Consider the following 119,840-nt stretch of genomic DNA (forward strand, 5'->3'; position numbering starts at 1 on the left):
TTTCCTTCCGTCTCATCCCCACCCACACTCTACTTTCCTTCCATCTCATCCCCACCCACACTCTACTTTCCTTCCTTCTCACCCCCACCCACACTCCTTCCTTCTCATCCCCACCCACACTCTACTTTCCTTCCTTCTCATCCCCACCCACCCACACTCCTTCCTTCTCATCCCCACCCACACTCCTTCCTTCTCATCCCCACCCACACTCTACTTTCCTTTCTTCTCATCCCCACCCACACTCTACTTTCCTTCCTTCTCATCCCCACCCACACTCTACATTCCTTCCTTCTCATCCCCACCCACACTCGACTTTCCTTCCTTCTCATCCCCACCCACACTCTACTTTCCTTCCTTCTCATCCCCACCCACACTCTACTTTCCTTCCTTCTCATCCCCACCCACACTCTACTTTCCTTCCTTCTCATCCCCACTCACACTCTACTTTCCTTCCTTCTCATCCCCACCCACACTCTACTTTCCTTCCTTCTCATCCCCACCCACATTCTTACTTTCCTTCCTTCTCATCCCCACCCACACTCTACTTTCCTTCCTTCTCATCCCCACCCACACTCTACTTTCCTTCCTTCTCATCCCCACCCACACTCTACTTTCCTTCCTTCTCATCCCCACCCACACTCTACTTTCCTTCCTTCTCATCCCCACCCACACTCTACTTTCCTTCCTTCTCATCCCCACCCACACTCTACTTTCCTTCCTTCTCATCCCCACCCACACTCTACTTTCCTTCCTTCCTTCTCATCCCCACCCACACTCTACTTTCCTTCCTTCTCACCCCACCCACACTCTACTTTCCTTCCTTCTCATCCCCACCCACACTCTACTTTCCTTCCTTCTCATCCCCACCCACACTCTACTTTCCTTCCTTCTCATCTCCACCCACACTCTACTTTCCTCCCTTCTCATCCCCAACCACACTCGACTTTCCTTCCTTCTCATCCCCACCCACACTCTACTTTCCTTCCTTCTCATCCCCACCCACACTCTTACTTTCCTTCCTTCTCATCCCCACCCACACTCTACTTTCCTTCCTTCTCATCCCCACCCACACTCTACTTTCCTTCCTTCCTTCTCATCCCCACCCACACTCTTACTTTCCTTCCTTCTCATCCCCACCCACACTCTACTTTCCTTCCTTCTCAACCCCACCCACACTCTACTTTCCTTCCTTCTCAACCCCACCCACACTCTACTTTCCTTCCTTCTCATCCCCACCCACACTCTACTTTCCTTCCTTCTCATCCCCACCCACACTCTACTTTCCTTCCTCATCTCACTCTACTTTCCTCCCTTCTCATCCCCAACCACACTCGACTTTCCTTCCTTCTCATCCCCACCCACACTCTACTTTCCTTCCTTCTCATCCACTCTTACTTTCCTTCCTTCTCATCCCCACCCACACTCTACTTTCCTTCCTTCTCATCCCCACCCACACTCTACTTTCCTTCCTTCTCATCCCCACCCACACTCTACTTTCCTTCCGTCTCATCCCCACCCACACTCTACTTTCCTTCCATCTCATCCCCACCCACACTCTACTTTCCTTCCTTCTCATCCCCACCCACACTCCTTCCTTCTCATCCCCACCCACACTCTACTTTCCTTCCTTCTCATCCCCACCCACCCACACTCCTTCCTTCTCATCCCCACCCACACTCCTTCCTTCTCATCCCCACCCACACTCTACTTTCCTTTCTTCTCATCCCCACCCACACTCTACTTTCCTTCCTTCTCATCCCCACCCACACTCTACTTTCCTTCCTTCTCATCCCCACCCACACTCTACTTTCCTTCCTTCTCATCCCCACCCACACTCTACTTTCCTTCCTTCTCATCCCCACCCACACTCTACTTTCCTTCCTTCTCATCCCCACCCACACTCTACTTTCCTTCCTTCTCATCCCCACTCACACTCTACTTTCCTTCCTTCTCATCCCCACCCACACTCTACTTTCCTTCCTTCTCATCCCCACCCACATTCTTACTTTCCTTCCTTCTCATCCCCACCCACACTCTACTTTCCTTCCTTCTCATCCCCACCCACACTCTACTTTCCTTCCTTCTCATCCCCACCCACACTCTACTTTCCTTCCTTCTCATCCCCACCCACACTCTACTTTCCTTCCTTCTCATCCCCACCCACACTCTACTTTCCTTCCTTCTCATCCCCACCCACACTCTACTTTCCTTCCTTCTCATCCCCACCCACACTCTACTTTCCTTCCTTCTCATCCCCACCCACACTCTACTTTCCTTCCTTCTCAATCCCACCCACACTCTACTTTCCTTCCTTCTCATCCCCACCCACACTCTACTTTCCTTCCTTCTCATCCCCACCCACACACTATTTTCCTTCCTTCTCATCCCCACCCACACTCCTTCCTTCTCGGCACCCACGCCTAACTGACTTTAATTTTCATCTCTGTTTCTTTTTCCCGGGACAAAACAAATCAGGAAGCAAATGAGGAGGGAGGAGGGAGGAGAAATGGGAGGTGAGGCATAACAGAGGAAAGGGGAGGAAGAGACAGGGCGAGCCAACAGATGACGAGCGGAAGAGAAGGAGAGAGAGATTGGGCCTACGTGATCAATAACAAAAAATCTCAGAAAACAAGGGCTGAAAATAAAACGTGAATGAGAAAATGTTTTTCGTCCTGGGTAAAGCCAGGAGTTTTTCCTGACCATATTCCCTGACCATAAATGACACAGGGCCCTAATCATATGTTATGATATTCCAAATGATCAGCCATAGAATAAAGTACATGAATATTTGTCTTCATCTACACGTCACAACCATATTGATGGGAGATTTCGGCTTTGTTTTCGCGCTGACATCAGTCTTCCCTCCTACATTCAAATCCATACCTCTAAACAGTGTTTGTTCCAAAGACATCCTCCAGCATTGTTTGCCTGACCGAGTTAATTGCGGAATCCAGGCAATCAAAAGTGCATGAATCAGCAGCAGCAGCAACAACAACACAGATGGGATAGCAGCAAGATACAATATTCTGTGGTAAATCCAGGATGGTTACGAAAGGCTGCTCGGAGAACAAAACATCCAAGAGGAACCAATGAGGTCAGTACAATACAAGCTGTGTCAGCGGATAGCAAACGTCAGCTCAACGACTTCAATCAATAGTTTATATGCACCGTGTAAACATGGAATATTGAGAGAAAATGTGTGTTTTTACCATACAAGGTTGAGAGACCAGGAATGTTGCAGACTAATCCATTATATTTGAGGGAACAACAGTCAGTGGATTGAGTTTCTAGTGTCATTTTAACACAGGGTTTTTTCTACTCCATGGAATATGGAGAGATGGGTTTTTACCATACAAGATAAATCGATTGATTACATTTCACGATATAAGACTTGATCAGTGATTAAATTGCTTTGTTGCGAATAGCGGAACAACACTTTTTCAACAATAGAAAGTGTTTTTTTACTTAAACAACATCATATATATGCCTACATGGTAGAACTCCTGCTGCCATGTAAAACACCTGGTAATAACACTGAATAAAAATACTGTACTGTACACTGAGTGCGCTATGCTGAGTGTACAAATCATTAAGAACACCTAACATTGAGTTACAATATTAGGAAGGTGTCCTTATGCCCTCAGAACAGCCTCAATTCGTCGGGGCATGGACTCTACAAAGGTGTCGAAAGCATTCCACAGGGATGCTGGCCCATGTTGGCTGGATGTCCTTTGGGCGGTAGACCATTCTTGATACACATGGGAAACTGTTGACAAACCCAGCAGTTCTTGACACAAACCGGTGAGCCTGGCACCTACTACCATGCCCCGTTTTAAAGGCACTTCAATCTTTTGTCTTGCCCATTCGCCCTCTAAATGGCACACACACACACAATCCATGTCTCGATTGTCTCAAGGCTTTAAAAAAAAACTCCTTTAACCTGTCTCCTCCCCTTCATCTACACCACGTGTCAATCTCATTCCACGGAGGGCCGAGTGTCTGCGGGTGTTCGCTCCTCCCATTCACTTGATTGATGAATTAAGGTCACTAATTAGTAAGGAACTCCCCTCACCTGGTTGTCTAGGTCTTAATTGAAAGGGGAAAAAAACAAATACCAGCTGACACTAGGCCCTCCATGGAATGAGTTTGACACCCCGAACAATTGACATCAATATGGGATCATAGCTTTCACCTGGATTCACCTGGTCATGGAAAGAGCAGGTGTTCATAAGGTTTTATACACTGTCTACTGTATAATCAAATCACATTGTATTGGTCACATACACATGGTTAGCAGATGCTAATGCGAGTGTAGCGAAATGCTTGTGCTTCTATTTCCGACAGTGCAGTAATATCAGACGAGTAACAATTTCACAACTACCTTGTACACACAAGTGTAAAGGGATGATTAAGAACATTTAGATATAAATATATGGATGAGCGATGGCCGTGCGACATAGGCCAGATGCAGTAGATGGTGGAATACAGTACATGCATATGAGATGAGTAATGTAGGGTATGTAAACATTATATAAAGTGGCATCGTTTAAAGTGACTAGTGATACATTTATTGCATCCAATTATTAAAGTGGCTAGAGATTTGAGTCTGTATGTTGGCAGCAGCCACTCAATGTTAGTGATGGTTGTGTAGCAGTCTGATGGCCTTGAGATAGAAGCTGTTTTTCACTCTCCTGGTCCCAGCTTTGATACACCTGTACTGACCTCGCCTTCTGGATGATAGCAGAGTGAACAGGCAGTGGCTCGGGTGGTTGTTGTCCTTGATGATCTTTTTGTCCTTCCTGTGACATTGGGTGCTGTAGGTGTCCTGGAGGGCAGGTAGTTTGCTCCCAGTGATGCGTTGTGCAGACCTCACTACCCTCTGGAGAGCCTTACGGTTGTGGGTGGAGCAGTTGCCGTACCAGGCAGCGATACAGCCCGACAGGATGCCCTTGATTGTGCATCTGTAAAATTTTCGGAGTGTTTTCGGTGACTACCCAAATTTCTTCAGCCTCCTGAGGTTGAAGAGGCGCTGTTGCTCCTTCTTCAGAACGCTATCTGTGTAGGTGGACCATTTCAGTTTGTCCATGATGTGTACGTTGAAGAACTTAAAACGTTCCACCTTCTCCACTACTGTCCCGTCGATGTGGATAGGGGGGTGCTCCATCTGCTGTTTCCTGAAGTTCACGATCATCTCCTTTGTTTTGTTGACGTTGAGTGTGAGGTTATTTTCCTGACATCACACTCCGTTGAATTGCGACTCTACTTTGTCTCTATACTGAAGTTTAGCTTGTTTGATTGCCTTGCAGAGGGAATAGCTACACTGTTCTATTCGGTCATGTTTCCGGTCGCCTTGCCATGATTAAAATCAGTGGTTCCCGCTTTCAGTTTTGCGAGAATGCTGCCGTCAATCCATGGTTTCTGGTTAGTATTGCACAGTTCTAAGAGGCTCCCAGTCCTCAGTAGTCTGTTCTACTTTGTGTAGCGATAAGACTAACGCAACAGGACATTCATAATTAACCCAGTACTGTCAAGTCATGTGAATAGTCTGACATGTCCTCACTTGTCATTTTGACCTTTTGTGTGTGTCATTTTCTCCTCCATCAACCCAGCTGCCTGCATTCCTTGTTCTCCTGCGAGGGGACTATGAGGGGTGGGTCTTTGATCTATCCCCGCAGTGTTTCTACGTTAGAAAATGGTTCTCTTACTCCGTTCGAAAATTGATTTCTTTATGTGCTTTATGAAATGGATTTCTGATTAGTTTTACATCACTGGTGAGAAATTGAGCCATGTCTATTTGACTATGAGTAATCAGTGGTATGTGCTATATACTGACAGCATCAAAGCACATACTGTAAGTTCTCTTTCTCACTGACTCACCCCATCTCTCTCACGTCTCTTTAACACTATATCTTGCTCTTCTTGCTCTCTTTAACACTGTCTAAAATTAGAACAAGAAGTCATTAAAATGGGTAAAACAAGAAAAAGGGCGAGAGAAAGAGGGACTATTTCCTCACAGTGTTAGGAGCATCGTAGCCTAGTGGTTAGAGCGTTGGACTAGTAACCGGAAGGTTGCGAGTTCAAACCCCCGAGCTGACAAGGTACAAATCTGTCGTTCTGCCCCTGAACAGGCAGTTAACCCACTGTTCCCAGGCCGTCATTGAAAATAAGAATATGTTCTTAACTGACTTGCCTGGTTAAATAAAGGTAAAATTAAAAAATTAAATCTTTCCAGCAAAGAATCGTGGTAAGGACTGCATCCAACTCTCTGCTTCCATCCAAGCAGATTGGAAGAGGGAAATGGAGGATCGGGCACAAGGCAGTTCAAAGGGGTGAGAAAAGCCTGCTTAGATGTTTGGCAGTGGAGTTAATACACTAAGTCACACAGCAATGGAGGGCTTTTCCCCTGCATCTCTTCAAAGAAAAAGACAGGAAGAGATTGTGTGTATGTGGATGGAATATACCGTGTGTGTACTGCACAGTGCGTTCGGAAAGTATTGAGACCCCTTGACTTTTCACGTTATGTTACAGCTTTATTTTTAAATTGATTAAATATCCATCTACACACAATACCCCCTAATAATAATTAAAAACTGAACTATCACTTTTATGTACGTATTTAGACCCTTTACTCAGTACTTTGTTGAATAACCTTTGGCAACGATTACAAAGCTTGGCACACCTGTATTTGGGGAGTTTCTCCCATTCTTCTCTGCATATCCTCTCAAGCTCTCTCAGGTTAAATGGGAAGCATCGCTGCACAGCCATTGTTTGGTCTCTCAAGAGATGCTAGTTTGGGTTCAAGTCCGGGTTCTGACTGGGCCACTCAATGACATTCAGAAACTTGTCCCGAACCCACTCCTGTGTTGTCTTGGCTGTGTGCTTATGGTCGTCGTCCTATTGGAAGGTGAACCTTCGCCCCAGTCTGTTGTCCTGAGCACTCTGGAGCAGGTTTTTATCAAGGGTCTCTCTGTACTTGCCCCGCTCATGTTTCCCTTGATGCTGACTAGTCTCCCAGTCCCTGCTGCTGATAAACATCCCCACAGCATGATGCTGCCACTACCATGCTTCACCGTAGTGGTGGGGCCTGGTTTCCTCCAGATGTGGCGCTTGGCATTCAGGCCAAAGAGTTCAACCTTTGTTTCATCAGACCAGAGAATCTAGTTGTTCATGGTCTGAGAGTCCTTTAGATGCCTGACAAACTCCAAGCAGGCTGTCATGTGCCTTTTACTGAGAAGTAGTTTCCGTCTGGCCACTCTACCATAAAAGCCTGATTGGTGGAGTGCTGCAGAGATGGTTGTCCTTCTGGAAGGTTCTCCCATGTCCACAGAGGAACTCTGTCAAAGTGACCATCGGGTTCTTGGTCACCTCCCTGACCAAGGCCCTTTTCCCACGATTGGTCAGTATGGCCGGGCTGCCAGCTCTAGGAAGAGTCTTGCTGGTTCCAAGCTTCTTCCATTTAAGAATGATTAAGGCCACTGTGTTAATGGGGACCTTCAATGCTGCAGACATTGTTTAGTACCCTTCCCCAGATCTGTGCCGACACAATCCTGTCTTGAAGCTCTACGGACAATTCCTTCGACCTCATGGCTTGGTTTTTGCTCTGACATGCACTGTCAACTGTGGGACCTTATATCGACAGGTGTGTACCTTTCCAAATCATGTCCAATCAATTGAATTTTCCACAGGTGGACTCCAATCAAGTTGTAGAAACATCTGAAGGATGATCGATGGAAACAAGATGCACCTGAGCACAATTTCGAGTCTCATAGCAAAGGGTCTGAATACTCATGTTAATAAGGTATTTCGTTTTTTTTATTTTATAAATTTGCTAAAATTTCTAAAAAACAGTTTTCACTTTGCCATTATGGGTTATTGTGTGTAGAATGATAAGGAAAACATTTAATTTAATCAATTTTAGAATAAGGCTGTAAAGGCTGTGTGTGTGTGTGTGTGTGTGTGTGTGTGTGTGTGTGTGTGTGTGTGTGTGTGTGTGTGTGTGTGTGTGTGTGTGTGTGTGTGTGTGTGTGTGTGTGTGTGTGTGTGTGTGTGTGTGTGTGTGAGAGAGAGATTGGTTTCACTATGAATAGTGTGCTGACATGGTCTGTGTTCTATATTATTTACACCCAGTATCAGTGAGATTAGTAAAGTCTGTTTATTATTCTATGCACTTGTGGTTTGCATGGATAATTGTACATTAAGTGGATTAGCATGCAGTGGGAATCCCTAATGGGAATTAGCTACTTTGCTTTGAACACACGCAAATCATCATGCACTGTAGTACCCATCCACTTCTGCAACATCAGCATATTTCAAATTGTTGAAATCAGTGCTGTTATTCATTTTAATAAAATAGTATATAGAGTTTTAATGAAACTGACACTTGTTATGATTCGGTTCTGCAGTTACTTGTGTGATAGTCATATTTGATGTGGTAAGTCTCCGTTAGGTTGTTATTTGACCCTCTTCATCATCTAAGGATCTCCAAACTCTTTGAGTTTCTGTTGTTTCTTCTTTCCTAAGCCACTCAATTGAAAATAAGAGATTCTTTCTTTAATCATATAGTTTAAAACAATGCCATATGTAAAGTACCTCCTGCAGGCTTTTTTTTATGAGAAACTCTGCAAAGAACAATATAAAAAAGTATTCTCCCGGCTTCAATATCACCCAAATCCCAAATCAAACTCTGCCTCGGATAAATTGCAGTGGAATACAAATGAGTGGTTCAGGAGTCAGCGGCAGGGATTTTTAATGAGGACAAAACCCTATCACCACATCTAACCTGCTCCAGTTCATTTGCTGCCTTGGCGTCCCAGTAGGATTCCGGATGAAATTTCAGCGTTTCGGCCTCAGCTCGCTTTGAGCCCTGCAAACGATGACCGTCCTCCTCCCACATCCCAGAACATTTAAACCCTCACTTTGCCTAAAGAAATCCCCGCTCCTGCAGTCTAAAGGTCATTTGAAATAAAGAAATAAAAAGGAGGAAGATTGCTATAGCATCCCACACACAAAGCTCTGAGCAGCATTTGAAAAGGCTGGGAACCCCAACTTAACATTCATTCGCCTAGAGGTATTCCGTGAGCGTGAGAGAAGGAGAACACAACTTCCAAGACCACACTAACTCCCACTCAGTAGCCGTAGCTACATGAGTCGCACTGTGCCTGTACAATGCTACTGTACTATATGACTTACCGAAAAGTCCTCTGGCCTTTTTAGGCGTTGTTGTGAGATGTCTATTGTCTTTGGGAAAGTCTACCACCAATGTTTATTGCATTGGGATGTTGAGCCCTCAAGGATTTAAATGACCGGGATTCTATTAGATTAAGTTGATATTTCTCCTCCGAACTTTTCACCTCTCCGAGTTTGCAGATATCATCCTTGAGAAATGATTAGAACACGTGGGTGACAAGACAATGGATGTGGAGTGAATATTTGAATAGGTGTAATGTATCCTAAACCCACCACAACAATGCCAGGGATAAACATTGTGTACAGTAGAACACACTCCCAAGGAGATCATGAATAGGAGAATAGGAGAACTCAATTCCATGTTTTCATGAGCCTCTCCCTCTCCCTGTCTGTACAAAGTGACCTCTATTAGGTTTGCAGACCCTTTATTGTCCCCCCACAACAAATCCTGGCCTGCTGTGTTTTGGTTCCCAATGAGGGTGTGTTGGGATTTTGAGGTTGGGTTACACGGCCCTGTTGTGTTTGTCTGTTTTTGTGCTCACACACACACACACACACACACACACACATCCTTTATCCAGGTCTATCTGCGTCTCCAGCCTCCTGGAGCACTCGAGCTCGTTACATCATCCTAAGGGGAGTTATCTGTGCCCGATCTGCACTCTCAAAGGCTGTTTTGTCTTCCATCTGCCTAGAACTCCCTGAACCCTGGGATTACCTTCCCAGCCGTGGGTATTTGTTTACCGCCGCCCTAATTTACCGTGGCCTTTATCACAGTCGCCTGCCGATGCGGGGAGGAAGTGCTGCTTCACAAACAGCTCATCTGTATACCAGGGGAACCATAGCAATCCTTCAGGTAATCCAGCTGTTCTCAACCAACCAGAGGTGCCCTGTCTGGAGTTGGTTCGTTTAGCTCCCGGGTGGGGCTCCTGAGTGACGCAGGGGTCTAAGGCACTGCATCTCCTCGCTAGAGGTGTCACTTCAGACATCCTTGTTTGATTCCAGGCTGTATCACAACCGGCCGTGATTGGGAGTCCCATAGGGCGGCGCACAATTGGCCCAGCGTCGTCCGGGTTTGGCCGGTGTAGCCTGTCATTGTAAATAATAATCTGTTCTTAACTGACTTGCCTAGTTAAATAAGGATTCAATAAAATAAAATATCTCATGTAACACCATGTAGGAAAAGTGGGTCAGATTAGTTATGAATTATAACAGCAATTAATTGGTGATTAAATTAAATGTAATTGCCAGCAAGTGATTGCCACGAATAGCACGGGGGGCACAATTACTTTCAAAAGTAAATGGAGGGGTCCCTATGGCCCTAAAGGTGGCTGGTGTTGGGGGCCTAAAGGAGGCTTTGTCTCAACGGCACACTAATACCCTATTTACACTACTGAGCCGAGCCAAACTAAGCTGAGCTGTATTGAACTGGCCTGGGTACAGGTTCCACACATCCATAATTTATGGAACCACGCTGGAAAAGACCATAAGAAGAGGAAATATCTGAGCCAGTACAGTATGGTTCAGGTTGGCACAATAGTGTGAATCAGGCGAATGTGCAAAAAAACATTTTTTGCCAGCACGGTATGGTTCAGGTCGGACTCGGCACTGCAGTATGAAAAGGGTCAAACTGAGGCTGGCTAACCCCCAGGATTCTGGCCCAGCTCCCAGCCGGTCCCTCTCATTGGTCATGTTTAATTACCACCCCCCTTCTTCCTAAACTAATTGGCCATAAAAAAAACGAGGATGGCCCCTTCACCCAGCCTGAGTGTTGTTCCACAAAATGGCAGCTGTGTAGATTATGAGGCATGGTGTGCCTCCTCAAAAGCGATTTGGAGCTATTAATCTTTGTCATTAGTCAGTGCACTTTGGTTTGTGTGAGACTATCTTTTTCGGCTCTGCACATTTATAGTTTTAAAGGAATTATTTTGTATATATTTGTGAAAATCTTTAGATGTATTATGTCTGATCAACCTATAGGCCTACACTTTCACTCACTCATGAACCATCAATGGTTCTGTGTAAACGTTACCGTAGGGCACTCACGTTTGGTTACCGTAATTTTGTTTGCACACTAAAGCAACACTGGTTCTTGGCCACAGCGTCAACCTCTACTACAGGAAATAACATCAAACTAGTTATTTCAAGACAGTGGTTACAGTTTATAATCATTACTTGCAATATCATTTGGAAAAACAATATATATATATAGTTATTGCGCAAAGTATTCGATAGTTTTCGATATTTTTACTCGCGCTTTAAATTCTTCGGCGAGAGCGCTCCAGTTGTGAATGGGTGCATTCGAAGCACTGCCTTTTCCGGTCCCAAGGATAGACCAATGAGAAAAGCGTATACACACTGATGGGACGTCAAATCTGCTTCCATCGTGTCGGGATTGGAACATTACAGAGTAAGAATCGGAACAATTGAGTGTTTGGTAATTGGACACTAGGATCAAGGAATCCCATATCGGTAACAATTTCAATGCATTTGCGAAGTCACATTGTAACTGTAAGTACTGTCTGAGATCGTTGCGTCCGTTTCTTCGTTTATATCAGGCCCTATTTTCCGATGAGATTATTTTTTTTGTTGCGTGTATGAGGTCTGTCGGGAGATTAAAATATAAAAGAAATGCAGGGATTTGTGAGGCTACATTTGCACTGATGAACCGCTCTTGTTCTACTACGCTTTACTCGGTCGTTTATGGAACCATGGAGTGAAATGTCGCTTTAGAAAGCGCGAGGAACAAGACTAATTATACTCCGAGACCTCTGGATCTAAACCCGCCACACCGACTGCTTTAAATCCCAGCCGGCGTGTTAACGACTTTTACATCTCAGACGTGGGATACCTTTTCTGTGTTGGCCAAGGCAGGGAACCTCACGAACCCCTGCCGCTACTCTCGCAGGGTAAAGAGCTAATAAAAAAGGCTTCGGGCACCTCTAACCGGGCGCAGTTTAGCATTTGAATACAGCTTGGCTGTATGAGCGAGAGGGGCAGAGAGCGTAGGATATCTGATTTGTTTTTACTTGGTCGAGGGAGTGAAATGGTAAAACTAGCTAGAAGGGGGAGAAAACGCATTTAAAATCGCCCACATGCTCTGGATCAATCGCTGGATTGGGGCACGGAATACGAAGAAGGGGGAAGACGCGAGTTTGAAATCTTTGCGGGCTGGAAGATGGCAGAGGGGTGCAGTTGGAAGTGGTGAGAGCCTAACTTCTGGCCACTTCGAATTTATTTGTAACCAACTTGCCCCTATTCGTAGGACACATGCAGGCCAAAAAACGATATTTAATCCTGCTCTCTGCCGGTACATGTCTAGTTCTACTGTTCTACTTTGGAGGTGTACCACTTCCATCTTCGGGCAGGAACCGGCATGACCGTAGCCACAATGGATATCGCCCCGACCAGCCGTGGCCACACTTCTCGGACCCTTTACAACAATTCCTACTCTGGGATCAACCGGACACCGAGGAATACAACATTCACATATCGCCAAGGCAAAAGAGGGACGTTAACACAAGTGTGTACAAAGGCAAAAGATGTCGCATGGATTCGTGCTTTGATTTCTCAGCATGCAAAAGGAACGATTTCAAAGTGTATGTCTACCCCCAGCAGAAAGGGGAGAAAATCTCTGAAAGTTACCAGAATATTTTGTCGATTGTTGAGGGATCCAGGTTCTACACCACTGACCCGGGTCAAGCTTGTCTATTCATCCTGAGCTTGGACACCCTGGACCGGGACTCGCTGTCTCCGCAGTACGTGCACAATCTCAAAACCAAGGTCCAGAACCTTCACCTCTGGAACAACGGCAGAAACCACCTCATATTTAACTTGTACTCTGGGACATGGCCGGACTACACGGAAGACCTAGGTTTCGACATAGGCCAGGCCATGTTGGCCAAGGCCAGCATCAGTACCGAGATCTTCAGGCCCAACTTTGACGTGTCCATCCCGCTGTTCTCCAAGGAGCACCCTAGGACCGGAGGGGACAGGGGCTACCTAAAGTACAACTCCATCCCACCTTTCAGGAAATACATGCTCGTGTTTAAGGGGAAGCGATACCTTACAGGGATAGGGTCAGACACGAGGAATGCCTTGTATCATGTCCATAACCAGGAGGACGTGGTGCTCCTCACCACCTGCAAACACGGCAAGGATTGGCAGAAACACAAGGACGCACGCTGTGAAAAGGACAACGCAGAATATGACAAGTAAGTTATGGGTTGACAGATTAAGACTCATTTATAAAGTGTGGTTTCGGTCATATTACCACGTTCATGTACCACGTTGTACATGAACAGTGACCACCTTTGGTCTCCATAACAGAGTTTACAATGGGCGTCCTTTACCATTCCAAAACTGGGCGCCCTTGCGTGCATCCTGGGCGCCCTTGCGTGCATCCTTAAGGGTCTCCGTGGCGTGCATCCTGGGCGCCCTTGCGTGCATCCTGGGCGCCCTTGCGTGCATCCTTAAGGGTCTCCATGGCGTGCGGTACGGTGTGTGTTTTTGTGAGCAGATTGTGAACTCATTTTATTGGCACACAAAGCCATTGACTGCCATTCTCAGGGACTGCAATGGTTTATGATTCCCTTCCTGGCCTACCCCCTAACCTCGCTCCCTTTTCAAGTGTGAACAAAAAAAAAAGTCTCCAGCCAGCCTGTCCATTACCTTTCCCGGGTCTGCCTAAAATCACCCCGGACACCACCCCCCTCGTACACAGGAATTGAACCCACTTCACTGATATTGTAGCCAAATGAGGATATGTACTGAAACGTTTTATTTGCAGTTTACGTTAACGGAATAAAGCAATGTGCACTGTGGGAGTGTGTGTGACCTTTGCATCACACTGCTATAAACTCCCATTTATAATGAAAAGGCACTATTTATTAGGCCTAGACTTATTAGCCAAATCAGTTGGAATTCTGTTGTGTGTTGCTGTTAATGTAATAAGGTCTGGCCTGCATCCAAAATAATTTTCATCGTCATGGCCATATTACTTTGACAGTAGGCTTGTGCTTTGCGTATTCCCACTGATCGTGGAGACCACATCTCATGTTGGGTCGCAATGATGCCAGTATAAGTCAAATCGCCCAAAGGACAGGTATCCCATTGTAACCATGGTAGGAAACTTTTGTCATGGAAGTTTACACGAATCGTAAGCGCATTGCCAAGTTTATTTCTCCGAGATTGACGCGGGTTTGTTTTAGGCTGTGTTGCCTACTTCTTGATTATGCCTCTAAATCCTCAGTAACCCCCCATACTTTTGGCCAATGATGTTACTGTTTTAAAGTTCAGGGAAGTGAGAGATTGGATAAAACCGTACTACATTGAAGAATAAATATATCCAGACACTTGTGAGTGGCCATAACTAGCCCTATGTCCCAAATGGCACCCTATTCCCTATTATAGTGCACTACTTTGTCTTGACCAGGGCCTAAAGTAATGCAGGGAATAGGGTGCCAGTTGGAACGCACTCTATATCTATAGGCCTAGTTTGGTCAAAGGGAAATCGAACTAAAACTGAACTTTTCATGAACCGAAACTCACTGAAATGAGAACACGCTGCCCTATGACACACCGCCAATTGCAAATATGCTTTAACAACATCCCCACACGTAAGTGCTGGTCCATTTGTCATCTTTCTCCCCTTTATCTGCCCTTGCAATCTGCTCTTCTCCCAGAGTGATGCTTTTGGCTCTTGTCACCTGTAGAAATGTCATCCATTATCTAAATTCCAGGTCATTTTCTCTCGACTGCTTAGGTTAGCACTGACATGGCTTGGACTGGTGCGTACTCTATTGGGCTGCGTTGACAGCCAGAGTGTCTCTCACAATCAGGGGTGTATATATATTTTTTTATATTCTCTTTCCATAGAGCTGTAAAACGATGGAACTCTCAACGTGGTGCCTCATCTCAACCTCTTTCCACTCTTGACCTCTGACCTTTCAGCCTCTAAGAGGAATGTGGCAGGAGCAGCAGATATGGGAAGGCTTTTAAAACACACGTTCACACACAGGCAGTGCCTGGTAGCCCCGGACACTGTTGAAGGATTTTTAAGCATTGATAATTGAGACGTGGATTGTCTTAGTGTGCCATTCGGAAGGTGAATGGGTAAGATAAAATATTTCAGTGCCTTTGAATGGGGTATGGTGGTAGCATTGGCGTGTCTTCATGGATGACAAGTAAAAAATGATTTTTCTCTTTAGTCTGTTTTTTCAGAATTTTTCGGTCAATTCGCAGGTGGCTGAAACTCACCGGAGAAATCATCAGAGTGAGGGGAAACAGAACCTCTGTCTCAGTATGTGTAGTCCATGTATCTGATGCTGTCTAGAATGAAAGAGCTATAGCATTTGATTAATGCCAGAAAGCATCTGGCCTACCTTGATATAATAATAATAATAATAATAATAATTTGAGCTGAGGTCAACAGTGGGTTGTCCTGGTGAAGCAAAACACCCCGAAAGGGAGGCCAGTTTTGGATTTGGCTTCACACCAATCAAACAACATCCTAAGCAAAACCTAATTGTCAGACAAATGTGTCTGTTTTCTGGTACCCCTTTTGTTGACGTCCTGCAGTAGCTGGCTTGCAAAATTGGTTTTGACTTAATTCTCTGTACAGGCCAATGATTATGATTGATTCTGAACTTACCATAAATGCATATATTGTGCCACTGGCCTGGGCAGATTGAAGTTCAATATGTAACCTAGATGTAAGCCTACATTAACTAGCTAGCCATCTTAGCTGGTTCATTGTTTCCCATGTGAGGAAGTTAGGCTAGCAAACATTTTAGCTAGGTAGCCAATGAAAACAAAGTGTACTGTATGACAGAGCCATAGACTGTTTTGCCATCATGAAAGAGAGGAGGATAGCATTGGTGTTCAACTAGTCTACAAATAGGGTGGGTCAACTTTAAAAAAAAATAATAATAACTTGCACACAGACGGACACAAATCAGTACCATGGACAGCCACATGACTAAATTGTTTTCAGTGTATCAAACTAAGAAAATTGCCTTGTTGATTTGATGTTTTAAGTTGAAATGGTGCTGGAATATCAGTCAGTGCTCCTGTTGTCTTTGTGCTGACTTGTGGTAACTCTCTGTGGTTCTAAATCAGAACTCTCTGTGGTTCTAAATCAGAACTCTCTGTGGTTCTAAATCAGTAGTTTTAAATCAAACTGTGGTTCTAAACAAACTAAATCAGAACTTGGTTCTAAATCAGACCTGTGGTTCTAAATCAGGTTTTCATAGAACTGACAAACATGGTTTGACCATGCTGCAGGTAGAATTTGCTTGTGGACTTCACCAGACAGATGTTCTCTGGTTTTGTGATGAAACAAAAGTGCGTTTAGTTGAATTTATTCTGCCACTGTGACTGTCTTTTAAAAAACGTCATTATGGTGTCTCACAGTGGTGTCTGAACGAATGGGTTGTAGAGCAAAAACCGCAATTATCACAACAGGTTGTCATATGGTTTTTCTATTGGCTTGGCTTCCCCGGTGATTGTTACCCACGCACCGCTACAGAGTAGTATGTGCCAGCCACACCAGTTTGTCAAGAACTGTAACACTCAACCGTTTCCTGTGTGTCTCACGAATGGTCCACCACCCCAAATGACATCCAGCCAACTTGACACAACTGTGGGAAGCAGTGGAGTCAACATGGGCCAGCATCCCTGTGGAACGCTTTCAACGCCTTGTGGAGTCCATGCCCCGGCGAATTGAGGCTGCTCTGAGGGCAAGGGGGGGGTGCGCAACTCTGTATTAGGAAGGTGTTCCTAATGTTGGGCGTACTCCGTGTCTGTGCTGCTAGTTACATTACAGCCTATATCAGAGTACTCTCAAGCTGTGAAATCTGTCCCAACTTTCCAACATGCCTCTTGAGTTTTGCTGCGTATTGCTTGTTTCTTCCTCCTTACAACTTTCCCAGCAGACGGCTAGATCATGATCCCCCATTTAATAGTTAACCAGTTTTGTCGGCCGGTATTGACTTTGTACTTTAGCCACTTCACTAGCAGGCCGCCACATCTCAAGGTCACTCCAGGGACTCCTCCACTACGTTGAATGGGGGTGTTTTTATGAGAGCCAGAGTGTTTTTGAGTGTGCACTGCATGTCTAAGAGTTACCCAATGTACGTGTGTATTTTATGTGTCTGTGTTCTTTCCTGTATGAAGCCCCCCCCAGGCTGCAATATCAGGCCGAGGGATGGGTCGGAGGGATGGTGCATTTTTCATTTTCGCAACTGCGTCATCAGCAGGAATGTTCCCACTTGAGTAAATCCTCTTGAAGAGGAGGGGGCTGGCCATGCTGCGTTGCACTCTCTCTCTCTCTCTCGTTCATTCTGTGCGATCAGAATGAAATGGAAACACTGATGTGATTTGGGGCGGCGGTGGCTTGCTGCCATATTTCCATTTCCTCCTTTACGACGCAGAGCGTGGCATTTTGTTGACACGGTGCCAGAGATGAATTAGAAAACCTGGCCAAGCGAAGACGGCATCCCCGTCTTATCATGTTTTAAAATGGCATTATGAATACCATTTTCACACGTCAATGGCAGTTATTCTCTGGACAGATCTTGGCATGATAGTAGAGTGGATGTGGCACTCGAGGTTAACACAGAACATGTCATTTGCTGCATGCCACGGCCTGATACTCGGGGGGGTCCATGCCCCCCGGTTCGCAGTTGTTTGCTTACTCTTGTCAGATTAATGCATCATGAATATTTCATCGTCCTCCTCTCACTTAAATTAAGCACTGGGCCATGATCACAGCAAAATATGCTAATGACCAGCAGGAAATTAGCGGGGAATGCTAGTTTGCCCTAATTGGCGCTGTTTGATTATTTCCATGGAAGATGTAGTCTAGCCTACACTGGCGTGGACATTTTCGATCTCATCTGTCAATCTATTCATCCAATTTCTCCTCGACGTGTTTATGTTGATGGTTCCCTCACAATCAGAATCTCAGTTGTCGAGGCTTTTTGTACTCTAGGATCGTCGGCCCCAACTCTGTGGGTGTTGCTCCTGATCATGCTGATATGTCGGTCTGCTTTGCATCTGTTTGTGTGTCTGCACACCTCTGTGGTGTGTGTGCGGAGCGAGGATGGGTTGTGAACTCTGTCTGTGCCTTGGCGGCCCACAGTCACCACGGGGATTACCATGACAACGTGGCTCTTGGCCCGCAGCAGCTGAGAGACCAGGTGGGACGAAACTGAGCAAGTCCGACCAAGCTGGGCTTTACTGGCCCAGTCCAGCCACCTCCGCTTGGCTAGTGGTGGGGAGGAATTGATCAATCGGGAGTGTTTCACTCCGAATGAAAATCGATCTGGGCATTATAGGGGAGTGCCGGGGCTGCCCCCTGTGGATCATTTCCTCCATTTAAGAGCCTACCGTTTCTCCAAAACCGGAGGCAAATCACGCAGCAGTAATTGAAAGTACAAAATTACAAGGTGGGAAACTAAAGTATTTTTGTTCCTGGACTGTCAGGGAATCCTTGTGAGGCATGAATTAATAAGTGGGAGGGGTACAGTGGTTAAATCATCTCTCTCCCCCCTACTCCCTCCATCTACTAAAGTGATGAGTTAGGCAGGTATTATTTTTTTATTTTACCTTTTATTTAACTATGCAAGTCAGTTAAGAACAACTTCTTATTTTCAATGATGGCCTAGGAAGAGTGGGTTCACTGCCTTGTTCAGTGGCAGAATGACAGATTTGTACCTTGTCAGCTTGGGGTAAGTTAACAGGCTATCCACTCAGTTTAAAGGTTACTAAGAAATCAAGCCTAACATCTGATTTTGCTGTAAATTGAGTGAGACAGGTAAGCTGGCTGGTTCCATATAAAAAATAAATGATGACTGAGAATTGAGTGAGGCCCCAATTGGTTGTACGTAGATTTAACTTTTTAAATTTTTTTGAAACATTTTTTTTAGTTCTGAGGCATTCGGAAGACCTGGCGTTTACATTATGGAAGCCAAATGATTTTTGAGTTCTGTCTCGTTTAGTGCATGAAAGCTTGTTCATCTCGTCTTTCTCTACTATGTGGCACGGATATGCCGTGGCAGGGATAGAACCATTCAGAGCATCTCATATTCTCTACCTCGCTGGCAATTTGCATATTTACTTTGAATTCTCCTCCTTTTTTATTTACATTTTAAATTTGACCCCCTTTCTCCCCAATTTTGTGTGGTATCCAGTAGTTACTATCTTGTCTCATCGCTACCACCCCCGTACGGGCTCAGGAGAGACGAAGGTCAAATGCCATGCGTCCTCCGAAACACAACCCAACCAAGCCGCACTGCTTCTTAACACAGCGCGCATCCAACCCGGAAGCCAGTGCCCCAATGTGTCAGCGGAAACACAGGAGTCGCTAGTGCGCAATGAGACAAGGATATCTCTACCGGCCTCCCTAACCCGGACGACGCTAGGCCGTCGCCCCATGGACCTCCCGGTCACGGCTGCGACAGAGCCTGGGCATCAGGCTCTGCAGTGCCCTAGACCACTGCGCCACCCGGGAGGCCCCAATTCTCATTCTTCTGGGGTAATAGTTTCTACTATACACTATACTCTTTCAGCACCTCCGACTGTTCTGTTTGTGTAGCTTTCATGGTCTTACAGCCCACTTGCGTTTTGTATTTCTCTGGGTATTCGTTGACTGTAATTACTTGGAATTAGATTTAGCCTTCTTTAAGAATCCCTCTACAACCGATGAATCCCTGGCTGAGAAGCATGTGGGTCACTGGAAATTATATTCCATAAAGCACTTCCTGTAATCTAATGTTGTTTTATTGTCTTCTGGGGGATCTCCTACTGTTAGGCTGCTGAAACTAGCCCAGTTGGCACACGCTTTACTGTCAGTGTGAATAGGCTGTGGTTGCATGCTTGTTAGCCTACATGGACTCAATTGGTGCTGTGAGTGAGGTGAGCTATGGGTGAGGGGGATGGTCATCTCAGGGATTCGTCGCTCTTCCCGAATGACTCTCTGTGACCCACCCGGCTTTTGAAACCCATGACCGACCCATCTCGTCAGCATGGGGGCAATAACCATGACCTACTTCTGTTCAGGACACTGGCCAGGAACTGAGGCCTAGGGTAACTAGCTTTTTGTTCCCCGACTGTCCTCCCTCAGGGCGTTAACAGCACCAGGGGGTAGTTTTACAGCAGGAAAGGCACATTTGATGGCCCCAGGAGAAATGTAACACCACCTCGTGTCAGTACTTCAATAGAACTGCAGATAGTTTACGTCACCGTCTGGCCTCAATACACTGACCCTTTTCACCACCACGAGAGTGAAAACAAACGCCTCTCTCTCCACTGTATTCATATTCAAATAGTCATTTGTGAAAGGGGGGTGCCTTTAAAATAAAAAATAAAAAGCATTATGTTCCTGAAGAATGTTGATGTGTTTGGTAGAAAGTAGGAGCCTGGCCATCAGTGTTTTGCTGAAGTGGTGGCAGAGGGTCATCTGGCTTGTCCTCCTAGCTTGTACTTTATGGGTTAGTGTGACTTCCCCTTTGTGGGTGTGAAGGCTCTGCTGCCCCAGGCGCTTAGAAGGGGCCCTGTTGTGTGGAAGTTTGCTCTGGTTCATTAGCCACTGCCTGTGCCTTGTTGACGACACAGCCCCCTATATGGCTGCTCTGCCCCCCCCATTCCAAACCTCTCCTCAAGGCTCTGAGCACCGAAAGACCAGTCCCACGTCCCTCCCACCTAGATCTATCCTCTTAGCCAATCATTACTTGAGGCTGCTCTCTCATGACTCCCCCCTTTTGAACCCTGGATGCCGGCAACAATGGCTGCTCAGACACTCCAGCAACCCCCCTCTCATTTGGTGGAATCTCATGACACTTCACGGATCACCAGCCAACCCAACACTGAGAGGGTGGAGTGGGGGTGGTGGATGTAGTGGGCGGCACCTGGTCTTATGGAGGAGACTGTATGCTAAGCATGGATGGGGAGAATATTTAATTATTTTGTCTATCAGGGCAGTTTATTTTTTTTGTACTTTGCAGTCTGTTTCTCTGTTTATTCACGAGTTCCTACATGGCCTCCTTTTCAGTTAAGGGGATTCAAAACGGGCGTTTTTTTCTTTTTAAATCATTTTAAGCTCTGCAAACTTAATCCGCTATACATATGGAATCTGGCCTGGCCGTTTACCAATTAGTGCAAACGCAGAAGTAAGCCAACGTCCTTCATGGGAAGGGAATGAAGGCATTTCTTCCATTAGGATTCTTTGTGAAAGTCATTTGAGGTTGCATTTCTGTTGAGTGACTCAGAGGTGGCCCCACAGCCTGAGAGAGGACAGTTTCCCACCATTTTAAACTCTGTTTTGTGACCTAGGGATTTTGTGGTTTTTCATCTGTCATGATTTTTTTCCCCCCACCTTTTTATTTAACGAGGCAAGTCCAAATTCTTATTTACAATGAAGGCCTACCGGGGAACAGTGGGTTTAACTGCCTTGTTCAGTGGCAGAACGACATATTTTTACCTTGTCTGGTAAACTGATGGCGACGGTAATGGTTGCTTGTACAGTATTTTGAAATGGCATCCTGGTTTGCGGTGTTTTAGTCAACCGCATCTTCGGGATCAAAGCGGCTCGAGGCCTGTGCTGGGAATCCGGCGCTTGCGCGTCTTACTCCTGTTTAGCTGCTCGGCAGGTGATATTCCCGAGGTTTGAATGTTTTATTTCCACAGGAAGTTGTGACACGGCAGCACTTTGTTTCCAGAGCTTCTGCTTTCTTGTTTGTCTCGACGCTTTTGCTTGCTAGACTCCACGTTCTCTCAAGGTTAGAGCAGGAGGGAGGTCGGGGGACGTGACGTTGTAGAGCCATAGGCACAGTGACACCGGAAGTTAACAAGTCTTTTCATTTGGGTTTTTGACGAAGCTGCTCGTTTTTATCTGGGGGGGGATTAGTGATTATTTTTAATGCAGCAGTGCATCTTTATGCCCTTTTAGACTGGTAGCAAAACTGTGACTAACCTCCTGCCTTTCACACAGTGTTTTATTCCCTGAGTCAGTGTCTCGCTTCTTTTCATACCGTTTGAATCAAATCCCAAAGTTGTTCATGCATGTTTGCCACCCCTCCCACTTGCTTTCTATGTTCATGGGTGTGTTTTGTTTCAAATACTATCGCGCTTAGGAGCGTGTTTGTTTGTCTGTCTCAATTGAGTTTTCACTGATGTCTTTAGACGTGTTTATCATATTGGTCTGGCTCTTTGGCCTAAAGTAAAATGCAACCATTGTACTAATTGTAAGCAATAGCAGGGGGTCACCTTGATTCTAATTTCAGCATTGTTTTCATTGGGATAGCGCTGCTCTGAGGCGAGTGGAGGACTCGTCGAGATAAATAAATGTCCGATTGTTGTTGTCACTGAATCTCCGTTTGGATGTTTGGTAACAATTAGGCTGGGAAAATGTTAGCTAAATTTGAAGTGAGCGCCACATGAGTCTCTATTCTAGTTTGCTCATATTAGCTGATCAGAACATTTTGCTAGCATGTTACACAAGTGGATTTTGCGCTTCAGTCACGTAGTAGACTGTCCTACTTCAGACTCAAAGCCTGTGACTTGTCTGATACCTAATCAATGTGATTTTGTTTCACGGAATCTCTCTCTGTCTATTGGTTAATTGATCTCTGGCTGGATAAGTGATCGATGAGCAAACAAATTGTTCTGATCGGTGATAGATAAATGTAGCATGCAATAATGTAGCCTTAAATCAAGTGTTTTATTTATCTATTGGCTTTATATATTCCAGTTTTCCCAATCCCACTGAAACCCCAAATCCTGACTCCTAACTTTATTCTGTGATCCATAGGTGGCATTATCAAAGCACGTCTCACCTTATCAAAGCACGTCTCGCCTATGCATGTCAAAATACCTCTAGCATTTCACCTGCTTCTCTTCGCTGTTTCCTATTGCTGCCCATATGAGGGCTTCGGTAGAGAATGTGTTATCAACAAACGGCATGAGAGTGGCTATGGATAATTTTTTGTTAAACAGATGGTCCACGTTAAGATGCCTTGATATTTAAACAATTTACTCTCCATTTTCCTGTTATTCATGAGCTGGTCTGCTATCTGTGGTATTAACTCGATTTTGCCAAATTGGAGATTCTGTCATTTGTTCATTTGTTGGAGGTTATCTAGCAAGCTTAGCAACTTTGGTCATTTGACTGCCGATACAAAGTTTGTACGATCCGACAACACTGTAGCCTTCTCCGGGTGCGCTCTGTGTCGAGGTAGCCTAGGCCTACTGCTGAAATGTGTTGAATTAATGAACATGATAACGCTGGGAATTTATGAACGGCCTGTTTCGTATGTTCACAACAATGTCATTGGTAATCAAAGTTACTCTATCATTTAGAGGTCGACCGATTTATGATTTTTCAACGCCGATACCGATTATTGGAGGACCACAAAAAAGCCGATACCGATTTAAATCGGCCGATTTTATAAAAAATAAAATGTATTTATTTGTAATAATGACAATTACAACAACACCGAATGAACACTTATTTTAACTTAATATAATACATCAATAAAATCAATTTAGCCTCAAATAAATAATGAAACATGTTCAATTTGGTTTAAATAATGCAAAAACAAAGTGTTGGAGAAGTAAATGTGCAATATGTGCCATGTAAAAAAAGCTAACATTTTGAGTTCCTTGCTCAGAACATGAGAACATATGAAAGTTGGTGTATCCTTTTCAACATGAGACTTCAATATTCCAAGGTAAGAGGTTTTTAGGTTGTAGTTAATATAGAATTTATAGGACTATTTCTCTCAACCATTTGTATTTCATATACCTTTGACTATTGGATGTTCTTATAGGCACTATAGTATTGCCAGTGGAACAGTATAGCTTCCATCCCTCTCCTCTCCCCTACCTGGGCTCGAACCAGGAACACATCGACAAGTCATAGTCATTTCACACCAGCCATTAGGCTGATAGGCTTGAAGTCAAACAGCGCTGTGCTTGCGAAGAGCTGCTGGCAAAACGCACTAACGTGCTGTTTGAATGAATGCTTATGAGCCTGCTGCTGCCTACCAGTCAGCCGTTAGATAAAATACCGAAAGGGTGGCATCCCTAAATCTAAATATTCTTGTTACATTGCACAACCTTCAATGTTATGTCATAATTATGTGAAATTCTGGCAAATATTTGTTCGCAATGAGCCAGGCTGCCCAAACTGTTGCATATACCCTGACAGCGTGCGATGAACGGAAGAGGAATGACAATTTCACCTGATTAATATTGCCTGCTAACCTGGATTTATTTTAGCTAAATATGCAGATTTAAAAATACATCCGTGTATTGATTTTAAGAAAGGCATTGGTGTTTATGGTTAGGTACAGTCGTCCACCAATTGTGCTTTTTTTTTTGCAAATGCGCTTTTGTTTAATCATCCCCCAGCGTGGCATTGATTATATGCAACGCAGGACACACTAGATAAACGAGTAATATCATCAACCATGTGTAGTTGTAACTAGTGATTATGAATGGTTGTTTTTATAAGATAAGTTTAATGCTAGCTAGCAACTTACCTTGGCTTCTACTGCATTTGCGTAACAGGCAGGCTCCTCAGGTGGTTAGACCGTTGGACTAGTTAACGGTAAGGTTGCAAGATTGGATCCCCTGAGCTGGCAAGGTGAAAATCTGTCGTTCTGCCCCTGAACAAGGCAGTTAACCCACCATTCCTAGGCCGTCATTGAAAATGTGTTCTTAACTGACTTGCCTAGTTAAATAAAGGTATAAACTTTACACACGGGCACACTTCAGAACAGAATGTTGACCAGTAGTGTGTGCCACAATGTATTTGACTCTTGCCACAAAATCAAGGAAAATAGGAGGGGGGTTTAGGCAGGCAGAAGAAAATGGCTTTGCCGAAATCCCCCCCTGCCCCTTCTAATTTCCTTAATTTTGTGGCTAGAGTCAAATACTTTCTGTGGCACACACTACTGGTCAACATGAGCTATCAAAATGTTTCTGAAGTGTGCCAGGCCTTGCAGTCCCAAGATAGAAGGGGCGGTTCCGGTAGGTGGGAGACTTTCGGCACAACACCGGCAATGTGCCGCAGAGACTCTTATTTAGAAAGAACCTTAGAATATTGACCATATCTTGGTTTTAAATGCTTTAAATGAGTACTTCTTAAACTTGGTTGATTTTTCTGGGAAAATATTAATCCCTACTGTGTGTGTGTGTGTGTGTGTGGTGTAGTCAGTGTGTGCTGTTGGTGTTTTTTGTTTCGTTCGGACAGTTGGATTTGCACTTCCCGTCTGAGTCTGTCCATTGTGTTCGTACTACAGTGAGAGGAGAGGGTATGCTGTGTTGGCAGCCAGTATGTGTACAGTGTGTATCCTCTAAGTCGTGCCAAATCAGTAGTGCGTTCCAGATTTCTCTTCCTCCTGTGGAAGTCCTCTGGCGCTTTGCTTCCCCGGTGTATCTTGTTTGGACGAATGCTGGGGCTGCTTTAACTGTGACCACTCATGTGGAACCCTGGAAGCTACACAAATGAATAATTTATCAGCAGGATATTTATTCATGTCTTCTTACTCTCTCCGTTTTTTGTAGTATACAGTGCTACTGCTCATCCTTTTTGCAGGTAGCCTCGGGTTTTTATATTTATTCAGCGCCACGAATGCTGTGGGGTCTTGTATTATCGCAGACTTAAGAAATGTAATTAGAATTTCATCTTGGATAAGAAACTGATCTTAGCACTGTTTTGGGGAGAGTGAATTTGAGTTCAACGGTCTTAAAAGCAAGGAATACATTATTCCATTTAAATAATATGGACTCTGGCTGAGCTCATTTTTCCCCCCCCTAGTCGACTTGTTGATTGTTTGGCCGACAAGACACCTGTTTTGATTCGCGCCGGTCTGAGTGGACTAATGCATTGTGGAGGCCGTAGGGATGGCACAGTTCATCACTGGAAGATGTGCTACTGAAATTGTATATGGTTATATTATGTAAGAGATCTTATTATGATCATCATAAATGTCATTATCATTAGTAGGCTTTGTAAAGCAGCCTTGTATAACCATCAAGCCGCAGTCCTAAAAGGGCATCCTGTTTATTATTTAATGCCGTAATTTACTTAGGTCTATATTTCAATACTTTTATATGGGCTACTGTATCAATCAATCATTAATTTGTTCATGTCGTCACACAGCATATGAGTCATTCATGAGTTGCATTTTTGTTAAATGAAATAAAGCGTCCCAGGAATAATTTGTGTACACATAAAAAATAACCGTTCCATGTAGGAAATTGCATTCACGAATGAATGCGACTGTTTTTAGTCTTTGCTGTAATAAAGGCTTTACAAAAAACTGAACTTTACAACACTCTCTGGTACGCGTATAATTGATTTAGTGTTTACATTGTTCCAAAAGGTCTGAAAAAGTAGTGTAATCTAACAGCATCTGTTTGGCACATATAATATGCACGCAGCGCTTGCTCTTTACTCATCTCCAGTATTTTCTACAACTAGTCAAATGTATTCGCACTTCCCCTTTACCTCCTGAGCAACCAGTAAACATTCCCCCATTTCGAGTTGGTTTTTCATGTCCTCTGCATCATTTTGCTGTCGCGCGTGTTTTGGAGTTTGTAATCACATCAATAAATTGGTTATAATGATAGACTATTGGTCACGTGAATGTGATCCATACAGGTCAGGTAAAGAGAGCAAGAGTTGAGGGAATAGGGTATGTTTTTCCTAAACAAATGGCTGGAGCCTAATTATGTTGCAGCTTCAGCAACACGGACAGCGCAATAAACACTGATGTTCTGTGGTGGTTGCTGCAGCAAAGAGGAGAGCGAGACAACGGGTGCTAGTCACTCGCTGTAAAAAAAACTATTTAAAAAATGTGCAGCTAGTCTGAGCCCAACACAATCAAATTAAGTGCGGCCAGGCTCCCTCTAGTCATTTGTGTCTTAATTATTTCCGCAAACGGTGCGCTTAAAGCATCAGACAAGCTTATTGCATATAATTGATTTGATTAAAACGCACACAGGATGTTTCGATTTCTAAAAACATTCATCCAATCGAGTGTTTGAAAAAACAGACTCTCAGTCGATTAAGAATATATTTATTGGGGGGTCGGGACAGCCCTAATCCTATGTAAGTTGGTGAGTTCGCATTGCCTTTTCTGGGAGCAGGGGTGTGTTTTTGGCACATTGCTATGTAGAATAAACATGTCTCTGTTGGCTCTTTGTCTTGCCATTTCTATCAGTAACATTTTGGTTACTAAACGTGGCCCTGGTGAACTCTCCTTGCTCTGTAAGGAGGCTGGTTAAGGTCTCCTGAGGAAGCTTATGCTGGTCACATTCTGCGATAGGGTTGGTGATAGGTCCCCTGTTCTTTATGCACGAGCTGCGCTACACCTTCCCTCCTAATCCCAGAAGAGGATTAGGATCAGCACTGCCTCTTGTTAACTAATCGCTTCAATGTTGCCCAGCTCTCCTGTCCTCTCTGGATTAAGGGTGCACTTTCTCGCTCTCTTACTGTCCCTACTGGCTGAGGCAACGTCGTCTAACGTTGTTGGATTATGTTCATTCGTAGATGCGATAGTAGTGAATGTAGGCCTAGCCGACATGCAAGTGTTCACCTTGTAGCTGTCTTAATTATGAGTTATTACAGTCGGTGTGCGTATTATGGTTCAGAAGTTGTAGAATATAGTTATGATGTGCCGTCTGGGTGTGTAGTGGTGGTGACTAGCGTGTGTTCTGCCCTTGGGCAGATTGTCACCATCAACCTGCTGGTTAATGATTGACAGGGCTCTGAATTTTCTTATCACAGCGGCCCCTGTCCCACTGTCACTCCAGCACCTTGTCGAGGCCGACGACCCACATCCCGACACCTTTTATGAAGTGACTAGCCCTCACTGAAAATGAATAGGTATGTCTATTGCTGGATCGCAGTGTTCTAGCGTCCTACCTCCTTTTGAAGTAAGGAGATGGAATTCGGTTGGGGATATTGTGTGCTCAGCCTCCCCATCGGCAGGCTGTATTCTCTCTCTTCACATAATGATTCACGCAGGCACACAGCAGGACAGGAAGCCCTTTGTCTTAATCAGAGTGGCACTCTCTCATTACTCTATGGTAATTCATGCTATTACTTACCGCGTTGACACCGCAGGTCTTTGATTGTGAAATTCGTTATCATCCAGCCTTGGGGCCACAGGCTCCCTCAGTGCTGGTTGGTGCTGTGAATGTGAATAAGCCCTTTTGACTGTTTGTCTTACCCCCTCTAGGCACAGTCTGGGATTGGGCTAGAGATCAAATCACATTCAGGTCAATGTACACTCTACTGTGAAAGACCTCTTGGACTGTGTGTGTTTTCTCAATAGAGTATTTTTTTTTGTGTGTGCCCAAGCTGTGGTAGTGCCTGGACTTGCGGAAGTTGAATCACTCACGAAGGGGGGGAAGTCTCTTCTCTACATGTCACATTCCATTGAGTTCACACAGATAGCTTCCCTCCCTGGCTCTAACTCTAGTCTCGACCAGTCTCACTGTCTGGCTTTTCAGTTTCCAGCAGAGGAACTTAATCATGCGCCTCAGTGTAAGACAGCCAGTGTACACACGGCGACATGCAGAACTTCATTATGGGAAACACAAGCGTAGCGGTCAGGTTCGCAACCCTCTCCTCTAATGACGTTGTCAGCGCAGCACCTGTTCCAATGATGGTCCTCTTTTCTTTTCTTTTGCTTTCGTTCCAACCCAGAGCTAGTTTGACGCAGCAGCGGCTGGGCAAGCCGAGTGCAATTATGTGGTTAAAGAAAGAAGACTGGCGGTGCTAGAGAGGGCTGAATGTCCTGGATTAGACTGCAGAGGCCCGAAGGAGAGCATTTTGTGGCAGTAATTTAGCACATGGGTGCCTCCGCTGCAGGAGTTATTGTAGCCGTAGCGGTCTGTTGAGTCCATGCAGACGCTGCCTGTGTTTTCAGTCTGACTCGCAACGATAGACAGCCAAATAGACCGAATCCTACTGCACCTGACCTTAACACAGACATACCCCAAACAATTAGCGTACATGTGCTTGACCCTAACCCAAACAGACATTGGGAAAGCCTGACCCGAAACACAAACAGACCACACGTGATTTGGACCCAAGTCAAAACGCACCACAGCCCTGACTGTGCATGTGTTTGGCTCGTATACTTCGACAGACCACTTGAAGACTTGACCAGAACATAGACAGAGAACACGTGTCTTGACAGACCACACGGACTGTCTGAGCAGCACTTTTACCACAACAGAGAATAGACAGACCGCCGCCCTAGGTTGCTGTGGGGAGGGGTGGTGGCCCCTGCCATATTTAGCGTTGCGCAACATTGTCCATCTTGGGATTTTTAAGCGTTAACCAAAAACTGCCAAACTTGTTAGCTCTGCTGTCTGTTAGCGCTTACTTGCTGTCACGATTGTACAGACTCCCCAGATCCTGTGATGAGCAAACTGGTACAGATGCCTGATTGTGCCAGGAAAATGAGTCATTGTTTCAGGGAAATAACAAGTATTTCAAAGGATGTCCTTATACTGAGGGACAATTTAAAGGGTGTGGAGGAGGAGCAAGAGTTGAACAGAAGCTAAATGATAGACATGAAACGGCCAATCATAGCCTGACCCTGTTCAAAAGTCAGAGCAGCACTGTTAACCACAACGTGTCACTGCCATTGTCCTCTGCTTGTCTGGAATTGTTTCTCCTTGTTGCAGTCCACTCAAAAGTGCCGTTTCCAAAGAGCTGTCTCCTCTATCCCTTCACTTCTGTGTCGTGTTGAGAAAAGCTTTTGGCTGGCTGTTGCCAAGGAAAGAATGACTCCAGGCAAAGGGGGGGAAAAAATTACATTTTATTTTTTTACCTTCAGTCTGCCATTCCAACACTTCCCTTGCTGTCACTCTCTGTGCTGGAAAATCAAAGCCCACTGAAAGAATAACACCATGCCCAAACGGGACGCGAGCGCTATCGTGCACATTGATTTTGTCCCCCCGCAGCAAACGCAATCACGACACGCAGGTTGAAATATCAAAACAAACTCCCAACCAATTATATGAATTTGAGGACCGGTCGAAAGCATTAAACATTTATGGCAATTTAGCTAGCTTGCTGTTGCTAGCTAATTTTGTCCTGGGATAGAAACGTTGAGTCATTTTACCTGAAATGCACAATGTCCTCTACTCCGACAATTAATCCACATATAAAATGGTAAACCGAATCGTTTTTAGTCATCTCTCCTCCTTCCAGGCTTTTTCTTCTTTGGACTTTATATGGCGATTGAGGAGACTGTAGAGGCAGGACTTGCACTGTGTTCAGCGTCACAAATAGAAATGACTTCTATTTTAGTGCTTGACACCGCAGACGCGAGCAGTGCGTTTGCAATGACTGAATAACATGTATGTGTACATTTTTATTTTGCGACTTGAGCGGTGTAGTCAGCATGTAAGCATCAGTCTGCCCTATTCTGGAACAAAATGTTACTGGTTGATATACATTTGTTTGATGAAGTGAAGTCCCATCTATCTTTTATTTTTGAGCCTACTGAACTTGGTAAATCCAGGACTCACTGAGTTGACTTGACACACTGTGCTGGTTTGAGTGAACCTAATTTTTTATTTAAAAAAAAAAATTGAGGCGTTTGTCACTCACTCGAAGAGCTATAACTAGCCATAGAATAATCACAAGGATACAGCTGGGCTGAACTTACCCTGACCTGCGTTTCCTGTCAGTAAACTGTAAAATAAGAAACTAGGCGCCTGTAAACTGGTAGTGAGTATCTGATCCGGGAGGGCCAGGGCTGATATTATGGAAGGAAGATGCATTGTCAGGATTTATCATGGCTTTACAGTTGGGAAAGGGAAGAAGACGTTTGCATTTAAATCAACAGATGGGAAGCCACTTGAGCCCTACGAGGAAATAATAACATTCATCACAATGACTTCTTACCTAGGTTTAAAACCCATGCAGGAAAGAGAACTTGGTGCAGTACGAGATGAGACACATGGCTTTGTGCTCAGACCTACATGTAAAAGCCCCCTGCTGTGTTTCACTTGGCAGCATAATCTGCGTCTGACACGAGAAGGGATCCAGTTACAGCTCCGTTTCAATATTGTTAAATTGTTATCAGGTTCCGTTATTGATCGTGCTGTAGGAAACTGCCATAGCTGGCTTTAATGAGGTGGTTACCCAGCTGCTTTGTTCAGGGGATAACGGATACTTACTGCATTTTAGCCCCTTTCATTCAAAGTTGCGTGTGTCTTCATGACAGAGTATAATTTTTTTTTAAATTTAAACTTTAGGTTTCCAAGATCCTTACACTCTAAGAAAGTTTCAGTGCCCCCCTTTTCTCTTCAGCAGAACGGTCTCCAGAAATAGCCGCGGTGGAAACGGACACGTCTGGTAGCTAACCGCGTGACCAGAGTTGGTCCGGAGAACAAGACTGACTGACCCACCATAGGGGTTCTCCCGTATCTCCATACACAGCTTCTTCTTTGTCCATCATACTTAGACTACTAACACGTAGCATGTGACTACATAAGCGAGGATGTTATCGACTCCACATTATTACAAGTAATAATTTTCTAGCCTTTGCATCGAAAGTACTTTTTTTTTTTTTTTTGTACAGTTGGTACTGCAATGCTGTGCCGGCTATGGTTATCCTGCTTCAGGTTATCCTGAACTGGGCCCTATTACTGCAGTATTTCTGTCTGTAGGCTACCGCCCTGTGTGACCGTCATGCCATCTTGTACAAATGCTGTAAGTCTTCTGAGCAGGACCTTGTGCAGGGAGAGGAAGCGGCAGCAATGCCTCATTAGGCCATGGCAGGGAGAATGAGCAAGAGGAGGAAGAAAGATAAGGGAGGGTGGTTGGGGGGGGCAGAGCAGGACGCTCCATAGGTATCTGAAGGGTGGGAATCTCTGGAGACAATCAAGAGGAGCAGAATTTTTTCCCCCCCTTTTCTCTCCCCCATAGCAACCAATTTGGGCAATTGTTAGTCAGGGGGAAGGGGATAAACAGACCATTGATCTCTCACTAACTCACTCTCACTTTTTTTCCTCATTTTTCTCTTTCTCAATCCTTCCTTCCCGCTCCTCGCTATCAGCGGAGATCCATATTCATTCTCTTCCCCCTCAGTTTGAAGCTATGATCAGATGGCTTGTACGGCACTGTGGGGTATTCCCCGGTGCCTGCCTTTGCCGCTGGATCTGCCCGTGGTTTACAACTGTCAAATTGACACTTCTTTAAGGGGAGAGGAGATCAAACACATGCCTCGAAGCCTGATGCGAGCATGCAAAGCTTTACCACTGAGGGAAGCAATGGGGAAGTCGAACTGTGCGTTGACACACTTTGTCAGCTCGGTTTTATAACAGAGACCATGCTGTTATAGTATGGGGTGTTATATTCTTCTGTTTGGTGGTTTGTGTGAAGATCGGAATGGTTGATTCACAGAAATCAGCCTTCCCAATGTTTTTTGGCTGATAATGTACGTTAAATGCCAGACGCGTCACTACGATTCTGAACGTTCCACTAAGATCCTATCAACCATGCTGTGTTTCTTGAAGTCAATATTCAGTGGGGAGATTTGTATTGAATTCAAACCTGGTCACCTCAATAAAATTCTCAGTCAAAACCATCAATCTGTCAGAACTTCTTGTCTTTTTAGGTTAGGAGCTACAACAAGAGAAGGAAGTAGTAGCTATTTGATTTGATGTAGGTAGCTGAGAAGGAAAACGAGCGTTTGAGGGGTAGAAGGGTGAAGAGCGGTTCATTGTTAGGCAGTCTGAGTCCTTCAGAGCACTTACAGCCATGCCTCCAGAGCAGCATGGAGCCACCAAATGTCTGCCTGTGTCCTGACTCCTGCCATAGATGGCCTCTAAGGCTGGGAGACCGGGAAGCCGTGTGTGTGAGTGCACTCCCACAAAGCGGCAGGTAGCCTAGTGGTTAGAGAGTTGGACTAGTAACCGAAAGGTTGCAAGATGGAATCCCCGAGCTGACCATGGTAGAACTCTGTTGTCCTGCCCCTGAAACAAGGCCGTTAACCCACTGTTCCTATGCCGTCATTGAAAATAAGAATTTGTTCGTAACTGCCTTGCCTAGTTAAATAAAGGTTTAAAAACGTTGTTTTTTTTTTTTTAAAGCACAACCTCCCTCTCACCTGTAGAATCCCCACATGAAACGACTGCGGTACGTCGCGCTCACCCTGGCAATGCTGCATCTCCGTTTCTGTGGATTGGAAATGGGGCAAGAGGGCACGGCTGCCTTGTGGTGCACAGACTTAGAGCCGCACACAGTCTGTTGTGTGTGTGTGTGTGTGTGTGTGTGTGTGTGTGTGTGTGTGTGTGTGTGTGTGTACATAGTCAAAATGTATGTATGCCAGTGTATATTCTCATCCTGGCACTGTCGCTGGCTTCCCAACACCCAGCCAGGGATTGATTCTGGGGAAAAAAAAGCTTTGATCTCTCTCTCGCTCTCTCTCGCTCTCTCTCGCTCTCTCTCGCTCTCTCTCGCTCTCTCTCGCTCTCTCTCGCTCTCTCTCGCTCTCTCTCGCTCTCTCTCTCTCTGTTCCCACTGAGGGCTCAGTCTCTCCACCCTACATAAACCCCATGCCCATAGAGATGGTCAGATGCTATTTAAAGCCATCTCCTCTCTGTGCCCTAGCCTGGTTTGTCCCTGTGTGATGCTATAGATGGTGTCTGCCTATACCGCAGTGACCTAGGGCTGACCGTTAGCTCTGGTAGGCTGACGCGTTCTCGTGTCTGATGTGATCACTGATAACCCAGTCACCTGTGGATGCATATATAAAAGGGTTTTCCTCAGTCTTCCACCTTGCCCAGTTCTCTCTCCCCCTCCCCCTCTCTCTCCCCCTCTCTCTGTCTCTACCTGCCTGGCGGTGAATAGTTCTGCCTTTTTTGATCCACAGATTCACAGCAACACTAAATTCCCTTTGAAAGCATCAACCATCAACTGCCTCTCAACAAAGGCTGAGAGAAGTTCTATTGTCTTTCTATCCTTGCACTGCCCTCAGAGTGTTTTCATCCACATGTGTTAAGGGAGAAAATGCTGAGATGTTCTCCAGTTGCGTCGCCTACTTGCAGAATGTTGTCTGTAATAGCGCCATGTATTTTTTTGCAATCTGCTTGTCCGTGTAGCCCACTATTACTCAGGTCAAATGTTATCCAATTTTATTTGTCACAGGCGCCGAATACAACCGGTGTAGACCGTGAAAATAAGCCCAGCAAAGCAGTTCACGAAAAAGAGTTAAGAAAATATTGACCAAATAAACTAAAGTAATAAATTGAAATACTCTCTCCGCCTTGCTTCCGTGTCACTGTGCCACAATGAACTCTGTCTCTGACACTGACTGTCCTGTGTCACTGAGCCTTTTGTGACTACCTTGTCTGTGTGTTCATAACTCTGCCTTGTGTCACTATGACTCTGCACTAACAATATAGCGCTCTGCTGTCATTTTGATATTATATTGGTCACTGAAAATGAGCCCCTTTCTCTCCTCATATGTAATTGCGTGAAGCAGTTCACATGCACTTTAATTCCATGTCTCCCAGCTCTGAACCGGCCACGTTCAGGAACACTTATGCGGTGACTGTTTTCATGACATAAGCAGACTAGGGAGCCAGCTCTGTAATTTTCTCTTTTTTTCCAGACTTCCCATTTTGCTTCCATGGACAGAAAATCCAGGGCGATGAGGGAATACCCTGTTTTTTTTGTGTTTTCTTTTTTTTTGTCATTTGATATGGTCTGTTTTGATGTGAGGGGATTGGGTGCAGCTGAACTGTTGCTGCTATTCGGGCAACATGCTCTTCAGTCCCAGGGAACATGTATACTGACACACAATGTCTGACCGTCTGCTTATAGTTGTACTCCCAGGCTTTCTCTCTTTCTCTTTCTTCCCGGGCTTGGGGGCTGTTCGTAAAAGGCCTTTCCAGACTGATTTACGTTAGTTAAACTCACAATTTTTCTGGTAATGCTGCTCAGCTCAGTGTTCATGCTGATTAGTCATTCTGATTTTACGAGTTAATGTTTTATGTTTAAACGGTTCCATTCTATTCCTTCATTTTGAACTCTGTAACCTGCCTTGGATGAGGACACGTATGTACCGCCTCGAGTCGAGCACATGAAAATGCCCTATAGACACACACACTAGCGCAGGCAGTCAAACGATAGAAATAGTGGTGTCGACCGCCGGGGGGCTCTTTTCATCCCCTTAGCGTGGGGGTGTGTTTGTCAGGGTTTCCGCTAGGAAAATGTGCACCGGACATTTTGACCGGTAGTATTTTAATTTTACCGGACATTTTGAGAAATGTACTGGACCCATATATGCATTGGGTGTGTAACCTGATTTATGGCGCCCGCCCACCGTGCTCAGGACAGAAATCTAATTTAGATTACGGCCGTTCATTTGAACAGAACATGCAAGTCGAGGCCGCGACCACTTGCATCCTTTCGAATCCGACGCGCACTTTGACGACGTCAGAATGACTGTCCACATTGATTTTATGTTTTCTCAGCCAGCAAGACAAGTAACGGACAGCAACATCACTAGTTGACCTATTCTATTGGTCAGCTTGTCGAGAAAGAAATGGCCCTGTTCCAAACGCACTCTGGGACAGTTGTGGGGCAATAAGATGGTTTGGAGATAACTTAGCCTAATCCAGACGGAAGCATGTCTGTTCTACGAAATATATTCCCAAACAACTGTTTTCAACAACGACAGAAAATAGTTGAGCTGTGTGTACACTGAACTGACGATCATGATTGTTGATGACACTCCGATGTTCATATAAAGGGAATTTTAATTCAAAGCTTTTACTTTATCACTCAGGATGTAACTTTCCAGCGCTGCTATTTTTGTTGTTGACATGTAATGTTATTAAAACAAAAGCGGACAACCCCCATAAGAGTAGGTTACCTATTTACCTGGTCGGCTTGTTGTGTGTTAAATGCAAGATGCGTTGTGAGAGCCACAGGAGGGGAAACATTGTATTCAGATTTGTTGTGCATTTGACTGCTTAATGCAATTGTGGGAAAACCCGTTTTTGAAAGCAGTTGTATTTTGAATCCATTAAAAATAAAAGGAGGATCCCAGCTTTGTATTGCTACAACGTTTGTATTTCTCTCTTTTTAATTATGCGTGGCATTGTTTTTACAAATGCAGATTTACAACCACAGTATCAAGCATGGTTTAGGCCCAGCTGCTCAACAGAGCTCTTAAAGGGGCAATGTCGTCTTAAAAGGGCAATGATATACTTTGTGATAGAAACATTTTAAAACAAATAACAGCAATCTGGATGTTGTGTCCATTTTGAAGTAAATGCAGATGGATAAACCAGATGGAAATCTTAGAGCCCCAATGCTTCATCAGTTGGACTGCAGGTGATAATTGTTATTGGCAATAGCCCATCTGATAATAGACTATGCCTCGGCTGTATGGATAGTTCCAATAATGTTCAAACATTTTGACCAATTATGAGCAATAGAAAATGCGTTCTCTGGAGTGATGAATCGGGCCTCACCATCTTGCAGTCTGACGGCTGAATCTGGGTTTGGCGGATGCCAGCAGAACGCTGCCTGCCCCGATGCATAGTGTCAAATGTAAAGTTTGGTGGAGGGAGAATAATGGTCTGTGGCTGTTTTCATTGTTCTGGCTAGGCCCCTTAGTTCCAGGGAATGGAAATCTTAACGCTTCGAGTTTTAATGTCACAAGTACAGTGAAATGCCTTTCTTTGAAACAAAACCCAACAATAATCATTAACAATGTATTTCGAGAAAAATAAAAAATAGGAAATATGAAATACACAATTTTAAGTAAGCATACTATATACAGGAAATATTTAAAGTTAGTTCCAATACCATATTTGCATGTGCAGGGATACTGGAGTGATGGAGGTAGGTATGTATACGGGTAAGGGGACTAGGCAACAGAATATAGGATGGCATACATTTGACATTTTAGACGATTCTGTGCTTCCAACTTTGTGGCAACAGTTTGGGGAAGGCCTTTCCTTTTTCAGCATGACAATGCCCCCGTTTTCAAAGCGAGGTCCATAAAGAAATAGTTTGTTGAGATCGGTTGTGGAAGAGCTTCACTGGCCTGCACAGGAGCCCTGACCTCAACCCCATCAAACACCTTTGGGTTGAATTGGAACGCCGACTGCAAGCCAGGCCTAATCGCCCAACATCAGTGCCCAACCTCACTAATGCTCTTGTGGCTGATTGAAAGCAAGTCCCCGCAGCAATGTTCCAACATCAAGTAGAAAGCCTTCCCAGAAGAGTGGAGGCTGTTGTAGCGCCGACGGGGATACCAACCCATATTTATGCCCATGGATTTGGAATTAAATGTTTGACGAGCACATACTTTTGGTCATGAGGTGCATCTACCTCAAACACCTCGTACCTTGCACATTGATCTGGTACTCTCTGTATACAGCTTCATTATTGTGTAGTTTAGTCCTTGTGTTACTATTTTATTTTTAACTCTGCATTGTTTGGGAAGGGCTCATCAGCAAGCATTTCATGGTAAAGCCTCTGTATGCTGTGTGTGTGTTAAATAAGATTCATAACGAATATACACGCGGCAATTTAATTGTACTAAAATATGCAAATGAACCTTTAGACCAATAAGTAAAATGTATCCCCCCAAAAAAGGCGTAATGGGATGGGTTTTTTTTCTCCTGGAAAATTGTCCGGCAGCAATTTCATTTATCAGCTTTACAAATAAAAAATTTTGGTGGCCATAAGCCTGCTATTACCGACTAAAGGAAACCCTGGTGTGTGTGCACGCCCCTGCTGTTCGTCGAGCCTCTTAGCGTGTGTGTGTATCCTTGGGCACAGGACATGAATATTTGTAAACTCAGCAAAAAAAAGAAAAGTCAACTGTTATTTTCAGCAAACTTAACGCGTAAATATTTGTATGAACATAAGATTCAACAACTGAGACATGAACTGAACAAGTTTCACAGCCATGTGACTAACAGAAATGGAATGATGTTTCCCTCAACAAAGGAGATGTCAAAATCAAAACTAACAGTCAGTCACTGGTGTGGCCACCAGCTGCATTAAGTACTGCAATACATCTCCTCCTCATGGTCTGTACCAGATTTGCCAGTTCTTGCTGTGAGATGTTACACCACTCTTCCACCAAGGCACCTACAAGTTCTCAGACATTTCTGGGGGGGAATGGCCCTGGCCCTCACCCTCCGATCCAACAGGTCCCAGACGTGCTCAATGGGATTGAGATCCGGGCTCTTCGCTGACCATGGCAGAACACTGACATTCCTGTCTTTCAGGAAATCACGCACAGAATGAGCAGTATGGCTGGGGGCATTGTCATGCTGAAGGGTCATGTCAGGATGCGCCTGCAGGAAGGGTACCACATGAGGGAGGAGGATGTCTTCCCTGTAATGCACAGCGTTGAGATTGCATGCAATTACATTAAGCTCAGTCCGATGATGCTGTGACGCACCGCCCCAGACCATGACGGACCCTCCACCTCCAAATAGATCCCGCTCCAGAGTACAGGCCTCGGTGTAACGCTCATTCCTTCGACGATAAACGCGAATCCGACCATCACCCCTGGTGAGACAAAACCGCGACTCGTCAGTGAAGAGCACTTTTTGCCAGTCCTGTCTGGTCCAGTGACTGTGGGATTGTGCCCATAGACGACATTGTTGCCGGTGATGTCTGGTGACGACCTGCCTTACAGCAGGCCTACAATCCCTCAGTCCAGCCTCTGTCCGCAATAGGCCGAGAGTCTGAGCACGGATGGAGGGATTGTGCGTTCCTGGTGTAACTCGGGTAGTTGTTGTTGCCATCCTGTACCTGTCACGCAGGTGTGATGTTCGGATGTATCGATCCTGTGCAGGTGTTGTTACATGTGGTCTGCCACTGCGAGGAAGATCAACTGCCTGTCCTGTCTCCCTGTAGTGCTGTCTTAGGGGTCTCACAGTACAGACATTGCAATTTATTTCCCTGGCCTCATCTGCAGTCCTCATGCCTCCTTGCAGCATGCCTAAGGCACATTCACACAGATGAGCCTGGATCCTGGGCATCTTTCTTTTGGTGTTTTTCTGAGTCAGTAGAAAGGCCTCTTTAGTGCCCTAAGTTTTCATAACTGTGACCTTAATTGCCTCCCGTCTGTAAGCTGTTAGTGTCTTAAGGACCATTCCCCAGGTGCATGTAGATGAATTGTTTATGGTTAATTGAACAAGCATGGGAAACAGTGTTTAAACCCCTTACAATGAAGATCTGTGACGTTATTTGGATTTTTACGAATCATCTTTGAAAGACGGGGTCCTGAAAAGGGGCCGTTTATTTTTTTTGCTGAGTTTTACATAGATGTGTGAGTTTGTCCCTGTCTCAGGCCCACTCTGTGTACTGTATGTATATAGAAGAGCTCTTGGTCCCCTCCCCCTTCCTTCAGCCCATCATGTTTGTCATCTGGTGTGTTGGACAATCGTTTGGGGGCGAGATCACAAAATCAGAGAGCAGGTGGTCGCTGCTTAGTTTAGCCGAGGTGTACCCGGCCCCTCCCCAGTGCAGAGGTCACAGGACGACCCAGGAAAAGGCTGCTGCCGGACTGCCAGAGACATTCCGGCATTCCTCTGTTGTCTAAATTGGAGCTAAAATGGTGGCCCCTGATGACCAATGGGCAGCATGCAGCGTTACTTTTACAAGGTGACTATAGGAAGCAAAACGGGCCTGACCGGGGCACACTGACAGCAGTCTGAAAACAACACCCAACAATTTGAGCTTGGAATCTGTTATTTTGATCTTCAATGAACTGTTACGCAAACTATTGTCATCACCGGTTAGTTTACTTCACTTGCCTAGTCCTCATAGTCCCTTCTGGGCACAAGGCCACAAGTCCTCTCTTCGTAGCTATATCGGGTTCTATTTCCCTCTAAAAAGAAGAACATCTCGTTCCTACAAAAACATGTTCTCTCAGAGTAATGTAAACATAGCAAAGCCCTATTCAGGCACTTGAAGGTAGAGTAAGCAGTCTGATGGGGAGTGACTGAATTATTTATAAGGCTGATGGTCGGCCGCCTCGAAGCAGGCCAGCGTTGCCAGGCTAACCCCTGGTTCAAAGGAGACATCACCTGCACAGCCCAACCGACAGAGTGGCCAAAGACCTTGATGCTGAATGGATTGAATATGATTTTCTGAGAGGAAGCATTGCTTCCTCTCAGCTTCCATTGACAACCTGTGAGGAGTACTATGGTTTGTCGAACCAGTACATTGTTTTTGTGTGTTGCAGGCGGGGTGTTCGGACATTTGAATGTCATTCCATTGGTGTGCGGCAGCCAATGGCTGCGTGTGTTTAGTGTGTTGCTGAGCTGCAGAGCTATTTGAGGAAGGTGGAGTCAGTGTAGCAGGCTAGCGGCTGAAGGGTTGCGAAGAAAGACGTCAAGTGCGCCGAACAGCCGCTGCAACGGAGCTCGTAGAATGCCCTTTTCCACGGCAAGGAGGAAGGGAGAGCGCTGGGAAGGAGACAGGAGGGGAGGGAGGGGGGTTTTTAGAGGTGGGATTGGGCGAGAGAGCAGAAAGGTCAGGACTGTTGGGTGTGTGGTGGCAGGCTAATTGATCAGCTTTTACACCGAAGCTGTGACGTACTCTCTCTAGTCTAGCCTATACTCTGGCATCTTGGGAAGTGAAGATGGATGTAGGCAGCATGGCTACGCAGGGATCGTAGATCCCGAAGGAAATGGTGTTTGTGCTCACACAATTCCAGCACCCAACAAAAAATACAGTACCACACACACACACACACACACTGCAAACGATCCCACAAAGCTGGAATCTCCCCTGGCAAGTAAAATAGATGTAGCTTTGCACTTGTGTGGTTTAGGTGCTGATGTGTGCGGTTAAATGTCCCTCTGTGTGCGTGCGTGCGAGAGTGTTTTATGTCCGTGTGCGCGTGTGGCCCCTGACTGTGTGGATCTGTACCCCGGGAGCCTTGAGGGTGATATTAATGAAGCATCTCTCTGTGGAAGGAGCTGTCAGTGCAACACTCCTTTCCCACCAACCCCCTCTGTGATTAATAACTACCTCTCGCCCCTGTGATGGAATGCAGGCAGCCCCCCCTAACAGCACACAATGCCTTTGGAAAAAAAATAAATATATATATAGCTTAATGAGACCAGTGCATTAGCCTATCCTGTTAATAGGGATATGTCAGTGTGCCAGCCAGGCCTGTTGCCAATCTAAGAGGAACCAGAATTTTCTGTCTGTTTTTGGTGTGGTCTCTCACAGAGGTTGGAGCGCTTTTTAACCTTCTTGTAATAAGGAAAACTGGTATGGTCCAATCACTACATAACGCATTACCAGGACATCCCACATGTGCACTCACCCTCTCCACTTAAATACTGCCAGCCGTGCATTACAAACATACACGTCACCGATGTTCTGCACTTACATACAGACGCGCTGAGCTGTGAAGTCCTCCCCCGTAAGCAGCCACATCATTTATTTATTTATCCAGCAGACGCCCGTATCCAGGTCATCTTAAACAGCGTAAGGACGGCGTCCCAAACGGTACCCTTTAACCTATATAGTGCACTACTTTTGACCAGAGCCCTATGGGACCTAGTCAAAAGTAGTGTACTACATAGGTAACGGGGTGCCATTTGGGACGCGATTCATAGGTAGCAGCTCTGTGAAAACATTGGCCACCCTCTCTCCCCTTGAAGCCTTGCTGAACTGACAGCCGCCCATGACGGTATGCTTGTCTTACAGATATCAGAGGTGGTATGTGTTGAGACGGTTACTTTGAGAAGCTTTGATTCTGGGGCTCCTACGTTTTGAGCTTAGTGTTTCTTATTTTATTTCTGTTTTTTGGCTCAGTGGTGTTTTTAATTAAAAAATATATAATTATAGCCCTCCCTGTGGAATAGTCCAATCTAGCCTACAGGATGCTGGGGAGCAAACACTGCAATGGCCAACGGAAGTTTCTGATTGGGCTGGAGGCAGGAAGTGCCAGTGTTACTTCCTGTCTGGGGCAAGTGTTTCACCCATTGGGACCCCGAAAACTACAGCGTGTTGTCCAACTATGTGCCTGGTGCGATTAACGATCAGACTCTCCTACCAAGGAGAGAGACCAACTGAAACAAGCAAATACATCTGAAGTACACAATAATTGTTAGACCTGATCGTAATTCAAAAGGAGCCTAAGCTAATTTGAAATTTTGGGATGGGAGCGCAATTCCCTCAGTAGCAATGTTCATTTTAATGTTAGTCAGTTGTCCCGACTCTATTTGTTGCCTAAACGGAGGTTCTGTAAGGACGTCCCTAATTCGAACTGAGGGATGTTCTGGGTTGTGTCAGTCTTATGCCAGCAGGCGTTGCAATGTGCAATCAACAGGCACCTCTATGCTCCCGTCTCCTAGACCACATCAACCTTCCCATCAAGCCCTCTTCCCACTAATGGCATGATGAACAACACACACCACACACACACACACACACACACACACACACACACACACACACACACAGGCTTGCTGTTTCAAAGAACACTCTCGCTGTTGCCCCGTAAAAGCAAGACACTTTGTGTCAATCAATTACTGGTAATCTGCGGTTAGCATGCTGAAAGTAACACTTTTTAGTTTCCTCCCACGTGGCTACAGTACTGTATGTGCAGAGGAAGTGGTTGGGTTTCCACACGTTGCTTCACCACACTGCACAACCTAATAGAGAGAGATGGAATATTCGCTGCTGCACAGCAGGCAATGAGGCGTTACTGGACATGTCTAACTAAGGCTACGAGACTGTCAACACACAGATTTAGACTGGGGGGGGGGCTTTGTCTAGGAGGAGGTTGGGATTCCTCATGCCCTTGTCTAGTTGATTTGTCTTCATCTTCAATAAGTAATAGTTTCAAGTACCAAGGAATATAGGCTGTGACTGTAGTGATTTGAGGTGTGAAATGACTGACTGAGTCATTTTTATGCGGGGACAACCCCTTCTATGTTTGATTTCTTTCACCTCAAGGAGTGCATTTCCTGACACCTGCAGGGATATCTTTTCTTCAACCCACATTGAATATCCTCTGCAGTTATGACACCTGTGCTCAATCTTTCTCCGATTGAGGTGGGAGGAAGCAACACAACACACATTCTACACATTTATGAGACGAGGACAAATGTCAGGGTCTCAGAGGCTGGTGCCACTGTGGGCATGTAGACTGACTGGAGTTGGACTCTTGCGGGTGGATTTCACTTCTTAAATGAACTTAACATTTCTAAATGCCCAAGGGAGTGACAGAGACATTGTGGGAGGTATGGACATGTGTAATTGTCTTGACTCCATCTTCAACCAGAGCAACAAAAAATGTATACTGTAAAACTATTTAGTCAAACTTTTTGTCTTTGCGGGACACAACAAAAGATAAACCAAGGCAAGCATCACACAGTTCTGCTCCCTGAATGATCTTTCTCCTCCATGTCTCACTCAATTGGGTTCTGACTGCTCCCTTTATACATGCGTGCTGTTTAACAGTCTTACGGCTTGGGGGTAGAAGCTGTTTAGAAGCCTGTTGGTCCTAAACTTGGCACTCCGGTACCGCTTGCCATGCAGTAGCAGAGAGAACAGTCTATGACTGGGGTGGCCCGGATTCTTTGGCAATTGTTAGGGCCTTCCTCTGACACCGCCTGATATAGAGGTCCTGGATGGCAGGAAGCTGGGCCCCAGTACTGGGCCTTCTGTAGTCCCTTAACGTCGGATGCTGAGCAGTTGCCATACTAAGCGGGGATGCAACCAGCTCTTGATATTGCAGCTGTAGAACTTTTTTAGGATCTGAGGACCCATGTCAAATTTTCTCCTGAAGGGGAATAGGTGTTGTCGTGCCCTCTTCACGACTGTCTTGGTGTGTTTGGACCATGATAGTTTGTTAGCGATATGGACGCCTAGGAACTTAAAGCTCTTGACCCCCCTCCTGTAGTCCACGATCAGCTCCTTTGTCTTGCTCACGTTGAGAGAAAGCGTGTTGTCCTGGCACTACACTGCCAGGTCTCCTCTCTGTAGGATGTCTTATCAGGCCTACCACCGTTGTTGTTTGCAAACTTAACAATGGTGTTGGAGTCGTTCTTGGCCACACTGAGTACAGGAGCGGACTAAGCACACACCCCTGAGGGGCCCCCGTGTTGAGGATCAGTGTGGCAGATGTGGTGTTGCCTACCACCTGGGGGGCAGCCTGTCAGGAAGTCCCGCTTCCAGTTGCCGAGGGAGATGTTTAGTCCCGGGGTCCTTAGCTTAATGATGAGCTTTGAGGCCACTATAGTGTTGTATGCTGAACTGTAGTCAACGAACAGCATTCTCACGTAAGCGCTCCTTTTGTCCAGGTGGGAAAAGCCATTCTGCAGTGCAATAGATATTAACGTCATCTGTGGATCTGTTGGTGTGGTATGTGAATTATAGTGGGTCTAGGGTTTCTGGGATGATGGTGTTGATGTGAGCAATGAACAGTCTTTCAAAGCACTTCATGGCTACAGATGTGACTGCTACGGGCGGTAGGCATTTAGGCAGGTTACCTTGGCGTTCTTGGGCACAGGGGCTATGGTGGTCTGCTTGAAACATGCACAGTTGAAGTTTACATACATTTAGGTTGGAGTCATTTAACTTGTTTTTCAACCACTCCACAAATGTATTGTTAACAAACTATAGTTTTGGAAAGTAATTTAGGACATCTACTTTGTGCATGACACAAGTAATGTTTCCAACAATTGTTCAGACTGATTATTTCACTTAATTCACTATCACAATTCCAGTGGGTCAGAAGTTTACATACACTAAGTTGACTATGCCTTTAAACAGCTTGGAAATTTCCAGAAAATTATGTCATGGCTTTAGAAGCTTCTGATAGGCTAATGAACATCATTTGAGTCAATTGGAGGTGTACCTGTGGATGTATTTGAAGGCCTACCTTCAAACTCAGTGCCTCTTGGCCTGGCATCATGGGAAAATCAAAATAAATCAGCCAAGAATCCAGCAAAGAATTTGACCTGCAAGTCTGGTTCATCCTTGGGAGCAATTTCCAAACGCCTGAAGGTACCACGTTCAACGGTACAATCAATGGTACGCAAGTATAAACACCATGGGACTACGCAGACATAATACCGCTCAGGAAGGAGACTCGTTCTGTCTCCTAGAGATGAACATACTTTGGTGTGAGAAGTGCAAATCAATCCCAGAACAACAGCAAAGGACTTTGTGAATATGGAGGAAACCGGTACAAAAGTATCTAAATACACACTAAAACGAGTGCTATATCGACATAACCTGAAAGGCCGCTCAGCAATGAAGAAGCCACTGCTCCAAAATCGCCACAAAAAAGCCAGACTACGATTTGCAACTGCACATGGGGACAAAGATCGTACTTTTTGGAGAAATGTCCTCTGGTCTGATGAAATAATGACCATTGTTATGTTTGGAGGAAAAAGGGGGAGGGTTGCAAGCCGAAGAACAACATCCCAACTGCAAAGCACGGGGGTGGCAGCATCATGTTGTGGGGGTGCTTTGCTGCAGGAGGGACTGGTGCACTTCACAAAATAAAGCTTGGTCACAAATGGGGCTTCCAAATAGATAATGACCGCCAGTATACTTCCAAAGTTGTGGCAAAATGGCTTAAGGACAACAAAGGCAAGGTACTGGAGTGTCCATCACATAGCCCTGACCTCAATCCTATAGACAATTTGTTGGCAGAACTGAAAATGTGTGTGTGAGCAAGGAGGCCTACAAACCTGACTCAGTTACACTAGCTTTGTCAGGAGGAATTGGCCAAAATTCACCCAACTTATTGTGGGAAGCTTGTGGAAGGCTATCTGAAACGTTTGACCCAAGTTAAACAATTTAAATGGCAATGCTACACTCAATTAGTATTTGGTATTTAAACTTCTGACCCACTGGGAATGTGATGAAGGAAATAAAAGCTTAAATAAATCCTTCTCTACTATTATTCTGACATTTCACATTCTTAAAATAGTGGTGATTCTAACTGACCTGAGACAGGGAATTTTTACTTGGATTAAATGTCATGAATTGTGAAACTGAGTTTAAATGAATTTGGCATCCCACTTCAACTGTAGGTATTACAGTCTCTGTATTTATTATAACCGTCCGGATTAGTGTTCAGTGTAGCTGTTGCCTGTAACCCATGGCTTCAGGTTGGGATATGTACAGAGGCTTCGGGAAGTATTCAGACCCTATGACCTTTTCACATTTTGTCACGTTACAGCCTTATTCTGAAATGGAGTAAAAGGCACATGACAGCCCACTTGGAGTCTGCCAAAAGGCATCTTAAGACTCTCAGACCATGAGGAACAAGATTCTCTGGTCTGATGAAACCAAGATTGAACTTTTTGCCTTTAATGCCAAGCGTCACGTCGGGAGGAAACCTGGCACCATCCCAACGGTGAAGTATGGTGGTGGCCGCATCATGCTGTGTGGATGTTTTTCAGCTGCAGGGACTGGGAGACTATTCAGGATCGAGGGAAAGATCAACAGAGCAAAGTACAGAGAGGTCCTTGGTGAAAACCTGCTCCAGAGCACTCCGACTGGGGCTCAGGTTTATCTTCCAACAGGACAACGACCCTAAGCACACAGCCAAGACGATGCATGAGTGGCTTCCCTTAATGTCCTTGAGTCAGAGCCGGAGTCCGGACTTGACCCCGATCTAACATATCTGGAGAGAACTCAAAATATTTGTGCGGCGACGCTCCCCATCCAACCTGAAAGTGCTTGTGAGGATCTGCAGAGAAGAATGGGAGAAACTCCTCAAAAATACTGGTGTGTCAAGCTTGTAGCGTCATACGCATAAAGACTTGGCTGTAATCGCTGCCTAAGGTGCTTCAACAAAGTACTGAGTAAAGGATCTGATTACTCATGAAATTGACCAATTTCAACTAAATATTTAATACATTTGCATTTGGGGGAGACTGTCATCCATTTTAGAATAAGGTTGAAGTCAAGGTGTCTGAATACTTTCCTGAATGCACTGTAGGTATGCGCACATTTTTTGCACATTTTTTTTTCCACTGCCGCCCTTGTTCTTAAAATAGCTTTTTTCCCTGATTGGGTACTCCAGTACTTGGGGGGGTGAGAGAATGTGAGTAATCGAACCGTCCTACATTCTTTTTGGATGTCTGTTGCCGTTTGTACGAAACTCTGTTTTGCATGTCCCCTCCTGTACATTTCAGCCAACGCCTGGTCCTGAATATGGGTAAGGAAGGGCAACCTTTCTCTACACAACACCCACACTGACATACTGTTCATGGGAACTGACAACCTAGTTTGCATTTGAATGGGATCAGTTCACTAGTATTTTCCGAACGCAATAACGACCGTTGAATCCTCCAAGGATCAAAACACATTTGGCCTTAGGAATTCTCTATTTACCCCTATTAAAAACAGTTAACGCTTCAATTAAGTCTGAATGCGCTCCAATTTTCTACCTGCATAGCACCTGGTTCCATGGCATTTGACGAAGCCTTAAAGGAGAGAGGGAGACTGGGAGTTGTATCGAGTTCACTGCTCAGCACAGCTGCTCCCAACAGCGCAGGGATTTATGGGTAGCCTTAACCGACAAACCGCCCCTGCTCAGAGCGATTCCATCACTCTGGAAATGTGTGTGTGTGTGTGTGTGTGGAACAGGAGGCTGGGACCAAGGGCTCTGAGTCTTAAGATTTGTTAATTTTTAAAGTCCCATCCCTTTGCCCCACAGCCTCGCGCTGCAGTCTTTGGTCAACTGGGGCTGTGCCCTAAAGCCAACACCTCAGCCAGTCAAGTCCCTCTTCTTCTCTGACAGAGCGGCTCGCGGCCTGGTTTCTGGGCTTCCTCCTCTCTCAGAGAAAATGCCAAACGAGCGTTGGACGTGTGGCTGCCCGCTCACGACACACTCGCACAATACACCACACACGTACACCCTTCACACAAACACACACATCCTCGAAAGAGAGGAAACCAGAGCAGCTAGCCAGAGCGTTTTTTTTTTTCTCTCTCTGCTTATTACATTCTATCTGATCAGTTCTGGAGTCCACATTTATGACCTTCTGATCTAGCCTGCTAGTTTTTTCTCTAGGTTTCTTCCTGTCTTCACACCACAGGGACTTTCCCTTGTCGCAGTTCTCTTGCTTTGAAGGGGGTGTCAGACATTGGATTTTTGTTAAGTGCCCTTCAATGTGAGGCGTAGGCAGTCCCCCCAACCAAAAATAAACAATATATTTTTAAAGGGGAGGGGGAGGAGGAGGAACTCAGTCTTTCAACTTACTCTTGAAAGTTGCAATAGTACAATGCACAAGGTGCAATTTTCAAAATTGGGTAGTGCATCATGAGTTCATCTTGTCATTGTTGACCTTAGAGTTATTTAGAACTGGTCTGAAATGTCCAGATCAACTAGCCGATGGCAGCTAAAGTTATTTTATTTTTTATTTTTTTTGCTTGATTTTTAGCCCATTGAATTTGTTTGAAAATATCACATGAATACACATTAGACATGGCAAAATGATTTAACTGCAAAATTGCCTCTTCACGTCATGGCAACGTGTAGAATTGTGGGAAATAAGCTTTAAAACCCGCAACATTTTCTCTCCGACAACAAGTGCTTGTGCCCATAGACAAAGATGGGGCGCACACTCTGGATGTTCCCCAATGCTGGAAGTGGGGCCTGAGTGAAAAAGCTTAGAAACCTCTGCTCTTTGGCAATGTCATAGTTCCCCATGACGTTGAACACAATTGTCATGCTGAGCGTTGCTGGATAAGTAGACGGCCGTAGAATATCCCACTTCCTTCACATTGTGACTTTTTTTAAATATTCAACCTTCTCATCGAACCACGTGATGTGCACTGTATGCAAACGCCGCTTCTGCTGACTAAGACGGCATGTCATTTCCGAAAAGAAGCCTCTCCCCTACACCGTCCCGCGTTCCCTTGTCCACGTGTCCCTTCGTCCGTGCCCGGACAGACGGCATTGTCAGCATGTACCCGTCACATTTGTCCCCGACCTCTTTACTCCAACACTCCTAATCTCACATGTTGTGGTGTACTACCTCTCATAGACCCATCAAACACCGAGACAGGAACGGTGTTGGCTGGTGAAAGGGGACTATCAACGGGACATACCTCTGTTCATTTCTTTTCCTTGCTTTTCTCTCGCTCGTTCCCTCGCTCTGTTTTTTTCTTTTTTCTCTCACTGTTTTCTCTCTCTGCCGTCTGGTACCCCTGTGTTTGACCTTTGGCAGGGGAGGGTTTGATGTACGCCCCCTGGGGGGCGGGAGGAGCAGAGCGGCACTGGGGGAAAAAAAACCTGCAGGTCGGGGGTACGGTCGGGTCACCTCTGTCAGGACTGGGCTGTCGTGACAAGGCCCGCCTGCTGATTTGGCTGGCCTTATTTGTTTTTTATTCCCAGCAACCCTCTGGTGGTGTCTGCATGCTGCTCAGAACGTGAAGAGGAAGGCTGGCTGTGATTTGTGGAATGCCACAGCAGCTAGCTTAGCTGAGAACCCTCCATCTGCGGGGTGGCGAGCATGCCCAGACTGTCAATGGCGCCCCAGCGGACATGTAAACACGCAGGCTTGGCCAGGGCCGCTGTCACAGGCCCACTGTCACGCCTCTCAAGACGCCCTTTCAGTTGCCCGAATAAAAGGCCACTTTCATCCTCTCCACCAAGGAGTGAGGGATGATCTCCTCAGATGAAAGATTTTTTTTTTTTAAATGTATTATTATTTATTTTTTTAAGTGACTCTTTTTCTGGGCTTATAGAGGAGCCCGACCAGCAGCCTTGTGGATAAGTGGTCTCTGTAGATGAAAGTTGACGAGCGGTACGGAGTTTTGGGGGTCATTTTGAGGTCACGGAATGAATAATTCACAGCATTATTAAAGCATTCCATTGTTTTTGCCTTTTCGGGACAGGTTGAAATGAATTGCTTTTGAAAGCATTTGTTGTCCCGGGTGAAGTGATGCTCTTGAGATTTACTGGGGGAAATTCCTGGTGTGGGAATGCAGCAGGAAAATGTGTGCGTCGGCGTACCTGTACTAGGCGGATTTGTGTGTTTTTATGTGCGCGCATAAGACAATATGTGGGCAGCGGTGTTTCTGTGGAGGGGACTGTGTGGGCCGAGTTGATGGGTCTATGAGAGGTAGTACACATCATTATTAATGTTAATGATCTGCACACAGAGGGGGGTGAATTAACATACAAATCTATTTGAAAGCATACAAAATGCATTATTGACCCTACTTGTTCAAAATAACTGATGCAGGTAAATGGAGTGATGTTCACATTTACATACTAACTAATCAGAAGGGCATTTCACATTTTTACATCCCAGTGGGTTTCTGAGGTGAAAAATGGAGATCCAGCTGGTTGGAGAGCAAAATGTCCCTTTTCTCCTCCCCCTCTCGTCTCCTCTTCTCTGTTCTTATTTCCACCTCCTGTTGTTTTTTTTTGTCTGCTCTTCATCGACGGTTCTGACGGTCTCCTCTGTTTTCCCCGTCCCCGCCATGGGAATTATTGAGGTCGCTGTGCCCCTGAAAGAGACAGGGCACCCTGACCCACACGAGGTTGGTGGCACGTTAATTGGGGAGGACGGGCTTGTGGTATAGGCTGGAGCGGAGTCAGTGGAATGGTATCGACCTCATCGTTTCTAAGTGTTTGATGCCATTCCATTTGCTCCGTTCCAGCCATTATTATGAGCCGTCCTCCCCTCAGCAGCCTCCACTGACCTGGACATATTGGGGAGATGCAGATTATTACTTTCTTTTATTGGTTACCAGTGTAGTTGTCGGCCCGACACTGATATTGCGTCAAAAAGGCCAATATCAGCCGACAACATTGGTGAGCAGATAATATCGTATTCTCAGCCCTCATCTCTTTCCCTCCTTTTCTGTTCTTAATGCATTCTTCCTCAGTGTGGAAGCAGGCTGGTCGGCAGGTCTGACGTGCTGTTATGGGAATGATGGTTGAAGGAAACTCGACACTGGGCGGCTTTGTGCTTTTGATTAGGCCTTTCGTCTTCGACAATCACTGCCTGAGAGTGTGTGACGGTGGTGGCACACACACACACACACACACACAGCCTAATATGCATGCTAAGGATCCAGAACCATGAGTGTTTTCTGTAAACGACCCAACGTGGCTCAGCAGATCTAAGGCGATACTTGATCGTTCCTTGAATGACGAAACGGAGGAGTGAGATGAGGGAGAGTCAGGAAAGTAAAAAAACGAGAGGGCCGATCGATTCAGACGCCCACACAGAAATGCAGCATTGATTTGCCCCTGGAGGGTCCGCGCCGAAGCCCAAAGCTTGGCTGCCTGCGCCTCGCTCACTCCGGCTCCATCCAAAAAGTTTGTATCCCTCCCAGGCCGCTCTCCATAATGCTTTGATTACGTTAAGAAAAGGGGGAACGCTTTTTCTTGTGTCTGACTCTTTAATCATATTATGTGATGGGTGGGAATCAGTGTGCAACACACACACACACACACACACACACACACACTGTAGCTCTCTCTCACTGGCACACACATACAGTTGAATGCTTACATACACCGTAGACAAATGCATTCAAGCTCAGTTTTTCACCATTCCTGACATTTTTTAATCCTAGTAAAAATTCCCTGTCATCGGTCAGTTAGGATCACCACTTTTACTTTAAGAATAATAGTAGAGATTTATTTCAGCTTCTAATACTTTCGTCGCATTCCCAGTGGGTCAGAAGTTTACATACACTCAATTAGTATTTGATAGCATTGCCTTTTAAATTATTTAACTTGGGTCAAAAGCTTCCCACAATAAGTTGGGTGAATTTTGGCCGATTCCTCCTGACAGTGCTAGGGTAACTGAGTCAGGTTTGTAGGCCTCCTTGCTTGCACACGCTTTTTCAGTTCTGCCCACAGATTTTCTAAAGGATTGAGGTCAGGGCTTTGTGATGGCCACTCCCATACATTTACATTTTACATTTAAGTCATTTAGCAGACGCTCTTATCCAGAGCGACTTACAAATTGGTGCATTCACCTTATGAGATCCAGTGGAACAGCCACTTTACAATAGTGCATCTAAATCTTTTAAGGGGGGTGAGAAGGATTACTTTATCCTATCCTAGGTATTCCTTAAAGAGGTGGGGTTTCAGGTGTCTCCGGAAGGTGGTGATTGACTCCATACATACACCTCCATACCTTGACTTTGTTGTCCTTAAGCCATTTTCCCACAATTTTGGAAGTATGCTTGCGGTAATTGTCCATTTGGAAGACCCATTTGTGACCAAGCTTTACCTTCCTGACTGATGTCTTGATGTTGCTTCGATACATCCACATATCCCTCATGAAGCCATCTATTTTGTGAAGTGCACCAGTCCCTCCTGCAGCAAAGCACCCCCACAACATATTTACATTTAAGTCATTTAGCAGACGCTCTTATCCAGAGCGACTTACAAATTGGTGCATTCACCTTATGACATCCAGTGGAACAGCCACTTTACAATAGTGCATCTAAATCTTTTAAGGGGGGTGAGAAGGATTACTTTATCCTATCCTAGGTATTCCTTAAAGAGGTGGGGTTTCAGGTGTCTCCGGAAGGTGGTGATTGACTCCGCTGTCCTGGCGTCGTGAGGGAGTTTGTTCCACCATTGGGGGGCCAGAGCAGCGAACAGTTTAGACTGGGCTGAGCGGGAACTGTACTTCCTCCCCCGTGCTTCACGGTTGGGATGGTGTTCTTCGACTTGCAAGCCTCTCCCTTTTTCCTCCTAACATAATTATAATGATTATGGACAAACAGTTATATTTTTGTTTCATCAGCCCAGAAGACATTTCTCCAAAAGTTGCAAACCATAGTCTGGCTTTTTTATGGTGGTTTTGGAGCACTGGCTTCTTCTTTGCTGAGCGGCCTTTCAGGTTATGTCGATTATAGGACTCGTTTTACTGTGTATACAGATACTTTTCTACCTGTTTCCTCCAGCATCTTCAAGGTCTTTTGCAGCTGTTCTGGGATTGATTTGCACTTTTCGCACCAAAGTACGTTCATTTCTAGGAGACAGAACCCGTCTCCTTCCTGAGAGGTATGACGGCTGCCAAGTCCCATGGTGTTTATACTTGTATACTATTGTTTGTACAGATGAACGTGGTACCTTCAGGCGTTTTAGAAATTGCTCCCAGAGATGAACCAGACTTTTGATTTCCCCATGATGTCAAGCAAAGAGGCACTGAGTTTGAAGGTAGGCCTTGAAATACATCCACAGGTACACCTCCAATTGACTAAAATGATGTCAATTAGCCTATCAGAAGCTTCTAAAGCCATGACATCCTTTTCTGGAATTTTCCAAGCTGTTTAAAGGCACAGTCAACTTAGTGTATGTAAACTTCTGATACAGTGAATTATAAGTGAAATATGTCTGTAAACAATTGTTGGATAAATTTCTTGTCATGCACAAAGTAGATGTCCTACACAACTTGCCAAAACTATAGTTTGTTAACAAGAAATGTGTGGAGTGGTTGATAAACGGGTTTTAATGACTCCAACCTAAGTGTATGTAAACTTCCGACTTCAACTGTAGGTTCACATGTTATTTTTCTTATACCCACACACAGACCCCTCTTGCCACCTGATTGCTTTCCCATTTTTCTTGCTTGGAAAGATTTCTGGTTTGGAGGATGTTAGAGACAGGCTATTACCATGAGCTCTTTGAACTCCTCAGTCAGACAAAGTGGCAAAGGTGTGGTGTCGTTCGGAGACCTGTCTAAGAGCTGTACGCTCCTGCTTTTACTTTTGTTATGTTCACCCTCAGCTGTGCGCTGCAATTATTCCACAGGTTGTTTGCCCTACTAGCTGGGAAATACCTGCCTTGTAGACCTAGGTTAGTGTGTGTTAGCGTCAAGCGAAGACTGTTTTGCTAGTCGAGTGCCGTGAAGTCTTTTAAAAAATATATATATATATATGTTTTTTTTTACTTTGAAAGACGAAAGGGGGAATGTGGCAAAGTATGAGTGTGCATTGCGCTAACACTTCTGTCTTCCCTTCCCAACAACATTTAAAGCACTGTTTGCTCTGCCAGTTATCGCCATTTGAGTCTCAGGAAGAGTCTACACTCTGTTTGATGTTTGCGGCTTGCCGTAGTTATCCGTATGAGGAGCTCAATCCTCCTCCCGACTCCAGTGTCAGCAGTTCCTGTGTGTGTTGCTGAGGGGAGTGCGCTTGTCAACTCCTGTCAGTCGAGCATTGTTGAGCTGTCGTCGGTCTGTCCCACTACACGGCACTAGGCCACACTGTCTTGGCGTCAGCCCAATAATCTTAATTGTAAGTGACTAGGCCCAGTTTGAAAAGTATGGCGATGAGACAAGAGTTCAAGCGTTACTTGCTCCTTCGTCTCTGGAAGGTTTGAGGACGGTAGTCGAGTAGTAGCGAGACGACTTACTGGCTTCATTAACGGAGCCTATATTTCACGTACAATTGTTTGTGTTCCTTGCTGAGGAAGAGTATGTTTTGATGTCATTCTTTTCCCCCTGTTAAAAGCTGCGTACTTGGCATTAGCGCTTTACGCGTCGACGAAACCAAGCATTCATTTCACCTCCGCCTCTACAACCAACAAGCCAGAATGTCACACTTATCTTCTTGAGACAGAAAATGAGCTCAAAGGGAGAGTGTTTGCCCTTCACTCTCCAAGCACCGAGTTCACACAGATGTGTGCATTAACACCGTATTAGCCAGCTGAAGAGGAGTCATCATGTATGTCCTGGGTACATAGCCAACACGTACGAAGGCTCTCAACTGCTCCCCTCTGCAGCCGTGTGTGTGATGGAGTGCTCTTCTGATAGGGTGTGTGCTCACCGATAAGTAACCTCTCTCTCAAGGGACTCATGAATAAAAAGCCTGTGAATATTCTCTCTCCGTAGCGACAGCCCTGAACGCGGGACAGCAAAGCACCTCAGTAAGCAACCAAATCACAGCTAGGGATATATACTACTGCTCTTTAGTAACCGAAGCAGAGCGCCTTTTCTGTCAGGTAGACGCTTTTTACAACACGGCGAAAGGATTGATTCATGTTGAGTAACCCGAGCATCACTTTACATTACCACCACCAGCTAGCGGTCCTCATTGATAATCAAATCACAGTTGGAGATGTTTGCCCCCCTCACTTCAATAATCACTGTGTAGCTCGGGCTATTAAGTAATAGAATCACATCAGTCGTATCACCCTTTTTCAAAAGCCAATTCAAAACGTGGACAGTCATTTTAAAGATCCCCAGACCCGGTATATCCCCTATGGCGCGTGTGTGTGTCTCTGTCTTTTGGCGTCTTGATTTAGTTTTATTTCCTCTCTCGCCTCCATCTCCTTGACTGCCACCTCCCTGCCGTCCCTCCTCTACAAAGCCTTCATGTTCTCCATAGGAGACTCTGGGTCAAGGGAATCCGCTCCGACCGCCTTTATTTGGAGCTGTGCCAGCGGTGTGTGTGTGGTGACAGAGAAAGGGCTTTGCCTTAGAATGAGCCCTCTGTCTGTCAAACAGCGAGCCTCTAGGCTGATGGATATCTGAGAGGGTACTATAGCAGGGGGGGGACCTAGTAGCCAACAGCATACACAGCTTATTCTCTGGCCTCGCAAGACTGCAGCCAGACGACGCTGCCTTTAGGGTCTGTCCGTCTTCCCAGGGCTAGAGAGGTGTGCTGGGCCCGTCTGAGTCTGTGGTGCTTTTGTAGGGAGAGACTTCGATATGGCCGTTTTGAATTATGGGTCTTGAGGGGCGATATCTTGGATTTTTGTTCAACCTCATTGTTTGCATATTGCTCACAGAAGTGGTGAGCTTTCCTGATGATTTAGGCTATTATCGTCACAGTTAGGAAATGTGTACTTTTCTACAGTCGGGGTGGTAATGCATGACCGTGAATGCAGACTATTCTCTTGATGAGGGATATACATGGCTGGCTAACTATGAGTACCCATCACTGGGGCTCGTGGTGGCTAGGATTAAGCTAGAGTGATGAGCCAATTAAGTTTAGCTGGTGTGGCTTTTTTTTTTTTTTTTTTTCCTGACGCTTACAACGAAAAGGGTCATTTTGCTCTAATGAATGCCGTTGAGTGTGGCGTCGCTCAGTTGAAATGTCCTTTTTAAAGATGAGCTCACATTGTTTACCATTGTGTGGCATTTCGGATTAGACATCTGCCAAGGTCATTTAAAGTCATTGTTGTCAAAACACTGGGAGTCGTGAATCGGACAACTCGCCAGGATGTTGAAAGTATGTCTGTAAAAACGGACTGGGATCATTAGGTCCAATTTTTAGCAATGCTCACTGATGCGGATAATCAGACATGAACGGACACGAAACTAAACTCTGTGGCCTACACACACACACACACACACACACACACACACACACACTAGTTAAACTCCGTGGCCTGCTCACCTGAATTGAAACTTTAGTTCAGCTCGGGCTATTTACCTACAGACCGCTTTAAGTCACTCGCACGAAACCTCACCACACAACATACGCTCCGCTCACTTATACAAACCATATGCTTAGTCGAGCTCAATTATTATTGTTCGATGAATGAAATGGCTTCTAAACTTTATTAAAATCGTCATTGACCTATTTTTCCGTCCAGACCAGCATCCACAATCCACATACAAGGAAAAACTGAATCATTGAAATCATTTATCCTCGGCCCTCATTCTCCTACACCGCATGGGTACTAGTGTGCAAGAGAATACCTATGTAATAAAAAAATAAAACTACATTCCTTGTAATGGACAGCAGCCAGACGGTGCTTTGACAGTCTCGCCTGGTTCTGGCTGTTCTGCGCCGTAGGCGAGACCCCAAAATTTCCACCCTGCTGCTATCCTCACAAAACGAGAATAGTGTATCCTCAGTGTCGGCCCACAATGCAATTTTATGCTGTACCGTTTGTGAAGCAGGCAGTTGCATTTATTATCCTAGGCTTAAGACTAATCATTTTGGCTATTTTAAGATCTGCATATCAGCTACCCAAGTTTTATCAGGAGTTATTTTGAGCCGAGTTGCAATGAGAATCGATGTGTTTACACAGTTGGAAATGCAGAAGTGTTTTTCTTTTTCTTTGCTATAATCAGCTTGTCAAAAATGTATGAATAGGCCTACAAATGAAATCATGGATTCATGACAATTTAGGCCATGGAGTGAAACTCCCGGACAACAGTCATGAGTAGCCTAATGTCATTCTATATTGTCTTTACATGTCCTGTTTTTTAGGATATTTTGTATGTATATGTAAACAAACTCAAAAGTCTGGGGTCACTTAAATGTCCCTTTCCATGAAAACATACATGAAATGTGTTGCAAAACGAATACGAAATATAGTCAAGACATTGACAAGGTTATTAATAATAATTGTGTCCTTCAGACTTAGCTTTTTGTCTAAGAAATCTGAAAACATGTCATCCCATGCTTCCTGAAGCACCTCACACAAGTTGGATTTGGCTTGATGGGCACTTCTTACTTACAATATGGTCAAGCTGCTCAATAGGGTTGAGATCACCTCAAACTTAGATTTGTCTGTCCATAACACTTTTTCCAATCTTCCTCTGTCCAGTGTCTGTGTTCTTTTGCCCAGTGTCTGTGTTCTTTTGCCCATCTTAATCTTTTATTTTTATTGGCCAGTCAGAGATGGCTTTTTTTTTGCAGCTCTGTCTAGAAGGCCAGCAGTGTTTTGTGGGTACTATTAAATGAAGCTGCCAGTTGAGGCATCGGTTTCTCAAACTAGACACTCTCATGTACTTGTCCTCTTGCTCAGTTGTGCACCGGGTCCTCACTCTTTCTATTCTGGTTAAAGCTAGTTTGTGCTGTTCTGTGAAGGGAGGAGTTCACAGCATTGTACGAGATCTTCAGTTTCTTGGCAATTTCTCACATGGAATTAATTTCTCGAACAAAAATAGACTGACTAGTTTCAGGAAAGTTCTTTGTTTCTGACCATTTTGAGCCTGTAATCAAACTCACAAATGCTTTTTTTTTTAATTGTACCTTTATTTAACTAGGCAAGTCGGTTAAGAACAAATTCTTATTTTCAATGACTGCCTAGGAACAGTGGGTTAACTACCTGTTCAGCTCGGGGATTTGAACTTGCAACCTTCCGGTTACGAGTCCAACGCTCTAACCACTAGGCTACCCTGCCGCCCCGATGCTCCAGATACTCAACTAGTCTAAAGAAGGCCAGTTGTATTGCTTCTTTAGTCGGCACAAAGTTTTCAGCTGTGCTAGCATAATTGCAAAACGGTTTTAAAATGATCAATTAGCCTTTTTTAAATGATAAACTTGGATTAGCTAACACAATGTGCCATTGGAACACAGGAGTGATGGTTGATGATAATGGGCCTCTGTACGTCTGTAGATATTCCATTCAAAATCTGCTGTTTCCAGCTACAATAGTAATTTACAACATTAACAATGTTTGCAGTGTATTTCTGATCAATTTGATGTTATTTTAATGGACAAAAGCAACAAAAAAAATATTTCAAACGAGGACATTTCTAAGTGACTCAACGTGTGTGTGTGTGTGTGTGTGTGTGGTGTGTGGTGTGTGTGTGTGTGTGTGTGTTGAATCACATTTTATTTGATAAAGTGCCATTTAGGCTATATGATCGCAGACGAGGATGTGCATGATGAAAGGCTACAGGAAAACCACAGGCTACTTCTCTTTTTACTATAGGCTACATGATTTATGTAGGTTTCTTGAGTGTTGGTGGGGGGGGGGGGCTGCAGCGTATCGTCTCTCCAACGGTACACTGGAGAGGCGCGTTGGGCATGGACAAGTTTTCATTGTTTTGGGCAGATTTTTGTTAGGCGTTATATTGTTGCAGGTGTGCCTCTTGGCCAGTTTAGCTCAGAAAAAGCTGCCCCAGTCAATCTTCCACCCTAATCCTGCCTAATGGGCGGGCCCGACCCTGTTGACAGTGCAGTTGCTGCTACAGTAACAGCCGTTGATGGATATCAGTTGAAACGTCGCTCGCCTGGAGCCGAGTGAGATCCCACGTCCCTTTTGAGTTGTTAAAGGTGAATCCGTACTCCTCATTTGCCAGGTTAAGAGTTTGTCGTCGTTGGAATGCGAATGCCGCAGAGAAAAAAAACGGAGCCTCACTTGAAACGAGCATTAATCATGTTCTTCTACTCCTTAGTGCCTACTCAAGAGGGGTGCAGAAAATACCTAAAGCGGCATAAAGTGGAAGGGAAATAGGCCTAGCAGCTACCCCAAGAGCTTTCTCAGCCTTTAATTAGGGCCTGTTTTTTTTTCCTTTATGCTTCTGCTTTCTCCTGAGTCTACTTCTTGTGGTGTGTTTGAATTTTTTTTGCAATTTGTTGCTAACTATAGGGGGATAGGAGTGATTATTATCTGGTCGGGGCTCCAAATTGAGAATCCATCTTTTTCTTTCTCTGTCTCACCATGAAACTTTCTTCGGAGGAGTGTCCAACGCAAATATTAATGAAGAGACTAATGAGATCACTCTGACGCCTCACCCCCCCCCCCCCTGGGAGTGTTAGCGCTTATGCTAAAGCTTGGTTCTGCCTTTTTCTGTGCAGGATTTCCACATGACTCCATTGTCAGCTCAGCTGCTCTGTGGAAGAAAAAGAAATACCCAGAGTGTCTAAATATAAATCTTTGACCTTTTTATTTCCCCATATGTTGCATTGGAAATTAGATCACTTTGGGTTTACCGACGGTTTAAAAAAAAAATATATATATATATTTTTTTTTATCCATTTGCTTTTAAATCTTCCTTTTTTCAATTTAATTCTTAGTGCCGGTGGTGGTTTGTCTCTACTATGTTGTATTTTTATCCAAGCACACAGTAGGCAATGTGCATAGGCTTTCTTTAGAAAACCTACAATCATCATGGTGTGTGGGGGGGGGGGGTCCAATGGTGATACTCACGGGTACCTCACAGTTTCTCCTGATTAGATATTTTCATGGCTCAGCGTATATTGCTAATCATGGCTGCTGGTTATTCTCAATGTTGGTGACGCAACATTTAAAGCGCACATTGCGGTGTTACTGACCCAAGTGACCCATATGTGAAATGTCGTCTCTGGCTTGTATACTGGAAATCTCCAAGATGGAGGTACCTTTTTTCAAAGCTATGGCTTACAATGCCCGAGATGTACCATCTCGTATGAAGGTCTGAGGCAGTGGGTGTGACATCTGCACATATTGTATTATACCAATGTTATGCATGTGTGCGGGGAGGGGAACACCTCTTCAGCTTGAAAACCCTGGCAAGTCGATCAAGGCCCTGTGTTATGTTTGATTGCGAAGCCTGTAGAGAGGTCTGACAGTTGGAAGCTCCGGCTCGCATATGAGAAATGGCTGTCCAGAGGGCTCGGCTTTGAGCTCGCAGAGCGGGAGGGGGGCGTGCAGATCCTGTGAGCTCTAATTTTAAATGCGTTTAACCCAAGGTCAATCATAAAGAGGGGGAGAGCGGGGATCTAGATAGAAAGAGGGAGGAGAAGAAGCCTTCTCGGCACTGTAAATGGTTTCTTCAACTCCTTTGAACTGCTCCAGCTGAAGGGGAATGCGTCAGTGTTGCACAGAGGGGCTCCCGGGTCTTGCGCTGCCTCTTTCAATAGGAGCACTACTTAAAGTGGCTGGTGCGAGCTCTCGCAGTGACGTTACCGATGATACCTTTTAACCTGCCATTTTCATTGCCTATCATTAGCGTTTTAGCTGAAACTCTTACGATTCTACGAAAAAACCTGACAATGCTTAGTAAAAGACTCATTCTTGGATTTCTTTCCTTGGCGCATTTACCCATCCATCAAAGGTTCTGCTGTCATGTCATCATGGCTTGCTGTTCTCAGCCAGCTGTCCACCTGGGTCACTTCCGTGTCAGTCGTTCTCACCGAGTTATCTTCGGACATCAGCGGCTGCGTTGCGTTGACTTTTTTGACTTCAAAGCCAAGTGAGTGAAAGCAGAGAGATGGGCCTGATAAGATGGCGTCAACAGAAGGAAGCCGGGCCCCAGTCATTTTCCTTCGCCTAATTGCCCTAAACTGCATCTGGGCCTGCAAGCACCATTTTTCTCTTCACGTTGCTCTATTGTTAAGATTAGCATTACCATTAGCCGTTATTACAATGGTAATTACAGTCACTGTTGGAGCCGAAGCAGTTAGCCAGGCCTATTATGAGATGCAATGGTTTACTTGCTCTCTGAGTAGTTTCTCCAGCGGCTTGTGCTAACTTAGTCGACGGAAATTGCTGAACTCTTAGTCGGAGACAGTTAATGCCTTGGTGAGGTTATGACTTTCAGAGGCAGATTTGTCTCGATTGTCAGAGGGGGGTTGGCTCACAATGGCGGCTCCTCAAACACCTCATTCGGGGGAATCACATGGTTGGATAGGAGTCGACAGCTCCTCACTGAGACGGATCAAAGCACTAGATTACTCTTCCGCACCACAGTGAGGGGATAAGACTAGATTATGCATTCAAGATGAGTGTCTAAGATAGGACTGAGTGTGTGTGTGTATGGGTACCCCACAAAGAGAAATCCATATGTAGCGTTTGAGAATATGCATGGGCTGCTTGCGAACAGAGATGGCCGCGGCGTAATTGCCACTATTAATGCTTCGTTCTCTCCCCCTTCCCTTAGACCATCTCTCTCTCTCTCTCTCTCTTTTCCCGACCAACTCACCTTCAGCGTCTCCCTTTTTGAAATGAAGAAGTTGGCATTCTTAGTGACTGAAGTCATGGCTCTCTGGCAACAATATCCCTCCGTTGTAGATTCAAAAGGTAAACTCTGCTTGACTGCACACTGCGTGGAAAAAAATACTCTCTGGCGTTCTGATTGAAAGGTGAAATGTGACACAGCCCCCTGAAGGAGACTTTAGTCTGTCCCGTTACTGGGTTTAGGAGCCATGGTTCCCAGGAGGTTCCTATGCGACACCGCAACAGGAATAGACCCGGCTTCAGGAATTTAAATTACAATACGGTCATTTAGCTGGTGCTCTTATTCAAAGCGACTTACGGTTCAGGCTCACATTCAGTAGTTGCGACCCATGCAGGAATCAAAGCCACAACTCTGATGCTGTTGGCACCGTGCTCCAGTCATCTGTGCGATCGGAACCCAACCTCAGGAGTGTAGATTCATGCGACCAATAGATCCCAATCCATTACGGTCTCATGACCTCTGGCCTATTAGTTTAGTGCTAATCTACTATATTTGATGGTCTATTGCATATTTAGTGCATATGTCAAACATCAGTTGTCCTCCCATCTCTTGCTTAATACCGATTTGACCCCTAGCCCTTACCCCCTATGCATTTCGGAAGATCTGAGAGGGATGCAAGGTATGCACAAATTCCACCTAGCAGATCAGAGAGCAAAGAGTTATTACCATATTGCTTAGGCCTTCCTTTCCAATCCTCTTGGATCATAAGGGCTAGGAGTCGGGGTCGATTTGGGATGGGGCCGTCTGTCTCACGCTCCCTCTATCTGCAAGTGAGACAAAGTAAGCCGCTGTGGTCCATCAGAAACAGGTTGCTAGGAGACTACTTAGTCGTCTGTATTATTGACTTATGATTCCCCGCCCCCGTCTTCTCTCTTCAGCCTTAGCGGGTTCAACGCTGGAAGTCAAGGCTAGCATTCAAACTCACTTTCTCATTCAATTTTGAACCCATTCCTTCTCTATCCAATCCTTTATTGGGATTTGATGATTTTAATCTGCAGTCTGTTCAGTCTGAAATGCGCCCTCTTAATTATTACTTGGGTACAAAATGAAGCGTGACGAAGTTCAGTGATTTCTTGTTCTGAGTAGGTTTGTCTGATACAAGGTCGGACATACAGTTCTTCCGCTTCTTTAGTCTAGAATCCTGTGAAGAAGTCAAAGGGCTTCTATCTTTGGATAAGCTATTTCTTTGTGGTTTCTGTGCGGAAGGTGTTTCTCCTCAAATAATCTCTATTTTTCTAAGGTTTCTGCATGAAAGGTCTTTGTAGACTTGCTTTCTGGACTTTCACTGTAGTTTCTGCCTGTAAGCCTAGTTTTGGCAAGGTTGTTTTACTGTAATTGTGGCCTGTGTGCTGATGGATCTTTCACTCTAATCTCTTGAGTGTGAGTGAGATTCACTGTAGATTTAGCTACTTTGTGTTTGGGTTGTTCTGTTTTGGACTGTGGGTTTCTTGTATGTGCCATCTCTCTCTGTTGTCTCTCGTGTGACCCTCTCCTGGCCCTGTCTGTGAACAGCCCCTCTCCTCTGGCTCTCAGCCGCCCTGAGAACACAGCTGCAGCACGGCCGCTTCTCCCCCTGACCCCGCCGTCGAGTGCTCAGGAACAGCTGTTCCCCGTACAGCTCTCCTCGTCTCAGACGGCGCCACTACACCAGGGGCTGCTCACTGCTCTCACCTCGGGCTTAAAGGGAGGGAGATCAGCCACAAAGCGAACAACACCGTTCAAAGACTACCCCCACCCCCTGCCTTTTAGTTTTTTTGGGCTAGGGACCAGAGTGCTCTTTGACCCCACTGACTCGACCCTAGGTTCCACCCATGCTTCAGCCCTAAGATGGGTCATATGAGAACAGACGGCTAGCCAGTCATATGACTAAGATTGTGTTGGTTGTAGCCAAAGGCCACCTTCTCTAGTGGCATTAGTCACATCAACAGACGAGAAACAATGCACAGAAACAATGACTCCTTTCTCTTAGGGTCGAATCCTAAGTCCTAGCTTGAGGTCTGTGAGAATAACTCTAATTTTCCCACAAATCTCCTCAATGCATTATTAATTCAGACATATGTGTAAGTAAGGGCTACCGTGCTCACATTTTCACATCCGGATTAAGCCCTTTATAAAAACAGTGGGAGCATTTTGTATTGAATTTTATTTTTTTTCTGAATGATTTTTAATTGAACAATTGTCATACTGGCGTCTTTTCTCCCCTCGTTCTACGATTCATGTTGCTCCTATGTCTTGATACTTTGTAAGCTTCTCAACTGTACGCACACACACACACACACACCTTTTGATTCCTGGAGGCACTGCAAGTGAATGGGCCCTTCAAAACACCACACAGCCAGCCAGCACTCTGCTCTCATTCACCCTCACTCTGTCAGACATTATCCCTGTGCAGCTCTCCTCTGTCATACATTGTGAGGGTTTGCTGCTTCACCTTTGGATATGTCGGACTCACGCCGAGCATGATTGCTAGGGTTGGAGTGTAAGAGAGAGAGAGAACAGAATTATTTGTATTGGTGTGTGTTGAAGAGAGTGCTACTCTAAATACTACTGTTAAAATGTACTGTGACTGTTTATGCCAGGGAATCATATCCTGAAACCTTTAGCGATCAGCCACCCACCACATCCAAACTCCGACCCAGGCTATATCTTTATTCATTCACCCATTTATCTTTTTATTTGGGAGTCTGTGTTTTATTGTACTTTATCAAATGCTGTGCTGTAACTGGCGGTGCATATGGCCCGGAGTGTGTGGTTTTAGCCATTTAAAGGGAATTGTTATTTGAGTTAATTAGGTTTCCAGTCACCTTTCTTGAGGAGTGGAGCTAGAGGCAGATGGGACCAGGGCCATATGCACTGGGATTTTACTAGCTACCCATGTTCTGTGTGTGTGTGTGTGCACGTGTTTCCATATTTATATGGTTAGTGTGCTGCAGATAGAAGGCTAAATATGGCCTCTGCTATCTATTCCAGCAGCTCTGACAAATGTTTGGGTTTAAAAGGAGGCTGCAGCGATGCATGTGCTGTCTAAATCCAAGGCTGTCTCTCACGCTCTCTCACACACACACACACACACACACACACACACACACACACACACACACACACACGTATACTCACACACGAACGGCACGCACACATGCATGACACACACTGCGTCATCGTGAGGGCCATCTGGAAGTGAAGTGCACTGCAGTATGAGACACAGCTGGTCTCCAGTGTGTATGCAGACGGTCTGGACCTCCGAGGTGTCTCAGGGAGCATATCAAAGTGGTGTGTGTGTCAGACTACATGTGAACTGTCTTGGTGCTGTGTGATTATTGCGTGTGGCTGTGTGCATTGTTAGGCACTAGCATTTTGCTGCACCCACTAGAACATCTGCTAAACTGTGTACGTGACCAATAAACTTTGATTTGAAGTGTGTTTTGGGGGAGTTGAGAGTCCCTCTAAAAGTCCCCCCTTATCCTCTGGAGGGAGAGATAGTCATTGGGGACTCTGAGCACTAGGCAGATACTAAATGTAACTGAAAAATTGCCTCAATCTGTTTGCTGTGGGAAACAGCTAGGGGGGGGGGAACGGAGAGAGCAATTTGAAAAAATTGCATTGGATAAAGCTGTCACAGTGAATTAGTATCTCTGCAGGAGGGACCCCTGTTATCGGTGTATTTGTAAAATATTCAGGCTTACGCATCTGACAGGGGAATGGTAGGCTTGGAGGAAATGCTGGGGGGAGGTATGAGGTATAAGTGGGAAACTGATGCATTTGGCTGTTTAGAAGTTAGCATGCCATACGGGCTGTGTCACTGACTTCACTACCTCCTAGCTACGCTTAAACATTCAAGGTTTCTTTTTATGGTAGCATAGCTAAGCTAGCTAAGACCTTGACGATACATTCCTGAGGTAGCTGTTTTGGTTTTGAGTCCTTGTTTGGAGTTACTCAGCCTTCAAATTACAGCACGCTAATGCTAACTAGCTAGCCATCATAATTTGCTCAAGAAATCTTCCACTTTCTCCCTGGAGTACTGACAATAACCCAAACTTTATTACTTGTTTGCATAATAAAGACAATTATAATGTAAAAACAAAATGGGCTAATTGACATTTAGACAACTGACTTAAAAATATATATATATACAGTGCCTTGCGAAAGTATTCGCCCCCCCTTGAACTTTGCTACCTTTTGCCACATTTCAGGCTTCAAACATAAAGATATAAAACTGTATATTTTTGTGAAGAATCAACAAGTGGGACACAATCATGAAGTGGAACGACATTTATTGGATATTTCAAACTTTTTTAACAAATCAAAAACTGAAAAATTGGGCGTGCAAAATTATTCAGCCCCTTTACTTTCAGTGCAGCAAACTCTCTCCAGAAGTTCAGTGAGGATCTCTGAATGATCCAATGTTGACCCAAATGACTAATGATGATAAATACAATCCACCTGTGTGTAATCAAGTCTCCGTATAAATGCACCTGCACTGTGATAGTCTCAGAGGTCCGTTAAAAGCGCAGAGAGCATCATGAAGAACAAGGAACACACCAGGCAGGTCCGAGATACTGTTGTGAAGAAGTTTAAAGCCGGATTTGGATACAAAAAGATTTCCCAAGCTTTAAACATCCCAATGAGCACTGTGCAAGCGATAATATTGAAATGGAAGGAGTATCAGACCACTGCAAATCTACCAAGAACTTGCCGTCCTTCTAAACTTTCAGCTCATACAAGGAGAAGGCACATGATCACTCTGGATGAACTGCAGAGATCTACAGATGAGGTGGGAGACTCTGTCCATAGGACAACAATCAGTCGTATATTGCACAAATCTGGCCTTTATGGAAGAGTGGCAAGAAAGCCATTTCTTAAAGATATCCATAAAAAGTGTTGTTTAAAGTTTGCCACAAGCCACCTGGGGGAGACACCAAACATGTGGAAGAAGGTGCTCTGGTCAGATGAAACCAAAATGGAACTTTTTGGCAACAATGCAAAACGTTATGTTTGGCGTAAAAGCAACACCCTGAAACACACCATCCCCACTGTCAAACATGGTGGTGGCAGCATCATGGTTTGGGCCTGCTTTTCTTCAGCAGGGACAGGGAAGATGGTTAAAATTGATGGGAAGATGGATGGAGCCAAATACAGGACCATTCTGGAAGAAAACCTGATGGAGTCTGCAAAAGACCTGGGACTGGGACGGAGATTTGTCTTCAGACATGACAATGATCCAAAACATAAAGCAAAATCTACAATGGAATGGTTCAAAAATAAACATATCCAGGTGTTAGAATGGCCAAGTCAAAGTCCATACCTGAATCCAATTGAGAATCTGTGGAAAGAACTGAAAACTGCTGTTCACAAATGCTCTCCATCCAACCTCACTGAGCTCGAGCTGTTTTGCAAGGAGGAACCGCCAAATATATATATCTCCTACATGCATAATAGGGGAGTTTTTAGTTAGATGTGACTGACACTGATGGTCGGTTCTTAGGTGTCGTCCCTATAACTTGATGAACAAAGTGTCTTGCGTCTTCCTACATGCATAATAGGGGAGTTTTTTTGTTTGTTGCCTATTTAGAAAGGGAGACCTCTGAAAGTCAGTTGCTAAGTAAAGAGTAAGACCTACTGGAGTCTGGACTGTAAGTGAGCGTAATCGGATTCCCCCGTGTGTAGCCAGACCTCACGGCCGTCATGGGACCCTGCACACAGCCTGTGTGTTTGTTTGGGGAAGCGGACCTCAGGGTTACGTTATGCTAGGATGCTAATTGGAACTAGCATAAGCTGGATAATGAGGCCTAATTAGGGTAATGAATTAGTTGTGGAGGAGAGCGTGCTGGAGCGAGGAGGAGAGAATGCCGGACACACACCACAGGGGCAGGGCATCCAGCCGCGGGGATGATGAGTGGGGAGTACAGGGGGCAGTGCTGAGCTCTTCGTGCTTTTTGAGGTCTGTTCGGTTTCGGTTCATTTTAAAAATTTTAATCACGGTTTTCGACTATTTGGGTTGAATGCTGTAACACAGAATAAAACAATTAATAAAAGTCCCATGATGGTAGTGACTGCTTATCACTTAACTATAATTTATTCATGTTGCTTTGATAATATTTAAGTTGTGTACATAACATTTGTTTTATTTGATTACTTTTTATTATTTAATTCCAAGTCATCTCATCTCTATAGAGCTGCTGCCTATGCTGTCTGACAAAATCCCTATTATGTAGTTCAAGGTAAATAAGGCATACTTTTATGGCTGCTGAATACCAACGATCAATCACTTAGATCATGTATTTTCAGGTAGAGATACCTCACGAAGCAACAGCTGCTCTCTACATCACCTCAACATCTCGTATTCTTCTCTCTCTGTAGCAGGCATTAAAAGAAACCCACCCGACTGGTGCAGCTTTCTAATGCACTGCATCTGTGCTAGAGGTGTCTACAGACCCTGGTTCGATTCCAGGCTGTATCACAACCATCGGTGATTGGGGCGGCGAACAACAGGGCGGTGCACAATTGGCACAGCGTCGTTAGGGTTTGTCCGGGGTAGGCCGTCATTGTAAATAATGTATTCTTAACTGACTTGCCCAGTTAAATAAAGAAAAAAGTGGATGCACAATGGATTATGGTCATTGTAGTTAATTACCACGTTTTATGCCCTAAACTATGTATAACATTGGCCTGTTGGAAACTACAACTCCCTACTACATCGCACAGTTCAGGCTGGATCTGATTGGTCTCTAGAGAAACTATGCAATGTGCGCATTGAGCTCACAGGAGAGAGAAAAAAAGCAACACAATGGAATTCAAATAATTGATCCGACTTGGGTCAGTTGTTTTAAATACCCCAAAATAACCAACATTTTGGTTAAGCGCCCAGCACTAACCAGGGTTGAGGGTTACGGGGACATGTGTGCGCATGCACACTCAAACACACACACACACACTATTACAGCCACACGTATATGGACACCGATTATCGTTCTTACGCAGACACACGATATACAGCACACAAGTACACTGCCTGTCTTAATCAGTCACATCGGCCTCACTCACAGGCACTCACACCATATGCTCAGTCTTAATCACTCCTACACCTATAAGCCTGGATACTAATTAGCTTTCTGAAACATGCACACACGTTCTGACTGCATCACTCATTTGCCTTTTAATAATTCACTATTGCGCGCTCTCTTTCGCTCGCTCGCGCGCGCACACACACACACACACACACCTATCCACGGTCTCCAGGTCTGACCGGAGTTTACAGCTAGCTCCCAGGCCTGACGCACTATATCACAGTGGCCATAATCCTCCATTTTGCGGTGTTACTTCCATCCCCTCTCATTGTTACGATTAAGCCACACAGCTTCAGTCCTCACCGTCTTTGTGTCTTCAGACTGACAAAAAAAACATCCCAGCCCCCTTCGGGCAATTCACGCGCACGCAGGGCACACACACACACACACACACACACACACACACACACACGGTAATTACACACGCGGCGCATACACACACACACGCAGCACACACGCACACGGTAATTACACACACAGTACACGCACACACACGGTAATTACACACGCAGCGCGCACACATACTGGGAGAGAGACTAAGGATATCTTAGGCTAATGTGACAACAGCCTCATGAAAGTCGTTAATTGGATCCTTTTCTCGGTGTTTTTGGAGAACATCGATGTTGTTTGCGGTTTTGTGTTTTCATCACTTTAGAACGAGAAGGCCCGGAGGGAGGGTTTGCTCTAGCTAGAGTCTGTCGGATACCCATACTGCTTCAGGCCTGACGGCAGTGCACCGCTGGCATCTTGCCCAGGCAAGCCCCCCTCCCTGGCTAAGGAAGGATCTTGTTTCGGAAAGAGTTTCTTAAAAAAAAATTGGAACACTGTTTAAAAAAAAAACTGTGGTGATTTATTTATTTTTGTGCGTCTGGATTAAGTTCAGAACTCATGGAATTAAGTCACCCTACTAAGTGAAGGCACGAAACGGTGGTTGCCATGGCAACTGTTGAAAGTTGTTCTTGGTGGGTCTGCATGAGAGGGTCACCTAATTGCATCAGACCTGTGAAACACACACACACACACACACACACACAAACAAATGATTTAATTAGAGCTTATTTTTCAGTTCCTCTGATCTGAATCATATTTCCTCGAGATTGGTAAATAAAGCCAACATCGCACAATGTTTTCACTCAAGGCACAACGCCCCTTACCAATAGCCTACTCATGTGCTGCCCCGTTCTCTTTTTTTCTCCCTCAGTCTTTCTCTTTATCTATCTCTTTTACACACACACACACACACACACACAGCCTGTGGGCTCCTCAGTTCGCTCAGCAGTGGGTTTCCTCAGCAGCTCAAGGTCAGCAGGATGACAAAGCTCTGCTGCTGTTACAGAGGAAAAGGAAAATGGGATGGAGAAATTTGAGCGGGCTCTACTGTACCCCTCAGCCAGTGACCAGTGACCCTGCTAAGTGCCCCAGCAAGCCGGCTGAAGGGGCAAGCAGTGGATAAGTCTGGTCTGGGCCACTCCTCTCTGGCTTTCACAGAGACGTGATAGAAGAGATGGAGGGTAGAACCCCACAAGATGCAGAGCTGTATAAGACGTGAATAAATTGTCACCTTGAGAAAGAGATTATATATCATCTCTATATATAATCTCTCTCAAGGTGACAATTTATTCACTTCTTGTACAGCTCTGCATCTTGTGGAATCTACACCATTATCTGCAGACATGGACCCATCAGTCAGTTGTCATAATCTGACACAAGCTGTCATTACTGTTTAGGACTTTATTATAACAGTGTTGGGCAGTCCTTGCTTCTGGATGCTGAGCCTTGATCAGTTTTGTGTTAAATTCACCTTAATGGTTATTCAGTTTAACTCATGTAAAACTGTTGACCCCCCCCCCCTCCAAGCTGATCCTAGATCTGTATCTACAACCAACTTGTACCTGTAGCATTCCAACCTCTGTTGTTAAGAGGCACCAGAGCCAGTTGCTTGCCTGTCTGGCTGCAGATCTGTCTTATCTAGCTGGATCTCTGTGTCTAGTATTTTATTAGGATCACCATTTGGCTCCAGCTGCAGCTCCTCTTCCTGGGGTCTACATAAAACATGACATTACACATAACGTTGAAGCAGTGGCTAAGGGATAAAGAGATTGTGCCCGCACCCTTCCCCCGCCCGCTCCTCCGGAAAACTCTTTCTTCAAGCCAGTCACTGGGACGGCATTCCAACTTGGGATGGGGGGATGTTTTAATGGGTGGAATAGTAGAGAACAATTTGAGGTTTACTCAGTACCAGTGCAAATACCATGGTACTGCTATATCGACACTCAATCATTATGTTACTTTTTAATGTAAGTTTACGAACATATATTATGTACTGTACATATAATTGAAGCTTGTATCATTTATTGTAAATTGTGAAATAAGAAAATACTATTAGTATTTACCTGGCTAAAAGAGAAGGAATATCATCTATTGTTTACAGGAAACTCATTCAACAATTGTAGATGAACTTGTGTGGCGAAAGGACTGATGGGTTGAAATATACTTCTCCCATGGGCAAAGAAACTCCAGGGTTGATAAGAATTAATAATAATTTAATAATGCACCATCGAGAGCATTCTGACCGGTTGCATTACCACCTGGTATGGCAACAGCTCCGCATCTGACCGTATGGCGCTATAGAGGGTCGTCACTGGGGCAAAGCTTCCTGCCATCCAGGACCTCTGTACTAGGCTGTGTCAGAGGAAGGCACAAACAATTGTCAGGCTCCAGCCACCCTAGTCATAGGCTGTTCCCTCTGCTACCGCACGGCAAACTCTACCGGAGCGCCACGTCTATGTCCAAGAAGCTTTCTAAACAGCTTCTACCCTGAAGCCATAAGACTCCTGAACATCTAATCAAATGGCTACCCAGACTATTTGCAATGTCCCCCCTCCTTTTACACCGCTGCTACTCTGTTATCTATGCAGAGTCACTTTAATAACTCTACCTACATGGACAGATTACCAAGACAAACCGGTGCCCCTGCACATTGACTCTGTGCTGGTACCCCTGTATATAGTCTCGCTATTGTTATTTTACTGCTGCTCTTTTATGACTTGTTCCTTTCATTTCTTATTCATATTTTTTAAATCGCATTGTTGGTTAGGGGCTTGTAGGTAAGCATTTCACTGTAAGGTGAACCTGTTTTATTCCACACGGGACTAAAATTAGATTTTGAAATAGCCCTTATACTACAAATATACAGTAGTGAGTGCCCACATTTTCATACTATCTTCGTACTGGACCCCCGTGGTAGTCGAACCCACAACCCTGGCGTCGCAAGTGCGATGCTCTACCACCTGAGCTACACGAGAGTCTCGCCACGATATCAGCATATACGGCACCAGGGCGATACACCACTGCTTAGAACGTTGGGCTGGCCAGAGGTGGAACGTAGCGAAACACAGATACCAGTCCCGTGTAGCTCAGTTGGTAGAGCACAGGGGGGGAGGGGGGGTCCCGTGTCTAATAATGTCACTGAGTGCCTACGGATACAAACAGGGCAGTCTGGCGATTTTTCATGTTCTTCTTAGCTGCTGAGTTACATGCAGCCAAATTCGGATACACAAAACTCTGTATCCGTAGCCACTCAGTAAAAAAAAAGAGACAATTCCAGCTGAAGGACAGAACCACATACAAATGAAATCGTACGTAACATTTTAATAGACGGGTACAGAACTACATACAGTGCATGTAAAATAGAAGGCACACTTTCACATTCTTATGAGTGCATGGGTGCGTGGATTTACTAACGGCTACACTGCAAGTCGTCCATCTTGGTGAGTTGTTTACTGTTACAATTGCAGGTCCTGCTCCTAATCTCTACGAACCAATTGTTCTGTGAACACGAGCGATAATCTCACATTAGGAGTCACCCGTGGCCCTGGTTCTCGCCGTGTTTTGACGTCCGGGCTATTCATAACAATAATAATGTGATTCTTAGATGCGACTGAATGGAAACGACAATGGAAATTGCAACCGTTACTCCAGCTAAGGCTTCAACCACAGTTTTCACCCGAGCCAGCGTGCCATGTCAGCTCCTAAAATGAGCTACAGACGGAGTTTCCTCCGCACTAAAGGCTTCAATTGAATCCTTCACTTCAACAACCGTGTTGGGAGTTTTTCTCCGGCTAGAAATTCAATTGAATCCTTCACTTTTAGCGTGGACTTTTTTTGTTGTAGAGATCCATCACTCCACTCCATTCAACAAATTGAAATGCATAGAAATGAACTAAAACCAAACAGTCGCTGTGTTAGTTTACTGACCAACATCTGTAAGCTAAAACCAGAACCAGACTATCATAAATATGGTGCGTTACTCTGCCTTACTCTGAGGCTTTGCTTTACAAATGCTTTCTCTGAGCAGGCTCTGATATCCTGATGCCACGGGCACACCTTATCTTTAACCCAAAAACCAGATGTGCTCGGGAGGGAGACGCTACAGCTATTTAGGTCAGAGTTTGTCTCATTGATATTTTCTGGCATTAAGGCAGGGAGGGGAGGGGGGAGGCAGCACTGTGCAGGGAGACAGCTGGTGCAGAAATATGTGTACGGTCCCGTCTGTCTCCATCGGCAGGTGATGGAATGCCAATGCTTGGGTGTGCAGCTGTCGTCCGCTACTCAGCTCCTGGCCACCGAGGGGTGTGTGTATGTGTGTGTGATGCATGTTATGTGCTAATAACTATGTTATATATGGGAGTTTCAGCACTGACTAGTGCGGTGCGCTGGCTAATTAGTTATTGGCTTTGTGTGTGTGTGTGTGTGGGCGAGAGTGAATGGCTGTGTGCATGTGCTTTGAATCCTAGCAGTAGACTTGCCCTGGCTGTTGCCCTCTGCATCTTAAGTGAGCCTATATGTGAACACACACCACACACACACACACACACACACACACACACACACACACACACTTCTGGTAGTGTCAGTAAATGGCCATCATCCCACTGCATACTGGGTGTTTCCACTCTCATGCCATTATGAATGGGGTGAGGGATGGAGAGAATGACTGGGTCCCTTCACCCCATCTAGACCAATGCTAAATGAGAAATGATTTTCTGCCTCTCCACTCTGTTAACCTCCTAAACCCGTAGGACTTGTCTTTAGACCGCTCACACTCCCTCGCAAGTTCTGCAGTAGTAGCGGCAGGTAGCCTAGTGGTTAGAGCGTTGGGCTAGTGAACGAAAGGTTGCAGGTTCGAATCCCCGGTTAACCCACCATTCCTAGGCCGTCATTGTAAATAAGAATTTGTTCTTAAACTGACTTGCCTGGTTAAATACATATAATGGGAGGGAGAGAGGAAGGAGAAAGGGAATAGAGGAGAGTTGAAAAGCACTTTGTGACAACCGATGACGAGAAAGGGGCTTTTATAAATGTGATTAAGAGAAAATGGGACAAAGGCAATGGGAGAATCTCAAATACATTTCCTTGATCCCACACATCCTCTTCTCTCCCCACCTCTTTCTCAAAACCAATTGGATGAGAAGGCCAGAGTGGAGGGACCTCCTGACCTTCTCATCCAATGGGTTTCGGGAAAGAGGCGAGGAGAGAAGGGGAATCAAGGAAATGCAATTGAGACACTCCCGATGACAGGAGAGGGAGAAGAGTCTTTCTCCTGGGCCTAGTAGAGGTTAAATCCCCAGTAAACTGCTGTCTGTGTGAAATGGGAAAACATCTTCATATTATCCTCCCATCTGTGTACCTACTCTCTTTGCCACCCTGAGTGTGTGAATTCACTCGGGTGTGTACACACCGCTCCTGCTCTCTGGAGCACACACACACACACACACACACACACACACACACTAAGCAGACACCGCAGCAGAAGCTTGCCTCTTGGTAGCAGGTGTCAGTCAGCTCATTACCCCTGGCAGGGTTGATCATTCTGTTAGAATAGCAATAAGGCACACTTCACTGGAGAGGAGTGGGATGGAGGGAGCAAGCGGGAGATGAGGAATGGCACTGCAGTGAGAAACCCTAGGAAAATGTGTGTTGGTAATGGAGAGATGTCTGTCCTCTGTCCGTACCTGTATATGATTGATGGAGCTGAGGGACTTGCTGTATACTGGGGTGTGTGATCTTTTCTGTCAGTTTATTCAGTTCAGTACGGTGAGCTTAGCTCGTCCTGTGTAGACAAAAGTAGTCGCATCCCATAACATTTTGTTTTTAAAGCCTGAAATTAAAATGTATTAAATTGAGCTTTTTTTTTGTGGCATTGGCCTAAACATTACACCCCATGTCAAAGTGGAAAGATTTTGTTATTTTTACAAATTAATAATTTAAAAAATGCAACTGGTGACTTCAGTCAATAAGTATTCAACCGCTTTTAAGGCAAGCCTAAATAAGTTCAGGAGTAAACATTTCCTTAGCAAGTCACAAGTTGCCTGGACTGACTCTGTGTACAATTCGTGTTTAACAATGGTTGTTGAATGTCTACCTCATCTCCTGTGTCCCCCACAATTATCTGTGAGGTCCCTCAGTCGAGCAGATCATTTCAAATACAGATTTAACCACAGTCCAGGGAGGTTTTCCAATGCCTCGCAAAGAAGGGCACCTATTGGTAGCTATGTAAAAAAATGACATTTAATATCTCTTTGAGCATGCTGAAGTTATTCAATTACACTTTGGAGGGTGCATCAATACATCCAGTCACTACAAAGGTACCGGCGTCCTTCCTAACTCAGTTTCCGGAGTGAGGAAGGAAACCGCTCAGATTTCATCATGAGGCCAATGGTGGCTTTAAAAACAGAGTTTAAGGGCTGTGTTAGGAGAACTAAGGATGACTGAACATTGTAGTTACCCCACAATACTAACCTAATTGACAGAGGGAAAAGAAGGAAGCCTGTCCAGAATAAAAACATCCTGTTTGCAACAAGACACTAAAGTAATTCTGCAAAAATCTGGCAAAGGAATTAACTTTTTGTCCTGAATACAATACAACACATTACTGAGTACCACTATCCATATTTTCAAGCATTGTGGTGGCTGCATCATGTTATGGGTATACTTATCATTAAATACTTGAGTTGTTCATGATACAAATTTAAAGGAATGTAGCTAAGTACAGGTAGAATCCTAGAGAAACTTGGACCAGTCTGATTTTCCACCAGACACTGGGAGACGAATTCACCTTTCAGCAGGACAATAACATAAAACACAAGGCCAAATCTACACTGGAGTTGCTTACCAAGACAACAGGGAATGTTCCTGAGTGGCCGAGTTATAGTTTTGAATTTGAAATCTACTTCCAAGTCTATTGCAAGACCTGAAAAATGGTGTCTAGCAATGATCAACAACCAATTTGACAGGGCTTGAATAATTTTTGAAAAGAATAATGGATGCCCAATCCATGTGTGGAAATCTCATATAGTCAAGGGGTATGAATACTTTCTGAAGGCACTGTATGTTTGGTCCTGACGGTGTACGACTATAGGAGATAAACCTGACAGACTCTACTTTGTGTGTGTGTGTGTGTGTGTGACGTGTACTGACCATGTATGTTTTGTGTTTCTGCACAGATACGACTACAGAGAGATGCTACACAACTCCACTTTCTGCCTGGTGCCCCGGGGCAGACGCCTGGGATCCTTTCGCTTCCTGGAGGCGCTGCAAGTGAGTGGGCCCACACACACACACACACACAGATTGACTCTACGATACCCGGAGGCACTGCAGTTCAGTGGGCTTCAACCAACACACACTTTTTTTTTTTTTTTTATATCCCAGCACCTGTGCTGTCGGGCTGGGAATGAACAGGGACGATATATCATCATCGATACATACACTACCGTTCAAAACGTTTGTGGTCACTTAGAAATGTCATTGTTTTTGAAAGAAAAGCTCATTCTATGTCCATTTTAAATGAACATCAAATTGATCAGAAATGCAGTGTATACATTGCGACTGACTATTGTAGCTGGAAACGGCTGATTTTTGTTTTAAAGGGAATGTATAGGCGCACAGATCAGTAACCATCACTCTTGTGTTCCAATGGCACGTTGTGTTAGCTAAGTTTCTCATTTTAAAAGGCTAATTGATCATTGCAAAAGGGGTTTTCTAATGTTAGCACAGCTGAAAACTGTCGTACTGTTTTAAAGAAGCAATTAAAACTGTCCTTTAGACTAGTTGAGTATCTGGAGCATCAGTATTTGTGGGCTTGATTACAGGCTCAAAATGGTCAGAAACAAATAACTTTTCTGAAACTAGTCAAGTCTATTCTTGTTTTGAGAAATTAAGGTTATTCCATGCGAGAAATTGCCAAGAAACTGAAGATTTCGTACAACGCTGTGAACTCCTCCCTTCACAGAACAGCACAAACTAGCTCTAACCAGAATAGAAGGAGTGGGAGGCCCCGGGCCACAACTGAGCAAGAGGACAAGTACATTAGTGTGTATAGTTTGAGAAACAGATGCCTCACAAGTCCTCAACTGGCAGCTTCATTAAATAGTACCTGCAAAACACCAGTCTCAACGTCAACAGTGAAGAGGCGACTCCTGGATGCTGGCCTTCTAGGCAGAGTTCCTCAGAGTTCCAGTGTCCGGCATCCCGGAATCGCCTCTTCACTGTTAAAGTTGAGACTGGCGTTTTGCCGATGTGTCACTCAGGAGACCAACTTTCCTCCTTTTTTTTTTTTACAATGCAAGTGCATTTTACTCCCACCCACCCACTCCATTTCATCTCCTCCCCGTATCACAGAACCCTTACACTCTCTTATATTCACACTTCATTACCACACTTGTAAGTGCACACGTACTCCCACTCCATAGGTCTCCTCCAAGTATTGGCCAACCACAGAACACTCAGACTCATAACTGCTCCTATACCACATGTTTACCATGCACCTTTAAGCACACTTCCTCCCGCTCCATATGCACTTTCCATACACCACTCAACTGCTGCACACTTTTGCCCTTCAGTCCCACCCTACAGCGTTTCCACTTGTCAGATTCCATCCAACCGCTGCGCGCTGCGTAACCTTTACCTCACACCTGTCGCACACTTCCTCACTGAGTGCACTTACTCCCACCTCCAACTCGATCTACTATCATGCTCTGAAGTGCTCCGTCATCACCCCTAATATTGGTGCACACTTCTCCACAGAAAGTATACACTTGTCTCTCCCTCTCCTCTCTCCTACGCGTTCACTGACTCATACCACTGAGGCTGGCTCTCCACTCTTCTAGAAAGGAGACGGTGTGTGAGAGAGAACACTTTTAAAAGCCCTGTCTTGTGTATCCCTGTCTTTAGGCAGCCTGTGTGCCTGTGATGCTGAGTAACGGCTGGGAGCTGCCCTTCTCTGAGATCATCAACTGGAACACGGCGGCCGTCATCGGGGACGAGAGGCTCCTGCTGCAGGTACCGACACACACACACACACGACACTTCGACCCCTTAACCCCGTCCATCCCTTTAATCCTACACCGCCTCCCTCCGGTACTGCTATTGGTTCTACCTGTCTGATTGATGACCGGCATTTATTGGTCAGAGAGTCCACTCACTGGGTCTCTCGGACCAGGGTCGGGTTCATTAAAGGCACACATGGAACGGGCATTTTGTTATTGGACAAGATCAGTTGGCCCCTCCCTGTTTCCCCCCCACTGACTGATTGACCATGGTGCGTTGTCTTACTACATCACCCCAATCCTCTTCCTGCCGTCATCCCCCCTCTCTTTCTAACTGTGTCCCCCTTCCTCACATTCAGATCCCATCCACGGTGCGCTCCATCCATCAGGATAAGATCCTAGCTCTGAGGCAGCAGACCCAGTTCCTTTGGGAGGCCTACTTCTCCTCTGTGGAGAAGATTGTGCTGACCACTCTGGAGGTGAGAGACAGACACACGCACAGACACATGCGCACACACACCATAAAACACTGAAAGACAGACACACACAACAACAGACACACACATGTATAACCAGTTGCGCTTTTAGCATGTAAATCTTGGTGGGGCAATCCCACAAAATTATTTTAGATACATGCCAGCAAAGCCACTACACAACACAAAACAATACATTAATTGCACTATAACGATGACAAATGGTACCCACAAACTGTTAGGGCCAACATAAAGCTGTCCCAACAGCAGAGCTTTCTTTTCAGCACCATGGAGTGATTCCTTACCACCGCTACACCTTGTTATCAGAGGTGCCTTGTCTGACAGCGAAACAGTTAATTCGGCCTCATTTACTGGCTTTTAAAAGAAACATAGCTGATATGGCTGACTTGCTTAAACCAATGTGGTTTCAACTGATAATTGAGATGTGCAAACTATGGCATAAGGGAACAACGAGCGGATAAGAGGCAGTCCGTCATTTCGATTAAGCCTTAATGAGCGAGCCAGGACGGATGTATTCAATATAACTATTTGTTCAGCACTTTTGAAATATACAGCGACATAATTCACAACTTGATACGCTCTTACAGTATTCTTCCTGTACACCAAGTCAAAACCATAGGATAAATGAAGAGGCCATATAAGCAGACAATGAAAGCTGAAGGGAACTGTCGGCTAAGTTATGGAGGGGAAAGGGACCAAATAATTAGGGTGAGGCACATGCTACTATCAACTATCAACTTACTACACAACATACACAAAAGTATTACTTTAGCTACAGCATACATATTTCCCTGGCATATTACATAATTTATGCAGCAGCATACAAGACATTTTTGGACTCCCCTTGTGCTTTGCTCACTTGAACAGGAAGGTGGTGCGGCGGTCCTTTGTGGGCAAATTTTGTCATCAAACTTTGTCATCAGTCTGGCATTGTTTGGCTTTATGGTACTTTCAAGGTGGAGGGGGGAATGAGGTCGAATCATGACTTCAGTGATCTTCAGGTTGGAGCTCTAGAAAGAGGCCTGAGTGGCATTTTTTTTTTTTGCCTGAGTTCCCAGTTGTCTTGAACTCACTGAAGTCTGAGATTTCCCAGTTCTGAGTTTCCAGTTGTTTTGAACACGGCAGAAATCATGCTGGATTGACAGCATAGCTAATGTATTCAACCTTTTCTGGCCCATAGTGTTGCATATGAATTTTTATCCTTTTAAGCTTGGAGAAGAGACCCTTAAACCCAGACTTGGACCACACACACTCTCCACTGAATAGCAGGCTAGGGATTTATTTGCAAAGCTTGCAGTTAGCCACTGATTCCTTCCAAACCACTCATTGTTGAATTTACGATTTCCAACTTGTTGTGTAATATTTGTCCAATGGCAGATGAGCACCGATATGTTTTATCGGACACACAAATATGATGCTGTTTTGATCAGTCCAATCAAATCTACAGTAAATATAACGTCATTTTGTGTGTGTGTGTGGACATTCATTCATACATAACATAACATAACATAACATAACATAACATAACATAACATAACATAACATAACATAACATAACATAACATAACATAACATAACATAACATAACATAACATAACATAACATAACATAACATAACATAACATAACATAACATAACATAACATAACATAACATAACATAACATAACATAACATAACATAACATAACATAACATAACATAACATAACATAACATAACATAACATAACATAACATAAATAACATAATATAATATAAATAACATAACATATAACATATAACATAACATAACATAACATAAAATAACATAATATAACATAACATAATATAACATAACATAACATAACATAATATAACATAACATAACATATAACATAACATAACATAACATAACATAAATATAACATAACATAAATAATATAACATAACATAACATAACATAACATAACATAACATAACATAACATAACATAACATAACATAACATAACATAACATAACATAACATAACATAACATTGTGGAAAACAAGTATTTGGTCAATAACAAAAGTTTATCTCAATACTTTGTTATATACCCTTTGTTGGCAATTACAGAGGTCAAATGTTTTCTGTAAGTCTTCACAAGGTTTTCACACAGTGTTGCTGGTATTTTGGCCCATTTCTCTGTGCAGATCTCCTCTAGAGCAGTGATGTTTTGGGGCTGTTGCTGGACAACACTGACTTTCAACTCCTTCCAAAGGTTTTCTATGGGGTTGAGATCTGGAGAGTGGCTAGGCCACTCCAGGACCTTGAAATACTTCTTACAAAGCCACTCCTTCATTGCCCGGTCGGTGTGTTTGGGATCATTGTCATGCTGAAAGACCCAGCCACATTTCATCTTCAATGCCCTTGCTGGAGGTTTTCACTCAAAATCTCACGATACATGGCCCCATTCATTCTTTTCTTTACATGGATCAGTCGTCCTGGTCCCTCTGCAGAAAAACAGCCCCAAAGCATGATGTTTCCACCCCCATGCTTCACAGTAGGTATGGTGTTCTTTGGATGCAACTCAAAAAAATTGTCCTAGTTAAAATAAATGCATGTTAGCAGACAATATTAACTAAATATGCAGGTTTAAAATAAAATAAATAAAAATGTACTTCTGTGTATTGACTTTGAAAGGCGCGTGTGTATATATATATATATATATGTGTGTGTGTGTGTGTGTGTGTGTGTGTGTGTATATATGTACATATATGTGTGTATATATATATATATATATATACACACTTACACACACACACACTTACACACACACACACACACACGAGAAACACTATTTTATATATATATATGTTTTGTGTCACTTCTCTTGCGTTCAAAGCAAGCAGAGTCAGGGTATATGCAACAGTTTGGCTCGTTGCGAACTGTGTGAAGACTTTCTTCCTAACAAAGACCGTAATTAATTTTCCAGAATTTTACATAACATTGAAGGTTGTGCAATGTCACAGCAATATGTTTTTCTTTATTTTTACTATTTTCTACATTGTAGAATAATAGCGAATACATAAACAATGAAATAACACATGTGGAATCATGTAGTAACTAAAAAGTAGTAAATACATTTTAGATTCTTCAAAGTAGCCACCCTTTGCCTTGATGACAGCTTTGCTCACAAAGCAGAAAGTATTTGGCTGTAATTGTAATGTTGCAGGGTGGCCAACCATCCTCCTGGAGATTCCAGGAGAGCTTCTGGGTGTGCAGCCTTTTGCTCCAGCCATGCTCAAACAAACCACATAAACAAATCAGCTGCTCAACAGTACCTTGATAAGGGGGATTCCTAGTCAGTTGTGCAACTGAATGCATTCAACTGAAATGTGTATTCCGCATTTAACCCAACCCCTCTAAATCCGAGAGGTGTGGGGGGCTGCCATAGTCTTAGGCGCCTGACCTGGTGTTTGAGCAGGGCTGGAATAAAAGCCTGCAAATCCAGTAGCTCCAGATGGAGGGTTGACAGACCACATGTTTTATACAGTAGCCTATCAGTGCAGTATTTTACTTGGGGGGGGTTTAATGGCAGGAGATATATTACATGAGATTAGAGACCAGCAGCCTTCTATCATCAATACCAATGATTTAATAATGGTTATTTTGTGAAGTGGTTCCTTGCAGCATACAACACAATTTGTCACCTTTTTGACCCATGGTGTTAGACAAAAAAAACTTTTTGGGGGGGGACAAGTGACTTGAGCTTTCGGACAAGTAAAAAAATCTGTCCGACTTGGAAAAGGACAAGTGGCTAAAAAAAGCGAATGTCACGCGCTGCTTTCTTTCTCCGTCACCTCTATCAATATCTCTCTCTTCCAGAGATCCAATGTCACACTAGTCTCACTGCAATCTCTCGGTTTAGTCCCAAGTCTCTGTTTCATGCTAGACTTACCTTATGCCAGCCAGCCTTGCACACAGACCCCTCACACTAGTTTCAAATGGGTCCCCCTTACCACTCTGAGCACAAGATGTTGGCACACACAAATGCACTCAGCTCCTTGCTCTTTAAAAAAAATCTCCATCCAGTATTTTCCACAACTAGTCAAATTTATTCCACCCAACTGACTTAACCTCCTGAGCAACCAGTAAACATTCCCCGCTTTCGAGTTTATTTGCCACGTCCCGTGCATCCATCACGTAAAGAGAGCAAGGGTTGAGGAAATAGGGAATGTTTTTCCTAAACAAATTAGGGATTTCAGTAAGAGAACATTTCAGTCAGAAATGGCTGTAGTTTCGTTGCAGCTTCAGCAACACGGAAAGCACGAGACACACTATTCTGTAGTGATCGCTGCAGCAGGGAGGATAGGGAGACTATGGGTGCTAGTCCCACAGTCACTCGCTGTCATTTTTTTTATTACACAGCCCAGCAAGTCTGAGCCCGGCCTGTCAAAATCAAATCAATTGCGGTCGGACTCCCTCTCGTCATTTGTGTTTCCTAATTATTTTGTCAAACAGGGAGCTTAAAGCATCAGACAAGCTCTGTGCATATAGATTATTTGATTAAAACACATAGGATGAGTCTGTATAGATGGAAAAAATATACTTTTTTTTTTTGTTGGACAGCCCTAATGTCTTTTCAACGTCTTTTCAATGCTCATAGTTCAGTGTACACAATGGCATTTGCACCAATCTCAAATGTATCCATTTTCTACACAGCCTTGGCGCTAAACCAACCTCTTGCCCCACAATCTCATCCATATCTCCATTCTGGGGATTCATGCTAGCCTCCCACCAACCTGGTGGATATCTCTAGTCTGTCCCGCCAATCACCTTTTATCTCTACTAGTCTCAACCTGGGTTCGCTACTATCTCACTCACTCACACACACACACACACACACACACACACACACACACACACACACACACGTCTCAGTGTCTGGGCCCCGGCTTGGCGGTGGTACCCAGACCTAACTGTGCTGAGGGGGGATTGTAACACGGCACAGCCCGGTGACTTAGCCATGTTTTATGTGGCGAATGTGTTCAAGTTAGAAATTAGGGCTAAACGGGTAAGCCAGAGCTAAAAGAGTAAGAGAGATTTGGTGGGGGGTTAGAGGGGTGACATATGTAAATGGCGTTGCCTTGGCAGCCCCGAGATAACGAGTGCCATGGTTTATTCATTCGGCGGTGTCTCACTCTCAGCTGCAGATCTAGGCCGATACACACACACACACACCCATCTCTCTGCAGATTTAATCTCCTCACATACACTCACTCCCTGTCATCCTCTCCCGACTTCACACACAAACCAGCGTCTGTGTGTGGCGGGCGGCTCATTTTGCAAGCGAGAGAACAAGCCCAACCAATCAAGTTGCGTTTCCTGTCAGGACGTTGAGATTGTTTCGACCAATCACAAAGCCAATGGAGCCTTCCCTGTTTCCGCCACATCCCGGCACACCTATTAAACGCACCTGTTATACGGAATTAGTGTTTCCAAAAGAGTGGATTCATGTATCATCTTCCTAATTTGCTAATTGTAGCTGTTGGGAGGCTACATTGTGTCATCATCATGCTCGGCCATGACTCTCAAGGGGAAGGATTTCAGCCATGCAAGAAAAATAGCCCCCTCCCCCTTAAGGCCCCAGTTTTAAGTTGGTGACAGCATTTTATTGAGAGGCTTAAGGATTCCAAGTTAATCTGTTGGGTGGAGGTAAATTCTTATCGACTGCCCTGAGGAGCCGTAGCAGCGGAAAACTGCCTCTGTCGTTTCTTTCCCCCCGCCTTCGCAGATTCATTTTTATCGCTTTGTCAATATTATTACAGTATTGCACACAGCCGTGATTGCATGGATCTTCAATTACTCAAGCAAAAAGCAATGTGACCTTTAAAAATGTTTTTTTTATTTTTAAAACCCAGATTGAACAACATCTCGTGGAACGGTGGGGTCTGTGAGGGGACACACTTTAAAAACACACACTTTCTGTCTTAATGTTTGTATGCCGTTGTATTTAACATTTTGTGTGACCGTCGTTGTCTATCAGTGCTTTGTTTACTTGTCGTTTTTTGTGGACCCCAGGAAGAGTAGCTGCTGCTACTGCAGAAGAAGCGTACGGGGATCCTAGCAAACAAACAAAGACCCCTCCCGGCGGTAGTATTACTTCCCGTCTCGAGTCGCCCCTGTCGCTTTCTATCTACAACCACCCCGAGACGTTTCACATTGTTGCCAAGCCAACGGCCAAGTCACCCCGCCGCCTCGTCCACCACCATAGGATTCGATAGAGAGCCATAAAACACGGCGGCAAACCTATCTGTTTTTACGGAAAGCAATTTCGCCCTTGCTCAAGGGCACAGTGGTAATATCTCTTTCTTGCGTGCCTCAATAACACAGCAGAAGCAAATTGCATCCCCCCCCAGAGAAAGCAACGGGGAAATGGCCGGTCCAGTATTGGTGTTTGGATGTGAGTGACTGGTCTATTTGTGTGGGGAATGAATGAGTGGACTCCTCATTGGAGCGACTGGTGTTTTCACTAAAGCATCACTGGTTTGTTCGGGTGTGTGAAGTATGTTTTGGGCATAGCTTCTATTTGAGTGACTGACGGGTATATTTGGATGTCTTGTATGTACCGCAGACGTCTCACAGTGTTACGTGGCTGAAACGTTTTCGAGCCTTGCAAATAGAAATCAAGTCATGCGGTTGATATTACCCTGTCGCCACCTGTAGTTTAAACATGGTCAGTCGCCCGACAGGGCTCTCCAACCCTGTTCCAGGAGAGCTACAGTACCCTCCTGTAGGTTTTCGTTTCAACCCCAGTTGTTACTCACCTGATTCAGTTTATCAACCAGCTAATTCTTAGCAACAGGGGCGCTGGGTTGGGGTGTGAACCTGCAAGACGGTCGCTCTCCAGGAACAGGGTTGCAGAGGCCTGGATCTGCAACATTCTGAATGGTTCACTCTACTGGACACACCCACCACCACATTTAATTAATAATATAGACACTAGGGTTATCTGTTTTGAGTGACTGGTGTTTAGTGTCTATATATGAATGTTTTGTTTGGTTTAATCTCCAACCATCCGCTCTTGCCCTCAGATCATCCAGGACCGGGTGCTGCAGCAGGAGTCCAGGAGCACCTTGATGTGGAACAGCCACCCCGGGGGGCTCTTCGCCCTGCCACAGTACTCTGCCCACCTGGGAGACTTCCCCTTCTACTACGCCACCCTAGGTGAGTACTCCTCTCAATCGACCAATCGATCACATGTATTTATGTGGCCTTTTCACGCCAGCAGTTGTCACAGTCCTTTTACAGTTACCCGGTCTAGACCCCAAAGGGCAAGCACAAGCAGAAAAACATGGTCTAGACCCCAAAGGGCAAGCACAAGTAGAAAAACATGGTCTAGACCCCAAAGGGCAAGCACAAGCAGAAAAACATGGTCTAGACACCAAAGAGCAAGCACAAGCAGAAAAACATGGTCTAGACCCCAAAGGGCAAGCACAAGCAGAAAAACATGGTCTAGGCCCCAAAGGGCAAGCACAAGCAGAAAAACATGGTCTAGACCCCAAAGGGCAAGCACAAGCAGAAAAACATGGTCTAGGCCCCAAAGGGCAAGCACAAGCAGAAAAACATGGTCTAGACCCCAAAGGGCAAGCACAAGCAGAAAAACATGGTCTAGACCCCAAAGGGCAAGCACAAGCAGAAAAACATGGTCTAGACCCCAAAGGGCAAGCACAAGCAGAAAAACATGGTCTAGACCCCAAAGGGCAAGCACAAGCAGAAAAACATGGTCTAGACCCCAAAGGGCAAGCACAAGCAGAAAAACATGGTCTAGACCCCAAAGGGCAAGCACAAGCAGAAAAACATGGTCTAGACCCCAAAGGGCAAGCACAAGCAGAAAAACATGGTCTAGACACCAAAGGGCAAGCACAAGCAGAAAAACATGGTCTAGACACCAAAGGGCAAGCACAAGCAGAAAAACATGGTCATGGGGAAAAAAACTCACCACCTCCATCGCATTCGTTGCATGGTAGAACCAGTCGTTCAGTATCTGTGCAACAGCAGTCCTTTATCCAAGACTTATTGAGCTATAGATATATTAGGGCTACACATGGAAAGTTACCTTGCTCAAAGTTGCCCCACCTAGAATATATCAACTCATTATGTGTTTGGTCAAGTAGGACGTACTACGTACATACAATCTTTGTTATGGGTCGAGTCCTTGTGTCCTCTTAAACATCGCTCTTATCCTATAATATATACTAGCTACTAGCTCCCCTTCAAACATCCTTGAAATGAGAAACCGTTGTTTCCAGAACCTTGACTGCCAGCCGTGACAGTCTTAAACAACTATGTAGCTGACACGCTGTCCCACCTTATCAATTGACTTGTTACAGCGGCTATAACACACCATTACTCAAAGTACCCTTGATTGATGCTCGCATTAGGCCCACTGACACTCCAAGCGTTCAGTCAGTCGGGTGTTCGTTTCACTCGGGGAACACGCCATATACCACTGCGCCGGTTCACCAGCACAAACTGTGCCTCTAACAATCGGGTGACCTCAAAGGCCCTTTTTTTTTTTATGTGTCCCAAATGGCTGCTTGTTCCCTAATATAGTGCACTACTGACCAGAACCCTATTGGCCCCGCTCAAAAGATGGAGTTACACGGAGGAAAATGGCACCCGATCTTTATCTCGTCTATGAAGTCGGCTCCCTCAATTCACAACCCTTTTGATCGAGCGCCTTGGCGCAAGGCGCCGATATTAAAACAATCGCGGGGTGGCGAGCGCGGATTACCCCGCGGTGAGTTTTTTATTTTTTGTTTGTCACAGAGCTGACAATTTAAGCATGTGTAGGTTTTTAAAGGGACCCAGGTGGAGGGCGGAGTGTTGGATGCCCTAAACGAGACCGATTCTCCGGTGTGTTATCCATGTCGCAATGACACTGAATCCAATCTGTTATTACGAGGAGCCAATAACGCGACTCTACGCAGTTCACCGCAATGATTTGTGTCGCGGATGTGAATATTACACCCAGTGGGATCAGTCTTTTAATAAGAAGTCTCCTTTCATCTCGCAAACAATGAGGTCATAATGAGCTGGTTATGTAAGCATGGTCTATAAGTCAACACTAAAACATATCCACCGATAACTACAATGTGAAGACATACAGAGAAGGAACAATTTAGGTCTAGTTTAGAGTGATTTCTCCCAAATGTTGTGTCATATTTATTTGCTATGCCTGCGGTAATTGAGGAGACTGAGGATAATGACTTTGAACAAACTGATGGATTTGGAGATATCAAAAGAAATGTCCCCAGAGGAGGCTGAACTTCTGAGAATCACTATTTGTCTCTTTGTTCAGTTGTATAAGACAGTGACGTCAACATCCTACTTTCTGTTTGTCTGTGTTCCAGCCCTCCAGCTGTAACAAATATTATGTTTGTCTGTATTGTAGCTATCAAACCGTACCAGTGATGCTGTACGTTTTTGATTTGTGTTATGTTCCAGGTATAAAACCGTACCCCAAGTTCACAGCAGTCATCCATGCAGTCACCCCCCTGGTCTCCCAATCCCAGCCCATCCTCAAGCTGCTGGTGTCTGTTGCCAAATCACAGTACTGTGCACAGGTAAGTGTGTGTGTGTGTGTGTGTGTGTGTCGTGTGTGTCGTGTGTGTGTCGTGTGTGGCGTGTGTGGCATGTGCACATTCCTGTGTCCCTTCAATTGTCGAAACTCTCCCGAAACCCAATATTACTCCCACTGGGAGTGATTTCATAGCATTTTTGCCGAGCCAGTTTTTTAAAATGACACTTCTCCATCACCATTAAAGGACCCAACCTCTCTACCATCTCTGAGTTAAGTGCTGTGGATTGAATTAGAGAGGTGGGTATGTACCGATCGGGGAATCTGTCTCCATGGTACCAACTCCATCTCTCTCTCTGTGTGCGTGCCTGTGGCTGTGCGTGCGTGTCCTTCTGAAAGCCCCGTGGCTCAACTGGATACAAGTAGTATTGATCCCTTTGTTGGTTTGAACCAGTGCTGGGGAAATTAAACCAACCCCCCTTGTCGGATGTACTATAATGTGTTACACACACACTCCACCCTAATGCTGCTTAGATGTTTCTTAACATACAGTGTGCAACCCTCCCGTCTATAGAAGTGTTTTGTATTTGACCTTCCAGGCTCCCTGTGCAAAGCGGAGGGCCAGGTACATATTAAATTGATCAACATTTTCTATCATCTCGCTCTCAGCCCACTAAGACTTCCATGTTGAGGGGGCCGGGGAAGTGGACGAGGAGGTGGAGAAGAGAGGGATATAAATAATGAACGGGAAGGAGGGAGAGAATGAAAGGGAGAGGGCGGGGGAGAGAAAATTGGGAGCAAGAAAGCCTTTGAGCCGGCTCTGGCAGAGACATGCATGCAGAGATTGTGGACCTCCTGCTGTGTGTGTGTGTGTGTGTGTGTGTGCTCCACAGTTTTACAGAGGAGTGGTGTGCGTCTGTCGCTCACATCACTGACACGCACACCTAGACACACTCCCACTGCAACACAAACGGGAACACACTAAACACACATACATACAACCCACCCGAACATGCACACACTCTCCCCTCTCTCTCTCACACACCCACCCACCCACCCAGCTGGCAGGTTGACAGAGACACCATCTGCCTGCCAACTTCTGTCATCATCAGAGGAAAGCAGGAATAGATCCATCTAAGAACTGATTCTTACGTTGCTCTGACAGTGTGTCTTAGCACTGTCCATTCAACACATTGCTGTAAGCATTGCTCATCCCTTTACAAGTCATCATCCATCCAGCCATCGCTCTACCTGTCTCTCTCTGCCTGTCGCTCTCTCGTACGCGTTATCGCCCATGTCAGCTGGAGAAAAACAAAAGCATGTGTGAGAGATGAAGCGCCGCAGAGGGACCCACCGTATCCCTGTGTAGTCGAACATTCAGGTTTCGTATTGTCCCTCCATTAAACACGTATGTGGCTGGGTGTCAAAAGAGAAGTGGCTCGTTAAGGTTAGCCTAAGGTATAATTACATGTTAGGGAAGTCGGTCACAACGGCACGGAACACACAGTTCCCATGTAGCCCTCATGTAAAACATAGTCTGAGACGGCTATTGTTGAAAAGGTGAAAAGGGATCCCATTCAACAGACGTTTTAGCACTCAATTAAATTGAACTGTGGGGTGTTTGGATGGATTGAAATGTCAGTTTGGAATTAGATAATGAGAAATGTTGAAGACGTACGATGGGGGAATGTAGTGGTAATGTGGTTAATAAATAAAAATGCAAATTAAGTGTCATTTTAGAATGTCATATGTGATTCTCATGATCTCTCTCCTGCTCGGTCTCCCTCTTTCTCCCTCTCCTCCTCTCTCCACCTTTACCCCTCCTATCTTCTCAATCACTGTCTCCTCTCTTTATCTCGTCTGTCTCAGATCATTGTGCTGTGGAACTGTGACAAGCCTCTCCCTGCTAAGCACCGCTGGCCTGCCACCTCCGTGCCCGTCATTGTCATCGAGGGAGAAAACAAGGTGAGCTGGGCCGCCATTTTGTTTTCTCTGTGCCCCCAAGCTTCGTTCAATGCCATAATTTTGGCGTGTCTATGCTTTGATCGACTGAAAACTTAACCAGAGTTAATAAACCCAGATGCCCAACATCGCAACACTTCCGGGAACACTTTGCGGAGAAGACTCGACAGACAAGACCGGGGTTTGTGGTTTGGGAAGTCAATGAGAGAAGTGAAATGATTCCTTGGTAGTTTATTGTCTCTATTTCTAAAGACACAACTTATATTCAGTGTCTTAAAGGTGCTGCACATATCATTTATCCCCTGTGTGGAAGCTACAGTGCCTTGCAAAAGTATTCATCCCCCTTGGCGTTTTTCCTATTTTTTTAACCTATTTTGTTGCATGATTTTTTTTCCATGTAATGGACATACACAAAATGGTCAATTGGTGAAGTGAAATGAAAAAAAAAACTTGTTTCAAAAGATTCTAAAAACTTTAAACATCCCACAGAGCACCATTTTAAATGCATTATTAAAAATTGAAAGACTATGGCACCACAACAAACCTGCCAAGAGAGGGCCACCCAACAAAACTCAGACCAGGCAAGGAGGGCATTAAAAACCTCTTTGGGCTGAGATCCCGTTAACGGGATCAATATGACAGCAGCCAGTGAAAGTGCAGGGCACCAAATTCTAAACAACAGAAATCCCATAATTAAAATTCCTCAAACATACAAATATTTTACTGCATTTTAAAGATACACTTCTTGTTAATCCCACCGCAGTGTCCGATTTCAAAAAGGCTTTACAGCGAAAGCATACCAAACGTTTGTTAGGTCAGAGCCAAGTCACAGAAAAACACAGCCCTTTTACCAACCAAAGAGAGGAGTCACAAAAAGCAGAAATAAAGATAAAATTAATCACTAACCTTTGATCTTCATCAGATGACACTCATAGGACTTCATGTTACACAAAACATGTTACACAATACATGTATGTTCTGTTCGGTGAAGTTCATTTATATCCAAAAATCCAAGTTTACATTGACGCGTTATGTTCAGTAGTTCCAAAACATCCGGTGATTTTGCAAAGAGCCACATCAATTTACAGAAATACTTATAATAAACATTGATAAAAGATACAACTATTATGCACAAAATTATAGATACACTTCTCCTTAATGCAACCGCTGTGTCATTTCTTTTTTTTTTTTTTACGGAAAAAGCACACCATGCTATAATCTGAGTACGGCGCTCAGAAACCAAAACAACCCAAACAGATATCCGCCATGTTGTGTAGTCAACAGAAGTCAGAAATATCATTATAAATATTAACTTACCTTTGATGATCTTCATCAGAATGGAATCCCAGTTCCACAATAAATGTTTGTTTTGTTCGATAATGTCCATCATTTATGTCCAAATACCTCATTTTTGTTTTTGCGCGTTTAGACCAGTAATCAAAATTAATGACGCGCGATCACTAGGAGCAGACAAAGTCAAAAAGTTGTGTTACAGTCCGTAAAAACATGTCAAACAAAGTATAGAATCAATCTTTAGAATGTTTTTATCATAAATCTTCAATTATGTTCCAACCGGAGAATTCCTTTGTCTTCAGAAATGCAATGGAACTCAAGCTAACTCTCACGTGAATTCGCGTCACAAGCTCGTGGCTCTCTGGCAGACCTCTGACTCATTCCCCTCTCATTCTCCCGCACCTCACAGTGGAAGCATCAAACAAGGTTCTAAAGACTGTTGACATCTAGTGGAAGCCGTAGGAAGTCCAATTTGACCCCATAGATACTATGTATTCGATAGGCCAAGAGTTGAAAAACTACAAACCTCAGATTTCCCACTTCCTGGTTGGATTTTTTTCTCAGGTTTTTGCCTGCCATATGATTTCTGTTATACTCAGACATCATTCAAACAGTTTTAGAAACTTCAGGGTGATTTCTATCCAAATCTAATAATATGCATATATTAGCAACTGGGCCTAAGTAGCAGACAGTTTACTCTGGGCACCTTATTCATCCAAGCTACTCAATTACTGCCCCCAGCCCAAATAAGTTAATCAGAGAGGCAACAAAGACAACCCTGAAGGAGCTGCAAAGCTCCACAGCGGAGATTGGAGTAACTGTCCATAGTACCACTTTAAGCTGTACACTCCACAGAGCTGTATTTTACGGAAGAGTGGCCAGAAAAAAAGCCATTGCTTAAAACACGTTTGGTGTTTGCCAAAAGGCATGTGGGAGACTCCCCAAACATATGGAAGAAGGTACTCTGGTCAGATGAGACTAAAATGTAGCTTTTTGCCCATCAAGGAAAATGCTATATCGAGCGCAAACCCAACACCTCTCATCACCCCGCACACCCATCCTCACAGTGAAGCATGGTGGCAGCCTCATGCTGTGGGGATGTGTTTCATCCGCAGGGACTGGGAAACTGGTCAGAATAGAAGGAATGGCACTAAATCCAGAGAAATTCTAGAGGGAAACCTGTTTCAGTCTTCCAGAGATTTGAGGGGTTCAACTTCTATCAGGACAATGACCCTAAGCATACTGCTAAACCAACACTTGAGTGGTTTAAGGGGAAACATTTACATGTCTTGGAATGGCCTAGTCAATGCCCAGATCTCAATCCAATTGAGAATCTGTTGTATGAATTAAAGATTGCTGTACACCAGCGGAACCCATCCAACTTAAAGGAGCTGGAGCAGTTTTGCCTTGAAGAATGGGCAAAAATCCCAGTGGCTAGATGTGCCAAGCTTATAGAGACATACCCCAAGAGACTGGCCGCTCTAAATGCGGCAAAAGGTGTCTCTACAAAGTTTTGACTTTGGGGGGTAAACAGTTATGCATGCTCAAGTTTGGTCTTGTTTCGCAATAAATATTTTTGCTGACTTTGCAATTCCAAGCCATAAACCGTTGTTTAGGTAAAGTAGGTTGTCGAGGAAATGACCTCTAAAAATCTGTTAGGAGATTATCTTGACAACGCTTTGTAGTCTGTCAGTGTTCAGTAGGGGGTTTGACTAATGTGTCTTGGTCTCTCTTTGCCCTCATCGTGAGAGGTCAAAGTTGACACAGGAAGTGGGGGTGTTAGTCAGGCTCACTCTAACACCACAACTTTTGAGCTGTCAATCAAATTGACTGGTTTCTCGCACTCATCAGTCCCAACGGAGCGGGTGGGGTTTTGGTTTCTCTCCACATCTCTGGTTTTCTTATGCTGTCAATCACAGAGGGAGCGTTGTCTTTGGCTGTGGGTCGGCGACAACGGCTGGAGCGGAGTACCACCCAAGTCTGTGGTTTGTTACGCTTGCGGCAGGCTCGTTGTTTACTGTGGAGGGCCCAGCCAAACGTAGCAAGCCTCTCTGAGCCACCATCCCAGTAGTGGGAAGTATGAGTACAGAAGGAGAGGAGCTATTCCTGGCCTCTCTGGGCTGGCATGGTGGCCATGCGCCCACTGCTTTACGACTCTTCAATTTAAGGCCCAGCGAGCCACCAAGCAGTGTTATTGTGGTTTACGCAACACATTTTGTTGGCCCTTTCTCTCACTCTCTCTGTCTTTGTGTGTCTTTCTTTACCCTCTCTCGCTATACGTCACTGTTTTTCTCTTTCCAACTTTCCTACCCTCTTTCTCTCTTCCCATCTCCCTCTCCTTTCTTCCTCTCCCTCTTTCTCTCCTTCGCCCTCTATCTCCTTCCCTCTCTCTTGCTCTCTGAGGAGTGTCAAAGGCTGATTCCTCCTCTAAGAGCTGACATTCCTAGTGTGTACGAGCCCTCCCAGGCGAGCGTGTCACACTTCTAACGTTTACAAACCATCTGTGATGGGAACACGTCTCATCCTCAACCCCCCCCCCTCTTTCGCTCTCTTTTTCCACCACGTCAGTGGGAATGCAGAGAACGGAACGGAGGGGAAGGATTATAATTTTTTGGGGGGCCTGTCTGAGCGACTAAAACGTGGCAAAACGTGGCTTGGAATTGTAGACATTTTGAGTCAGTTGTGTTATTAAGTCGTACTTCTCTGCCACATACAGTTCTACAGCACACAGCGATCTGAGTCATTTGGCTTAGGGTGCCAAGGTGTGTTCCGTTTAGGGCACTTTGTGGCAGCGGTCGGTGGGTATGACGTGTTTCGAGGCCACCTGTGTATTTCTGACACATCAGCCTCTGTTCTCTAACCTCTCTACCCAACGCTTTATGCATTAAACACACACTCCCAACACACAATGTTTTATGTAAGTGGCACGTTTTCGGAAAGAACAGGGATTCTTGGAATGACCCGACCTTCAGGGCCGAGTCTTTCTCCCGAGACAAGTTACGAGGAGGGGGTGTGCGTGTGTAGCGTGTGCAGTTCTCTGGCTGAAAGTGAGGCTGTGTGCATGTGTGGGAGGTATTTGATTTCTAGTGAATATACAGAACCAGTCAAAAGTTTGGACACCTACTCCATTCAAGGGTTTTTCTTTATTTTTACTATTTTCTACCTTGTAGAATAATAATGACATCAAAACTATGAAATAACACATATGGAATCCTGTAGTAACCAAAACATTGTTAAACAAATCAAGATTATATTTGAGGTTCTTAAAAGTAGCCACCCTTTGCCTTGATGACAGCTTTGCACACTCTTTGCATTCTCTCAACCAGCTTCATAATGTAGTCACCTGGAATGCATTTCAAATAAACAGGTGTGCCTTGTTAATTTGTGGAATTTCTTTCCTTAATGCGTTTGAGCCAATCAGTTGTGTTGTGACAAGGTTAGGGGTGGTATACAGACGATATACCTATTTGGTGAAAGATCAAGTCCATATTATGGCAAGAACAGCTCAAATAAGCAAAAATAAATGACAGTCCATCATTACTTTAAGACACGAAGGTCAGTCAATGTCGAACTTCAAGTGCAGTCGCAAAAACCATCAAGCGCGATGATGAAACTGGCTCTCATGAGGACCGCCACAGAAAGGAAGACCCAGAGTTACCTCTGCTGCAGAGGATATGTTCATTTGAGTTACCAGCCTCAGGAATTGCAGCCCAAATAAATGCTTCACAGAGTTCAAGTAACAGACACATCTCAACATCAACTGTTCAGAGGAGACTGCGTCAATCAGGCATTCCTGGTTGAATTACTGCAAAGAAACCACTACTAAAGCAAACCAATATATAAGAAGAGGCTTGATTGGGCCAAGAAACACGAGCAATGGACATTAGACCGGTGGAAATCTGTCCTTTGGTATAATGACTCCAAATTTTAGATCTTTGCTTCCAACCGCGGAGTAGGTGAACGGATGATCTCCACATGTGTGGTTCCCACCACGAAGCATGGAGGAGGTGTGATTGTGTGGGGGTGCTTTGCTGGTGACACTGATTTAGAATTCAAGGTACACTTAACCAGCATGGCTACCACAGTTGTATTTGCATCCTACCCTTGCAGTGGGCTGTTATAATAATATATGCCATTTAGCAGATGCTTTTATTCAAAGCGACTTAGTCATGCGTGCATACATTTTACATACGGGTGGTTCCGGTAATCAAACCCTCTTTCCTGGTGTTGCAACCGCCATGCTCTACCAACTGAACTACTGAGGACAGTGTGCTGAACATGTGTGCTCTCTGTCTCCCTTTTGCAGGTGATGAGCAGTCGCTTCCTGCCCTACGAGACCATTGTCACCGACGCTGTGCTCAGTCTGGATGAGGATACGGTGCTCTCGACCACAGAGGTTAGTGTTCCTCCACACATCACTAAGGATACTGCCTACTACTGTGTTGGAATGGGGGACTACTTTATTTCTAGAGCGCTGGTACTCTTCCCTGCTTTTCTACCCTTGAACTCTTTGCTTTTCTAAACTCCCCTCACTCTACCTCATGCTGTTCTTTAAAAAATAGTTTTTGTGGCCACTCTCTCCCCATGCAGCTCCCCAGTCTATCCCTCTTCTCTCTTTCGCTCCTCTCTCTTCAAATCGAGCTTTATTTGTCACATGCGCCGAATACAACAGGTGTAGACCTTACCGTGTACAGGGGGTACCGATACCGAGTCAATGTGCGTAACTACAGGTTAGTCGAGGTAATTTGTACATGTAGGTATGGGTGAAGTGACTATGCATAGATAATAAACAGCGAGTAGCAGCAGTGTAAAAAATGGGGGGTGTCAATGTAAATATTCCAGGTGGCCATTTTGATGAATTGTTCAGCAGTCTTATGGCTTGGGAGTAGAAGCTGTTATGGAGCCTTTTGGTTCTGCTACCTGCCGTGCGGTAGCAGAACAGTCTATGACTTGGGTGACTGGAGTCTTTGACAATTTTTTGGGGAGGTCCTGGATGGCAGGAAGCTTGTCCCCAGGGATGTACTGGGTCATACGCACCACCCCCTGTAGTAGTACTGGTCGACCAATCTATGATTTTTCAACGCCGATACCGATTATTGGAGGACCAAAAAAGCCAATACCGATTAATCAGACTTTTTTTTTAAATATATATTTTTTTACAAATATTGTTTTTGTAATAATGACAATTTCAACGACACTGAATGAACACTTATTTTAACTTAATATAATACATAAATTAAAATCATTTTAGCCTCGAGTAAATAATAAAACATGTTCAATTTGATTTAAATAATGCAAAAACAAAGTGTAAAAGTGCAATATGTGCTATGTAAGAAAGCTAACGTTTAAGTTCCTTGCTCAGAACATGAGAACATATGAAAGCTGGTGGTTCCTTTTAACATGTGTCTTCAATATTTCCAGGTAGAAGTTTTAGGTTGTAGTTATTATAGGAATTATAGGACTATTTCCCTCTATTCCATTTGTATTTCATTAACCTTTGACTATTGGATATTCTTATAGGCACTTTAGTATTGCCAGTGTAACAGTATAGCTTCCGTCCCTCTCCTCGCTCCTACCTGGGCTCGAACCAGGAACACATCGACAACAGCCACACTCGAAGCAGTGTCACCCATGCAGAGCAAGGGAAACAACCACAGGCTCAGAGCGAGTGACGTTTGAGACGCTATTAGCGCGCGCTAACTAGCTAGCCATTTCACATCGGTTACACCAGCCTCCTCTCGGGAGTTGATAGGCTTGAAGTCATAAACAGCGCAATGCTTGCCGCACAACGAAGAGCTGCTGGCAAAACGCATGAAAGTGCTGTTTGAATGAATGTTTACGCGTCTGCTTCTGCCTACCACCGCTCAGTCAGATACTTGTATGCTCAGTCAGATTATATGCAACGCAGGACACGCTAGATAATATCTAGTAATATCATCAACCATGTGTAGTTAACTAGTGATTTGTTTTTTATAAATAAGTTTAATGCTAGCTAGCAACTTACCTTGGCTTACTGCATTTGCGTAACAGGCAGTCTCCTTGTGGAGTGCAACTAGAGAGAGGCAGGTCGTTATTGCGTTGGACTAGTTAACTGTAACGTTGCAAGAATGGGTCCCCCGAGCTGACAAGGTGAAAATCTGTCGTTCTGCCCCTGAACGAGGCTAAATAAGAATGTGTTTCTTAACTGACTTGCCTAGTTAAATAAAGATTGTTTTAAATCGGCACCCAAAATACAGATTTCCGATTTGTTATGAAAACATGAAATCGGTCCTAATTAATCGGTCGACCTCTACTCTGTAGTGCCATACCAGGTGGTGATGCAACCGGTCAGGATGCTCTTGATGTTGCGGCTGTAGGTGTTGTCGTGCACTCTTCACAACTGTCTTGGAGTGTTTGGACCATGATAGTTTGTTGGTGATGTGGACACCAAGGAACTCTCGACCTGCTCCACTACAGCCCCGTCAATGTTAAAGGGGGCCTGTTCGGCCCGCCTTTTCCTGTAGTCCACGATCACCTCCTTTGTCTTGCTCACATTGAGGGAGAGGTTGTTGCCCTGACACCACACTGCCAGGTCTCTGACCTGCTCCCTATAGGCTGTCTCATAGTTGTCAGTGCTCAGGCCTACCGCTGTTGTGTGTCGTCAGCAAACTCTCTCTTTCCCTGCCGGTCTCGATCTTTCCACTACATCTCTCAACCCGCTTTCTCTTTGCCCCCCTCTCGGTGTAGCGGCCATCCAGACTGGGCTCAGCTCAGCTCTGTTCTGCTGGTAGGGATAATGATGTCACCGTTGGTGTGACTCCAGGGCCCTCAGCGCTTTGTGTGGTGCTGTGTGAGCACAAGGACCAGTGGTATAGTGCTATTTTTTGGGGGGTGCGGGAGTGCAACACAAAACATATGTAAATTACATCATTTCCTCCAAGTTTGTACCGACAGATGTAGCCAATTGAATAGCCTATCATTTATAGAATGTGCATAAAATGCATCCTCCAATTGCAAAGTCTGCCTATGACCACACACATTGTCTAAAGCACATTTTCAATTTTTAACACCTTCAAACACAAAGTTAGGCATAGCAGGCTACTTAATCAAAATAGTCAATGGTATTTCTTCACGTTTTTTTTTTTTACCGGTGAAACGTCCAAACTTAATCAGTTTCATGAATTAGTGTTTTGGTGAATGAATTAGAGTAGATTGTGCTAACAAACTATTAGCCTTTCTTGTATTCTGTTTCAACCAAAGCATAAATCCTGCCCTCGCTGTTGAGTTTTGTTGCTTGATTAAAAAAAAAGACTATTCTGCTTCAGCTAACCATCCTTAACATATAATTAGAGATGAGGAGGTGTTTGGGGTGTAACGGTAACCTTATAGTCCTGCTATGCTATTATATTAGGTTCTGTTATGTAACAAGCACATTAATCATGATGCGATCTTGTAAGACATTGATTCAGCTTTGGTCCCACTTTACTAAACGAGCGCCATTGTGAGACATGATCATTTTCTATTTGAAACAATAAGTGTTCAGTATTACTGTTAGGCGTAAGGAAACGGATCTTGATGAGACATAATTTTAAGTGGCGCTGAATGGACCGCGCCAGGATCGCGCAATGATGTTAGAGAAGTTAAGTGGCGCTGAAGGCTCTGCCATCCGGCCAGTTCAGGAACAAACAACATTTTTTTTCTTTTTTGTTATATCATTGCACTGTTTGCGAGGACCGCTTTATTGCGAGTAGGCGTTTCATTGTTTTGTGTAGCGTCCACGCTACAGAGACGGAGCACCACTGCGCTCCGGCAGCAATACACGCCTGCCAGGGACCAAGGCTGGCTGGCCCTATGAGAGTACAGCGGTAGGGAGAGAGAGCGAATGAAAGTATAGAGCGCTCCAAGCCTCCCTCTCTCACTGCTTCGCTCTGTGTCACTTTTGTCCCACATGCAACTTTCTCTTCCTCCCGCTGTTATATACTGTAGTACGTAGCCATCTCCCCTTTTCTCTCTCATTTTATCTCTAGCAGTTTCTCTATTGCGCTCTTTCTCTATCCTTCTGTCCCTCCCACTCCTTATGTTGTTTTTTTTACAACTTCTTGCTCTCCCCATCTTCCTCTACATTGCTCTCTGTCTGATTGTCATCTCTAATCGAGTTGTGATCCCCTGCAAATTGAGGAACTCGCCATTGTGGCTTTTTAAATGGATGTGCTGTTTAATTTCTCCGTCCTAGGGTGGCTTTTCTCTTCATTCCTCGAGCACAAGAGTTTGGCATAACACCATGAGAACACAGATGTTGCCGAGACGAGGTTTTGAGTGGGAGCCCATAAAGGCTGTTTTTGTGGCGACCATGTGGTTGCGTTATTACACACTCTTAATTTAGTCTCTGGTGGAGGCACTCTATTCGTCCAAAATGGCACCCTATTCCTGACATAGAGCACTACTTTTGACGACAAAAGTAGTGCACTATATTGGGAGTATGGTGCCATTTGGGACGCAGACTCTGGTTTTTCTGGCAGCTGCTGGAACCAGCCAGACTCCGTCTGATGTTTTCTCTAATTATTTGTTTAAATGCTTTGATCAACCAGCGAGAGGTCAGCCAACTGCAGGGGGCTTTTGAAAACACTTTTTTTGTAATGTCTGTGTGTTATGAGTTGTAATTGTGTGCGGGGGACTCGAGGGGGGGGTGCATCTGTCTATGCCTATGCACATGTAGAGAATGTGCATTCATTATGTATGTGTGTTGAAGGGATACGTCAGGATTTTGGCAATAAGGCGCTTTATCTACTTTCCCCAGAGTCCGATGAACTCGTGGATACCATTCTTATGTGTCTGCGTGCAGTTTGTTGCTAACTAGCATCAGCTCAATGACTTGAAGTCTATGGTATCTGCTAGCAAGTCATTGCGCTAACGCTAGTTAGCATTGACGCGTGAATCCCCCGCTAACTTCTTTCACACTGAACACAGACATTAAAATGGTATCCACAAGTTCATCTGACTCTGGGGAAGTAGATAAAGGGTCTCATTGCCAAAATCCAAAAGTATCCCTTTAATACCCTGACGCTTTGTCTTCCTCCTCAGGTGGACTTTGCCTTCACGGTGTGGCAGAGCTTTCCAGAGAGGTTGGTGGGCTACCCGGCCCGGAGCCACTTCTGGGACAGTAACAAGGAGCGCTGGGGCTACACTTCCAAGTGGACCAACGACTACTCCATGGTGCTGACCGGAGCTGCCATCTACCACAGGTACAGAAAGCTACAGTACAAGCTCTGGGGTGAATGTTCCCTTAGGTATAGATCTAGGATAAGCTTCCCCTCCCCAAATCTTTAGCTTAACCATTAGTAGGGAAATGCAAAACTTACGCAAGATCAGTGTCGAGGGCCAAATTCACCCTTAATATACAGTACAACACTACCAGCAGTGGTTGACTTGGACTGAAATACAGTGGCTTGCGAGGGAGGATATTTTTTTTTTTTATTATTTTTTTTATTTCACCTTTATTTAACCAGGTAGGCTAGTTGAGAACAAGTTCTCATTTGCAACTGCGACCTGGCCAAGATAAAGCATAGCAGTGTGAACAGACAACACAGAGTTACACATGGAGTAAACAATTAGCAAGTCAATAACACAGTAGAAAAAAAAATGGGCAGTCTATATACAATGTGTGCAAAAGGCATGAGGAGGTAGGCGAATAATACAATTTTGCAGATTAACACTGGAGTGACAAATGATCAGATGGGCATGTACAGGTAGAGATATTGGTGTGCAAAAGAGCAGAAAAGTAAATAAATAAAAACAGTATAAAAACAGTATGGGAATGAGGTAGGTGAAAAAGGGTGAGCTATTTACCTATAGACTATGTACAGCTGCAGCGATCGGTTAGCTGCTCGGATAGCTGATGTTTGAAGTTGGTGAGGAGATAAAAGTCTCCAACTTAAGCGATTTTTGCAATTCGTTCCAGTCACAGGCAGCAGAGTACTGGAACGAAATGCGGCCAAATGAGGTGTTGGCTTTAGGGATGATCAGTGAGATACACCTGCTGGAGCGCGTGCTACGGATGGGTGTTGCCATCGTGACCAGTGAACTGAGATAAGGCGGAGCTTTACCTAGCATGGACTTGTAAATGACCTGGAGCCAGTGGGTCTGGCGACGAATATGTAGTGAGGGCCAGCCGACTAGAGCATACAAGTCGCAGTGGTGGGTGGTATAAGGTGCTTTAGTGACAAAACGGATGGCACTGTGATAGACTGCATCCAGTTTGCTGAGTAGAGTATTGGAAGCCATTTTGTAGATGACATCGCCGAAGTCGAGGATCGGTAGGATAGTCAGTTTTACTAGGGTAAGCTTGGCAGCGTGAGTGAAGGAGGCTTTGTTGCGGAATAGAAAGCCGACTCTGGATTTGATTTTTGATTGGAGATGTTTGATGTGAGTCTGGAAGGAGAGTTTGCAGTCTAGCCAGATACCTAGGTACTTATAGATGTCCACATATTCAAGGTTGGAACCATCCAGGGTGGTGATGCTAGTCGGGCATGCGGGTGCAGGCAGCGAACGGTTGAAAAGCATGCATTTGGTTTTACTCGCGTTTAAGAGCAGTTGGAGGCCACGGAAGGAGTGCTGTATGGCATTGAAGCTCGTTTGGAGGTTTGATAGCACAGTGTCCAATGACGGGCCGAAAGTATATAGAATGGTGTCGTCTGCGTAGAGGTGGATCAGGGAATCGCCCGCAGCAAGAGCAACATCATTGATATATACAGAGAAAAGAGTCGGCCCGAGAATTGAACCCTGTGGCACCCCCATAGAGACAGCCAGAGGACCGGACAGCATGCCCTCTGATTTGACACACTGAACTCTGTCTGCAAAGTAATTGGTGAACCAGGCAAGGCAGTCATCCGAAAAACCGAGGCTGTTGAGTCTGCCGATAAGAATTTGGTGATTGACAGAGTCGAAAGCCTTGGCGAGGTCGATGAAGACGGCTGCACAGTACTGTCTTTTATCGATGGCGGTTATGATATCATTTAGTACCTTGAGTGTGGCTGAGGTGCACCCGTGACCGGCTCGGAAACCAGATTGCACAGCGGAGAAGGTACGGTGGGATTCGAGATGGTCAGTGACCTGTTTGTTGACTTGGCTTTCGAAGACCTTAGATAGGCAGGGCAGGATGGATATAGGTCTATAGCAGTTTGGGTCCAGGGTGTCTCCTCCTTTGAAGAGGGGGATGACTGCGGCAGCTTTCAATCCTTGGGGATCTCAGACGATATGAAAGAGAGGTTGAACAGGCTGGTAATAGGGGTTGCGACAATGGCGGCAGATAGTTTCAGAAATAGCGGGTCCAGATTGTCAAGCCCAGCTGATTTGTACGGGTCCAGGTTTTGCAGCTCTTTCAGAACATCTGCTATCTGGATTTGGGTAAAGGAGAACCTGGAGAGGCTTGGGTGAGGAACTACGGGGGGGCGGAGCTGTTGGCCGAGGTTGGAGTAGCCAGGCGGAAGGCATGGCCAGCCGTTGAGAAGTGCTTATTGAAGTTTTCGATAATCATGGATTTATCGGTGGAGACCGTGTTTCCTAGCCTCAGTGCAGTGGGCAGCTGGGAGGAGGTGCTCTTGTTCTCCATGGACTTCACAGTGTCCCAGAACTTTTTGGAGTTGGAGCTACAGGATGCAAACTTTTGCCTGAAGAAGCTGGCCTTAGCTTTCCTGACTGACTGCGTGTATTGGTTCCTGACTTCCCTGAACAGTTGCATATCACGGGGGCTATTCGATGCTATTGCAGTCCGCCACAGGATGTTTTTGTGCTGGTCGAGGGCAGTCAGGTCTGGAGTGAACCAAGGGCTGTATCTGTTCTTGGTTCTGCTTTTTTGATATTCACCCACCTTGGCATTTTCCTTTGTTACCTTACAACCTGGAATTAAAATGTATTTTTGTGGGGTTTGTATCATTTGATTTACACAACATGCCTACCACTTTGAAGATACAAAATATTTTTGGTGGTGAAAGAAACAAGAAATAACTTAAGCGTGCATAACTATTGACCCCCCAAAGTCAATACTTTATAGAGACACCTTTTGCAGCAATTACAGCTGCAAGTCCCTTGGGGTATGCCTCTATAAGCTTGGCACATCTAGCCACTGAGATTTTTGCCCATTCTTCAAGGAAAAACTGCTTCGTCTCCAAGTTGGATTGGTTCTGCTGGTTTACAGCAACCTTTTAAGTCATACCACAGATTCTCAATTGGATTGAGGTCTGGGTGTTGACTAGGCCATTCCAATACATTTACATGTTTCCCCTTAAACCACTCGAGTGTTGCTTTAGCAGTATGCATAGGGTCATTGTCCTGCTGGAAGGTGAACCTCCGTCCCAGTCTCAAGTCTCTGGAAGACTAACGGTTTCCGTCAAGATATTCCACGTATTTAGTGCCATCCATCATTCCTTCAATTCTGACCAGTTTCCCAGTCCCTGCCGATGAAAAACATCCCCACAGTATGATGCTGCCACCACCATGCTTCACTGTGAGGGTGGTGTTCTCGGGGTGATGAGAGGTGTTGGGTTTGTGCCAGACATAGTATTTTCCTTGATGGCCAAAAAGCTAAATTTTAAAATTCCTTCTTCCATATGTTTGGGGAGTCTCCCACATGCCTTTTGGCAAGCACCAAACATGTTTGCTTATTTTTTTTTCTTTAAGCAATGGCTTTTTTTCTGGCCACTCTTCCGTAAAGCCCAGCTCTGTGGAGTGTACAGCTTAGTGGTTCCATGGGCAGATACTCCGATCTCTGCTGTGGAGCTTTGCAGCTACTTCAATTTTGTCTTCGTTGCCTCTCTGATTAATGCCCTCCTGTCTGGTCCATGAGTTTTGGTGGACGGCCCTCTCTTGGCAGGTTTGTTGTGATGCCATATTCTTTCAATTTTTTAATAATGGATTTAATGGTGCTCCGTGGGATGTTGCACACAGATGGGCATGATTTAACTAATTATGTGACTTAGAAGGTAATTGGTTGGACCAGATCTTATTTAGGGGCTTCATATAGCGAAGGGGGTGAATACCACTTTTCTGTTATTTATTTATTCTATTTTTTTTAAACAAGGTATTTTTTTCATTTCACCAATTTGGACTATTTTGTGTCCATTACATGAAATCCTAATTAAAATCTGCTTCAATTACAGGTTGTAAATGCAACAAAATAGGAAAAACGGCAAAGGGGTGAATACTTTTGCAAGGCACTGTAGGTTCCAGTACTTATTTTGGATGCCGGTACTGTTTGTATTTCGGTGCAGGAACTTCACAATACCTTGGAGCTAATATTCAATAAGGGGTAAAGGAAGTCAAGCGGTAGAGAATTTGAGGTGCCAGTTCTCGGGTCCAGTGAGCTCCTACTCAAGTCAAAGCACTGGCTACTAGTGGAGGAAGACGTCAGAGGATGGGCTCATTGTAATGGCTGATTTGAAAGTGACATCAGCCTCTACGGAACACTACTGTAGGAAGTAGCCTGAGGCTACATACGTCAGTCATGTTGAGTGGAGCATGATGAATCTTATCCCAACCCTCATTACATTGTCTTTTTCATACAGTTGTTCAACAAAGACTCAATTCATGTCTATAAAACGGACATTGAACTGCTTGATTTAGCGTTGATTAACTCAAAGAAATCGATCCGAACTCGATCTTGAGTACGCCGTCACAGATCTTTCCAAACACTTCCAAATCACCCTCTCGACTCTTTCTTCTCCCCTCCAGATATTACCACTTCCTGTTCACTAATGTTTTCTTCCTCCTCAGATATTACCACTTCCTTTACACAAACTTCCTGCCTGTCAGCCTGAAGGGCATGGTGGACCAGCTGGCCAACTGTGAGGACATCCTCATGAACTTTCTGGTGTCCGCCGTCACCAAGCTGCCGCCAATCAAGGTCACCCAGAAGAAGCAGTACAAAGAGACCATGATGGGACAGGTGTGTGTGTGTGTGTGTGTGTATATATATATATTATAAACCGGGTAGTTTGGGTACTGGATGCTGATTGGCTGAAACAGCATTTCAGCCTTGTGTATATCAGACAATATACTTACGGGTATGATGCAAAAATATTTGTTGACGGATCAATTACTTTTTACTGTTCTAATTACGTTGGTAAACAAAAAGGTAATGGGTTCGCACTCAAAAAGATGTCGCATGAAGCTTACTGCCCTTCGTGCCTTTTCCCATACCATACGATAATTCTGTATTTCTTTGTGACCAATATACAGGTAGACCAGAAAAGCTACATCGCTGATTGGTAGATTAGTTGCAACCCTGATTAGAAGCACCTGCTGCTCATCGGTTGTTCTTCACACATGCAGTTTAAAATAGCAATACGGCCCGAGGGGGTGTGGTATATGGCCAATATACCAAGGCTAAGAGCTGTTCTTAAGCACGACACAATGCGGAGTGCCTGGATATAGCAGTTAGCCATGATATATATATACCACAAACCCCCAAGGTGCCGTATTGCTATTTTAAACTTGTTACCAACATGATTAGTAATCAACCATAGTGCTCTCCCAGAAGCTTGTCTGGTGCGTATAACCTGCAAATTCAGGTTAGAAACTGGGTGGGTTCTAGCCCTGAATGCTGATTGGCTAAAAGCCGTGGTAACACTACAAAAGTATGTGGACACCTGCTCGTCAAACATCTGTTTCCAAAATCATGGGCATTAATACGGAGATGTTCCCCCCTCTGGTGCTATAACAGCCTTCACTCTTCTGGGAAGGCTTTCCAGTTCTGTGTGCTTGTGTGGCCTACCACGTCGCGGCTGAGCCGCTGTTGCTCCTACACATTTCCACTTCACAATAACAGCACTTACAGTTGACCGGGGCAGCTCTAGCAGGGCAGAAATTTGACAAATGACTTGTTTGAAAGGTGGCATCCTATGACAGTGCCTATGAAGTTCATGCTTACATGATATGTTTGAGCTGCTTTTGAAGCAAAAGTCTAATTGAAAACATTATTGCCATTTGTTGAATTGCTCGTGCTGATGGTTTGGTTAGTGGAAGTTAAAGGGCACCTCCACCACTTTTCAACCAAATTTGAAAGCACAATACCAGTGTTAACATATGTGGAAAAAGTTTCACCTGATGACGTCAAAAATGAAAACTTTTTTAAAAACAGTGATTTTCAAACAGAGCAGAGATCTCAGAACAGAGATTCGCGGTGACGTGGGGAGCAAGAAAATGCCCTCCTTTAGGCTAGAAACCTGTCGCCTGTTTAGAAAAGGGAAAGCAGCACAAGAATGTGACCCTTGTTCAAAAATGATTGTTTTCAAAGAAACTCTTGTTTTTGTTACCGAGATGAGTCCCAGCTTTCTGTGAGTGTATACAGTTCCTTCAGGAGGAAATCGGGAGTAAAAAATGTTCTTAACAAGTCACAACTTGCATGGCCTTCCTCTGTGCAATAATAGTGTTTAACATGATTTTTTTAATGACTACTTTGTCTCTGTACCCCAAACATACAATTATCTGTAGCGACCACAAAGACTAGTGAGGTTTTCCAGTGCCTCGCAAAAAACGGGCACCTATTGGTCGATGTGGAAAACCATTTTTTAAAGCAGACATTGAATATCTATTTGAGCATGGTGACGTTATTAATTCGATTTTGGATGGTGTATCAAAACACTCAGTCACTATAAAGATGCAGATGTCCTTCGTAACTGAAAAGCCCGAATGAAATCAGATAATTCTGCATCCTATTTTGACAGGTTGCACATCAAAATATCACTCATGCTTTTCTTGGATATGTTAGTTGAATTGGCTTTCTTTTTTTATTCAGTTAATCTCGGTTGTCTTACTTGGCACTGGAAAAAAATAGTCTAGAGCCCTGCCGCTAATGTAAAGTTTCCATAAAAATATATATATTGTTGATATAGAGCAAAATAGTTACATTTATGGCAATATGACTTTTTCTCCATATTACCCAGCTTTAGCACCCCCCACCCCAAAAAATAATGTATAGCTGTTTTATTGTTATTGCAAAAAATGTCCATTTATCACTATGGATTTTTGTCTATATCGCCCAGCTCTAGTCCCCACCATTTTGAGAAACCCTGACCTTATTTAGTGTCATGACATGCTGCTGTGATCTAACAATATCTTCCATTTTTCTCTCTCCTCCCGCCGTGCAGTCGTCGCGGGCTTCGCGCTGGGCCGACCCGGACCACTTCGCCCAGCGGCAGACGTGCATGAACAAGTTCGCCAGCTGGTTTGGCGGCATGCCCCTGGTCCACTCCCAAATGAGGCTGGACCCGGTGCTGTTCAAGGACCAGGTCTCCATCCTGCGCAAGAAATACAGGGACATTGAGAGGCTCTGACAGGATGTGCACCCCCTGCCAGAGAGGCCGGGGGAAGCGGTAGCCGAAGGAGGACCACGACAGTGGCAGTAGAACAGTCAGCCACCTGGAGCCCAATCTAAGGCGGCGCTACAGCTCTGTCTTCCACTCAGCACATTGCCAATGACTACAGCAGCGCCAGGACTTGACGAGCGAAATGGTGTCTGGAGAACTATGCGTATACACACACAGAATATACAGATCTGTAGTACGTTCACATAAACACACACAGACACTACTGACGAGACTCTTGGGTAGAATACTTTTTTTGTATGAATGCCACGAAGGAGCGGATTACGACAGACTTTCCTGCGACTCTCTGCACATGTGCAGGATGGTAGAGGAAGGGAGGTGTCCAACATGGCAACCCAACCTCAGATCAGATCCGCCCCGGGCTGGTAACCTAGAGTCAATGCAACCCCACCGTGACTCCTTCATGACCTCCCTATGTCTGCATCAGGACCACTGAGACACTCACCACCAGCCCCTGCTCTGGACCCTAGGAAACCAGGTTCCTCCATTACTTTCCTAACCATACTTCCCTCCCATATGTACACTGGTTTGAAGCCTTGGGGTCTTATCTTCCTAAGAACTGTCCCCTGATTAAATTAAATTCAACATTTTGTAGTAAAGATCGAGAAAAGTTGAGTCCAAGCTCCCCCCTTATATTTTTGTTATTTTACTGGAAGGGTGGTTTAAAAGCCACCGTTTTCAAATGGTGCCACTCATATTGCCATGAGGCAGTCGCAAAACCCACAGGAACACCCACTCTATGCTCAGTCTTTGATTTTCTGATAGTTAGATTTTTATTTCTGTCTGTTTCTCTGATTTATCACAACGATAAGCCAGAAGCATGTCACATTTTAGATGTACCCTTTTTCCTTCAAAACTCTCAACTCTCAAAAGCAGTTCCACTTTTCTCCTCGTCTTTCCCCTCAGAAGCTCCGTACCAGTGTGTGTACAGAGGTTGAATGTAGGCTCATCCCCACCAAAAGCCCAAGCGGAGCACTTTCCCTCTGTCGGAATGAGCAACATGAACATTCCTGGATGAAATGGAGCAGAACACTGCCTTCTAAACCAAACCCTTTTCACCCATTTCTTTATTTCCCCTTTATTGTTTGAGCAATCCCGTGGCAGGAGTGCATGCTAAATTTAGACCCTGCTTCATTTCCACAGGGGTGTTACAGATTTCAGTGACTCGTCTGTTGTGCCATGTCCCCGAAATTCACATTAGGGCTGCCTTTTTAAAATTGCTTATTGCACATATTTTCCGTAAATCGATATCGAAAGCAGGAGAACATGCGATCTGGTCAAAATGCCCTCTGTAATATTCGCTGTTCTTCCTAGATGCCCTCATCATAATGATGTTGGTGAAATACAAGCCTCAAAGCCATTCGATAGACGTAGGCATTTCCTACACTATTTGTCAGAGGACATATGTTTTGTGTTTAATTAGAGAAAGATATTTCATTTGAAGTGTTGGTTTCCCTGGGGAGCAGCCCATGCTGAAACCGTCTGTCTCTATATTTCCCATCATGTCTGACTCTGCTCTGGATGCGGTGACCCACAACCATGACCCTTTGGCTCGAGGCGTACAGACAACCAGCTCCCCCTTCACCGAGCCTTGTCATTGTAACGTTCTTCATTACCCTCTTTGTTCATCATTTCTGTTGCTCCTAGTTTTCATGTGATGCTGGTGTGCTCACAATAGACTCATCCCAGCTCATCTACATTTGGTCTGACACGTTGTTTAGTATTGTGGTCAGATATGAAAAACCTCCATACTTCCTTTTAATTGATCAATTTCAAGGAAATAGCTTTGAGATGTGGAAGCTCATGGCTTTATAGTGAAATCCTATTGTGAACAGGCTTTAGTCTTTGTACCACACAAAGAGCCCTGCTAGTTCACTCGAACAGGTACTTGAATGTCTGAAGACTTGAAGGAGCGTAAGTGTGCTTGAGTGGCCTTTTTTTATTGTGAAGGTGACTGAAGGTGTTCATTTGAAAGTGCATTTTTGTTCAGAACTGGGCTGCATCTGGCTCCCGAGAAACCGGCCCATAGTGTATCAGCTGTGAGCCAAAGCTCCAACTATCCGTTTTTTTTCTTCTATCCCCTTCGTCGTATCTGCGTCATTTCTTATTGACGGCGTTGTAGATTCTCTTTCTCATTTTGATGTTGTTTTCATCTTCCATATCAGGAAACAATCAATGGAGGTCAGTGTCCACTAGGTGTATACATGGCCAATGAGTTGATATTGTGTCATTGGTGGGCCTGGCCCATCTACTCTTGTTATTTTCACAATGTCAAATGTGATATTATCAGCATAACACTTCATACTACAGTACAGTTAGATTTAGTACAGTTTCAAAGCTGGTATATTGTCAATATATTGTTTGTTTTTTTCACAAAATGTTTGCATTTCATGTTTATTTTCTTTCTGGCAATGTACTCGGGAGAAGTTTTTTGGAATGAACTTGTATGACTTGATATTGGCCAAGAGAGATTTACGTTGTATTTTGATGTTGACTTACAGCAAGCCTTGGATCTCTTGGCACTAGACATGCATCTCAATGATTCTGAAAAAAGTTGGCCTGCATCTGGTCCCCTTTTTTTGAAGTTCAGTCAACCATCTTTGTATCAAGCCTTTTTCTATCTCGAATTGTCTGAACGAACTTGTTATATCTCAAGAGCGAAAGTCCCCAGCCTTGCACATTGACTTCACGGGCGAAACCAGAGACATTAACATTTCTGTACATAAACATGTATATTTATTTTCATATGTGAGAAAAACCAGACTGTGTATAGTATGAAATGACAGGGGAAAATAACAGGATTTCATGGCTGAAGGAATAGTTGATGAGCAAAAAAAGAAATCTCATTTTGTAAGTTGTATACATTTCTTTAACCCTTGTGCTTTGCTGGGCGGGAAAAAAATAAGTCCATTGTGGTATGGGTCAGATTGACCCGCACAGTGTAAACGCACTCGACAGTCAAAGAATCAAGTAAAAACAGCCAAAACGTTTGTCTTGTCAGACCTTTCATAAAGAAGAAATACAAGAACATTTGATTTCCAAAACTCTACATTGAACTATTGGTAAAATATATTTACATTTACATTTAAGTCATTTAGCAGACGCTCTTATCCAGAGCGACTTGCATTTTCTGTTTCCCCAAGGTGTTTTTTTTTTTTTTTTTTTTTCAGTAACACTTAGGTGTGATTTGACCCTATTGGTCAGAATTATCCCACATGTTGAACACAATGCACGTGTGTGCTTTCTGCAGATGTACAGTTGAAGTCGGAAGTTTACATACACCTCAGCCAAATACATTTAAATTCAGTTTTAAACAATTCCTGACATTTAATCCTAGTAAAAATTCCCTATTTTAGGTCAGTTCGGATCACCAATTTATTTTAAGAATGTGAAAGGTCAGAATAATAGTAGAGCAAAGGATTTATTTCAGCTTTTATTTCTTTCATCCCATTCCCAGTGGGTCAGACGTTTACATACACTCAATTGGTATTTGGTAGCATTGCCTTTAAATTGTTTAACTTTCAAACATTTCGGATAGCCTTCCACAAGCTTCCCACAATAAGTTGGGTGAATTTTGGCCCATTCCTCCTGACAGAGCTGGTGTACCCGAGTCAGGTTTGTAGGCCTCCTTGCTCGCACACGCTTTTTCAGTTCTGCCCATAAATTTTCTATGGGATTGAGGTCAGCGCTTTATGATGGCCAGTCCAATACCTTGACTTTGTCCTTTAGCCATTTTGCCACAACTTTGGAAGTATGCTTGGGGTCATTGTCCATTTGGAAGACCCATTTGTGACCAAGCTTTACCTTCCTGACTGATGTCTTGATGTTACTTCAATATATCCACATAATTTTCTCTCCTCGTGATGCCATCTATTTTGTGAAGTGCATCAGTCCCTCCTGAAGCAAAGCACCCCCACAACATGATTCTGCCACCCCCTTGCTTCATGGTTGGGATTGTGTTCTTCAGCTTGCAAGCCTCCCCCTTTTTCCTCCAAACATAACGAGTCATTATGGCCAAACAGTTCTATTTTTGTTTCATCAGACCAGAGGACATTTCTCCAAAAAGTACAATATTTGTCCCCCATGTGCAGTTCAAACCGTAGTTGGGCTTTTTTATGGCAGTTTTGGAGCAGTCGCTTCTTCCTTACTGAGCGGCCTTTCAGGTTATGTTGATATAGGACTCGTTTTACTGCGGATATAGATAATTTTGTACCTGTTTCCTCCAGCATCTTCAAGGTCCTTTTGCTGTTGTTCTGGGATTGATTTTCACTTCTCGCACCAAAGTGCGTTGATCTCTAGGAGACAAGACGCTTCTCCTTCCTGAGCGGTATGACTGCTGCGTAGTCCCATGGTGTTTATACTTGCATACTATTATTGTTTGTACAGATGAACGTGGTACCTTCAGGCGTTTGGAAATTGCTCCCAAGGATGAACCAGACTTGTGGAGGTCTAAAATTTATTTTCTGAGGTCTTGGCTGATTTCTTTTGATTTTCCCATGTCAAGCGAAGAGGCACTGAGTTGGACGGTAAAGGCCTTGAAATACATCCACGGGTACACCTCCAATTGACTCAAATGATGTCAATTAGCCTATCAGACGCTTCTAAAGCCATGACATAATTTTATGGAATTGTCCAAGCTATTTAAAGGCAGTCAACTTGGTGTATGTAAACTCCATGTCCGCTCTTCTCTGGATGATGGCTGTTGCATGATGCTCTCTCTCTCTCGTCGGATGGAGGGGATGGTATGGCAGACTCCACCTCCCGAATCCTCTTCATCAGAGAAATATTCACAAATCTGGATCAATAGCATTGTCCTGTCTCTGAAACCTCTTCTATTTCACTGTCACAGTCCAAAGTTTGTGATGAGGCTTCAATGACTGAAAATCTTTTGGAGCTCATATGTATGACTGTCTGTTATGTATGACGATCTGCTGCTCTCGCACTGAGAAGGAGAAGCTTGGGGAAACTCCTTTCCACCCGAAACATCATTCTAAAAGTGCAACCAGAACCAGTCAAAACGGAACACATCAAAGACGCGTCGTTTATTTTGGACCGACCTGTGCAAATATCTATACACATGAAAGCCTCTGGGTCAAAATGACCCACAACAGCATGTTTGTATACAACATCTACACACATTCCACAACATATTAGCGTGTCCACATTTTGAAGTTAGGTTCATGACCCTAAATGAGGAAAAGTAATTTTCATGGAGGAAGAGGTTAACTAGTATTTTAGACAACACAAATGTGGAAATGGGTCAAATTGACCTACAACATAATAGGAGGGTTAATTGTTGCAAATATATATATATATATTTTTGTTTCCATGGAATAAAACCATCCCTTTTTGCTTTTAAAATCTTCATCTATAGAGCAACTGCAACCATTATAGAAATCCATTTGTGTTACCATGTCAGTTTATTCATAATCACCATGGAGACAAGATGATACCAATCTAGAATTGGATTTGCTGTGAGCATTTCGATGGCAGCTGGGTCTCTTAGACAGATCGAGGGTTTTCGTTTGTTGCTACAGTGTGTTTTAGATTCACCATGTTTTTTTTGTCACTGTCCACATCTGCATACTCATTGATAGTTTGGGGAAAACTGACAATTCTCTTGACTGTCATATCTGGTACAAATGTAAAACAACTCTCATTTAAACATATCCTTCCATAAAACCATAGGATACCAGACATTCTATGGTTTATCAATGCATGGCATCTGTATCAGTGTGGTTGGATGTGCAGGATGGTTCTGTCTGTGATTTGTTTTTGTTTTTCAATCAAATGTAGGATTTTGAGCTCATGGTAACAAACCGCCATTTGAACTGTCAGTCAGAAGAGGAGCGTCATACAGGGCTCTCGTTCAACTGGACGTACACTGGAGATTTAGCACCGCTTTCATTCATTCTGGACCACTCTTCTGTCGGATATTAAACTGTGGTGATGGCCGACAACGCACCTGCATGACCACTTCTATGGAATTATTTATCAGTACTTGGCTGTATCAGACAGACGAGATATATATATTTTTTAACAACTTAATTTGCTCCCAGCTGTCCTGATGCCTTCCTCCTGCCTACCTTGTAATTAACAAATGACTTTTATAGAGGTAAATGAAATAGAAACATGCCAATTTTTGTAAGAATGATTTATAATAAAAAAGAAACATTTGATCATTGATGCGTGACTGTTTATTGCTTTGAGACAATGTCTAGCCTACTGCCAAGCATAGTAATGTAGAGTTACATTACAGAACGGACAAGGCACATTTTGGGGGGTTTAAAACCCTTCTAGGTCTAAGCCCTTGGATTGCAAAATCTACTAAGCTAACATGGAATTGTTTTAAGATTGTCGTATCATTTTATGACCCCTGTAGGTATAAAAAGCCTAGCCCTCACCCTCCGATCCAACAGGTCCCAGACGTGCTCAATAGGATTGAGATCCGGGCTCTTCGCTGGCCATGGCAGAACACTGACATTCCTGTCTTGCAGGAAATCACGCACAGAACGAGCAGTATGGCTGGTGGCATTGTCATGCTGGAGGGTCATGTCAGGATGAGCCTGCAGGAAGGGTACCACTTGAGGGAGGACGATGTCTTCCCTGTAATGCGCAGCGTTGAGAATGCCTGCAATGACAACAAGCTCAGTCCGATGATGCTGTGACACACCGCCCCAGACCATGACTGACCCTCCAAATTGATCCCGCTCCAGAGTACAGGCCTCGGTGTAACGCTCATTCCTTCGACGATAAAAGCGAATCTGACCATCACCCCTGGTGAGACAAAACCAAGACTCGTCAGTGAAGAGCATTTTTTTGCCAGTCCTGTCTGGTCCAGCGACGGTGGGTTTGTGCCCATAGGTGACGTTGTTGCTGGTGATGTCTGGTGAGAACCTGCCTTACAACAGGCTGACAAGCCCTCAGTCCAGCTTCTCTCAGCCTATTGCAGACAGTCTGAGCACTGATGGAGGTATTGTGCGTTCCTGGTGTAACTTGGGCAGTTGTTGTTGCCATCCTGTACCTGTCCCGCAGGTATGATGTTCGGATGTACCGATCCTGTGCAGGTGTTACACGTGGTCTGCCACTGCGAGAACGATCAGCTGTCCGTTCTGTCTCCCTGTAGCGCTGTCTTGGGCGTCTCACAGTAGACATTGCAATTTATTACCCTGGCCACATCTTATTGCCTCCTTGCTTAAGGTATGTTCATGCAGATGAGCAGGGGGACCCTGGGCATCTTTCTTTTGGTGTTTTTCAGAGTCAGTAGAAAGGCCTCTTCAGTGTCCTAAGTTTTCATAATTCATAAGCCTAAGCTGTTAGTGTCTTAACGACCGTTCCACAGGTGCATGTTCATTCATTGTTTATGGTTAATTGAACAAGCATTGGAAACGGTGTTTGGATTTTTACAAATTATCGTTGAGAGACAGGGTCCTGAAAAAGGGACGTTTCATTTTTTGATCATGTCACCAGAATAAAATCCTTGATATTTATTGCAAAGGTGCATCAAGCTTATCACCTTGCAGTTTCACCACTCTGTGAAATTAATTATTTGATCTGTATACTAATAAACAGCATGCTTTCCCGGACGAGTCGTAGTGGGAGGGCTACACATGTCATCGCGTGACTCCAAGTTACTTCGACATGATGGGTTATTATATCAATATTTGCGCACAAAAGCAATTCCACTGACATGTCTAGCATAATTTATTTTACCGACACAAAAAGATCCCACATTAAGGTATTTTGTCGACATTTGGAATGGAATATAAAATTTAATAACAACTCAATTCAGTGTAACATTGATACTATTGCACAATTCTAATTTGTACATAGGTCACAAATAAAGCTATCCCCAGTAAAATTGGTGCCCACCTCCTGCACTGCTCACACCTAATCCAGTCCCCACCTGTGACTGAAAAAAGGGGGAGAGATGCCAATTGAAAAGCTCTTTCTTAAAAACATAGCAAGCTATGTGACATAAAATGCAGTGTAAAATACATAAAAGGGTATAAAGTAACATTAAATGTAACGTTATCAGTCACTAGTGTAAACATTTCAATCTGCAAATAAATTACGTTATCTTTTTAATGTATTTTACCTCAGACAATCTGGTAGTAAGGTTGCTAGCTAGCACTCCTAGCACCTTATGCTGACTATCATTTACTGATAGCACTAGTTTATGCTAGCTAGCAACTTACTAACTAGCCTAGTCATTGTCTAAATGACAGGTAGAAACACATTCATAACCATAAAGGGGAAACTAGCCCCCAGGGGCCATCTACCCCCTTTACTAAATAAAAGTTACCTACATTTCTCTCTAAACAAGTGGATTATTTATCATAAGGCTTTCCTACTTGTGTATCTCATTTAAAAAAAAAGCTTTATTGGAATATATCTACAACATTTTGGAAATAGCAAAAAAATTACATTTACCACAATCATTTTGAAATATCTCAAAGTTGTGATGACACAGAGGACATTTTTGATGAGCAAGAGCAGTGACAACAAGGAAAATAATTTGGTGACATCTTGTGATCTTAATGTGAATTACAGGGGGGGTTACCCCCTTGTACCGTACTTTTACAAGCATAAAAAGTTTGGCTGGAAACCTGGTTTGTGAAAATAAATCATGATCCACTATCCAGCGATTGATTCTTATTCTGTGGAAGGAGCGTCTTTGCTTTCCTCCCTATTCTGCTTCCCAAATGACACCATATCCCCTACATAATGCACTGCTTTTGACCGGAGACCCATGCGCTTTGGTCAAAAGTAGTGCACTATATAGGGAACCGTGTGAAATTTGGGATGGAGTTGCATACTATGTCCTCTAACATTTGCCTGAGGAAAATAACCTCATAACACAACTTGGATATGACCCCAACCATCTTCTTAATTATTTATCATAATCTTATCTGAAGATAATATTGATAGCCTGCGGCCTCCCTTTCTGTTTCTCTGTCAGCCACAGTCCATCTTTCCGCCTATAGCCAGCCGTATGCTAAAAAAAAAAAAGCTTGCTGGCAAAACTTTTTAGGGCCCCCCTCTTGGCAGCGGAGAGAGAAATGTGCGGTTTTGCCATGGGTTTGATAGAAAATTTTGCAGTTTAAAAGCTATTTTCCTGCAATTCTACATATTTTGCCATGGCTTATGCCATTTTAAAGACATCTGAGAGAGTGACTAAAAAAATCTATGGGGGGCCCGCTGGAGGTCTGGGCCCCTGGGCACGTCCCCTGCATACCTGGTTCGTAATTCAGCCATAATTACTACAAGGTTTAGATCTGGCTAGACTAACTTACCTAGCAACTTAAAACATTTTAGCCAACACGGGCTTACTGACTGATTATAAGAAGACTACTTTGGAGTAACAAGCTACCTATGCTACATTCCTGACTGGTAGTTATTTAATGCTCTGGTGTTTTTCCTGAGGACGGCTCACCTCTCACAGTTCTGGGCGACTTTAACCTCCCCACGTCTACCTTTGACTCATTCCTCTCTGCCTCCTTCTTTCCACTCCTCTCCTCTTTTGACCTCACCCTCTCACCTTCCCCCCCTACTCACAAGCCAGGCAATACGCTCGACCTCATCTTTACTAGATGCTGTTCTTCCACTAACCTCATTGCAACTCCCCTCCAAGTCTCCGACCACTACCTTGTATCCTTTTCCCTCTCGCTCTCATCCAACACTTCCCACACTGCCCCTACTCGGATGGTATCGCGCCGTCCCAACCTTCGCTCTCTCTCCCCCGCTACTCTCTCCACTTCCATCCTATCATCTCTTCCCTCTGCTCAAACCTTCTCCAACCTATCTCCTGATTCTGCCTCCTCAACCCTCCTCTCCTCCCTTTCTGCATCCTTTGACTCTCTATGTCCCCTATCCTCCAGGCCGGCTCGGTCCTCCCCTCCCGCTCCGTGGCTCGACGACTCATTGCGAGCTCACAGAACAGGGCTCCGGGCAGCCGAGCGGAAATGGAGGAAAACTCGCCTCCCTGCGGACCTGGCATCCTTTCACTCCCTCCTCTCTACATTTTCCTCCTCTGTCTCTGCTGCTAAAGCCACTTTCTACCACTCTAAATTCCAAGCATCTGCCTCTAACCCTAGGAAGCTCTTTGCCACCTTCTCCCTCCTGAATCCCCCTCCCCCTCCTCCCTCTCTGCAGATGACTTTGTCAACCATTTTGAAAAGAAGGTCGACGACATCCGATCCTCGTTTGCTAAGTCAAACGACACCGCTGGTTCTGCTCACACTGCCCTACCCTGTGCTCTGACCTCTTTCTCCCCTCTCTCTCCAGATGAAATCTCGCGTCTTGTGACGGCCGGCCGCCCAACAACCAACCCTCCAGACCATTTCCGGAGACCTTCTCCCGCACCTCACCTCGCTCATCAACTCATCCCTGACCGCTGGCTACGTCCCTTCCGTCTTCAAGAGAGCGAGAGTTGCACCCCTTCTGAAAAAACCTACACTCGATCCCTCCGATGTCAACAACTACAGACCAGTATCCCTTCTTTCTTTTCTCTCCAAAACTCTTGATTGTGCCGTCCTTGGCCAGCTCTCGCGCTATCTCTCTCAGAATGACCTTCTTGATCCAAATCAGTCAGGTTTCAAGACTAGTCATTCAACTGAGACTGCTCTTCTCTGTATCACGGAGGCGCTCCGCACTGCTAAAGCTAACTCTCTCTCCTCTGCTCTCATCCTTCTAGACCTATCGGCTGCCTTCAATACTGTGAACCATCAGATCCTCCTCTCCACCCTCTCCGAGTTGGGCATCTCCGGCGCGGCCCACGCTTGGATTGCGTCCTACCTGACAGGTCGCTCCTACCAGGTGGCGTGGCGAGAATCTGTCTCCTCACCACGCGCTCTCACCACTGGTGTCCCCCAGGGCTCTGTTCTAGGCCCTCTCCTATTCTCGCTATACACCAAGTCACTTGGCTCTGTCATAACCTCACATGGTCTCTCCTATCATTGCTATGCAGACGACACACAATTAATCTTCTCCTTTCCCCCTTCTGATGATCAGGTGGCGAATCGCATCTCTGCATGTCTGGCAGACATATCAGTGTGGATGACGGATCACCACCTCAAGCTGAACTTCGGCAAGACGGAGCTGCTCTTCCTCCCGGGGAAGGACTGCCCATTTCATGATCTCGCCATCACGGTTGACAACTCCATTTGTGTCCTCCTCCCAGAGCGCTAAGAACCTTGGCGTGATCCTGGACAACACCCTGTCGTTCTCAACTAACATCAAGGCGGTGGCCCGTTCCTGTAGGTTCATGCTCTACAACACATATGTCAGAGTCAAGGCCCGCGGGCCACATCCGGCCCGCGAGAAGGTTTTTTACGGCCCCTGGGATGATCTTGATTTATTATTAGAACCGGCCCGCAGACCGCAGCAAGCCGGCAGCCCGCAGATCTTTTACACGCACCAATACTACATTTCCCACAATGCAACGGTGACGCACCGAGCAGTAGGCTGCTTCATTTCAATATTTATTGGCACAGCAGTTGTCAGCATCACAGTAAAATTAACTTTCAGATACCCATCAAAAATGGCAAAACGGAAGGTGGACACTGAGAACCGGGGTTTCAAACAAGGTGGGAGTCGGAGTATTTGTTCACGGAGGTAGCTGGAAAACCTGTGTGTCTTCTGTGTGGAGAAAGTGTGGCGGTACTGAAAGAGTATAATCTGAGACGACATTATGAAACGAAACACGCGGACAAAAACAAGAATATGGACATGGAACAAAGGCTACAAAAGGCAGAGGAATTAAAACGAGGCCTCAAATCTCGACAGGCTCTGTTCAAAAAGCCAAATCACAAGGCCAGGCTGCTGTCAAGGCCAGTTTTATTTTGGCAGAAGAGATCGCTAAATCAGCCCGGCCATTTACGGAGGGGGATTTCATCAAAAACTGCATGATTAAAGTTTGTGACGAAGTTTGCCCA

At 44.6% G+C, this 119,840-nt stretch overlaps 1 protein-coding gene across 1 annotated transcript; it reads left to right on the plus strand.

Annotated features, from left to right (window-relative positions):
- Positions 1-11,603: 11,603 nt before the first annotated feature.
- LOC118398284 (exostosin-1b) lies at positions 11,604-114,090 on the plus strand. The gene is made up of 11 exons (XM_052470575.1): positions 11,604-13,400; positions 76,433-76,526; positions 78,162-78,269; positions 78,616-78,735; positions 85,803-85,935; positions 88,219-88,337; positions 90,161-90,256; positions 95,853-95,942; positions 100,607-100,767; positions 105,293-105,464; positions 107,668-114,090. Exons 1-11 carry the CDS (start codon positions 12,457-12,459, stop codon positions 107,851-107,853), a joined length of 2,223 nt encoding a protein of 740 aa, XP_052326535.1. The 5' UTR covers positions 11,604-12,456; the 3' UTR covers positions 107,854-114,090.
- The last annotated feature ends 5,750 nt before the right edge of the window (positions 114,091-119,840 follow it).

The sequence above is a fragment of the Oncorhynchus keta genome, chromosome 19 (assembly GCF_023373465.1).
Source record: "Oncorhynchus keta strain PuntledgeMale-10-30-2019 chromosome 19, Oket_V2, whole genome shotgun sequence".
In the NCBI taxonomy this organism is placed as follows: domain Eukaryota; kingdom Metazoa; phylum Chordata; class Actinopteri; order Salmoniformes; family Salmonidae; genus Oncorhynchus; species Oncorhynchus keta.

Excerpts from the sequence above, each read along its gene's own strand:
- LOC118398284 (XM_052470575.1), top strand. The coding sequence starts at position 12,457 with ATGCAGGCCAAAAAACGATATTTAATCCTGCTCTCTGCCGGTACATGT. Across the intron at positions 76,527-78,161 it reads GCTTCCTGGAGGCGCTGCAA|GCAGCCTGTGTGCCTGTGAT; the intron begins GTGAGTGGGCCC and ends CCCTGTCTTTAG. Across the intron at positions 78,736-85,802 it reads TTGTGCTGACCACTCTGGAG|ATCATCCAGGACCGGGTGCT; the intron begins GTGAGAGACAGA and ends TCTTGCCCTCAG.